This window comes from Lotus japonicus, chromosome 3 (assembly GCF_012489685.1).
Source record: "Lotus japonicus ecotype B-129 chromosome 3, LjGifu_v1.2".
NCBI lineage: Eukaryota > Viridiplantae > Streptophyta > Magnoliopsida > Fabales > Fabaceae > Lotus > Lotus japonicus.
Genome location: NC_080043.1, coordinates 68,858,948 through 69,003,126, shown reverse-complemented (window position 1 = coordinate 69,003,126; position 144,179 = coordinate 68,858,948). Strand labels below are relative to the sequence as shown.

Sequence of the window (144,179 nt, the reverse complement as noted above, 5' to 3'; positions counted from 1 at the left end):
GACCCAGGCAGACAACCCTGAAGCTATCAGGTGTTTCGTTGATGATCTGAGGAGTCAAGGCTTCGAGATTGATGTTGATGAATTCTACAGAATGTTGCCTCCTGCACCAGAGTTTGATCCTCCTGTCACAAAGAAGGTTCAGAGGAAGATGATCTTAGAAGAATCCTCTGAGGAATCAGATGTCCCTCTGAACAAAGGGAAGAAGGCTGGCAAATCCAAGAGAAAACATGATGAAACAAGCAAGCCTGCTGATGGTGACGATGGTGATAATAACGATGGTCCTCCTTCTCCCAAGAAGCAGAAGAAGAAGCAGTTCAGAATAGTGGTACAGCCTACTCGGGTGGAACCAGCTGCTGAAGTGATCAGACGGATTGAAACTCCTGCCAGAGTGACTCGATCATCAGCACAATCAAGTAAGTCTGCAGTTGCTTCTGATGATGATTTGAATTTATTTGATGCACTCCCCATCTCTGCCTTGCTCAAACAATCTTCAAATCCACTCACTCCCATTCCTGAATCCCAACCAGCTGCACAAACCACCTCTCCACCACATTCCCCAAGGTCTTCATTCTTTCAACCTTCTCCCAATGAAGCACCTCTCTGGAATATGCTTCAGAACCAACCCACCGGACCCTCTGATACAACCTCACCCATCACCATCCAGTATAACCCATTAACTTCTGAACCTATCATCCATGACCAACCAGAGCCCAACCAAACAGAACCTGGACCCAGAACCTCTGATCACTCTGTCCCAAGAGCATCAGAACGTCTGGCTCCCAAAACTACTGATACAGACTCTTCCACAGCCTATACACCTGTCTCCTTCCCAATCAATGTTGCTGACTCTTCTCCCTCCAATAACTCTGAATCCATTAGAAAATTCATGGAGGTCAGAAAAGAAAAGGTGTCTACCTTAGAAGATTACTATCTCACTTGTCCAAGCCCTAGGAGATATCCTGGCCCTAGACCTGAACGTCTAGTAGACCCAGATGAACCTATCTTGGCCAATCCTTTACATGAGGCAGACCCTTTGGCTCAACAAGTTCAACTTGCCCTTGACCAACAAGAGCCCGTTCAACCACAACCTGAACCAGAACAATCTGTGTCTAACCACTCCTCTGTTAGAACACCGAATCCTCTGGTTGCAACTTCTGAACCGCACCTTGGAGCCTCTGAACCTCATGTCCAAACCTATGACATTGGCTCTCCACAAGGTGCCTCTGAAGCTCATAGCAGCAATCATCCAGCCTCTCCTGAAAACAACCTCTCTATAATTCCCTACACTCACCTCCAACCCTCATCTCTCTCTAAGTGCATCAATATTTTCCATCATGAAGCTTCTTTGATGCTACGCAATGTGCAAAGTCAGACTGACCTAAGCGAGAATGCTGACTATGTGGCTGAAGAGTGGAACAGTCTGAGCACTTGGCTAGTGGCTCAAGTTCCAGTTATGATGCAGCTCCTGCATGCTGAGGGAAGTCAGAGGATTGAGGCTGCAAAGCAAAGGTTTGCTAGAAGAGTGGCTCTTCATGAACAAGAACAGAGACAGAAGCTTTTTCAAGCTGCTGAAGAAGCCAGAAGAAAGCAAGAGGAAGTTGAAGAAGCTGCACGACAAGCCGCAGCTCAAGCTGAACAAGCCAGATTAGAGGCATAGCGACTTGAAGCTGAAGCTGAAGCCCGTAGACTGGCACCAGTGATTTTTACTCCGGCTGCTTCTGCTTCCACTCCTGCTAATCAAGCTGCTCAGAATGTTCCTTCCAGTTCTACACAGTCCAGCTCATCCAGACTCGACACCGTGGAACAACGCCTTGATATTCATGAGTCTATGCTGAGAGAAATGAAGCAAATGATGATGGAACTTCTGCGTCGTTCTGATAAACCCTAGATTTAGGATTTCTTCGCTTTTACTTTTCTTTAACTTTGTTTTATTTCGTTAACCTCTGGTTCTTTCTTTTAATCTTTACTTTGCTCGTTTGTGACTATCTATGCATATATATATATATATATCTGACATTATGTTTGCAAAATTTTCTTTATTTATCATAAACTGCGTTTACATCATACATTCTTTTTCTTTTTCCTAAAACTCCTAGAATGGAGGATCCCTCCTCATTCTTCTACACTCACGGCGCTGCTCTGACCTCTCCTTCTCCAGACGATCCAGTGCATACTGGATGTTGTTAAGATTGACGTTCAGCTCATCCCTCTCCAGATTCTCTTCTGAAGTCTTGAGCTTCTTCTCTATACCTTCCTTCTCTTCCAGCAGCTTTAGTTCAAGCTGGCTGAGTTCTTGCACTTCCTCCACGAAGACAAGGAATTCCCTCAAGTCCTTCTTCAACTCTGGACGCAGGTCTTCCTCCAGCAGTGTCCGCGTTAGCTCTGAGATGGTTGTTGTACCCTCTGGATGCCTAATATTGAGGAACAAGTCCTCCTCAAAGGCTCTCCTTCTCAGCTCCTCTAATGCGATCATGTATGATGCCATTTTTTGTTATGGTATTCTTCGAGTTGTGAAGCTTACCCCATTCTCCATCGCTTTATATAGGCTTCACTTTCTCTCTGAAAGTTAATGCTCCTACAGTTTCTCGAGGTTAAGTTCTCGGTAACTGATCCTCTTCTTTACTCCCTTGGCCGGTGGTAAACGTTCTTCCCTTGCATTAACTCTTCTATTTATTTCGCCTAACTCTGATTCATGCATCGTTTTCATTTTATTCAAACTTAGACCTTCTCTAAGGGGGAGTACCTTGTACTTCAAGCTAAGTTTTTCACACCCCAAGCTTTTTGCTTATGACAAAAAGGGGGAGTACAACCCAGTTTTTGATGTGTAAGATGTTAGTGTGATTTATTTTTTTTGGAGAATTTAAGAGTTCCACCTTTATGACCATAGATGTGTCACTGGGCAAATACAAGGAATACATTTCACTTCTTCTGAAGTGATTTTAGTTTGACTCTGATACCCAAGACTCTGATACCTTGTCAGTTGACTCTGATTACTTATGCGCTCTGATTACTCTATTTCATCTATGTCATAAGTTTTTCACTCTGAACTCTTATATTATTTAGCTCAGAATCTAGACTTTTCTAACGTTTTCATCAAGTATTAGATTCAGGGGGAGCTAAGCTCAGAATCAAGCAGTGACTTGAATTCAGAATGAGCAAGATAAACTATTCACATCAGGATAAGTCTTATTCTATATCTCTAAACTCTGAGTGAATTCAGTTTAATGTTTAAGAATTGTTCATCAAAAATCTTAGTTTTGTCATCATCAAAAAGGGGGAGATTGTAAGATCAAGTTTTGATCTAGTAGTACAACTCTATGTTTTGATGATTACAAGTTAACCTTTTAATATGAACAATTATGGTACTCTAACGTGTTTTTCTGAGTGTGCTATTTACAGGCTCTGACCTCAATCCAATCTCACACAAATCAGAAGCACTGTGTATAAAGAGCGACCCAAGCAACGCTTTCGCATTGACCATTTTCAATATGAACAGTGGAAAAGCTTCAGAAGTTCTGAAGCTACACAAACTCTGATATGGACTCAGTCACTAGAAGCTCTGAAAGACCAGAAGTTCTGATAACCATGAAACACTGAAGGTTCAGATGTTCTGATGGTGTAGAAGACTCTGAAGATGCAGAAGCTGAATAGTGGAAACTCTGAAGTCCGGAAGCAAGAAACTCTGAAGGCCATGTACTTCCCTCTGAGTTCAGAATCAGAAGATACAATGGTCAGAGGATCTGTGCTTTCCCTCTGACTCTGATCAACCGGCTTCACAAGTTCCAACATGAAGCATTCCCCTGATCAGAAGTCTCCTAGGTTTAAAGGTCATGTCACTATCCAAGTACAAAAGCAACTGTACCATCCTGACGACCTACCTAACGTTCTCAGCCACAGCAGAAGCTGGAATTTCCAGAACTGCCCTCCAACGGTAGCATTTCCCATGCAACGTTCAACCCTAATCCTTGGAGTATAAATAGAGGCTGAAGATTGAAAGAAGCGGCTAGAAGCATTACATACGCGCAAGACATATTCAAATTATTCTAAGCTTTCTTTCATCTGAAATTCATTGTGTTTACTATCAGCTTTTTAGAAGCAAATCTCTTGTAAACATTTCTTTGATAAACAGTTTGTTTAGTTCCTTTAGGAGATCAAGTTTGATCGGATCCTAGAGAAGACTAAGAGAGTGAATCTTAGTGTGAGCTAAGTCAGTGTAATTGTTAGTCACTTGTAGGTTTCAAGTGCAGTTGTAACACTTTACCTGATTAGTGGATTGCCTTCATTCTAAGAAGGAAGAAATCACCTTAACGGGTGGACTGGAGTAGCTTGAGTGATTCATCAAGTGAACCAGGATAAAAATCCTTGTGTGCTTTTCTATCTCTATTCTTAGCACTTAAGTTCTCGAAAGATTTGTCAAAATCTTTAAGGTGGAAGTTTTATCTTGAAAACGTTATTCAAACCCCCCCTTTCTACCGTTTTTCATACCTTCACGCCTGAGCGCCAATTCTATTCTGAAATATGGCCTCTGGAAGGTAATTGGCGCCTAGGCGCCAATTAAGCATGCCTAGGCGCCAATTCCAGAACCCTGGAAAAAGCAATTGGCGCCTAGGCGCCAATGGAGCACGCCTAGGCGCTCTTAACTCGCTGGAAAGCCTTTTTATCTTCATTTTAACTCCTCTTTAGTCCTCTTTAAGCCTCCATTCAATTCTCCAAGCCTCTAGACCTTCCCTCTTCAGCTGATTCAACCTGAAACCTTGATGAACAAGCTTGGAAAATATCTTGAAAGTTAAAGGTCAGTTTTGCACAAAGGCTCCAAAACAAGTGGAAATTGCCTAAGACTCCTAAACTCTAATAAAATGCTACTGAAACTTTTATAAAACTACAAAATTACTAAACTAATGCAAATGCACAAATAAAAGTAAAAATGCATGAGAATGCATGAAACACTACATGAGACACAAGAAAAAGACTCAAAACCTACAAGGAAAAACCCTAAAAACATCATATAAACCCGGGTCATCAATGCATGTAGACAGTCTCATGAAGATCACCATGCAAAAAGGCATTCTGGACGTCGAGTTGGTGAATGGGCCAAGACTTGGAGAGAGCTATGGTGAGAACAGTGCGAATTGTAGCAGGCTTCACCACGGGACTAAAAGTCTCATCACAATCAACACCGGCAACCTGTGACCTGCCATCACCTACAAGACGAGCTTTGTAACGCTCAAAAGAGCCATCAGATTTTTTCTTATGCCAAAAAATCCACATACAACGAATAATATTAGCATCACAAGGTCGAGGGACTAAATCCCACGTCTTATTTCTAATAAGAGCATCAAATTCAGATTGCATTGCGGATTGCCAATTTGGGTCAGACAAAGCAAGTTTGGGGTTCTTTGGTAGTGGAGATATAGCAGGATCAGATATAAAGGCCGAGAGGGTGAATAGCTTTCGGGGTTTAGCAATACCTGTCATGCTACGAGTGGTGACGGTCCTAGCAGGGGGATTAGGTCGAGGCGGTGGTTGCGGTGGTGTCGGTGCTGAGGCCGGGGGCTGGGGCCTAGTTGGTATAGAAGCAATGGGTGGCTGTTGGCTGATGGAAGAGGTTGGTTGGTCGGCAACGTTGGTGGCCGAGGTGGCTGGCTCATCTGCAACATGCTGATGTAACTGATTCTTCCACTGATGAACTATATAAGGATGTAAGTCATCATTTAAAAAATCATAAGAATGAGGGGGAGGAGGGTGTAGTTTGGCAAAAGGAAATTGAGTCTCATCAAAGATAACATGCCGTGAAATTATTATTTTTCTGTTCGAAAAATCAAAACATTTGTAACCTCTATGATTGGACGGATAACCCAAAACGACACACGGAGTGGAGCGAGGTTGTAGCTTGTGTATAGTAGCAGAAGGAAACAAAGGATAACACAGACAACCAAATATCTGAAGGTGTGCATAGGAAGGAGTACGATGATATAACAATTGTGTGGGAGACTGATTCTTGAGTGTTTTATGAGGAAGTATGTTCAAAAGATAAGTCGCCATTTCAAGTGCATGAGGCCAAAAGGAGTTAGGAATAGAAGAATGAGCAAGGAGAGTGCGAATCATATTGTTAATGGTTCGTATTTTCCGCTCCGCTTTCCCATTTTGAGATGAGGTATGGGGGCAAGAGAAGCGAAAAACAAGGCCATGATCATTGCAGTAGTTGCGAAAAAGCTCATTATTATATTCACCGCCATTATCACATTGAAAACATTTGACAGGTTGCCTAAACTGGGTTTTAATAAGAGTAACAAGAGAAGTAAACATGTCAAACACTTGTGATTTGCGAGAAATGGGGAAAGTCCACAAGAAATCTGTGAAATCATCTAAAAAAAGAACATAATACTTATGACCAGTAGAACTCAAAACAAGAGATGTCCATAAATCACTGTGGACAATATCAAAAGGCATCAATGTAGTAGTTCTGGAATCAAAAAATGGCAACTTAACATGCTTGCCAAAAACACAAGAATCACAAATGACAGACGAATCAAAAGGTTCACTACAAATGAACTTATTTGTGCGAAGGGAATTCAAAACAGAGGCTCCAGGATGTCCAAGTCGACGATGCCAGAGACTGGAGGTGAGACCGACAAAATTGGTGGGAGCAGTGACTGGATAGAGATCGCCGAAACTATCACATCTAAGAAGAGGGATCCCCGTCTGAAAATCAGAGATAGAGAAACCAAACGGGTCAAATGAGACAGAGACATTATTGTCATTAGTGAGTTGTCATACAGAAATTAAATTTTTAATAATTTGCGGGGCATGCAAAACACGGTTTAGGTTAAGAGGTTGGTGAGAGGTGGGTATGGTTGTGGTGCCGGTACCGTGAATGGGAATCCCATGTCCACTGCCAACAATAACAGTCTGATTTGAATTACGCAAATTAGAGTAAGACGAGAGATTACCTTGCGACGCCGTGGTGTGAGATGTTACTCCAGTATCCATATACCACTGATTGTCCGGAGGGTGGAGAGACATGGTGTGCAAGGTAGCCTCTATGTCGGTAGGAGCTGGAGAGGATGTGGTAGCTGCATACGCCTGGGGGTGCTGACCGAGGATGCCTGGTTGCTTGAGACGCTGGCAATAGGTAGAGACATTGGGAAAGTTATCCATGCGAGTAGTAGAAAACTCTTGCTCAAGAGTGATATCACGAGCATTTTGATTGTCCTGGAAAATGTCTCTCAAATCATTCCAGGCTCCCATAGCAGTTGAACCGGGTACAAGGATGGTGTTCAAAAGGTCAAAGGAAATAGTGGAGTAAATCCATTGAAGAACCTTTTTGTCAAGAGTGTTCCATAATTCCTTCTCATCATCGGTGACCGGAGTCGGTGGTGGCTTCCCTGTGGGAGGTTCAATATGATGAAGAACCTTGTCGGAGTCTGCATGAATGCGGAACAATTCTGCCCAAGTACCATACTGATCTGTCTCCATCTCAAGAACGATAGGAATGTGATTCTTGATGTTGGATACAGTGAAGGCGAGGTGAAACGCTTGTTTGGCACCGGAGGCGGTTTTGGCCTTGGAGACGCTGTTGCCGGTATCGCTGTTCTCGGAGTCTGACATGGTTCCGAAGGAGAGTGGAACGACGGTGGAGAACGTGGGCTGAAGAAGCGACGGTGACCGGTGTGCGTAGATCAGAAGGCTACGTGACTGGAAGAGAGAAGGGCGCGCGGTGCAAGGCACGAGTCGCGCGGTCTAAGGAGCACGTCGGCGTTGCTGGAGGCGTGCGGGTCTGAGGAGCACGGCGGCGTTTGCACGAGGGAGAGAGACCTGGGCACGGGTCTGGGTCGCGGGTTTCTGGGTCGCGTGAGGCAGAGAGACCTGTGCGCGGGCTGGGTCGCGGGTCTGGGGCGCTTGACAGGGACGCACGGCGCGGCGCGACGTTTGGGCACGGCGAGGGGCTGGTGGCGCGGCGGAGCGGCGACGCAGGAAGAAGATGGGTCTGGCGGCTGGTCAAAACAGAGGGAGACCAGTCAAACCAGAGAAGAACAAGCGCAGGAGAGAGGAAAAAAAAAAGAAATTAGGGTAATTTTGGATCAAAATTGAACTGCTGATACCATGTGAGAAATTGATTGGGTGTCTTTCTCATTGATTTGTGAATAATATATATACATGAGTTATAACGTATGATCAACTAACTAACTATGACACAACGTAATTACAGGAGAATAATCAGAAATTATTACAACGAATATTCTATTCTATCAATAAAGTATTGTTTATCACATAAAATAATTAAAACCACAATCGCAAAATGTTAATAATTACTTGTGCTATTTATTTTAATATATATTATATTTAACAATAATTTAAAATAAGTTATTTGTGCACTTTTTACTATGATTAAAGTGTAGAACTTATGTTTTTCATGATATTTTTAACTTATGAGGTTGTCTAAATGACCCATGAGAAAGTTGGGTTAAATAACACATTATCCAATCACATTGAAGATAAGTGAGTTAAAAATAAATTAATAAATAAATTATAGGCTAAGTTGCTAGCGCTCTGTCGCGGGTTACAAGTCATGGTGTTTTCGGATTCTTCTCTTGCCATTAAGGCAGTGGAAGAAACCTTGTCCCATTTTCATATGTATGCTGCTCTCATTTCTTCCATTTGTGGCTTTCTCCGGAGGCAATGTCAGGTGGTGTTGCGACACACGTTGCGTGAGGGCAATGCGCCAACTAATTTTATGGCTAAGCTCGGGGTTAATCTTCAATCTCCTCAGGGTCTCCTGTACTCCACGCCTCCTCCTGGGATTGAGCAGTTGCTGTTGGCTGATAGCTTAAGAGTTCCTCATTTGATGACGTAATTTTTGTTTTCTTTGCGTTATCTATATAATATACTAAAGAAATATTTTTTTCTAGAAGGTTTTGCCACGTGTATCCCCCATATCATCCCAATAAAAAATATACAAATTTTGTTTTTCAATATTAAATATGCATGTTTTTCAATATTAAATCTACATTAAAAAAACAAATATTAAGGTTTTGCCACGTGTCACCCCATATCATCCAAATAAAAAAAATACAAATTTTGTTTTTCAATATCAAATATGCATGTTTTTCAATATTAAATCTGCATTAAAAAAAATATTTTTTCTTAACTTTGAATACATAACAAATATTAAATCTGAACATGATATTTGTACATATTAAAACAAATATTAAATTTGAACATATTTGTATCCATCCGTAAATATTTTCAAATTCAAAATAGGAAATATATACCCAAATAAAAAAAAGATAAATTATATATATATATATATATATTTATAAGAAAACTCTTTATGATAAAATTAGATATGGTTTCAAAATAAATGTATTCTCAAATATTATATTATTTTTTAAATCACATTCTATAAAATAGTACATATATGTTTTTAAGAGTTGCATAGGATTCCTGAGAGGCTTGGACCTATTCTCTTCTCATATTATGAAGAGAAAAAAGTTCTCTTCACCGTTCATCTTTGCCTCATCAACATCTAATGATCAAATGTTTGTTCTTTATATTCATCACAGCCGTGTACAGAGATTTTAGGGTATAAGGCGAAAATGTTAAAGTCATTTTATTTTGACAAGAATCTAAAAGAGACCTAACATATTATATAAATTATCAATTTTTTTATATTAATCTTCCCGTTTTAAGGTGCGAAATCATTTATCAAGACTTTTATAATGTAAAATAAAAAAAATATGAACAATAGAACATAAAACACAATGAATAAATTAATGAGAGATTTTGAAACACTTTAATGTCAAATATCTTCTTTGATAATTTACTTCAACGTACATAGAAAATGAAAAAAATTCTTTTTTTTCTAGAGAAGAAACAGAAAGTGAAGAGCAAACATATACAATACTATATATATATAAGTTATTAAAAACTATTATGAGTAACACAATTTAATTTTTTGAGTTTAGCAATTCTAAGTTCTTACATTGCATTGCTCATGTTGCAATTCATGTTATCTAATTTTTCATTATTTCATTACCATCTCAAGTGATCAGTAATATATCATGTCTACATACTAAATATATTTGGAGGCCTATATATTATTGGGGGCCTTAGGCAATTGCCTATTTTAACTAAGGCCTTACACGGCCTTGATATTCATACACCTTGACAATTGAGATTTTAATTTCTTCTTTTTTCATTGTAGTGTTCTTTATCTTATTTATTTCATCAATCTTCTTCAAAATTATATTTAGTTCAATGGTTTGTTACTTTTGATCTTATACCACATGCAATGGTACAATTAGGGTTATTTTGCTATATTCACTTTCATTTTTTTTATTATGCAATCATATAATAGGCCCGTTAAAAATTTGTATTGTATATCCAGATTCACTTTATCACTGTGTGGTTATTTTTTTCTACACGCAAACACAATTGATAACTCTCAACATTTACTGTAAGTATGTTATTTTGTTACGTTATTGTTTAATTTTATCTTTTTTTCTTGATTTTTTTTACAGGTTATTACCAGTTAAATTTTTTTTATTTAGTATCTTCATTTTCCCCATCTTTTCTTCTTTCACGGATATTAATCTACTATTCTATTTTGTTTTTGGTTTTTAATTCTTTTTGTTTATTGAAATTCTGAATTGAAAAAAAGAAGAACAACTTTGAATCGTGTCAGCCCTCCCAAAAAAAATTGAAATAATTAAATAACTACTAATAAAAAACGAAAAATAATTAAATAACTAATAATACTTGAGAAATTTATTAGACATTAGTCTGCAGTAAAAAAAATTAAATTTAAAAATATAGAACTAGAAAAGGAAGCTTTTTAAGTTAAAATATGAGAATTTTAAATTAGGGTTAAGCATCATATTAGTCCCTGTCTTTGTGTCGTCGTCTGAACTAGGTCCCTCGCCGGAAAAAATATTGAAATAGATCCTCCTCTTTGTAAAACGTATGGAGCAAGTTCTCGCCGGAGCTCCGAGCTCCGGCGAATGATGATTTGGCCTGCTGACTGTGTTAAATATGCTTATGTGGATTTAAAAATAAATAATAAATAAATAACACACATCAGAAATTTTAATTTTAAATAACAAAAATAAAAATAATTAACAAATCTTACCCTAATTTAATTAACAAAAACAAACTCCTCCAAATTGACCCCAATTCCCTCAAAATTAACCCAAATTCCCAATCAGAATTAGGGTTCTTCTTCTTCTCCCCTTCTCTTCTAGAGCTTCTTCTTCTCCTCTCATTCATTCATTCATTCACTCACTCACACTCCATTCGAATCCAACAACAACTATCACCGCCACCACCAGGCAAACGAAGTCGCACTCTGATCGTGAAAAATGTTGCAAATTAGGATTTAGGATTCACCCAGCAAAGAGCTTCTCATGTGGGCTCTGGTCAAAGTTGCTCAGTCTAGTGATGTTGTTGATGCTGTGCATGTTCTCAGGAACCATGGTAGTCGATGATTTTCTCCTTTTCAATTTGTTGTTTTCATAAAAAAAAATTATTTTTTTGCTTGAGCAAGTGTGAAGATTGATGGGTGAAATGGGTTTGCGTAGAAATTGTGAATGGAGATGGAAAAACATTGCTTTTTTTTGGTGAAACAGGTTCAATTTCTCATCATCTTCTTCTTCTTCTACCCATGTGGGGTTTTTCAATTTTCTATCGCTGAATTTCCAAATTAATTTGCTATCTTCAAACTTTAGCAAATGCAGGACATAAAAATTGGAAATTTGACTGCTCGAGAATCAGAGAGTCAGAGAAGAAATGTGATGGAGTGTGTGTTGTTGTTGATGGTGGTGCTGGGTTCAGTTGTTGGTGCACGAAGAACCCTAATTTGATTGGAAATTTGGGGAATTAAGGTTAATTTGGGTGAAAAAAAAATTTATTAATTAATTTAGGGTTAGTTTTGTTAATTAAATTAAAAACTTTGATGTGTGATTTATTTTTTATTTTTTATTTATTTTTAAAATTCACATAAGCATTTTTATCCTCGTCAGCGATCCAAATCATCACTCGCCGGAGCTCGGAACTCCGGCGAGGACCTGCTCCAAACGATTTACAAAGAAAAGGATCTTTTTCAATATTTTTTCCGGCGAGGGACCTAGGTCAGACGGTGACACAAAGACAGAGACTAATATGATGCTTAACCCTTTAAATTACTTAATTTTAGTCTTCATTCAAATTGCATTATTCCTTACATACCATCACGTTAAATCGGTTAATTTTCAATTATGGTGATAACCAAAATTCAAATCCTCTTTTGCCAAGTAATTGCTTAGTTGTTGCAATCTCTTTTGAATCAATGAATTATGCCTTTTTTTATAGTTTATTTTGTATCACACTATCTTGCAATTCCCATTCTAAGAAAAAGTAATTTACAGTTGTTGTTCCAACGTTTTGGGTCGTAGCGGTAGTGGAGGTAAAAAATTTGAATTGAGAAAGATACACTAACGATTGAGGTAGTTTTTTAAATGGTTTATTTGCATTCTCATGCTTTTCATGTGACCCTTTTTTCTTATTTCAATTTTTGCACTAATTTCAAAGATTATGGTATGTCTCCTTCCTCATCTCATCTTAATTCATCTTATCTTTAATTTATCATTCAACCAAATCTTCTCTCCAACCGTTCTTTCTCACATATTTACATTTTTCTGATGGTTTCAGGTTGGTCATGCCTTATTCCCCATAGGCGATATTATTTGTTGTAGTGCTGATCATAGTGAACCTATGCATGTTCTTCAATAATTTGGTCTATTTTTCTTCATTATAAATTTATATAGTCCATTAACCGGTTTTTATTTCTACTTGGTGTTTTATTTTAAATTTTGGATTTTGATCTTTAGATTTGTGAATGCATATAAGTGTATGAAAGTATAATTTAGTTGTATCCATTATTTTTATGTCTATGATCGTTTTCATATTACTATACTATGTTTTATCGTGTGAAATTATATTTCTTATTTTTAATCATCTTAATGCAAAACATAGCTCTTGCATAAGATTGGAAAGAAGTGAAAATTTTAGAAGGAAGTTTTGCTTTCAGATGGAAAATGGTGAAACAAAAACACAATAAAATTGCACAAAGTATATGAGTGAGAAAGATCAATCTAATGAACCCAAGTGGAATTACACTAAAGGTGTCAACATGACTCAAGCACCGTAATTTTGTCTACTACTATATAATATCATTTAACAAAATGAAACTAAATTTATTAGGAATGGAAGTAAAACTAAGACATATTTCAAAGAAGCAACAACAAGAAACCTCAGAAAGAATTACTCGAAAGCGATACAGAGAGATGTGGTAAGAGAAAAAGGGAGTACCTGCTACAGATCACGGAACTCAACCTCCAGGCCATTACAAATATTTTCAGAAAGGTTCAATTCACACTTCTTATCCATCTCCCATCTCAGAATTTTTTTTTTTATAATCTACAACAATATAGCTATACTGGCATTGAAACCTTCTTGGCATTGTTATGCTTCTGATTTAAACGAGCTCAGACACTTGAGGAGATGGGTTGAGCAACACACCTTTCTTCACATTCCTGAAACCAAGCAATGGTACAAAGCCACACACCAGCAAGCTCTGACCCCATTGAGTAAAATACAGTATCTGAAAGGTTACCTTCACTAAACTCACAGACTTATTCGAAGAAAACAATCCCAGATCACCATCGCTTCAACTTCTGGCTAAAAATGAAATATTTTAAAATAATCAAAATTGCAATTATCGGTGGTTTGGACATTAGATAAATCCAAATTTGTAATGTTTCGGGTATAAAAAGCCCACATCCTCTTGGACTCAAAGTAGCTAAATAAGCGAGCAATTAAGCAAAATTCAAGTTCGAGGAGGAGCGTTGCAAGAAGAGAGTTGAGGAATGGCTTCAGCATAAGCGGCGTTGTTTTTGTGCTTCTAAAAAAAACCAAAACCTGCAACCATTGCCGACAGCAACCCTGCTGCATAGGTTTTGGTTTAACCTCAACAACAACGAAAACAAGATGAAGAGATTGAAGGACAAGAGATTGGAAGATGAAAAGTAAAGCTTTTGGGGTTTCATTGTGAGAGAGCGTAAAAAAACATAAAAATTGAATGAAGGAGGTTGTAAAAAAGACAACTAAAACTATCACTTAAATGAAGGTGTTGCTTAAATAAAGGTGATTATGAAAAAAAAAAGGTTTTCTTCTATAAAATCTATGCAAACCCTCTTGTCAATTCATTTCCTTAAAAAGATAATATGTCATTTTTTTGCACATTACATCTATTTTCAATTTTTATTAGAGAAAAATGTTCTTAGAGAATGAGAGAGAAATGATTGAGTGTAAGAATAGAATGGAAGAAGGGTGTGTGATTTTTCGTGGAATGAGTGTGTGGTAGGAAAGAAGACTTGACGAGTCAATAAAATTATAATAAGATTTTGAGTTAAAATGTTGACTATAATAAATTTTAAAAATCTTAAATAATATCATAATGAAATAAGAAAAAAAAGTGACGGTAGATTAAAACACATTGTACTTCTAAAGAAAAAATACAATGATATATTTAAGGATAAAAAAAAATATTGTGTGACACAACATTTACATTTGCAATTTAATAATTTCACTAATACCCTAACAAGAGCACGTGATGCAAAATTAATTAATTTATGTTTAATTACAAATGAAAAATTATTTTTCACTGTAAAATAAATTGCAAAAATAATTGATTATTTCAAAAGCAATTAAAAACCGGAATATGACAAAAGTCACTCGTGTTGTTTGCGTTATTTACCAAAAAAAAAAAAAAAAAAGATTGATATGAAATGACGTATCCTCCCCTGTGACGTGATATGCACCTTAGTACTGTATTTATAAATATTTCGTTTGTATACTTGGGCCATGTATTATTTTTGTTTGTACACTATCTGCTTCTATTTTGGGCCTTGCCCACTTGATATTTAGGGTTAGGAGGAGATAACCAATTGCGCCTGAGAGTTGTATGTTGTTTCAGATTCGAAAAAAATGCTGAGAGCCGCTGCTTTCACTCTCCGTCATCTTCGGACGCCTAGGCTTACCGGCGTACGTCGTCTCTGTTCTAATTCCTATCCAGATTGCTATTTCTATTCTGAAACGGAAGCCAGAGAAATATTCGAAATGTGGTGCAAAAAATATGGCAAAACATACCCTTCGGAAGATGAGAAACTCCTCAGGTTCGGTCGCTTTAGGGGAACTCTTGAACGGTGCCACGGCGAAAACCAGAAGCGTGGTGAAGGCGCAGAACGTATCTTTGAACCTTACGAAACTGCGGATGAAACCTTGGGGGAATATGGGTCGCGCGCTGGTGGGATGTTGTTCCCTTTACCCAGAGGCCCAACATTATGAATCCGAGGAAGGGATTATTGAAGGCTTAACCTGTATAAGCTAAGATATTTTAATTTTCAATTTTACATGATGTATTGTGGTGTGGCTGATGCTGATGCTACTGCTTTATTTACCTTTTAGTTGTGTATGGAATTGATAATGAATAAGGCATTATGATGCTTTGTGGTAAAATATCAGCCTTTTAAGTATCCTTTTAAGTTTTAACAGATTTGTTAGGTGTTGAGAGAATTGCCCATACATATCCATGAGCTCTCATGACCAGCAGAAATACTTGCTTTTTGAAAACCAAAACATCCCTCAAAGATTTCTCTCTACTTTGCTAGGTTTTCAGTCCGGGGATCAAGTGAAAATGGAATTTATTAGCTGATAGGATAGACCTATCTCCTCTACTCACAGGAACCCAAATTTATATATTGTCTTTGTTCCAATTGAATCATGTCTGCCTCTGGTTCATCACCGTGTTAGTAATGATATCTATCTAATATTGGAGGACGAATAAGAAACAGAGAAAGAAAATGATGATGAGATTAGGTGTTGGAATAGAAAGTGTTGGACCACAAAGATTCCCTCATGTACACTTTATAAGAAATGATATGGATTCAAGTTTTAGTTTAGGGTTAAGCATCATATTAGTTTCTGTCTTTGTGTTGCCGTTTGATCTAAGTCCCTTGCCGGAAAATTATTTGGAGCGGATTCTCGCTGGAGTTCGGAGTGCTGAAATGACAAGTTGACTGCGATTAAAATGATGACATGGAAATAAAAAAATAAAAAAGAGAAATTTTAATTAAATTAATAAAAATTAAACTAATTAACAAATAAAACCCTAAATTAATTAACAAAATCAATCCCCACTCCCCCAAATTAACCCAAAATCATGTTCATCTTCACAAAATCATCTTCATCTCCAAAGGACTCATAAATTCATCTCATCATCTCGTAATCCTTCATCTTCTTCTTCATCCGGAAACAAAATTTTGCAAGTTCCCCTCTGCCCCCATCCATTCTATTCATTTGACTACTGAATTTCACTATGCACCCAACAAAACAACCATCAAATCTCAAGTTCCCCACAGCTACGGGCATGCCAAAATACACTGTTCTAGTGCCAAAATGCAGCAGAAACAACAACAGGGTGCAAAACTAGAGTTTCAGAAACAAATTAACACGGAAAATCAAGCCAAAATTAGACTTCAACAACTTCTGACTCACCACTCTCCCTCTCTCTTTCCTCTTCTTCACCCTCACGCTCTCCACCCACACCCTCCGCTACCAGATCTACCACCTCCAAGCTCTCGCACGTGCCGTCAACGACAAGCACATATGTTTCGTTCGCAGTTGCCGCTGTTAAAACCACCTGGAAGCGCCCTTCCGTAACCGCCATCTTTGCCTACACAATCCTCTTCGCGTTCTCCCCCGTGCCCTGCGTCCTCGCGTTCGTCTTCTCCGCGACGAGGATCCTCTCGCCGTTGGGTCCTCGCGTTCGTCCTCGCATTCGATTAGCGTTTGGATTCAATTAGTGGGTGAGGGTGACGTTTGGGGATTGGGGGCGCGGGTGAGGTTTGGGGTTGAGGGGGTGAGGGTGAGGGTGAGATTGCAGGTGGCTGGGTTTGAGAGGAAGAAGAAGCAATTGATTTTTAGGGTTTCTTTTTATTTGGGGGAAATTGATTTTTTAGTTAATTTTATTGAGGTTAGATTTGTTAAAAGATTTAATATTAGTTAATTTGATTAATAAATCTAACTTGTTATTAAATTTTAAATTTTTTTTAAATCCAAGTCAGCTCACTTGGTCCAGTCAGCGATCCAAATCAGCACTTGTCGGAGCTCCGGGCTCCGGCGAGGATCCGCTCCATATGATTTTCAAATATGAAGACCTTTTCCAATAAATTTTCCGGGGAGGGACCTAAGTCAGACGGCGGCGACACAAAGACATGGACTAATATGATGCTTAACCTTTTAGTTTTTGTGTGTAAAAAAGATTAACCGAACTTGGAGCGGTGAAGCTAAGAAAAAAAAAAAGAATATGAATAGCTTCCCATGTTAAACAACTCTCTTGAACTAACTACAGTTTTTTTTTGTCGATAAATTACAGTTTAGTGATATATATATATGAGGATGTATCTTATGAGAAAAGTAATCTTATGTGAGAAAATGAGAATAAATCACGACCGTTAGATCTAACAATCAACGGTTAAGATTAAAAGAATTTAATGGTCATGTGATTGTCACATGATCACTTAAAAAAGTCACATGACTTAATGTTTTAATCTTGACCGTTGATGGTTAGATCTAACGGTCGTGATTTATTCTCATTTTCTCACATAAGATTACTTTTCTCATAAGATACATCCTCTATATATATATATATTTGTTAGATTGGAAGTTTAGTGATATAGATTGGTAATAGGTTAACATTACAAATACCCATTCAAGGTGCTAAAACTATTTCTTTATATATTAGTTTATACATGTACATGCATATGGGGTAATATTTTATATAGTCTTATTCATAGATATATTAGAAAAAAAGTTCATATTTGAGGCAATTATTGATCATAAGTGAATTATGTCCATTAATAGGTTGTCACCTCTATTCTTACCACCATCCTATTCTCTATTAGTTTGGAGTTTATAAGCGCAGTGAGGTAAAATATCATTCAAATTTGAGGCCTCATTTGAATTTTGAATTGTGAAATATGAATTCCCTTAAACCCTAAAGACCAAGTGTGAATATGAATTAGGGCGGTGAATATGAACTCCCCATAAAAAAAAAGTATGAATATGAATTATGGCGGTGATAATGACCAACAATTAGAAGTCATCCTTTATGTAGAAATCAGCATAATCCTCCTCTTTTTAATGTCAACGTTAACGTTAATGATTTGTAGGGTTGAAAATCTTTTATAAACTAAATTAAAAAAAACTAACAATGAGCTAGTGGTAGAAATGTCAAATTTCTTCAAGAAAAATCACTTGGGAGGGAGGGGAGGGGAATTAACCTATTTTTTGTTTGGTTAGAAGGGGAGGGAGGGATTTTAAAACATATTTACCAATTTTGACAAGTCTATGCTTTCGGTGAGCCGAAATGTGCCCGATATTCGTTTCAATGAACTTAAGCAGCTATTGCAAGTAAAGGCGGTTGAAAGCTATGACAGATACTTGGGTTTACCGACTATCATTGGTAAGTCTAAAACTCAAGTTTTCAATTTTGTCAAAGATCGAGTCTGGAAAAAGCTTAAAGGGTGGAAAGAAAAATTCATGTTGAGGGCAGGCAGGGAGGTTCTTATTAAATCTGTGGTTCAGGCCATACCCTCCTATGTCATGTCTTGTTTTATTTTACCAGATGGTTTGTGTGCAGATATTGATCATATGATATCCAGATTTTACTGGGGAGGTGACCCAAATAAACGTGGTCTTCATTGGACAAAATGGGAGAATCTTTGTAGGAGGAAGGAAGATGGTGGCCTTGGTTTTCGTGACTTCAAGTCTTTCAATATGGCCCTAGTGGGAAAGAATTGGTGGCGCATTTTCACTCGTCCTGAGTGTTTGCTATCACGAGTTTTTAAAGCGGTATATTTTCACAATTGCACCATACGTGAGGCCAAGAAAGGGTATCGTCCAAGCTATGCATGGACTAGTATCCTGAAAACGAGTTAGATTTTTGAGAGAGGGGGCTCTTGGAGAATTGGTGATGGAACTCAGGTTGATATTTGTAGGGATAAATGGGTGCCGGGAAATGCGCCTCTCATTTACCGGCAAGATTTCGTGGAAGAATTTAATCTCACCAAGGTTGCAATGCTCATTGACCAGGACTTGCACTGTTGGAGGAGAGATTTGATTGAGCTGGTTTTTAGCCCAAGCACTGCGGCAAACATTCTTTCCATTCCTTTGGGAGTGCATGGGGGTTTTGACTTGTTTCATTGGCCAGGTACAAGTGATGGACAATATACATCAAAAGAGGGATATGACTTCATGCGGTTGTTGTTACACCATGATGTTGCGTCCTCTTCCTCTACGGCTAAGCTTGATCCAAGGAGCTGGAAGTTCTTTTGGGCATCTCGAGCTTTGCCTCGTTGCAAAGAAACCTATTGGAGGGCAATTTCTGGTTTGTTGCCGCTGAAGGAGAGCTTGTTCCGGCGCCACGTCGATGTCGATCCAGGTTGCGGTTTCTGTGCTTCAGAGAGGGAGAATGAAGACCATCTTTTCCTCCAGTGCCCAGCTGCCAAACACATCTGGTTTGCGTCTCAATTAGCCATCAGAGTGGATTATTTTACCTCGTTTCAGGCGTTCTGGACAGCGGTGATAGCGATGGATGATGATGAGGTCCTGGCTATGGCTCAGACGGTGGTATATGCGATTTGGGAGGCAAGGAACAAGGTCTGTTTTCAGCAGGGAGAGCTGGTGGTGGCTACGGTTCTCCGTCGTGTGGCTAGTATGTTGGAGGAAGCTCAGGTTCGTGATCTTGCTCGTGCACCCTCGGTTTCGTTACCAGCAAAATGGAGCAAGCCGGCGGTGGATATCATCAAATGCAACTTTGATGCTTCTCTTCGTGTTGATGGAACGGGTGGCATGGGGATGGTGGCTCGCGATTGCCAAGGTGAGGCCATGGCGGCAGCATGTTCTTTTCCTATCTTGTGTACTTCCCCACTTGTGGCGGAGGCCATGAGTATGAGATGGACACTACAGTTGGCTATTGATCTAGGATTTCGCCGGATATGCTTGGAAACGGATTGTCTCCAATTATTCAATAGTTGGAAATCAAAGGAAGCTGGGAGGTCTTATCTGAGTTCGATTCTGCAGGATTGTCGTGCTTTAATTAATTCTTTTGATTTTGTTTCGCTTTCTTTTGTTCGACGCACAGGTAATACTGTTGCGGATTTTTTGGCTAGAAACTCTGAGACCTATGCTAATTCAGTATGGGTGGAGGAGGTTCTGGTAGCCGTTTCCCATTTGGTTATTTCTGATGTAATGACTCAATTGCTGGTTGGCCCTTAATTTTTATCTAGTTTACCTTCAAAAAAAAAAGCATAATGGGAATGAGACGTTGTGCATGAATCTGAGAAGATGACGGGTTGCAATGGATATTTGTGGAAAATACTGCCCATTCATGTTGCTAAAATTGTCAATAAAGGTAGTGGAATTGTTACACAAACCTCCCCCTCCAATCTATTCATACTGATGATAACTCGTGAAACTCAAAAACACTCATGTTTGTGTTTCGCTCGCACTTCGAAACTGCGTGACTAACGCACTTTGAAACTATGTTTGTAACGCACTTTTAAGCTGCGTAACTAACGCACTTTCAAACAACCTCAATATCACACTTTGAAAGTGCGTTAGCCACGCAGTTTCAAAGTGTCAGCCATGCAAAGCAGACCAAAACTAGAAAACAGAAGCATTACAAAATGACAACCACACAACATATGATAGACAATCATAAAACATACTCCCTCTGTTCCTATTTAACTGTCCACTTTGAAGAATTTTTTCTGTTCCTATTAAACTGTCTACTTTGCATTTCAAGAGAGCATTAAATGATGTTTTTACAACAAATGGCATTGTCAGTACAATAAAAGAGGAGAGATAATACATACTTTAAATAGTAAAATAAAAAAATAATTCTCACTTTTTCTAAAAATCAACAAAATTAATCACACCATTAATATGTGTGCTTCCACTCAAAGTGGACAGTTAAATAGGAACGAAGGGAGTATGATAGAAATAGCTTAAAATCACATTCACATGATTACAATAATTTAGTATTACAAAGTTACATTACACTATTACAACATTAACATAAGCAATAAACTAGTTTTGTTGCATGAGAATTTAGACATGCGTTCAAGGTATGGTAGCTCACAACCAAGAGCATTATCAGCACAATGATGACGTCATTGCGGTTAGTAGTTGACATAGAAAATCCTCTTGCATGTGCACCTACAAGATGATGATTTATATTTTTGTTAAATACACTCGTATAATGGCTTGTAATATGTATTTAAAGTAAAAGTTAAGTTCCTGCACTTAGTGGTTGTTGTTGACATGTAGTATACAGAGAATTGTGTGGTCCGACTGATGTGGCAATGGACCGGTAAGAGGCAAGAAGGTAGAACACCCCTTAAGCGATAATGTCACCAACACAACCCGATACATTGTTGCAACAACATGGCCCATATCCAGAATGCTGACCCATTTTTCCTCTGTTGCAATCTCCTTTGGAGCAACATGCAGGGTTGTAGTACTTGTTGGTATAGTTTATTGGTACCATACAATTTATCTTGCTTTCCGCACATCCGACCACTTTTTTTCTCTCATACTCAACAAGGAAGCAACACTCCTAAATTCACAATTTCCATCATCATCATCAACATCGACTATGTTTAGTACATAATCATGGATGATTTTGGGCACTTCATGAATGTAGTTGGCTGAGAAAACTTTGGGTAACTGGGACGATTGTGGGAGCTGAGGTGGCCCGATGGCTGTACGATCAAGTTTTGATCGAGTAGTACAACTCTATGTTTTGATGATTACAAGTTAACATTTTAGTATGAACAATTATGGTACTCTAACGTGTTTTTCTGAGTGTGCTATTTACAGGCTCTGACCTCAATTTTATCTCACACAAATCAGAAGCACTATGCTTAAAGAGTGACCCAAGCAACGCTTTCGCAACATCTATGCTCATTCTGAACAGTAGAAAAGCTTTAGAAGATCTGAAGCCATACAAGCTCTGATATGGACTCAGTCACTTGAAGTTCTGAAGATCCAGACGTTCTGACAACCCAGACACTCTGAAGGTTCAGATGTTCTGATGGTGTAGAAGACTCTGAAGATCCAGAAGCTGAAAAGTGGAGACTCTGAATTCCAGAAGCAAGATGGCTCTGAAGACCAAGTACTTCCCTTTGAGTTCAGAATCAGAAGGTACAACTGTCAGAGGATCTCTGCTTCTCTCTGACTCTGATCAACTAGCTTCACAAGTTCCCACATGAAGCATTCCCCTGATCAGAAGTCTACTAGGTTAAAGGTCAAGTCACTTTCCAAAGTACAAAAGCAAATGTACTATCCTGACGGCCTTCCTAACATTCTCAGCCACAGCAGAAGCTGGAATTTCCAGAACTGCCCTCCAACGGTAGCATTTCCATGCAGCGTTCAAACCCTAATCCTTGGAGTATAAATAGAGGCTGAAGATTGAAAGATACGGTTGGAAGAATCTCACACACGCAAGCTATATTCAAACCTTCTAAGCATTCTTTCATCTGAATTCATTGTGTTTACCATTAGCTTTTCAGAAGCAAATTCTTTGTAAACATTCTTTCTTAAACAGTTGTTTAGTTACCTTTAGGAGATCAAGTTTGATCGGTTCCTAGAGAAGACTAAGAGAGTGAATCTTAGTGTGAGCTAAGTCAGTGTATTGTTAGTCACTTGTAGGTTTCAAGTGCAGTTGTAACATTTACCTGATTAGTGGATTGCCTTCATTCTAAGAAGGAAGAAATCACCTTAACGGGTGGACTGGATTAGCTTGAGTGATTCATCAAGTGAACCAGGATAAAATCCTTGTGTGCTTTTCTATCTCTTATCTTAAGCACTTTATTTGTTCTCGAAAGATTTGCAAAAATCTTTAAGGTGGAAGTTTTATTATGAAAACGTTATTCAAACCCCCCCCCCTTTCTACCGTTTTTCATACCTTCAATTGGTATCAGAGCGCAAGTTCTGATTACCACACCTAACAGTGTTTAGTGATCCGGGCCGGTGTGAAAAACAATGGCTACCACCAGTGAAACGCAAAAAGATGGTTACAATGCAAAGCCTCCCATGTTCGACGGTCAAAGGTTCGAATATTGGAAAGATAGAATTGAGAGTTTCTTTCTGGGCTTCGATGCAGATCTCTAGGATATTATTGTGGATGGCTATGAGCGTCCAGCTGATGAAGAAGGCAAGAAAATCTCCAGATCAGAGATGACTGCTGAACAAAAGAAGCTTTACTCACAACACCACAAAGCTAGAGTTATTCTTCTGAGTGCCATTTCCTATGAAGAGTACCAGAAGATTACAGATCGTGAGTTTGCCAAGGACATCTTTGAATCCCTGAAGATGTCTTATGAAGGAAACAAGAAAGTCAAAGAATCAAAGGCGTTGTCCTTGATCCAGAAGTATGTGTCTTTCATCATGGAGCCCAACGAGTCCATAGAGGACATGTTTTCCAGATTTCAGTTGCTGGTAGTTGGAATAAGACCTCTCAACAAAAGCTACACTACAAAAGATCATGTCATAAGGGTCATCAGAAGTCTTCTTGAAAGCTGGATGCCTTTAGTGACCTCAATAGAGCTTACAAGAGATGTCGAGCGTATGAGTTTAGAAGAACTCATCAGCATTCTGAAATGTCATGAGCTGAAGCGCTCAGAGATGCAAGATCTGAGGAAGAAATCTATAGCCTTGAAATCCAAATCTGAGAAGGCTAAATCTGGGAAGTCAAAAGCTCTCCAAGCTGAAGCAGAAGAATCTGAAGAAGCATCAGAAGATTCTGATGAAGATGAGTTGACTCTAATTTCAAAAAGGCTCAACCGTATCTGGAAGCACAGGCAGAGCAAGTACAAAGGCTCTAGAAAGGCCAAAGGAAAGTCTGAATCCTCAGGCCAGAAGAAGTCCTCGATTAAGGAAGTCACATGCTTTGAGTGCAAAGAATCAGAGCACTACAAGAGTGACTGCCCAAAACTGAAAAAGGACAAGAGGCCAAAGAAGCACTTCAAGACCAAGAAAAGTCTGATGGTGACTTTTGACGAATCAGAGTCAGAGGATGTTGACTCTGATGGTGAAGTTCAAGGACTCATGGCTATTGTCAAATACAAAGGAGCAGAGTCAAAGGATGATGTTGACTCTGACTAAGCATCAGAAGGAGATCCTAACTCAGACGATGAAAATGAGGTATTTGCTTCTTTCTCAACCTCTGAATTGAAACATGCTTTGTCTGATATCATGGATAAGTATAACTCTTTATTGTCTAAGCATAAAAAGTTGAAAAAGGACTTATCTGCTGCTTCTAAGACTCCTTCTGAACATGAGAAAATCATTTCTGATTTGAAAAATGATAACCATGCTTTAATGAATTCTAACTCTGTGCTTAAGAATCAAGTTGCTAAGTTAGAAGAAGTAATTGCCTGTGATGCCTCTGATAGTAAGCATGAATCTAAGTATGAAAAATCTTTTCAAAGATTCCTGGCTAAAAGCGTAAACAGAAGCTTAATGGCTTCAATGATTTATGGCGTAAGCAGAAATGGAATGCATGGCATTGGCTATTCTAAACCAATTAGAAATGAGCCTCATATGCCTAAAGCTAAATCTTTGTATGAATGTTTTGTTCCCTCTGGTACCATATTGCCTGATCCTTTACCTGCTGAAGTTGCTAAACCCCCTCTCAAAAAGGGATCTTTCTCCATGTCTAAATATCATGCAAAAATTCCTTTGCATTACCATGTTGAGAAACCCAAGGTGATCAGAACCTCTGGGGTAACTAACAAGAGAGGACCCAGAAAGTGGGTACCTAAGGATAAGATTATCTATGTTGCAGATATCCTTGATAGCTCCACTGAAACACCAATCATGGTATCTGGACAGTGGATGCTCGAGTCACATGACGGGAGAAAGGCGTATGTTCCAAGAGCTAAAACTTAAGCCTGGAGGCGAAGTTGGCTTTGGTGGCAACGAAAAGGGTAAAATTGTTGGTACTGGTACTATTTGTGTAGATAGTAGTCCATGCATTGACAATGTTTTATTGGTAGACGGCTTAACTCATAACTTATTGTCTATAAGTCAATTAGCTGACAAGGGTTATGATGTTATCTTCAATCAAAAGTCCTGTCGGGCTGTAAGTCAGATCGATGGCTCTGTTCTGTTTAACAGCAAGAGGAAGAACAACATTTATAAGATCAGATTATCTGAGTTGGAGGCTCAGAATGTGAAGTGTCTTCTGTCTGTTAATGAAGAGCAATGGGTATGGCATAGACGGTTAGGGCATGCTAGTATGAGAAATATTTCTCAGCTGAGCAAGCTAAACCTTGTCAGGGGCTTACCCGCTCTAAAGTTCTCTTCAGACGCTCTTTGTGAAGCATGTCAGAAAGGCAAATTCACAAAAGTCCATTTCAAGGCAAAGAATGTTGTCTCAACCTCAAGGCCGTTGGAACTTCTGCATATCGACCTGTTTGGACCAGTGAAAACTGAGTCTATAGGTGGCAAGAGATATGAGATGGTCATTGTTGATGACTATAGCCGCTGGACATGGGTAAAATTTCTAACCCGCAAGGATGAGTCTCATGCTGTGTTCTCTACCTTCATAGCCCAAGTGCAAAACGAGAAGGCTTGTAGGATTGTGCGTGTCAGAAGTGACCATGGTGGAGAGTTTGAGAATGACAAGTTTGAGAGTCTGTTTGATTCCTATGGAATTGCACATGATTTCTCTTGTCCCAGAACTCCTCAACAAAATGGTGTTGTTGAGAGGAAGAACATAACTCTTCAGGAGATGGCTAGAACCATGCTCCAAGAAACTGGCATGGCTAAGCACTTTTGGGCAGAGGCAGTAAACACAGCGTGTTACATTCAGAACAGAATCTCTGTGAGACCAATTCTGAATAAGACTCCTTTTGAATTGTGGAAGAATATAAAACCCAACATTTCTTACTTTCATCCTTTTGGTTGTGTTTGTTATGTTCTTAATACTAAGGATAGATTGCATAAGTTTGATGCTAAATAGTCTAAATGTCTATTACTTGGTTACTATGATAGATCTAAAGGTTTTAGATTTTATAATACTGATGCTAAAACAATTGAAGAATCTATACATGTTAGATTTGATGATAAGCTTGACTCTGATCAGTCAAAGCTAGTTGAGAAGTTTGCAGATTTAAGCATAAATGTTTCTGACAAAGGCAAAGCTCCAGAAGAAGCTGAGCCAGAGGAAGATGAACCAGAAGAAGCGGGTCCCTCTGATTCACAATCTTAGAAGAAGATCAGAATCATTGCGGCTCATCCTAAGGAATTGATTCTGGGCAACAAAGATGAACCAGTCAGAACCAGATCAGCCTTCAGACCCTCTGAAGAGACCTTGCTCAGTCTGAAAGGATTGGTGTCCTTAATTGAACCCAAGTCAATTGATGAAGCTCTTCAGAACAAAGATTGGATTCTGGCTATGGAAGAAGAACTGAATCAATTCTCCAAGAATGATGTTTGGAGCCTAGTGAAGAAACCTCGAAGTGTCCATGTAATTGGAACCAAATGGGTGTTCAGAAACAAGTTGAATGAGAAAGGTGATGTAGTTAGAAACAAGGCAAGGCTAGTTGCTCAAGGCTACAGTCAGCAAGAAGGAATAGACTACACTGAAACATTTGCTCCAGTAGCAAGACTAGAAGCAATCAGACTGCTGATCTCCTTCTCAGTGAATCACAACATAATTCTACATCAGATGAATGTTAAGAGTGTCTTCCTAAATGGATACATATCAGAGGAATTCTACGTTCATCAACCCCCAGGTTTTGAGGATGAGAAGAACTCAGACCATGTCTTCAAGCTGTAGAAATCTCTCTATGGTCTGAAGCAAGCTCCCAGAGCATGGTATGAGAAACTCAGCTCATTCCTTCTGGAGAATGAGTTTGTAAGGGGTAAAGTAGATACAACTCTCTTTTGCAAAACTTACAAAGATGATATCTTAATTGTGCAAATTTATGTTGATGATATTATATTTGGTTCTGCTAATCAATCTCTATGCAAAGAATTTTCTGAGATGATGAAGGCTGAATTTGAGATGAGTATGATGGGAGAACTCAAGTACTTTCTGGGAATACAAGTTGATCAAACACCAGAAGGAACATATATCCATCAGAGCAAATACACTAAAGAACTTCTGAAGAAGTTCAATATGCTGGAATCTACAATTGTCAAGACTCCAATGCATCCTACATGCATTCTGGAGAAAGAAGATGCAAGTGGTAAAGTTTGTCAGAAGCTCTATCGTGGTATGATAGGATCACTTCTATACTTAACTGCATCTAGGCCAGATATATTGTTTAGTGTTCACTTATGTGCTTGTTTCCAATCAGATCCAAGGGAAACTCACTTAACTGCTGTTAAGAGGATCCTAAGATATCAGAAAGGTACCACTAACCTTGGCTTGATGTATAAGAAAACATCAGAGTATAAGCTTTCAGGTTATTGTGATGCTGATTATGCTGGAGATAGAACAGAGAGAAAAAACACTTCTGGAAATTGTCAATTTCTGGGAAGCAACTTAGTCTCATGGGCAAGCAAGAGGCAATCAACCATTGCACTGTCTACTGCAGAGGCAGAATATATCTTAGCAGCAATATGCAGCACTCAGATGCTCTGGATGAAACATCAGCTGGAGGATTACCAAATCCTTGAGAGCAATATCTCAATCTATTGTGATAACACTGCTGTAATTTCATTGAGTAAGAATCCTATCTTACACTCAAGGGCAAAACACATTGAGGTAAAATATCATTTTATTCGAGATTATGTACAAAAGGGCGTACTTCTTCTGAAGTTTGTTGATACTGACCATCAATGAGCAGATATCTTTACAAAACCCTTAGCAGAGGATAGATTTAATTTCATTATGAAAAATCTAAATATGGCCTTTTGTCCAGCATGAAGATGGATCAGAACCTCTGACTATGATGCTTCTTTATCAGAAGATGTCTAGTTCAGAAGGTAACTCTATCAGAGTTTAAGTACCCATTGGTGCTGACTCTGAAGCTGAGACAGTAAACGTGTGTCAGTATCTCTGATACATAGTTCCTTGTGCCCGTGCTGACAGTCTGTCGTAATGAGTGTTGACGTGCTTCTCTCCTTCGTGTGATATGTGTATTAACTGTTACTATGATGTCTTTAATTTTTAACCGTTGATTTTACTTTGCTTTTTGATCAACAACGATTATTTTCAAAAACCCACTGTACACACACGTTCTCCTACACTTACGGTTTTACCTTCTCTCTCTTTAGTTTTTCAAATCCTTATCCCCACGATCTCTCTCTCTCTCTCTATTCATCCTTTTCCTTTCTACCCAAAACCTTCAACCGCCTTCAAGATGGTAAGACCCAACAAAAGTGAAACTGCAGATGCAACCAGATTTCCAGTTATGGTAGTAGGTCAAGCTACAGGTCAATCGGGTCCTGAAACTCAAGGTCAAGTTCAAGCTCAAGGGAAGATGATCCCTATTGCAGAACGGGGTTGTGCCGTTCATTGTGTCTTTGCTCCTGAAGAACTCCAGGTTCTTGCTGAATGGAGATTCGACCTGGACAATATAGCTGCTAATGGGTATGATCTTCGTCCTGAAGTTCGTGTTCAAGGCTGGGAAGAATACTTCAACAGGCTTCGAGGTCCAATTTATGTGAAATTGGTCAAGGAATTCTGGAAACACGCCGATTGTGATGACACTCAGGTGGTCTCTTACATTGCTGGCAGAAGGATCATCATCACAGAGAAGTCGATTGTTGATCTTCTGGGTGCACATACTGGAACAGGGTACAGATTCCAACTGACGGAATCAAAGTTGAAACCCAGAACAAAGGAAGAAACCAACAAGGTTCTCTACTCAACATATAAGCCTGGCAAGAGCGACTACAAGGTAGTGGATCTTCATCCCAAGCTGAGGATATGGCACAAGATTCTGCTTCACTGCATTAATCAGCGGCCTAAGGGAAGCTCACCAGACTACATCAACTTTTGTCAAAAAGTGATGTTGTTTTTCATTCAAGACCACAAGAAGATCTGTCTTCCCTTCTTCCTGTTCTCTTACCTCAAAGAGTGCATCAGGAAATCCAGAACCACTGCTTCTATCAAGTCTGCTATCAAGTACATTCCCTTTGGAAGACTGCTTTCAGATCTATTCATTGAGAGCAAATTTGTAGAAGATCTGATGACGGCAGGATGCACAGAGGATCTGTCGACCATTGCTAGTGATGTCTTCACCTCTACATCTTTGAAGAAGATGAGACTAATCAAGACAAAGGTTCCTCCTGTTCATGAAGACACTTCTGATGAAGTCAAAAGAAGAAGAATCCCTCTGGCGGATTTCCCTCTCTGGTCTCAAGCAGATGATCCAACTGCCATCTTGTGCTACATTGATGATTTGAAGAAACAAGGGTACGAGATAGATGTGGACGAGTTTTTCAGAAAACTGCCACCAGCACCAGATATGATTCTCCTCCCAAGAGGAAAACTCAGAGAAAGATCATCTTGGAGGAATCCTCTGAAGAGTCTGATCCCTCTGATGCTCCTCAGAAGAAGAAGAAGAAGGCTGACAAGCCTAAGAGGAAGCACGAGGAAACCACCAAGCCAGATGCTCCATCTGATGGTGATAATGATGATGCTCCTTCTCCTCCAAAGAAGAAAAAGAAGCAAGTGAAGATTGTGGAGAAGCCAACCCGTGTGGAACCTGCTGCTGCAGTTATCAGAATGGAGACTTCTGCCAGAGTTACTCGGTTTTCCGTGCGATCATCAAGTAAGTCCGCTGTTATTGAATCTGATGATGATTTAAATTCGCTTGATGCACTCCCCATCTCTTCACTCCTTAACCGCACTGCCACCTAACTCACTCCTATTCCAGAGTCTCAACCAGCTGACCAAACCACTTCTCCACCAAATTCACCTAGGTCTTCATTTTTCCAACCTTCCCAACAAGAAGCACCTCTTTGGAACATGCTTCAAACTCCACGACCCTCTGAACCAACCTCACCCATAACCATCCAATACAACCCACTAACCTCTGAACCCATTATTCTCGAACAATCTGGACCTGAACCCAGAACTTCTGATCACTCTGTCCCCAGAGCATCAGAACGTCATGTTCGCAGAACCACTGATACAGATTCCTCAACACCCTATACTTCTGTATCTTTTCCTACCAATGTTGCTGACTCCTCACCTTCAAACAACTCTGAATCTAATCCCAAATTTGTTGCAATTGCGAAAGAGAAAGAGTCTGCCATTCCTGAGTACTACCACACAGTACCCAGCCCAAGGAGATACCCTGGACCTAGACCAGACCGTCTAGTTGACCCAAATCATCCTATCCAGGCTGACCCTTTGCATGAAGCAGACCCTTTAGCTCAACCTGTTCAACCAGAACCAGAAAACTCGGTATCTAACCCTTCTTCAGTTAGATCACCAATCCCTCAGGTTGAAACCTCTGAACCAAACCTTGAGACCCACACCTCAAATGTCCAAACTTTAGATGTCGGTTCTCCTCAAGGTGCCTCTGAGGAAAATAGCAGCAACCACCCCACCTCTCCTGAAACCAATCTCTCCATTGTTCCCTATACCTACCTCAAGCCAAACTCTCTTCTTGAGTGCATCCGTGTCTTTAATCATGAAGCATCACTGATGATTCGCAATGTGCAAGGTCACACTGACCTTAGTGAGAACTCTGACTCTGTTGCTGAAGAATGGAATCGTCTGAGTAATTGGTTAGTTACTCAAGTTCCTGTTATGATGAGTCATCTCACTGCGGAAAGGGATCAGAGGATTGAGGCTTCTAGGCAGCGGTTTAACAGAAGAGTGGCTCTGCATGAACGATAGCAAAGAACTAAGTTACTTGAAGCTGTTGAGGAAGCAAGAAGAAAGAAAGAACAAGCAGAAGAAGTTGCACGTCAAGAGGCTGCACAAGTTGAAAATGCAAGGTTAGAAGCTGAAAGACTACAAGCTGAAGCTGAAGCTCTTGCACCAGTGCCTTTCACACATGCTGATTCTCATTCCACTCAAGCTCCTCACTCTGCTCAGGATGTTCCCTCTACCTCTACACAGCCAAGCTCTTCCAGACTTGACATCTTGGAACAACGTCTCAATTCTCATGAGACTCTGCTGCTGGAAATGAATCGAGCTATTCAAGAACTTCTGCGTCGCTCTGACAAGCCCTAGTTTTTAGGATTTCTTTCGTTTTTCTTTCTTACTTTATTTTACTTTTATTTAAGATATTTGCATTATTTGCTATATTTTGCTTACTCGTCGTTTCTCATTGCATATATATATAACATTGTGTTTGCAAAAAAAGTTTTATTCATATCAATCTTGTTTATTACATCATACAATTCTATCTAGAATGGAGGATCCTTCCTCATTCTTCTGCATTCTTGGCGCTGCTCCACTCTCTCCTTCTCCAGACGATCCAGTGAATACTCTATGTTGCCGAGTTTGATGCTCAACTCATCTCTCTCTAGACTATCTTCTGTCGTCTTGAGTCTCTTTTCCACAGTCTCCTTCTCTTCCAGCAGATTCAGCTCCAGCTGGCAAAGCTCCTGAATCTCCTCCACGAAGCAGAGGAACTCCTTCAGATCTTTCTCCATCTCTGGACCAAGATCTTCTTCCAGCAGTGTCTTCGTCAGCTCTTGTATGGTCTGTGTACCATCAGGATGCCTTATATTGAGGAACATATCTTCCTCAAAAGCCTTCCTTCTGAGCTCTTCTAATGCCATTCTGTATGATGCCATTTCTTTCTTAATTGGAATTGATCGAGTTGTGAAGCTTACCATCTCCTTAATCGCTTTATATAAGCTTCATTCTCTCTTTGGAAGTTATTGCTCCTACAGTTTCTCGAGGTTAAGTCCTTGGTAACTGAAGCTTCTCTTTACTCCCGTGGCCGGTGGTAAACGTTCTTCTTTCGCATTAACTCCCTTCTTTAATTCGTTTACTTCTCTTACATGCATCGTTTATTTCTCCATCATTTTGAAACTTAGACCTTCTCTAAGGGGGAGTACCTTGTACTTCAAGCTAAGTTTTTCACACCCCATGCTTTTTGCTTATGACAAAAAGGGGGAGTACACCCAGTTTTTGATGTGTAAGCTGTGTTAGTGTGATTTATTTTTCTTTTGGAGAATTTAAGAGTTCCACCTTTATGACCATAGATGTGTCACTGGGCAAATACAAGGAATACATTTCACTTCTTCTGAAGTGATTCTATTTGACTCTGATACCACTTATTGTTGACTCTGAATACTTATGCGCTCTGATTATTTCAATTCATCTATGTCATATTTTCTCACTCTGAACTCTTATATTATTTAGCTCAGAATCTAGACATTTCTAACGTTTTCATTAAGTCTTAGATTCAGGGGGAGCTATGCTCAGAATAAAGCTGTGACTTGGATTCAGAATGAGCAAAATAAACTATTCACATCAGGATAAGTCTAATTCTACTTCTCTAAACTCTGAGTGAATTCAGTTTATTGTTTAAGAATTGTTCATCAAAATACTTGGTTTTGTCATCATCAAAAAGGGGGAGATTGTAAGATCAAGTTTTGATCGAGTAGTACAACTCTATGTTTTGATGATTACAAGTTAACATTTTAGTATGAACAATTATGGTACTCTAACGTGTTTTTCTGAGTGTGCTATTTACAGGCTCTAACCTCAATTTTATCTCACACAAATCAGAAGCACTGTGCTTAAAGAGTGACCCAACCAACGCTTTCGCAACATCTATGTTCACTCTGAACAGTAGAAAAGCTTCAGAAGATCTGAAGCCATACAAGCTCTGATATGGACTCAGTCACTTGAAGTTCTGAAGATCCAGACGTTCTGACAACCCAGACACTCTGAAGGTTCAGATGTTCTGATGGTGTAGAAGACTCTGAAGATCCAGAAGCTGAAAAGTGGAGACTCTGAATTCCAGAAGCAAGATGGCTCTGAAGACCAAGTACTTCCCTCTGAGTTCAGAATCAGAAGGTACAACTGTCAGAGGATCTCTGCTTCTCTCTGACTCTGATCAACTAGCTTCACAAGTTCCAACATGAAGAATTCCCCTGATCAGAAGTCTACTAGGTTAAAGGTCAAGTCACTTTCCAAAGTACAAAAGCAAATGTACTATCCTGACGACCTACCTAACATTCTCAGCCACAGCAGAAGCTGGAATTTCCAGAACTGCCCTCCAACGGTAGCATTTCCATGCAGCGTTTAAACCCTAATTCTTGGAGTATAAATAGAGGCTGAAGATTGAAAGATGCGGTTGGAAGAATCTCACACGCGCAAGCTATATTCAAACCTTCTAAGCATTCTTTCATCTGAATTAATTGTGTTTACCATTAGCTTTTCAGAAGCAAATTCTTTGTAAACATTCTTTCTTAAACAGTTGTTTAGTTACCTTTAGGAGATCAAGTTTGATCGGATCCTAGAGAAGACTAAGAGAGTGAATCTTAGTGTGAGCTAAGTCAGTGTATTGTTAGTCACTTGTAAGTTTCAAGTGCAGTTGTAACATTTACCTGATTAGTGGATTGCCTTCATTCTAAGAAGGAAGAAATCACCTTAACGGGTGGACTGGATTAGCTTGAGTGATTCATCAAGTGAACCAGGACAAAATCCTTGTGTGCTTTTCTATCTCTTATCTTAAGCACTTTATTTGTTCTCGAAAGATTTGCAAAAATCTTTAAGGTGGAAGTTTTATTCTTAAAACGTTATTCAAACCCCCTCCCCTTCTACCGTTTTTCATACCTTCAATGGCCACCATCTTTTCTTTCTTCTTGGCTGCAGATTGTGTGGGGGTTAGTCTCTTCCGTTTTTTCGGACCTGCTTTAGAGCCCTTAGGCACACGAATAGATGGAAGGGTTGAGTTGCTAGCTTGTAGTGACTCAACTAGTGCATCAACATGCTCCCAACCTGAAGGATTGTGCCTGGTTGAACCCTTAGCTTCTTGGAACTGATCCTTTGTCTTCAGTTTGTCTGAAGGAGGACACATGGAAGTCTGATCTGGCTAGGCAGTCTCCCGAAGTTTCTCTTTGATAGCCTGCCTTCTTGGAACAGTACCTTCTTCGAACATCTTTGATATGACCTCCATTTCTGTCAGAATACTCAGTCCCACAACAAGTTCAGATTCATCAGATGCAGATGTTGTTGTAAGCCTCCTCCAATGTAGATCCACTACCAACAATGGAATAGAAGAGTGCATGGCAATATCACATGAACTAGGGAGGTCATGCGCCTTCCTGATAGTACATTTTCATTTATCAATCAGCACTTTCTCGTTTGTGATCAACAAAAGTGTGTGCCTTGAGACTAGATCTCGTAAGTCGTCGTATAACATCTCCTTGAATCTATGTTCCCTAATGAATATAGGGTTAATCGTCTACTTGGTCCCTGTCTTTGTTTGCCGTCTGAAATTAGTCCCTCCCCGGAAAATTTGCAAATATGGGTCCTCTCGTTTGCAATAAGTCTGGAGCAGGTCCTCGCCGGAGCTCGGAGCTTCGCCGAGTGATGAATTTGCATGATGACTGGGTTTACTTATCTGACGTGACAAGGAAAAAAAATATACTATTAATTATTAATTAAAAAATCTAAATAAACATTAGTTACAACCACTTAATCCTCAATTGAAAAAAAAAACTATCTCAAAACTCCAGAAACTCCACAAAACTCCAGAAAAACATATCATCTTCTTCCTCCAAGAAGGAAAAAATTCCAAAAATTCACAAGTGGAAGAACCATCTAAATACTACCCGCTGAATCCACATATGAAGCTTTTCGATCTAGAGAAACATTGTACCCGAATTCATCTTGGCGTGGGGAATCAGGGGAATGTCAACACCCATCATCTTCTTCCTCCAACCCAATTTCCATAACAAAACAAACTAGAACACTAGAACAAAACAACATCAACCCAAAACTCAAAACAATATCACCCAATTTCCAGAGTAAGAGAATCAGACATGTACCTTCGGTGGGTTGACTTCTGAGTTCTTGAAGTCCAAAACAACATCACGAAGTATTTTTCACTTCTGAGTTCTTCTTCTTTGCCCCTTCGTTCTTCCTTTCTTTCTAGACCGTGAGCTCTTCTTCCTTGCCCCTGCCTTCAACATTGCGGTGGTGGGGAGGAGAAGAAAGGTGAAGCCAGTCATCGCCGCTGCAAGGGTCAACCCGGTGCCCCATCACCATCGATTCTTTCCGCTCCCTGTCCCTCTGTCTCCGTTCTCCCCTCTCTCACCTGCAACCCACCCCTGAAACCCATCCCCACCTAGAACCCATCGCAACCCACTCCACCTCACTCGCAACCCACCCCCATGCTGCAACCTCTCCCTCAAATAAATAATTAGATGGAGGACGATTCGCAGATCTGGGCGGAGGAGGTGGACGGACATGCAGAAGATGAGAAGATGCTCAGAAGGTTATGGGTTTGAGAGGAAGAAGAAGCAATTGATTTAGGGTTTTTTTTTATTTTTATTTGGGGGGAAATTTATTTTTTAGTTAGATTATGTTAGATTTGTTAATAGATTTATTAGTTCATTTGATTAACTTTTTTTTAATTAATTTGATTAATAAATATGACTTGTTATTTATTTTTAATTTTTTTAAATCCACATCAGCCTCATTTATCCAGTCATCATGTCAATTCATAACTCGCCGGAGCTCCGGGCTCCGGCGAGGACCTGCTCCAGACTTATTGCAAACAAGAAGACCCACATTTGCAAATTTTTCGGGGAGGGACTAATTTCAGACGGCGAGACAAAGACAGGGACCAAGTAGATGATTAACCCATGAATATACTAGCATCAAAAGATGAATTAATCTTTGTATGTTAAAGGAGTATGCACTTATGTATGGCATTCAAGGCCGCAAACAAGTCACTTTTGCTGTCTTTGATGCACGTTTTGAGCTTTACGTGTGCACCTTCAACCCTGTGCAAATGACTAACATTAATAATAAGGAAAAAATTGTTTGAATCAATTCTGAAGGGATAAGAAAGTACCTGTTTGTTGTGTTGTTCCCCATATGCATATAATTGTCAATGACATACTTCACAAACTTGTTCTTATACGATAACTAAGAAGTGTTGATGTCCTGCATGAACTCAAATTGCTCCCCACAAAGTGAACGCAAGAAGTCCATATTAGCACTAAACTCAGCGGCGGATGCTGAATACATGACATTACTCCATGCATCCCCGACTTCATTCCACAACTCCTTGGGTTTGATAGTAAGCTTGCACTTTCCCTTCACATTCTTAGAAATATGGAATTGCCATAGCAAATGAGTAGATGTAGGGAATGTGGTTGCAACTATGTTTACCAAAGCATTATCCTTGTAAGTTACAATGACTTTTGGCATATCCTCTTCTCTAAGTATCAACCCTCTGAATTTTTCAAGCGCCCATGTAACTTCAAGTTCGCGCTCATTGTACATGTACCAAAAGCTACAGTGTATGTGAATCCAGTTGATGTCATATCAATCATCTTCAGCAAAGGTATCATATACTTGTTGGTTTTGTATGTGCTATCAATCAACACAATAGTAGAGAATTGGTTAAACAATTTGATAGAAACTGGATGTGCCCAGAATAGAGATCGAACCACAATGGAACCCTCTTCAGACATAGACCGGTGCTTGTACTTGTCTTCCTCCAACAACCTCATAAAGTGTTGAATTTATGTTAGAGCTCCTTTCTTGCACTTAATGTATGTCATCCGTTCATTGTACATTTGCGTGATGGTCATCAAATTTTGAGGATTGACATTCTTCAATGCTAGCAACATATTACCTGATTTTGAGAACTGACATTCTTCAATGCTAGTTGTCATCTGCGTTGAAGCGCGTGAATTAGGAGAGATAAGACCAACCATGACCAACATTATTTTACACACGCCAGGAGAGAGAAGACCGACCGTGGGAGAGGTAGTTGAACGTTGAAGCGCGTGAACTAGGAGAGAGAAGACCAACCATGACCAACATTATTTTACACACACCACGAGAGAGAAGACTAGCCATGGGAGGAGGTAATTGACCGTTGAAGCGGACATCAGAGATGACCTTGAAATTCTCTTTAGTGTGGCACACACAAACTCTCTTAAGGCTTTGCAGCTAAAGCATTTAGCCACAAGTCTCGGGGGCCTGTGGACTGTCATGGACTTTGGATTGGATGGTTAGGTCCCTGGTCATGGACTAGGTTGCACTCTTAGGGTTGGGTTGGATTGATGAAGTATGAGCATAGAGGCTAGAAGAATAAGGTAAAGGCCCACTTTGTTACGAAGACATCCGACCGTCAACGAGGAAGCAAGAAGATGGTCGATTGTGTGCCTGGTCAAGGGTCGAGACTTTCCTTGACCAACACCACCTATCACGGGGTTAGCTGATCGCGTAATGAAAACGCTCCATTGACGGGCGTGATTGGTACAAAGGTCAACCGACAATGTAATGAATGCGTCAACTAGGGTTTGGAGGTCGATCCGCTATAAAAGGGAGACTTTTGTCCTTTCATGTATCTCATATTCTACTGAGTGAAAGAACACTCATTGTTCTCTAAGACTTTTATGATTTCGAGATCCCTAAGGTTACATATCGGAACATGTTGCATGCTTTGGATTTCTTTAAAAATATCTAACCTTCACTCCTTCATTTCGTCCATCTCACTCTCACTTTGTACCAATTGAAGTACCCAACCAAATCGAATAAGAATCATAAAAGAAGAAAAAATGCTTAAACAAAGATTTTTTTTTTTTCATTTTTCTTCATCTGTAAAAGAAAAAAAAAAACATTTGCAACAAACACCAAAAAGATACTGCATGTCAAACCATACACTTTAAATATACTATGGATATTTGTAAAATAATCACTATAACATCTTTTAAAACCCCCCACATGCCCCAAGAAAATTTACTAATTAGTTAGCCTTAATATATGGTCACTATCAAAGAGTCTAACAGTAAGAAGATTGGTAGATTTTTTTTTTTAAAGTGAAGACTGGGAGATAATAAAACTGCAGCTTGTTTTTTGCTCAATTATTCCACATAGCTTAGACTAAGTCACATAATATATATATATATATATATATATATATATATATATATATATATATATATAGAACTGCAAACTCTGATGAATGATTGCTTCACGCCTTCACCATGCAAAACAACACTTAGATTTGAGGCCTTGAGGGTGAGGACATTTTGACGCCACAACAATGAAGATGCTAGCCTAAAAGATGTACCTTTCTTAATAAGAAAAAAAAAACTAACACTAAAACTTTCATCTTCTTTGTTATAATGTTACTAGTATTTTTTACCCGTGCGTTGCACGGGGGCATTCATTTTTATTTTGTATTGTATTTTCTTATGGTTTTTTTTATTATTTATTGGTATGAAAGGAGAAAAAATAATATTATTTGCGATAATTATGTTTTTTTTTTGTCGAAGTGTTAATTTATGTTTTTAATTGTGTTTTTTATGTCGTACGTTTTTTTATGAGTGTGTTTATTTTTTTTTTTTTTTGTCCTTACTTATCTAATTGATGCTTTAATTTGGATTATTCTTTTGATATAACAATTTTATTGTACGTTACAGATAGAAGTAGTATTTTTTTGTAAGATCTTATTTAATATTAAATAATAATAAACTCATTTAAAATAATTTTGAGATTAGCGGTAGAAAGCTAGTATATAGAATAACATTAATGAATGAAGTTTAAGGAGAGTTTTTTTTTTGCATCACATATTTTTATTTTTATTTTAGTATTTATTATGTATATCTTTTTTTAGTGATATCATATTTAATATTTTTTTTGGTACAATATCATATTTAATATTAAGTTTACCCCTATAACATTTTATAACTCATATGAATTAAATAATAATAAATTAATTTAAAATAATTTTGAGGTTAATAATAAAAAACTATAGACTAATTAATATTAATGGAGGAAGTTCAAAGGGAAATGGATAGTGGAAGTTTTTTTATTAAATGGTCTTTAACTTTTAAATTTTATTGTTATTATTAATTATTACTTGATAATGATTCAACAAATTTAAAGTAATAATGTGTGTTATGGAATTCTCTAAGTTTTAATGTAAATTTCTTCCTATGAAATTTTATAACTCATATGAATTCAATAACATATGTGCTTAAATACAAAATTTGTTCTTTGTTAATATTAGGTTTTGCTATTCGTTATGATATTAAGTATTGGTGAAAATTATAATTATATTAACGTTGACACATAAACTTGAAAGTAGTAAATATGTAAAAAGTAAATAATTCATAGTTTTTTATTTGGTTACAAATAACTCATAGTTTGTTCATACTAAACCTCATATAAAGTATGATGAAATTAAGTTAAACCCATCTAGATAAAATTTCCACAATCTAAGTAAATTTGGACCTTCTCACAAGAAAAAATAAGTTGTAAGCTACAAATACTTATTTGTGAACATGTATATCTGAAAGTTAGATCAGAAGAAAGCTTTGTATATATGCAATATGCATCTTGGAGAAATTGAGTATTAGTGGCTATTGAGGAGGACGATGCATGCAATGTAGAGTAAAGGAATGAAGAATGGAAAAAAAGTAAGAAAAAACATATAGTATTAGGGCCATTCATTTAAGGAAGCAATGTTAGAGGTTAAGCTCTTATGGATTATTGTTATTTAGAAGATGAAATTAGTTTTTATGTGGTATTATATGTCATTTATTTTATAAAATAAATTAGTACTATAAACTTTGATTTCTTCAGAGATGATCAATTAAATTGAAAATGATGTTAACTATATTAAATTATACAAAATCAAATTTTGTTGTAGGAGTAGTGTCACTTGTAGCCTCCTCAGTTTTTGAGATGCTCATTCAAGTAATCTTGTATTTATGCTTTGTGACTCTATATTTTCTAGCAGATGATTGAACCATAACATTTTGAATCGCATAACTTTGTTATGGTAACAATAAATAGTTTGAATTAGGTACCATGAAAGTGGGGAAAACAAAAAAGTAATTACATTTTCAACGATTAAGAGTAGTTCAATACTATTAACAATTTGAGGTTTATTGAAATCCCTTATTTTCCACACATGGAGCACACGAACTGTTTGAGTCATCCTACACAACAAGAAGTTAAGCAAATCAAAGAGAAATTAATTTTTTAGGTATTTCAATTTTACATGAAGAAATCAAGTTGAAGATCATCATGAAATAAAAAAGCATGTTAGAACACATGTAAACATTCTAGGTCAGTACATCAATAGCTAGCCGTTGGATATATGTACTTGGAAAACTGTCTTGAAGCTTGAGCCTTTGAAGAAATAAAAGTAAATACTTCAACAAAGCTTATGTCAAGTGCACATTTTGAATGAGTATTGACACATATTAATTTAAATAGTGGTAGAGAAAAGGGCTAGTGATAGTCTTTTTTTTCTTTTGCTAAGATCATATCTTATTTAATATTAAGCATACCTTTTTGAATTTCATAACTCATGCAATAAATTATAGTAAATTTATTGAAAGTAATTTTCGATTAATATATAGTAGAAGTGTAAGACCCAAGTTTTTAAGCTTAGAATAAGTGGAAGAGATTTCCATTTATGATTAGGCTTGATGTATCGTGAAGGAAAAACCTGAACAAAGAGTTTATCGAATGGAATAAATTTATGAAGGAGAAAGTTCAGGAAAAGTCTAAGGATTGTATCAAAATCGATAAAAGGTATAGCACGATCGTTATACGCTTAAACCTAGGGCAGAAAACCCTAGTAAATAGCTAGTTTACGCTTAAAGTCACGATGGAAATTAATTCCAAAAATCTTCAGAGAAATGTTAGAACTTCTCTTATTCCTTATACGACAATCGTTTCGAGGCGAAACCCTAGGATCTACGAACGTCCGATTCCAATCCTCGGAAGTTTGCCGAAACTAAAACCCTGATAGTTCAAAACCCTAAAATCAACCGACAATGAAGACTTTTTCTATTCGGAGCTTCAGATGAAGATTCCACACGTGTACACCCATTTCTCTTGATGATTTCAATCTTTCTTCAGAAGGAAGTTTTCTCTTCCGACATTCAATGCAAAAAGTAACTTATCGGGTAAAATAGTTTTACACCGACTTTGCATTAGCCACTTAAAATACAAGGAAACCTCTTTTGAGTTTTGGATTTATGTCGCCAAAACCTATCTTAGAATTCACGAAGAATGAAGCCGGAAAAATCGGAATCGCGAAACTTTCATTTTCCCGCGTTTTGCCAATCTCTATATATAGCAAGAAAAGGAGAAAAAATGGCAAAACTTCACCATTTTCTCTCCCAAGGCCGCGAGCTTCATTGAAGGAGGAGGAAGAAGAGATTTTCTTCATTTCTTGCTTGATCGTTGATTCAACAGTTGCTGCTTGAAGGTATCGAGGTATAGTCGCTAATCCTTACCTCTGATCGTCTTTTCCATAGCTTTTCTCTATGTCTTTCTGTGCTCATAGTTTTGAGGTTTTTGCAAAACTATCCTGATAACTTCATTTTTGATTCTAAACATCTTCCCTACGTGCCCAAGAGCATGTTTAGCTAATAATACTGCGCCGATTCTCGAAAAACTACCGTCGAGTTTCAATTCTGCTTAAAATACCCATTTTGGGGCAAAAATTCGTCCTTTGGGCTAAAAACTATCGCCTTAGCTTAGTGCTAGTAGGATTAGTTGTCATAAACGTCGTTGGTGACGTCCCCATCCAATTTGCTTTTCGAAATTTCAGTTTTGAATTTCTGAGCTAAAAATATTGACCAAAATACCCCTACGACAGTTTTTGATCCGATAATTTTTCCGAGTTTAGAATACCCTTAGTTACGACTAATAATAACCTAGGAACCAAGTTTGATCGAAGAAAAATCGACCCACCTAATTACCAATAGTGGCCGAGCACCCTGGGGGGAGGAGGAAAATTCCTTTTTCGAAAACTTGTCCTTTCGCGCTAGATTATCGTACCTCGGAGTATATACTACTTCGTGTAACCTTAGTGAGTATTGTTTACTGAGTTTCTGACTCATTGTGATTGATTTCTGTGGTTTTGCTCTAAAGGTGCTTTTGAGGAATTTCCTGAAGAGCAAGGCATTGATTGCGAAGGAACGCTAGACGAGAACCCTGGAGAATCTTCAGGTGAGGGCTACTCACTGAATCCTTAGTTAATTCTTAGGGTCGATGCTTTCGACATTGATTTACTGTTTATGCACTTGTTTGTGTTTGACTAGAAAAATGTTTTCTGAGGCTTCGGCTGACAATGTAGATGATTCATCTACTGACTGTTTTTGAGATTGAATTACATGGTACGTGCTAAATGGGTAATCTAGGATGTGTGATGCATGCTTTATATGCTAAGTGCTACGTGGTTATTTTAAAATGTGTTGTGCTGATTTAATTATGTCCTTGCACTGATATCTGTGATTCTGAGTAGTGAGGATAGCGGACAGGTCATGCCGATTTTATTTTGAGATTTTGGGGAAAGTTTGATAGGACGAATGAGATTCGGGCCTTGTTATGGTTGTATGGATCGAGACATTCTCGGGGAATTAATTGGGATATTTGGATGTTGAAAACTCATAAGATTTGCGATAAGACTAAAAGGATATTATTTTGTAAAGTAAACTCATAAGACATTAAACAACCTCTAAATCTTCAAATAATGATAACGAACTTGAAAGGAAGCTTAGGATTCAAATCTTAGTTTTGGAAAACGAGAAGTTTCGTCGGATCCAAGTGTTGAGGAGATTTGTAAGTTCTGAGTATGTTGATACTCCTTCGCTCTTTGAGCAGTTTGTTTAGCCATCCAAGGGATGAGCCGAGAAGCTTCACTAAGGCGTGAGACCTTGTGAATGCGTGATACTTCACTGAGGCGTGAGACCTCGTGAAAAGCATGGATCTTCACTGAGGCGTGAGACCTCGTGAACAGCATGGAACTTCACTGAGGCGTGAGACTTCGTGCAAGTGTGTAAATTCACTGAGGCGTGAGACCTCGTGATAGCATAAAACTTCACTGAAGCGTGAAACTTCGTGATTGTGTAAGACTCCACTGAAGCGTGAGACTTCATGAAAGCATTGATGACTCGAAGAGTTATCGTGAGTGTTTGCACTCATTTTATGATTATTGTATTTTGTCGCAGAATCGACTTTTACCTTAGGGTATTCTTTATAGAGACATTAAGTTAGCTAGAACACGTGGCGACATGTCGAGTGAGGTCGGAGACGTTGTTTGGCTAATTACATTGCATTCATGCACACATAGGAGGTTAATACACGGCGTGATACCGGACCTCGGTGGATTCCAAAATGGTCATAAGACCCGGATTTCCGCGTAAGAGCGCTATTAGGCGACTCTTAGTAGCAGACCGAAATGGCAGACCTTCGGGTTCACTGCTGATCTGGCTACCTTTGTGTGGTGTAAGAGGCACGCGGGCAGAAATGGTTGAAGGTATGAAAAACGGTAGAAAGGGGGGGGTTTGAATAACGTTTTCAGTACAAGACTTCCACCTTAAAGATTTTGGCAAATCTTTCGAGAACTTAAGTGCTAAAGATAAGAGATAGAAAAGCACACAAGGATTTTATCCTGGTTCACTTGATAAATCACTCAAGCTACTCCAGTCCACCCGTTAAGGTGATTTCTTCCTTCTTAGAATGAAGGCAATCCACTAATCAGGTAAGAGTTACAACTGCACTTGAAACCTACAAGTGACTAACAATTACACTGACTTAGCTTACACTAAGATTCACTCTCTTAGTCTTCTCTAGGATCCGATCAACCTTGATCTCCTAAAGGCAAACTATACAACTGTATATGAAGTTCTTGTTTACAAAGAAAGTGCTTCTAAAAAGCTTATAGTAAACACAATGAATTTCAAGATGAAAGAAAGCTTAGAATATTTTGAATATGTCTTGTGCGTGTGTATTGCTTCTACTTAGTTTCTTAGCCACTTCTTTCAATCTTCAGCCTTTATATATACTCCAAGGATTAGGGTTGAGCGTTGCATGGGAAATGCTACCGTTGGAGGGCAGTTCTGGAAAATCCAGCTTCTGCTGTGGCTGAGAACGTTAGGTAGGTCGTCAGGAAGGTACACTTGCTTTTGTACTTGGATAGCGACTTGACCTTTTAACCTAGGAGACTTCTGATCAGGGGAATACTTCATATTGGAACTTGTGAAGCCGGTTGATCAGAGTCAGAGGGAAAGCACAGATCCTCTGACCATTGTATCTTCTGATTCTGAACTCAGAGGGAAGAACATGGCCTTCAGAGTTTCTTGCTTCTGGACTTCAGAGTTTCCACTATTCAGCTTCTGGATCTTCAGAGTCTTCTACACCATCAGAACATCTGAACCTTCAGTGTTTCTTGGTTATCAGAACTTCTGGATCTTCAGAGCTTCTAGCGACTGAGTCCACATCAGAGTTTGTATAGCTTCAGAACTTCTGAAGCTTTTCCACTGTTCATACTGAACATGGTGAATGCGAAAGCGTTGCTTGGGTCACTCTTTATACACAGTGCTTCTGATTTGTGTGAGATTGAGTTGAGGTCAGAGCCTGTAAATAGCACACTCAGAAAAACACGTTAGAGTACCACAATTGTTCATATCAAAAGGTTAACTTGTAATCATCAAAACATAGAGTTGTACTACTAGATCAAAACTTGATCTTACAATCTCCCCCTTTTTGATGATGACAAAACTAAGATTTTTGATGAACAATTCTTAAACATTAAACTGAATTCACTCAGAGTTTAGAGATATAGAATAATACTTATCCTGATGTGAATAGTTTATCTTGCTCATTCTGAATTCAAGTCACTGCTTGATTCTGAGCTTAGCTCCCCCTGAATCTAATACTTGATGAAAACGTTAGTAAAGTCTAGATTCTGAGCTAAAAAATATAAGAGTTCAGAGTGAGAAGCTTATGACATAGATGAAAAACGAATAATCAGAGCGCATAAGTGATCAGAGTCATGGACAAGGTATCAGAGTCTTGGGTATCAGAGTCAACTTAGAATCACTTCAGAAGAAGTGAAATGTATTCCTTGTATTTGCCCAGTGACACATCTATGGTCATGAAGGTGGAACTCTTAAATTCTCCAAAAGAAAAATAAATCACTCTAACACATCTTACACATCAAAAACTGGGTTTACTCCCCCTTTTTGTCATAAGCAAAAAGCTTGGGGTGTGAAAAACTTAGCTTGAAGTACAAGGTACTCCCCCTTAGAGAAGGTCTAAGTTTAAAGAAAATGAAAACGATGTAAGAATCAGAGTTAGGCGAAAATAAATAGAAGAGTTAATGCAAGGGATGAACGTTTACCACCGGTCAAGTGAGTAAATAGAAGGGTCAGTTACCAAGAACTTAACCTCGAGAAACTGTAATAGCATTAACTTTCAGAGAGAAAGTGAAGCCTATAAAAAGCGTTGGAGAGAAAGGTAAGCTTCACACCTCGAATAATTTTCAGTAAAAAAAAATGGCATCATACAACGTAGCACTAGAAGAGCTGAGGAAGAAGGCCTTTGAAGAGGACTTGTTCCTGAACATCAGGCATCCAGAGGGTGCAACTACCATCGCGGAGCTGACACGGACACTGCTGGAAGAGGACCTGCGTCCAGAGTTGGAGAGAGACCTGAAGGAATTTCTTGCCTTCGTGGAGGAGGTGCAAGAACTCAGCCGGCTTGAACTCAAGCTGCTGGAAGAAAGAGAAATCTTGGAAAAGAAGCTCAGGACTTCAGAAGAGATTCTGGAGAAAGATGAGCTAAAGGTCAGACTCAACAACATCCAGCATGTACTGGAGCGTCTGGAGAAGGATAGGTCAGAGCAGCGCCAGGAGTGCAGAAGAATGAGGAGGGATCCTCCATTCTAGATTATATGATGTAAAGAAATATGATGTAAACATAGAACAATGAATAAAAAAGACTTTTGCAAACATATGTGACATAAGTATATAGATATATATGCATATATAATCACAAACGAACAAAAGAGAATAAATAAATAAAAAGAAACAGAGTTTAACAAAAGGAAAACAAAGTTAACGAAAAAGAAGAAAAAGAAGAGATCCTAAAAACTAAGGTTTGTCAGTGCGTCTCAGAAGTTCCATCATCATTTGCTTCATCTCAATCAGCATGGATTCATGAGTGTCAAGACGTTGTTCCATGATGTCGAGTCTGGATGAGCTTGTCTGAGTAGAGCTGGAAGGAACATTCTGAGCAGCTTGAGGTTCTGGAATGGAAGCAGAAGCAGCAGGAGTAAACACAACTGGTGCAAGTCGCTCTGCCTCAGCCTCAGCTTCAAGACGCTCTGCCTCAAGTCTGGCTTGTTCAGCCTGAGCTGCTGCTTCACGTGCAGCTTCGTCTGCTTGTTCTTTCTTTCTCTTGGCTTCTTCAATAGCTTCAAGAAGCTTATTTCTCTGTTCTAGTTCGTGAAGAGCCACCCTCCTAGCAAGCCTTTGCTTTGCAGCCTCAATGCTCTGACTGCCCTCTGCATGCAGGAGCTGCGTCATAATTGGAACTTGAGCCACTAGCCAAGTGCTCAGATTGTTCCACTCATCAGCCACATTTTCAGCATTCTCACTGAGATCAGTCTGACCGTGCACATTGCGGAGCCTCAAAGAGGCTTCATGATAGAAGATATTGATGCACTCAGAGAGAGATGTGGGTTGAAGGTGAGTATAGGGAATTATGGAGAGGTTGGGTTCAGGAGAGGCTGGGTGATTGCTGCTATGGGCTTCAGAGGCACCTTGTGGAGAACCAATGTTAATCATGGGAGCATTGGGTTCAGAGGTTCCAAGGTGAGGGTCTGAAGTTTCAACCAGAGGGTGAGGTGATCTAACCGAGGATTGGTTAGACACTGATTGTTCAGGTTCAAGGTCTGGTTGAATGGGCTCGTGTTGGTCAGGGACAGGGTGAGCTTGTTGAACTAAGGGGTCTGCCTCTTGGATAGGATTGGCCAAGATAGGTTCATCTGGGTCAACTAGACGTTCAGGTCTAGGGCCAGGATATCTCCTAGGGCTTGGACAGGTAAGGTAATACTCTTCCAAGGCAGATACCTTTTCTTTTCTAACCTCCATGAATTTTCTAATTGATTCAGAGGTATTGGAGGGAGGAGAGTCAATAACATTGGTTGGGAAGGATACAGGTGTGAAGGCTGTTGAAGAGTCTGTATCCGTGGTTCTGGCAGCAGGACGTGCTGATGCTCTGAGAGCAGAGTGATCAGACGTTCTGGGTTGTGGTTCTGTTTGGTTGGGCTCGGGTTGGTCTTGGACGATTGGTTCAGAAGATAATGGGTCGTACGGAATGGTAAGGAGAGATGTTGGTTCTTCTGACCTAGAGGTTGGGTTCTGAAGCAAATTCCAGAGAGGTGCTTCAGTAGGAGAAGGTTGAAAGAAGGAAGATCTTGGGGAATGTGGTGGAGAGGTGGTTTGTTCGGCTGGCTGGGATTCAGGAATAGGAGTGAGGGGATTTGAGGAGTGTTGAAGCAAGGCAGAAATAGGGAGTGCATCAAATAAATTCAAATCATCACCAGAAGCAAGTGCAGGCTTACTTGAATGTGCTGATGATCGAGTCACGCTGGCAGGAGGTTCAGTCCTTCTGACCACTGCAGCAGCTGGTTCCACCCGAGTAGGCTTCACCACGATTCGGACCTTCTTCTGCTTCTTCTTTGGAGGACCATCCTCACTATCATCATCATCACCATCATCAGGCTTTCTCTTCGTCTTCTTGACCAGAGGGACATCAGATTCCTCAGAAGATTCGTCCAGAACCATCTTCCTCTGAGCTTTCCTCTTGGGAGGAGAAGGAAGCTCTGGAGCTGGTGGTAGTCTGCTGACGAAATCATCAAGGTCAATTTCGAATCCTTGAGCCCTTAGATCTTCAACATAGCATCTGATGGCGTCAGGATTGTCCGCTTGAGTCCACAGAGGGTAGTCATTCAGAGGCATTCTTCTTCCTCTGATCTCAGAAGATGTGTCTTCATGAGCAGGAGCAATCTTCTTCTGGATTAAGCCCATCTTCTTCAAGGAGTTTGCAGTGAAGACATCACTGACAATTGTGCTCAAATCCTCTGTGCAACCAGCATCGATCAAATCTTGCACCAAGTGGCTTTCAATGAGAAAGTCTGAGAGCAGCCTCCCAAAAGTGATGTATTTGATTGCAGACTTGATGGAGGCGGTGGTACGAGACTTCCGGATGCATTCCTTTAAGTAGGAGAACAGGAAGTAGGGAAGGCAGATCTTCTCCTTGTCTTGAATGAAGAACAGCATCGCCTTCTGGTTGAAGTTGATGTAATCTGGGGAACTGCCCTTTGGTCTCTGATTGATGCAGTTGAGCAGGATCTTGTGCCAGATTCTGAGTTTGGGGTGAAGATCCATCACCTTGTAACTCGTCTTGCCCGGTTTGAAGGTGGTGTACAGGGCCTTGTTGACTTTGTCTTTGGTGATGGGTTTCAGCTTGGATTCCGTCAGTTGGAACCGATACCCATAAGCAGTTTCTGCTCCTAGCAGATTCACGAATGACTTCTCAGTGATAATGATCTTCCTGCCAAGAATGTGAGAGACCACCTGAGTGTCATCGCAGTCTGCGTGCTTCCAGAATTCCTTTACCAATTTCTCATACACCGGTCCTCGAAGTCGATTGAAATAGTTTCCCCAACCTTGAGCTTGGACTTCAGGACGAAGATCAAACCCATTTGCAGCCAGGTTGTCGAGGTTGAATCTCCATTCTGCCAGGACTTGGAGTTCCTCAGGAGCAAATACGCAGTGAACGGCACAGCCCCGTTCTGCAATAGGAACAATCTGCTCTTGAGCTTGAACTTGTTCTTGTGCCGGGTTCTCAGAGCCCCTTTGACCCGTTGCCAAACCAACTTCCATGTGAGGGAACTGAGGTGTATCTGCAGTAGATCTTCTGGTTTGTCTCACCATTTTGAAGAGGTTGAAGGTTTGAGGTAGAAGATGAAGTTTGAAGGATGAAGAGAGATCGAGAGAGAAATCAAGAAAGAGGCGGTTTTGAAAAGCAGAGAGTGCGAGAGTGAAAACCGGAAGTGAACGAGAACGTGTGTGTATAGTGGGTTTTATCAAATAACCGTTGTTGATTCAAAAAGCACTGTAAGATCAACGGTTGAAAATTAAAGATAGATAGTAACAGTAAAATACACAATCACACACATGAGATAAGCATATCTACACGCAATCATAACAGACTGTCACACGGGCACAAGGAATTATGCATCAGAAATTCTGACACACGTGTTGTTGTCTCAGCTTCAGAGTCAGTACCAGTGGGCACACACACTCTGATTGAGTTACCTTCTGGACTAGACATCTTCTGATCAAGAAGTATCATAGTCAGAGGTTCTGATCCATCTTCACTCTGGACAAAAGTCCATGTTTAGATTTTTCAGAATAAAATTAAATCTATCCTCTGCTAAGGGCTTTGTAAAGATATCTGCCCATTGATGGTCAGTATCAACAAACTTCAGAAGAAGTACGCCCTTCTGCACATAATCTCTAATGAAGTGATACTTTACCTCAATGTGCTTTGTCCTTGAATGCAAGATAGGATTCTTGCTCAACGAGATTGCAGCAGTGTTATCACAATAAATTGGGATATTGCTCTCAAGGATCTGATAATCCTCCAGCTGATGTTTCATCCAGAGCATCTGAGTGCTGCATATTGCTGCTGAGATATATTCTGCCTCTGCAGTTGATAGTGCAATGGTTGATTGCCTCTTGCTTGCCCATGAGACTAGATTGCTTCCCAGAAATTGACAATTTCCAGAAGTACTTTTTCTCTCTGTTCTATCTCCAGCATAATCAGCATCACAATAACCTGAAAGCTTATACTCTGATGTTTTCTTATACATCAAGCCAAGGTTAGTGGTGCCTTTCAGATACCTTAGGATCCTCTTAACAGCAGTTAAGTGGTTTCCCTTGGATCTGATTGGAAACGAGCACATAAGTGAACACTAAATAATATGTCTGGCCTAGATGCAGTTAAGTATAGAAGTGAACCTATCATTCCACGATAGAGCTTCTGACATACTTTACCACTTTTATCTTCTTTCTCCAAAATGCATGTAGGATGCATTGGAGTCTTGGCCACTGTAGATTCCAGCATATTGAACTTCTTCAGAAGTTCTTTAGTGTACTTGCTCTGATGGATATATGTTCCTTCTGGTGTTTGATCAACTTGTATTCCCAGAAAGTACTTTAATTCTCCCATCATACTCATCTCAAATTCAGCCTGCATCATCTCAGAAAATTCTTTGCATAGAGATTGATTAGCAGAACCAAATATAATATCATCAACATAAATTTGCACAATTAAGATATCATCTTTATAAGTCTTGCAAAAAAGAGTTGTATCTACTTTACCCCTTACAAACTCATTCTCCAGAAGGAATGAGCTAAGTCTCTCATACCATGCTCTGGGAGCTTGCTTCAGACCGTAGAGTGATTTCTTCAATTTGAACACATGGTCTGGTTTCTTTTCATCTTCAAAACCTGGGGGTTGATGAACATAGACTTCCTCTGAGATATAACCATTTAGGAAGGCACTCTTTACGTCCATCTGATGTAGAACTATGTTGTGATTTACTGAGAAGGAGATCAACAGTCTAATTGCCTCCAGTCTTGCTACCGGAGCAAATGTTTCAGTGTAGTCTATTCCTTCCTGCTGGCTGTAGCCTTGAGCAACTAGCCTTGCCTTGTTTCTGACTACTTCTCCTTTCTCATTTAGCTTGTTTCTGAATACCCATTTCGTTCCAATAACATGGACACTCTCAGGCTTCTTCACTAAGCTCCAAACATCGTTCTTGGAGAATTGATTCAGTTCTTCTTCCATGGCCAGAATCCAATCCTTGTCCTGAAGAGCTTCATCTATGGACTTGGGTTCAATTAAGGACATCAATCCTTTCAGACTCAGCAAGGTCTCTTCAGAGGGTCTGAAGGCAGATCTGGTTCTGACTGGTTCATCTTTGTTGCCCAGAATCAATTCCTTAGGGTGAGCTGCAGTGATTCTGCTCTTCTTCAGAGTTTGTGAGTTAGAGGGACCAGCTTCTTCCTCTGGTTCATCTTCCTCTGGCTCAACTTCCTCTGGAGCTTTGCCTTTGTCAGAAACATTAATGCTTAAATCTGCAAACTTTTCAACTAGCTTTGACTGGTCAGAGTCAAGCTTATCATCAAATCTAACATGAATAGATTCTTCAATAGTCTTAGCATCAGTATTATAAAATCTAAAACCTTTAGATCTATCAGAATAACCAAGTAATAGACACTTAGAAGACTTAGCATCAAATTTATGCAATCTATCCTTAGTATTGAGAACATAACAAACACAGCCAAAAGGATGAAAATAAGAAATGTTGGGTTTTATGTTCTTCCACAATTCATAAGGAGTCTTATTCAGAATTGGTCTCACAGAGATTCTGTTCTGAATGTAACATGCTGTATTTACTGCCTCTGCCCAAAAGTGCTTAGCCATGCCAGTTTCTTGGAGCATGGTTCTAGCCATCTCCTGAAGAGTTCTGTTCTTCCTCTCAACAACACCATTTTGTTGAGGAGTTCTGGGACAAGAGAAATCATGTGCAATTCCATAGGAATCAAACAGACTCTCAAACTTGTCATTCTCAAACTCTCCACCATGGTCACTTCTGACACGCACAATCCTACAAGCCTTCTCGTTTTGCACTTGAGCAATGAAGGTAGAGAACACAGCATGAGACTCATCCTTGCGGGTTAGAAACTTTACCCATGTCCAGCGGCTATAGTCATCAACGATAACCATCCCATATCTCTTGCCACCTATAGACTCAGTTTTCACTGGTCCAAAAAGGTCGATATGCAGAAGTTCCAACGGCCTTGAGGTTGAGACAACATTCTTTGCCTTGAAAGGGACTTTTGTGAATTTGCCTTTCTGACATGCTTCACAAAGAGCGTCTGAAGCGAACTTCAGATTGGGTAAGCCCCTGACAAGGTTTAGCTTGCTCAGCTGAGAAATCTTTCTCATACTGGCATGCCCTAACCGTCTATGCCATACCCACTGCTCTTCATTAACAGACAGAAGGCACTTCACATTCTGAGCCTCCAACTCAGATAATCTGATCTTATAAATGTTGTTCTTCCTCTTGCTGTTAAAAAGAACAGAGCCATCGATCTGACTTACAGCCCGGCAGGACTTTTGATTGAATATAACATCATAACCCTTGTCAGCTAATTGACTTATAGACAATAAGTTATGTGTTAAGTCGTCTACCAATAAAACATTATCAATGCATGGACTACTATCTACACAAATAGTACCAGTACCAACAATTCTACCCTTTTCATTTCCTCCGAAGCCAACTTCGCCTCCAGGCTTAAGTTTCAGCTCTCGGAACATACGCTTTTCTCCCGTCATGTGACGCGAGCATCCACTGTCCAGATACCATGATTGGTGTTTCAGTGGAGCTATCAAGGATATCTGCAACATAGATGATCTTGTCCTTAGGTACCCACTTTCTGGGTCCTCTTTTGTTAGTTACCCCAGAGGTTCTGATCACCTTGGGTGTCTCAACATAATATTTTAAAGGAATATTTGCATGATATTTAGTCATAGAGAAAGATCCCTTTTTAAGAGGATGTTTAGCAACTTTAGCAGGTACAGGATCAGGCAATATGGTACCAGAGGGAACAAAGCATTCATACAAGGATTTAGCTTTAGACACAGGAGGCTCATTTCTAATTGGTTTAGAATAGCCAATGCCATGCATTCCATTTCTGCTTACGCCATAGATCATTGAAGCCATTAAGCTTCTATCCACGCTTTTAGCTAGGAATCTTTGAAAAGACTTTTCATACTTAGATTCATTTCTACAATCAGAGGCATCACAGGCAACAATTTCTTCTAACTTAGCAATCTGGTTCTTAAGCACAGAGTTAGAATTTACCAAAGCATGATTTTCATTTTTCAAATCAGAAATAATTTTCTCATGTTCAGAAGGAGTCTTAGAGACAGCAGATAAGTTCTTTTTCAACTTTTTATGCTTAGACAATAAAGAGTTATACTTATCCATGATATCAGACAAAGCATGTTTCAGTTCAGAGGTAGAGAAGGAAGCGAATACCTCATTTTCATCGTCTGAGTTAGGATCTCCTTCTGATTCTGAGTCAGAGTCAACAGCTTCCTTTGACTCTGCTCCTTTGTCTTTGACAATGGCCATGAGTCCTTGGACTTCACCATCAGAGTCAACATCCTCTGACTCTGATTCATCGAATGTCACCATCAGACTCTTCTTGGTCTTGAAGTGCTTCTTTGGCTTCTTGTCTTTCTTCAACTTTGGACAATCACTTTTGTAGTGCCCAGATTCTTTGCACTCAAAACATGTGACTTCCTTGATTGAAGACTTCTTCTGGCCTGAGGACTCATACTTGCCTTTTGCCTTTCCAGAGCCTTTGAACTTGCTCTGCCTGTGCTTCCAGATGCGGTTGAGTCTCTTGGAGATCAGAGTCAGCTCATCTTCATCAGAATTTTCTGATGCTTCTTCAGATTCTTCTTCTTCAGCTTGAAGAGCCTTTGACTTCTCAACCTTAGCCTTTTCAGATTTGGATTTCAAGGCTATGGACTTTTTCCTCAGATCTTGCATCTCTGAGCGTTTCAGCTCATGGCATTTCAAAATGCTGATGAGTTCTTCTAAACTCATATTCTCAACGTCTCTCGTGAGCTCTATTGAAGTCACCAAAGGCATCCAACTTTCAGGAAGACACCTGATGACCCTTATGACATGATCTTTTGTTGTGTAGCTCTTGTTGAGAGGTCGTATGCCAGCTACAAGCAATTGAAATCTGGAGAACATTTCTTCAATGGACTCATTTGGCTCCATGATGAAGGATTCATACTTTTGGATCAAAGACAATGCCTTTGATTCTTTGACTTTCTTGTTTCCTTCATGAGACATCTTCAGAGAATCAAAAATGCCTTTAGCAAACTCACGATCGGTAATCTTCTGGTACTCCTCATAGGAAATAGCACTTAGAAGAATTGCTCTTGCTTTGTGATGTTGTGAGTACAGCTTCTTTTGTTCTGCAGTCATCTCTGACCTTGGGATCTTCTTGCCATCTGCATCAACTGGACGCTCATAGCCATCCACAATAATATCCCAGAGATCTGCATCGAAACCCAGAAAGAAACTTTCCAGTCTATCTTTCCAATATTCGAACCTTTGACCATCGAACATAGGAGGCTTTGCGTTGTAACCATCTCTTTGAGTTTCACTGGTGGTGGCAGCCATTGTTTTTCACACCGGCCCGGATCACTGAACACTGTTAGGTGTGGTAATCAGAACTTGCGCTCTGATACCAATTGAAGGTATGAAAAACGGTAGAAAGGGGGGGTTTGAATAACGTTTTCAGTACAAGACTTCCACCTTAAAGATTTTGGCAAATCTTTCGAGAACTTAAGTGCTAAAGATAAGAGATAGAAAAGCACACAAGGATTTTATCCTGGTTCACTTGATAAATCACTCAAGCTACTCCAGTCCACCCGTTAAGGTGATTTCTTCCTTCTTAGAATGAAGGCAATCCACTAATCAGGTAAGAGTTACAACTGCACTTGAAACCTACAAGTGACTAACAATTACACTGACTTAGCTTACACTAAGATTCACTCTCTTAGTCTTCTCTAGGATCCGATCAACCTTGATCTCCTAAAGGAAAACTATACAACTGTATATGAAGTTCTTGTTTACAAAGAAAGTGCTTCTAAAAAGCTTATAGTAAACACAATGAATTTCAAGATGAAAGAAAGCTTAGAATATTTTGAATATGTCTTGTGCGTGTGTATTGCTTCTACTTAGTTTCTTAGCCGCTTCTTTCAATCTTCAGCCTTTATATATACTCCAAGGATTAGGGTTGAGCGTTGCATGGGAAATGCTACCGTTGGAGGGCAGTTCTGGAAAATCCAGCTTCTGCTGTGGCTGAGAACGTTAGGTAGGTCGTCAGGAAGGTACACTTGCTTTTGTACTTGGATAGCGACTTGACCTTTTAACCTAGGAGACTTCTGATCAGGGGAATACTTCATATTGGAACTTGTGAAGCCGGTTGATCAGAGTCAGAGGGAAAGCACAGATCCTCTGACCATTGTATCTTCTGATTCTGAACTCAGAGGGAAGAACATGGCCTTCAGAGTTTCTTGCTTCTGGACTTCAGAGTTTCCACTATTCAGCTTCTGGATCTTCAGAGTCTTCTACACCATCAGAACATCTGAACCTTCAGTGTTTCTTGGTTATCAGAACTTCTGGATCTTCAGAGCTTCTAGCGACTGAGTCCACATCAGAGTTTGTATAGCTTCAGAACTTCTGAAGCTTTTCCACTGTTCATACTGAACATGGTGAATGCGAAAGCGTTGCTTGGGTCACTCTTTATACACAGTGCTTCTGATTTGTGTGAGATTGAGTTGAGGTCAGAGCCTGTAAATAGCACACTCAGAAAAACACGTTAGAGTACCACAATTTTTCATATCAAAAGGTTAACTTGTAATCATCAAAACATAGAGTTGTACTACTAGATCAAAACTTGATCTTACAATGGTCCCACCGTTGCTGGTGCTAGGATTGATCCGTTGATGTCCATCCGTTTCCGGAATGCATTTGGTTAACTGGGTTAACCGCCATCTGCATTTCATGCAACATGCATACTGACTTAGTTGCTGAGTGTGATTGATAATTGTTAATCCTATTTGATGCATGCTATTTGTTATTACTGTCGTTACATTCATTATGGAATATACAACTCTAGGATGCTATCCATAGCTATAAGCCTAAGTGGCTATTCTCTTATCTGTATCTATTGGTGATATTATTTACATAATTCTTTGGAGTTGACCCTCGCGTCTTCTGTGTGTGCTTTGGCGGACTACGCCCTTTGTCAGATGTCCATGGCGGACTAGTTCATGATGGTTCACCCTTCGGGGGGAACTAGGTTTGTGATGCTGGAACAGGAGCGCATCGGGGTAGCGAGAGGAGGACGGATGGTGTACATAGACTTGGTCGTTCTGAATTCAGATTCAGACGACGATCATGCTAGTATGTAGGTTTTAGTGCTGGCGTGAGCTCCTCGAGATGGGATTAGTGTAGGAGTAGAGTCTTAGCTCTGACCGTCATTGTTTTCTTTGGGGACAGGGTAGTTTCCCACCTATAGCTTTTTGTGTGGTTTCTTTACGGGAATCACAGAGAGTTGGTTGGACTTAGGAGATCTTGTTTTAGGCCATCTGGGCTAACTCGTTCTCATTTTTGAGGGGTTTGTGTTGCGGACACTTAACCTTTCCTTTTGGATTGTACTTATTGCCTACGGGCGTTACTCTCTTTTACTTTCCGTCACTGGAGGTTACTCGTGACGAGGTTGGGTACTTACGGCGGGGGCTGTAATTATTATTGTATATTGGTTCTATTATCGACGAAAAAAAAATATTTTCACGTTTTTCCGCTTTAAGTTTCTTTTTGGTTACTAAAGTGACGCCACCGAATTCGGGGTGTTACAAGAAGTCAATTAATATCAAGCATACCTTTTTTTTATTGAGTGACCTTTAACTTTTAAGGTTTATTATTAATATTAACTATTAGTTCATTAATACTTCAACTAGCCTAAACTAATAATATGTGTCTTATGGAATTCATAACCATATCACATTTAATATTTAATTATGACCTATAATAAATTTATTTAAAATAAATTTGAGTTTAATAGTAGAAACTTATATAATAACATTGATGAAGGAAGTTCAAGGGGAATATCGAACGACTAAGATTAAAAGTTTGTTGACTATCGAACGGTTCTGAAAAATCACATATGTATAATTACTTAAAAGCTCATAGGTAAAAATAAATATATGAAACATTTTTTATTGATAGACTATTTTACCCTCAAGGTTGCTAAACTTCTCCTTAATATTATATATAAATAAATAAATATAAATACCTTTTTGAATTTCATAACTTATAAGAAATAACAAATAATAAATTTATTTAAAACAATTTTAAATTAATAGTAGAAGTCTATAAAATGACATTGATGAAGGAAGTTCAAGAGGAAGGATAGAGGAGTTTTTTTTATTAAATGACCTTTAACTTTTAAGGTTTATTATTAATATTAAGTATTAGTTGATTAATACGTCAACAAACCTAAACTAATATTATGTGTCTTATGGAATTCATAACTAATATCATATTTAATAGTATAAATTTTGACCTAAGACTCCATAACTCAAATAAATTAAATAATAATAAATTTATTTAAAATAATTTTGAGCTTAATAGTTGAAAGTTATATACTAACATTAATAAATTTATTTAAAATAATTTTGAGCTTAATAGTTGAAAGTTATATACTAACATTGATGTAGGAAGTTCAAGGGGAATATCGAACAGCTGAGATTAAAAGTTTGTTGAATATCGAACCAGGTTCTGAAAATTCACATATGAAATAATATGTATAATTACTTAAAATCTCATAGGTAAAAAAATATGAAACATTGTTTAATCAATGAATTGTAAAAAGAGAAAAAAAGGCTTCATTGTACCAGATTAAAAGAAAAGATTATCATTTGGCTAACTTACATTGGTTGAAGATTAAACTGTCAAAGGAATAGAAGCAAACATCATACAATTGTGCAAAAAAGATAATGAAACACAATTAGAGAAATAATCAAGAGGAAATGACTTTAACAGTTTATGAAGAAAAAGTATTTTTGAAACGAAATAGAAGTTACAAACAAATCATAATAATATTGATAATCAATAGCGAAGAACGAAACATGCATAAATTACAAAAGTAAAATAAAAATATGTAACTTTCATCTATTGAATAAGCAATAACAACATGCATATTGCGAATATAGACTGAATCGTACAAGAGTGAGAGATGACGAATGAGAAAAATAAGACCGTTTGGGAAGAACGTAGCATGAGAACAAAATCTGAAGAAGAAATGATGACGAAATCATACCAGATAAATCAAAAGGGATAAATAAGACGAAAAGAAGAAGGGCTCTTACCGGATGAAAGATGATGATGAAGAAAAACATCAATGCCTGAAATGAAAAGTGATGAAGAAGAAGTGACCGATGGAGAAGAAAATACGCAAAAGAAAATTTTCTAACCTGATGGAAGATCTTCTTGTGTTGGAATGATGTTGTTGGAGAATCCAAATCGGAGTGATTCCCTGCACATGAATGGAGATGTTGAAGATCAAAATGAGAGAGATGAAAACAAATTTAAAGGGGAACGGAAAGATGTTTTATATATGAAAGAAGAAGGAAGAGACTCTTGGTGATTTTGTAATCATAATCCATAATCAGGAGTTACAAAAGTAACAAATAAAACGGTCAAGAATATGAAAAGGTTGTATACAAAGGGTTTCATAAGAAAAAAGATCAACGGTTAGGATTAGAAGCAATGAATGGCCAAGATTAATTTCATATTGAATTACTCACAAATTTACGTATATGATCATGGTAAAATATTCATTCATGAGTCATAGTCTATTGTATGACTATTTTACCCTCCTTGTTGCCAAACTGATTTTGTAATCATAATCCATAATCAGGAGTTACAAAAGTAACAAATAAAATGGTCAAGAATATGAAAAGGTTGTATACAAAGGGTTTCATAAGAAAAAAGATCAACGGTTATAATTAGAAGCAATGAATGACCAAGATTAATTTCATATTGAATTACTCACAAATTTACGTATATGACCATGGTAAAATATTCATTCATGAGTCATAGTCTATTGCATGACTATTTTACCCTCCTTGTTGCCAAACTTTACTTTTATATAATATATAGATATAGATATAGATAGATAGATAGATAGATAGATAGATAGATAGATAGATAGATAGATAGATAGATAGATAGATAGATATAAATAGATAGATAGATAGATATAGATATAGATAGATAGATATAGATATAGATATAGATAGATATAGATAGATATAGATATAGATATAGATAAGTTGTTTTCCTTCCTTATCCTACATAATTAAACCAAACCACCATCAGAGAAATTCACAGTGTCACCTTATTAGTCCCCTTAAAGATTTTTCAATCACATTTATTTCCGAGGACTATTCTTCATCTTCTCAGTCCATGACAGTGTCGTTGCAACATCGACATCTCTTTGTCACAAACAAACAACTCTAAAATTAAATTTTAATTGCTTTTCAAACTTGCAAACTTTAAGCTTAAACCAAGGTCTTTCACTCATAGTTCCTGTAGATTCGATATTTAAAACCGGGCGGATTATGTACACTTGCGGATTGTCCATCACCCTGGATTCTTGTTTGAACCACACTCCTAAACAACTTCTTTAACTTCCTCCCAATCCACCGGCGCACACCACCAAATTATCCTCAACTGACAAAGTTATGAACTCCACGGCATCCAACCGAGGCCTTGGAATCTCTTGATTACTGAACTTTGCTTCAAAAAAAGACTTTACCTCACCCTTGATTTTAGATGGATCCTCCACCCAACTACCATCCAACACCAATATAGGAAAGAGTTAGACTTTCTTCTCCATTTGTTAATTGAGTGAAAATACTTAGAATTCATGTCTCATTCTTTGAATTACCTAGATCTCGCTTTTTGCTGCAACAAAGACTCAATTTTCCCTGCCACTCTCCAAAACTGGTGGTGTCAATTGTCTCTCCTTGGCCTCCTCCGCATCCAAACGTCTAGATTCTGCAATTTGATCCAATTCATTAATTATAAGAACCAAATCCTTCTTCCTTCCATTAACATTCCCAAATACCTCCTTGTTCCACTTCTTGAGATCCACCTTAAGTAATTTCTACTTCTCCTTTACTACATAAGCCCCCCACCTGACACATGTAAATCTGCCCACTTGTCCTCTACAAATTTTCTGAATCTCGAATCCTGGAACCAACAGTTCAGTACCCGAAACGGCTTAGGCTCTCAATCCTGGACCACATGTCTTAGAAGAACAGGACAATGGTCTGACACTAGGATTATACCCGTGCGATGCACGGGCTCTAATTTTTTTTGAATAACTTTATGTGAAGGATGCACATTATATAATAAACATAATTAATGTGGTTGAAATTATTTATTTGGTACATCGGAAACATAAACCGCACCCTCCAGGGATTGATCCATGGATCTCCCCACCGAACCCACATGTCCTTTAACTTTTACCACTTGAGTTATCAATCGGTTGAAATTGATAATTGAGAAACTTAACCATATTAAATATTTCTATATTTCTATTCTAATATATGTTAAAAGTAATTTTTTAGATTATTAATTTTTATATACAAATTTGGAAATATAGTAATATTTAAAGTATATACAAACTCTATAATTTGTTGATTTCAATGAGTTTTTCTAATAATTATCATTACTTTTATATTATCACAAAATTACTTTTATCATAAGATACAACACAATTTCTGAAATTTTACAAGTTTTATAAGTATCCAAATCAAACATTATTATGAATTATTTTAAAATAATAAAATCTCATTTACATTTAAAAATAGTTCATTTTCCTCCTGTAACAAAAAAAAAATAGTTCCATTGATATTGACAATGAGACTTCAAATGAGCTTGCACATATGCAAAGCAAATATTTGTAAGGCATATATTAGGAAAAGCTTCTAAAACACATGTGCAGCTGCTACTAATTCTTATCTAAAGCAATGTATATGAGCAGTAACTCAAAAACTTGTAATTATAGGGTTGGAGATGTCAAATCTTATTGTACTTTTTTCTTCTTACACTTTGTGAATATTAACTTTCTCTACAATCTGTGTTGTGATATTTTTGGTTGAATATGTAATCCTTTTTCCTATACTTCCTTTCAATTTCTGGTGTTCTAAAATGCTTTTCAAAGAAACATCAATTTCCGTCAATAATTAATGGGATTCACTGCACATATGGAGAGACAGAAGAAAGGTGTGTATCAAATGAAAGTTGCTGGAAATTGAAAAATGGTAATACAACACTCAATTATATATTAGTTTCTCAATTAAAACAATGAAAAAAAGAGACCTACACATATGTCTGGTTCACAGTTTTGCGAGCTTTGATGAGACCAGCTTTGTTTTGGTAACCCAAGGAAGAACACCAGCATTGAGTATAAATATATAGCCAGTTATGTGAACCATTTTGCTACATTGAGTATAAATATATAGCCAGCTATGTGAACCATTTTGCTTTAAAGTATGGAAGGATTTAAAGAAAGGAAATTGTTGAGGATTAATATACAATCACTACTGATAAAATTCATCCAAACAGGTATTCTTTTAGCAGAAGGGAACACTAAGTAAACACAAAATAAAATATCTGTGTAAATAATTTGTATATATGCATTGTAAATTTGACTTCCTTCAATAGGGTTAACTTGGGCAGCTTCTCACAAGCTTAGTTTAAGGAAAGTAAAAAAAAAAAGAACCAGCATGAGGACTGTGCCTCAGTCAATTGTGCAGCCAAACACTCTTCAAACCTTCGCCACAGCCACTGAAGTTTCAATCTCTGGATTCGGTAGAAGACGCAAGGTTAGCAGCTCAAATGGCCACCACTTAAGGCTGCAATGCTTAAATAAGTAAGAGTCAAATCATGGTTAAAAATTAATGATGAACACATAATATCAGATTCAGATTTAAAAGGGCCAGGAACGAACTCAATGAAAAAATTGCATAGCCAGAGAATTCTCCGAGCCCATGGAGAGAACGAAAAAAATTGTAACCCAAATCTTTTTACATTCAGAAAAATAAAGTGCCAATGAATAAAGAATGTTGCTCCTAAGTGACCGAATTCAAACAAAAAAACTAATAGGCTATAGAAAGCTATGTGGAAGACAAAAGTAACAGGGGATCTTATGACAAGATGACAGATTAAACTTGCATAAAAAAGTAACAAACCAGGGCATGAAGTGTTCCTTCTCTGCTTGATCCATCAAGTTCCAAGAAGATTTATAGATCAAAACTAAACAGTAGCAAATTGTCACACACTTGAACTCAGCACTAATATCAAGTCAGTGAGCCTTACAACAGAAAGAGTATTAAATCTTTCTCAGAAGCAAACCGCTAAAATCATTCACTTGGCGTAAGTTAATTTTCAGCAGATAGAACTCCAAGGCTGCTAAAAAAGACAATGAGCTGCAGTAAGAGTGAAACCATCATCGATGTTGGTTATAGAAATTACATAAGGAAGAAAATATGCTGATCATAAAAGTATGCTGCATAGATGAAAAAATTATAGTGATGTGAATTTGTGAGCCAGACTTTCTATATTGCTACGCTCCACAAACTTGGTCACATACCATACTAATTTTAATTGTTATCTCCAAGTGGGATTCTATGATTATAAGGTCCAATCACACAAGTATTGAACTCTATCCGAACCACAAAACTTCACAACGTAGACCTCTCATGTGGTGTTAAGCACAATAAAATTCCCAGTACATAGAAAGAAAAATCAGAGTATGATACCTCTACTAAATTTGAAATACAAAAAATTTATAATACAAACCAATAGGAGATAAATTAACGTGAGACGATAGGCTACTTCAATACCTTATTACCATCTTCAATGTGAGAAAACCCACTTGGAGACAAAGTACATTTAGTGTTCAAATAATTGTTCCCTCAAAACCTATGCAAATTTTTTAATATAAAGAATTAACTAAAAGATAAATAACATGATACACACAAAAGCAGGCAGTAAGGTGGCCAAAAAGAAATTCTTACTTATCATCAGTCAACTCCATCTCAATCATCCTAGTAACACCACAACCCTTACTGTACTATTTTTCCTTTGAAACGTTAGTAACCAAGCCAATCATGTCTGCCAACTGATGGAATGAGTAAAATGGGTTAATAAGTTAAATAAGTTAAAGAATAAGAATAAGAATATTTCATAAGTTCATAAAAACATTATGTGAGAAAGAAATAAAGGTTGAATTGAGAATTGAGAAATTGAGAAAGTTAGTAAAAATCAAGGACATTAACCTACTTAACCTAAATTAAACTACAATCAACCTAAAATCCTAAAGAATAAGCAAGAACTTGGCCAGAAAAAATAAAAGTACCAATCAAGTAGTTATAATCACCACCAGTAGCTATGATTTCTTCTGAATCCCTAAAGGTAAACATGTTCAATGGAATCATGGGAGTCATGGGAGCTTCTTCAAGAACGACCTTGGTTTTATCCACAAAATTGATCTTGAACTCGTTGTGGGAAGCCATGAAAAAGCCACTGTTGGTTGAAACCATAAAAGTCGATATCCGATATACCTTCCCTTCAAGTAGATCATTCTTAAATTTAGTGATTAGATTGTTTCTAGCAATGGCCTCAATCCTAACCCCCTAGCAAAAAGAGAGAAAAAAAGGATTAGATATTAGCTAAGACTGTATATACAGCTGGGAAAAATATATATTATATATTATCATACACCAAATTGGGAGAATAAGCATAAACATAACCAGTATACACAGAAACACAAGGTAATCTACACATCTATGTAATGAAGATTGGGCTGAATAACAAACATATAATATCTAATATCTAATGTATAGAATACACAATACAGAATGTAAAGAATATATAAACAATAATTCCATATACATAAAGGAACCAAATAAGTAAGCAAATATAGACATCGACATAGACATCGACATAGACATAAGGAAAATTATGAAAAACTAATCTAAGTTGGGGCAAAACCTCAGAATCAATCAGAACAATGTGAAGTGAATATGGCTTCATTGGTAGATTCACTGGGCAACTTTCCCACATATGAATGATCCTAACCCTAATACTTCCATTACTTTTACCCGAACGTAAGCTACTTAGTTGATTCAAACACCCAGCCATCTCTATCTCTTCTCTAACTCTATCTCTATCTCTAATTCAGTTCAAAGCACAGAATGAAGCACAAGAATATACACTTGGTGGATGGTGAATTTATAGGGGAAGATTATTGCTTACAGGATAGTGAGAGCCTCCATCTGTAATCCATCTGTAAAGCAAACCAAACAGCTGTTAATGGTAGCATGAGGGAAGATGACGAAGAGCCTTGGGGAGTCTCAACCCACGCAATTGCTGATTGTGGCTGATTGCATACACAGACAAATAACCTTTCTTCACGAATCCTTGGGCATCTGCTGAGAAAAACGTTAGCGAAATACGTGATGACGAACCATCTGGCCGACGTCAAACGATGCAGAAATGATGCTAGTGTGAAACAAAATGGGCCATGACGAAAGCCCAACGTAAGAAAAAGAAAGCATAGTTGTCCCCAAAAAAAAAAGGCCCCGTAGAAATCAAATTAGAAGATACTAAAGGAGAAAAAATGACAGTTTTTTTTTTGGGCAAATAGATACTGGTTTCATTGAAAAAGTGCAGCATAAAACGGGCAAGTGGCCCAACCCAGTACACAAACAAAGTATTTTGTTTTTGAAATGGACACAAACAGTAAGAATGGTGAAATGACCTAGTTAAATTAGAAGCTAGAAAGTTGTTCATTGCATCCTTGTTGCCGATCTTCCCACACAATGAAGCTCCTCCGTGCTTCATTCACCGCCGCCCTCAAAATGGCACTGAACGTTAACATTTACAACGGGATGATCCGCGGCTTCGCCACCGCCGCTGGGAAATCAGATTCAGAATCGAAGAAGGTGGGGGAAGCGTTTCAGTCGTTGAAGCGGTTGTGCCGGGAAGGGAGGATACCAGAGGCTGAGCAGATGCTTGAGGTGATGAAATGCAAGGGTTTGTTCCTTGATGAGAGGACTTACTCGTCTGTCATTGGTTGGTTCTGCAACCTGAATAAGATTGATTCGGCTCATACCCTTTTGAGTGAAATGATTGCTAAGGGTTTTTCACCCTCGGTTGTTACATACAACTCACTTGTTTTTGCATATTGCCGTCGGGATAGTGTTGATAAGGCTGTGGGAATTCTGAGGGCCATGGCTGAGAGAGGTTTGTCTCCTGATGTTGATAGTTATAACCGTGTTATTTCTAAGTTTTGCAAAATGGAGGAGCTGGAGGAGGCTCTTGAAATGAAGGAGGAGATGGTTGATAAGGGCATCTTTCCTGATGCTGCGACGTATTCGTCGCTTATGGAGGCCTTGTGCGTAGAGCAAAGACTGTCGGAAGCTTTTGATCTCTTCCGAGAGATGCTGCGCGGGGGTGTGTCGCCAGATGAGCTTACTTATACTAGATTGCTGAATGCTTGTTGTCTTGTAGGTGAATTCACTAAGGCTTTTCATTTGCATGATGAAATGATACACAAGGGGTTTTTGCCTGATTTTGTTACTGGGTTTTCGCCGGCTATTGTTACATACAATGCGCTTATTCATGGGCTTTGCTTTTTGGATAGGGTTGAGGAGGCTCTGGAGATTTTGAGGGGCATGCCTGAGATGGGGTTGTCCCCTAATGCTGTTAGTTATAGCACTGTTATATCCGGGTTTTGCCAAATCGGGGAGCTGGGGAAGGCGTATGAATTGAAGATTGAGACGGAGGACAAGGCCATCTGGTGGCTCGATGAAGACACGTATGATTCACTTATGGACAGCCTGTCGTATGAGGATACTTATTCTAGTGTGATGAATGACTACTTAGCTGAAGGTAACATGCAAAGGGCTTTGCAATTGGATCATGATATGTCACGTGATGGTTATTTGTCAAGTTATGTTGCCTATAGTGTGCTTATTAATGGACTTCATAAGAAAGCTAGGACAAGAGAAGCTAAGAGGGATCTTTTATATATAGCTTCTGATGGCTTTTTGTCTATGCCATCTTACACAGTATATGATATTCTTTTAGAGAACTGCAGTAATAGTGAATTTAAGAGTCTGGTAGAGCTTGTTAAAGATTATAGTATGAGGGATTTATCGGACGACGCAGCCACAGCTCATACCACAATGCTTCACCTGAAAAATAAGACAGATGGAGAAAATAAGACAGATGGAGGAATGTATAACCTGTTAATATTTGAACATTGTAGATCCCATAATGTTCATAAGGCGTATAATATGTACATGGAGATGGTGCATTATGGTCATGCTCCGCACATGTTTTCTGTACTTGCTCTTATTAGTGCTCTAGATGATGATAGAATGTACAATGAGATGTCTTGGGTAATTAATAACACATTGAGGAGCTGTAATCTCAGTGATTCTGAGCAGCTTAAAGTGCTTAGTGAAATTAATGTCACGAAATCTGAAATTTATGCTCTTTTGGATGTGTTAGCTGAAATGGCCATGGATAGCCTGTTACTTGATGGTGGAAAGTGTTCATATGCTCCAGCATCCCGCCATGTCCACTTCTCTGCTGCCACCATTATTGTCTTCCTGATTTTAATCCTAAGAGGTACTTCTTTTTTCATCCTTATGCTTGCTTCTGATGGGATTTGGGGTTCAGGGTAGGTGTGGCAAAATGAGCTTGGCCCACCAATCCAACCTCAAAAATATTAGGCAGGCTGGGCTGGGGATAGGGAGAGCCCACCAGCCTGCATAACCTGCCCCATTTTAGCCCGCAAGTTGACAGGTTGAGGGGGCTAGCCCGTGAGCTGTTTGTCTTTTTGTTAAAAAATATATAGGCTGGGTTGGGCAAGTTTGTGTTACTGCTGGGCTGGGATTTTTTTCTTTTTTGTTTAGTTGTTTTTGTTGCTATGCATTTGTTGAATTGGATGTGATTAATGTGATTGTTTTACTTAGTTGGCAGCATTTTGTTGGCACAATGCTCCATGTTTTGTAATTTCTGCATCTCTATAATGGTATGGATATGGTTTATTAGTACTGAGATTTTGTTCTTTAAACTGCAGTTTATTCGTCCCCTAGCTATTTTTAACCCCTTTTTGTGTGGATATACAAACTTTAGATGCTGAGCTTGCAACTGTGTTTTATAAAATTATAAAACGGAGCCTTTTCCTGTTTTCTTTCATTACAATATATGGATCATTTAAATCACATGTGCGTCTTGACTTTGCTTGTTATCTTCACCAAGTTTAATTTGTTGTTCATATGTAGATGTAGACTTCTTTACAGGATTTGGCGAATGGTGCAGATACAAGTTCAATAATCTTTTAATTCATTTTTTAACCAATTTTTTTATTTTTATTTTATAATTGGCTGGCCTGCCATCCCGCCCCTTGGTGGGGCAGGCCACATTTTCTAGCCCACTCTTAAATGGTGGGCCAGCCCATCCAGCCCTGTTTTTGGCGGGCTATAGGTGGGGGGACGGGATAGGCGCATTGCCACCCTTAGTTCAGGTTTCTGTTAATTTTGCTGTCTTTTTAACTTTGTTTCTCTATCCTTTAACTTTGTTATAATGCTTATCAAATTGTTTCATTTTCAGGTCTTCAAGATTTCTTCACATGAGGTTACTGAGCATATACTACTGTTTGGGTGTTTTTTATTTTGGGTTAAAAACTATAACCGTCCCTGAACTTTGAGCGAGATTTGAAAACCGTCCCTCGCCGGAAAATTATCTGAAAACCATCCTCAGACTTTCAAAAACAAATTGGACCCGTCCCTCCGACCACCATAGCTCCGGCGAGCTGCTTATGTGGCCTTCCACGTCAGTTAATGAGCCTATGTGTAATTTTTTTATTATTTAAAATTAAAAAAAATCATAATTATTTTATTTAACCCAATTATCCTAAATTAACCATAAATCCCCAAATTAACCCTAAACCCCCTTTGAACCCAGAAATCTTGCAAGGTTCCATCTTTGAACATTCTACATTGAACATTGCTCTTGAAACAGAGTAAAACAGAGAAGGAAAACACTGCATCAGATTCTGGGGTGGGGTTGGAGAGGGAAGAGAACAAGAAACCACCGCCACCACCCCCAACCTCACGCACCACCACGCCCACCCACCACCACGGCACAAACCCATCACCCCCAACCTCACCAACCCAGAAACCCACCCACCACCAGAGCAAAAATCGACCACCCTCACTCCCAGCACCCTCAACCTCACCACGGCACAAACCCACCACCCCCAACCTCACCTACCCAGAAACCCATACCCACCGCACCCACCCACCACCCCCAACCTCACCAATCCAGAAACCCATACCCACCACCAGAGCATAAACCGACCACCCTTACTCCCACCACCCTCACCCCCATCGAACAACCCCCACCACCAGGAAACTCAAACCCAACCCCACAGATCTATCAAGCAAACCAGAAAAAAAAAAGAGAAGAAGAAGAAACTAACACAGCAACAACAACATGCAAATGGAAAATTAAAGTTTAATCATTTAGATCTGGCCGTTTGGGAAAGGATTTAGGGTTCGATTTGTTTGGGAAGGAATTCAAGGTTTGATTTAGAAGATGAAATGGGATTTAGGGTTTTTTTTCTGGAAGGGAATGAAAAGGGGGTGAGGAGAGCAAGAAGAAGAAGAAGAAGAAGAAGAGTTTGTATCCTGTTGGGCCTGACCCAACCCCTTTTCTTGAATCTATGAACCGTTGACAAAAAAAACTATAAATAATGAGGTAGTAATTTATATTGACCAAACTAAGAAAGAAAAGAAAAGTAATTTATGCCTCAAGAATGGTATATGCTACCAAAAATAAATAGATATGAATTGTCAAAATAGCAAGACACTCTTTCTATACATGTTCTATCCATCCATAAGAGGTATCAAATTGTAGATAGAAAGGGGCCAAAATATCACTACAAATCAAATAACTCATACACCCATAGGCACAATGTCAAACTAATGCATGATTAGAAGACTAACAAATACATATCTCAAGCTTAAACATGTTATTTTTTAACAAATTTATCTTTAACTCTTTATGAAGATTTAGCTTGATCTTCTGAGCGGAATCTTGAAAGGAAGATGAATCATCTGCAGCAACGTCACACCAACAATATAATTTTTTTTTCTTTCTTCAAACACTCCAATTGTGGGGAGTCTCTGAGGCCGGTCATTAAACTCTTGCTTACAAGGTCTAGAAAAATATAAATGTTGGAATAGAAAATAATTCACCGTCCTCGAATAATAGCTTAAGTGATAAGAGCTAGATGACATATGAGTTGAGTGAGAGAGATCTAGCGGTCAATTCCTAAATGGTAAAATTTATCTTTTTGATGTACCAAAAAATAAAATTCATCACACTCACTTGGCTCCAAGAATTTTACCATAATATAATCACATTTCTTTGCAAACTTGAAGGTCAAATAAATAAATAAATATCAGCAATGCATTAGTATAAAAAGTACACTGTAATATGATTTCCTCACCTACATCCAACACAAACTTCCTAGCATCAAGAAACCTAAAGGTATTATCAAACAAACAAATGTGAGTATGTGACTAGGGGTGGAAATAGGCCAGACGGCTCGTCAGGGGCCTATGGCTTGGCTCGTTAGAGGCTCGGCTCGACTCGGCTCGTTTATTAACAAGGTCAGGCTTAGGCTTTTTTAAAAGCTTGATTAATTAAAAAGGCCAGGCTCAAACTATTAAAAAAGCCTATTTGGCCTAACAGGCCGGCCTATTTATATATTATTTTTATTAATAATATAAATAAATATATTATTTATTTTTTTTAAACTTATGCATACTTTAGGATAAAAGAAAACCTTAAGTTCCTACCCTAACCTAGATTAGAAAGGTTCAAGACATATTCAGCATAGCACATCATCAGCCGCACAGGACGCAGGCTGCAGCCAGCCACCACTGCCAGTCTGCCGCTGCCAAGTCCACCTCTCCTCCAAACCGCAAGTCACCACTCACCACCACCATTTTACAAGAATTGCAGGTGTCTATTTTTATTTAAAAAGAAAGTGCAATGATATATAAAAGGCTTATTAGCCCGCCAGCCTAATGACATTCTTTTGATATAATTGTCTGTTAAATAGGCTTTTAAGCAGGCTTGTAGGCCAGGCCAGGCCTTAGAAAAGGCCAGTCAAGCCGTAAAATTTGGCCTATTGATAGGCCACAAGCCAGGCTTGGGCCACGAAAAGAGAATGCATGTCAGGCCTAGGCCACGCAAAGCTCGGCTCGGCCCGGCCTATTTCCACCCCTATATGTGACACACTAATTTAAAGTGGCGTATATCCTACAAGTACCATATGGGTCTTGTAGGCATGTAGCCTACCGGTACGGTAACAACACATTTTATGGGTTTGGTAGCATACAATATCAGTTTTGTCTACAGTAAGAAAACGTGTGCATATTACTAAATGACCCCTTTTATATTTTAAGTTTTAGATCCTAAACAATAATTAACAACCTAAGTAATCTAACTAAAATTGGATTAGTGTTCATCTCATCCCCAAAGTCTTGATTCTTCCCCATCCTCTGCACCATCACCGATCTGCTCATCCTCTCTCGTACATGCTGCTTCTCTTCATCGCCGATACAAATAAGAACCCGACGGTGTCCTCGCTTCTCCTCTCCTCTGTTTGTCTCCGCAAAACCCTTTTCCCCAAATCACTCTCTTTGATTTCGCACCTCGGTCGTCGTGTTCCCCAAATCATCGATTAAATTTTTTATTTTTTAATTTTTGTTTTTCATTCGTGTGATTCTGCAGGTAACATTTCAATTCGTCTAAATTGCTGTTTTTCGGTGTGGTCTATGTTTGTGTTTCGTGTGTTTTTCTTTTCTGTGGGGATAATTGAACCTGTTGCTGAAGCGGAAGTTGAATTTAGTTGTTGTTCGGTAGTGGGGTTTTCAATTTTCATTGGGAAATTCTGGGAAAAGCAAGAATTTTTATTTCTTCATGTTTTGTTTTTCTAGTTGCTTTCGTGGGAAGTACTGTTTTTTTAAATAATGGCTAAAGCTTTTAGCTTTTCTTATCAGACAAAGGAAGCTATGTTTTATTTTCAACATACCATTCCTGGGCTTTTGTTTTTGTTTCTTTTTTAGTTTTGTTCAGCTCCAATGTAGTGTGTATAGCAATGTGTCATACCATATATGTGAAGCATCTTAGTTTGCAAAGCTTTTTTCATCTTCAATGTTCTCTTATGTGAGCTTTTTGGTTTTGTTATTTGGCTGGCTTTGAGTACTAATTTGTGCATTTATTTGAGTCTCTCTTGTACCCTTATTTGCCCATAGTGGAGTTGTGTCTTTGGTCTGGACTCAGCAGTGGTTTAAAATTTCCAGTGGAATTATTGGGGTTTGTGGTGATGATCACCATTTTGTTGATAACATGTCCTCAAATGCTGCTGACACACTGCACAGGTTCTGCATAATTGCTTATCATTGTAACAAAAAGAACTTGTACATAGTGTGAATGGTTCTTAATAAAGCATCTATGCTGGAAAATTTGAGATTGCAGTTAGACATATAGTTATAATCTTTTTCGATTTGATTTGCTTTACACTCTCATTAGCGTAAGCTTTTTTTTTTATCTTTTTTGCATGACTCTGATTTGCTATAGTGTTTCTTCTCTATGTTGGTTTTACAACAAAGGTTAATGTTAATGTTATTTGGACGCACAATCTAGGCACGCCCTTAATAAATTAATTAAATTATAATACCTTTTGAATTGCAGAGAAGATTTGCAGCAATTTATGTATTTGTTTCATTCTGCTCCCCTATAAGCATTGCTATGGTGTCTGCACATGTTAAAGAAATCAAGGTTTACATTCTGAGGCCTCTCCTGAGGGTAGCGAGTGAGTAAGTTGTCCTTGCTTCTCTTGAAACATTCCTGGGCTCCCCAGCAAGTCCCTAAAATATTCCCATTTCAAACAAGAGAGTGAAGCAAACAAGTTTTGATACTATTTGAATGTCACTGTAAACAAGTTGCATGGCCTCAACCTTTTGAAGCTTTCACCTGGGCCACCTTGAAGGAACTAGCAAACCCAGACACACACTCTCTTCTTCCAATTCTGGTAATTCCCTTTACTTTTATTTTGGGATTTCATTTGTTTTTAATGTATAATTTAATTTCTTTCATTCTTTCTCTTACAGGTTCCACTGTTGTTTAGATTTCTATTTTTATTTTTTATCATGCTTTACTAGAGGCTCTGAAGCAATATAAATTAGTAGTAAGTTTTGAAAATATAGTCTTGACGAACCTGAGGCACTTTTGGACAAGTAAGTTCAAGAGCACACTAAATCAGATGAAGCATCTTAAGGATGTAAAAGATGTCGAGGCTGGACTCTTGCAGTCAGAATTGGAAGCCCTTAGAGCTCAATATAGTGATTTTAAACACTCTTTTTGAGGATGAGGCTGAGAAAGAAAAACTAAGAAAGCAAGTTTTCCAGCTAAAGGGTGAACTAAAGAAGAAGGACGATGCATTAACCAGTTTCGAGAAAAGGTTCAGGGATAGTAATGGACGCATACAAGTTACTGATGGAGCTAAAACCATTCTAAAGAATAAAAAGACTGCTTTAAGTCCTCAGCATTCAAGAGAAATGGAAAGACTGAGGGAGAAAATAAAAACGCTTGAGGTAACGTTTCCAATACCAATAGTCTGAACACAGGCTGTTTGAGAAAAATGCTTGCTAGTTGATACCCAAATGCTATTTTCTCCATCACTGTTTCATGTAATTTCATTTTCTATCCATGATTTTCCACTCTTCTGTATTTTCTTAGGATAAAACCAAGTTACTCGTAGCTCTGGCAATTGAGGTGGATTTGTTAATGAAAAGGATTGTTTATGGCAGGGTAAGATACAGTCAAAGGACAATGCCCTGGAAACTTCCACAACTTCATTTCTGGAAAAGGAAAATGAACCCCAGACCTAAATTGCGGAGCTAGAGCGCAAAGTAAAGGAATTTATCAGAGTATTGCTTCACATTAGGTACACTATAATGAGTTCTATAAACTAAGCCTATTATTGTGGTTGGGCACCTCTATCAAAGTGTATCGGTGCGCAATTACAAGATAAAAGTTTTTTAGTTGATTTATTTTGTGAAGTTTAATTAACTTATGACATAGCATTGCCATACTTGCATGGAAATGACATATTGATTGAACTTTCATTCATGAATTGTTGATTTATGAAGCTATTGAATTACATATCGGCAATAAATATGTACCTTGGCTTACTCTTCAAACAGGTTGCTCAGGATAGAAGTAATACTATCACAAATGAGATATCTGGAGAAATTAGTGCAGGGGAGCATCTGAATGATGCTGCATATGGTTTTGTAGAAATTGGGGCTGCGTTGTTACTCAAGAGGTTTGTCTATTTTCCTTCTATCTATATTTCTCTCCCCATGACATTAAGAAGACATTGTTTACTAATTAGAGTTTAGTTCCAGTCTGGTGATGATGACTCTTCATTTTGTCTATGTTAATCTTGTAATTTTATGAATTCAAGCCATTGAATTGTTTAGGCATAATTGTTTTTTTGGCCATGGCAGTAATGTGAACCTGCAAGAGAAAGAAGCAGGAACCTCTTTAATGGATACTGCAGACAGCAATCTTAATGCACATTAACCGACTTGTCATCACTGAAAGAAAGAAACAAATCAATGGAAAGCGAACTTAAAGAAGAACAGTCAACAGTCAATTGTTTGCAAGACAAGAAGAAAATGCACTTGATTTAGAACACAAAGCTTTAGCTTCAAATGTTAGATCATTTTAATGGTACTAATAATGTTTGGTGGTTTTAGCTAATAAGTTCTTTGTGAATCTTATGGATAGTGCTACTAATACTTATTTTCAAGCGGTTGTAGATGTTTTTTTTTTTTTGGTTACAGTGGTTGTAGATGTTGATTATGATTATTGTTGGATTGATTTGTGATTCTCGTGCATGCTTCTTTGGTCCAAGTCCAACACATGTTGCAAACTGCTATTTGACTTTTTTGTGCTTTCATGGAACTTTTTAGTTGTTAATGTTGCTCTCCAATTGGATAATAAAGGATATTACTAGTTGTTAATTGTTCTGGGAGATCAATGAATGATGTGCAACTTACATGATGCTAGTTGACTTATGATCTCCCCTCATTGTTTTGTAAAAACATTAAAAAAAAAAAATGTCAATTTGATAGTTGATAGTAAGTGGTAAATGGAGTTTATTAAGTGGTAAATTTTTAGTAAGCTTGACTAACTAATACTGCAGGAAAATTATACTTAGTCATTTAAGGTATGCATCGTCATTTTAACAATCAATTTTTCTCCTTATAGAATCAATTTGCCCATAATGAAAATCACTAGTTAATGTTGAGAATTGTTTTATAAACTTTAAGAATCACTTTATTTTCGAGAGTCACTTAGTCATTTAAATATCAATTATTCACTTTAAGAATAACTTTATTCACTTATTTACTAATTTTACGCTCCACTCATTGTTTTATAGGGACATAATAATTATATGTCAATCTGATAGTAGGTGGTAAATGAAGTTAATTAAACAGTAAATTATTTGTAAAGTGTGGCTAATACTGTAGGAATGCTCCATTTAATCATTTAACACATGCTTAGTCCCTTTAACTATGTTGACCAAAAATATCACTTAGGAGTCTCAAGTATTGACAAAAAAAGTTCATTATGTGACCATGCATGTGCTTAATGACGTTCATTTAGTCGTAAATTCTTGCTGAAGTCAGGCTAATAATGCAAGCTTATAAAAAACAACGGCTAATAACTCAGGAAAATTTTACTTATTCACTTAAGTTATGTTTAGTCACTTTAACAATCAATTTTCCCTCTTATTCAATCATATTTCTCATATTAAGAATCACTAGTTAATGTTGAGAAGTAGTTTATTCACTTTAAGAATCACTTTAATTTTCTTCAAGAATCACTCACTTACTTTAAGAATCAATGAGTTATTTATGAATCAATCACTCACTTTAAGAATAACTTTACTCAGTTTATATTCACTTATTCACAAATTTTACATCTACTCAATTTTGTAGAGACACAACAATTATAAGTCAACTTAATAATAGTAAGTGGTAAATGACGTTCAATTAGTAGTAACTTCTTTGTAAAGTTAGGCTAAATTTTCCTTAATCATTTAAGATATGTTTAGTCATTTCACAATCAATTTACCCTCTTATTGAATCATATCATCCATATTATGAATCACTAGTTAATGTTGAGAAGTGTTTTACTCACATTAAGAATCACTTTATTTTTCTTCAAGCATCACTTACTTTAAGAATCAATGAGTTATTTAGGAGTCAATCACTCACTTTAAGAATAACTTTACTCAGTTTATATTCAGTTATTCATACATATACTAATTATTTTCTAGAGGCACAATAATTAAAAATCAACTTAATAGTAGGTGGTAAATGACATTCATTTAGTAGTAATTTTTTGTAAAGTCAGGCTAATACCGCGAGAAAATTTTACTTAAACATTTAAGATATGTTTAGTCATTTAACAAACAATTTTCCCCCTTATTGAATCATGTTGTTCTTATTAAGAATCACTAGTTAATGTTGAGAAGTGTTTTACTCACTTTACGAATCTCTATATTTTTCTTCAAAAATCACTTACTTACTTTAAGAATCAATGGGTTATTTAGGAATCAATCACTCAATTTAAGAATAACTTTACTCAGTTTATATTCAGTTATTCACTAATTTTACATCTACCCATTATTTTGTAGAGGCACAATAATTATAAGTCAACTTAATAGTAGGTGGTAAATGACGTTCATTCAGTAGTAATTTCTTGTAAAGTCCGGCTAATACCGCAGGAAAATTTTACTTAATCATGTAAGATATGTTTAGTCATTTAACAAACAATTTTCCCTCTTAGTGAATCATATTGTCCATATTAAGAATCAGTAGTTAAAGTTGAGATGTGTTTTACTCACTTTAAGAATCATTTTACTCACTTTAACAATCACTTTATTTAGTCTAACAATTACTTACTAACTTTAAGAATCACTTTATGAACTTCAAGAGTCACTTTACCTTAGTTATATTCACTTATTAACTCATTATACACTTCACTCATTTTTTGTAGCAGTATAAAATTATATGTCAACCTAATAGAAGGTGGTAAATGAATTTCGTTAAGTAGTAAATTCTTTGTAAAGTATGACTAATGCCGCAGGAAAATTCTACTAAGTCATTTAACAATCAATTTTCACTCTTCTTGAATCATATTGCCCATATTAAGAATCATTAGTTAAATTTTTTTTTTTGGTTACAAGGAGGGGAGAATCATTAGTTAATGTTGAGAAGTGTTTTACTATTTTAAGATTCACTTTGTCATTTAGGAATCAATTACTCATTTTAAGAATAAACTTACCTAGTTCATATTCACTTATTCACTAATTTTACACTATTCTAATTGTTTTTAGAGGCATATTAATTATAAGCCAGCTTGATAGCAGGTGGTAAATGAAGTTCATTTTGTAGTAAATTCTTCGAAAAGTATAGCTAATACTGTGGAAATTTTTTACTTAGTCAATTGAAATATGCTTAGACCTCTTCCACGATCGCGCCACATGGCAGGAGATAAAAGTGCAGCCGTCGGATCTCTGCGTGTGTATGATAGCAGCGTGATACTCATTGCAGGATCAGCTCCTTTTCATGATTCTCTCTTTTCTTTTTATTCCGAAAAATCCTAAATAAAATAAAATAAAAATAACAAACTAAATCAAAATAAAATACTAGAAAGATAAAAATCCAAAAATAAACAACCTAAATCCTAATCAAATCTAAAATTAAAAAATGTAAAAATTAAAGATAGATAACCTCTTATGGACTAAACAACCACCATCCATCAACAGATGAAGTTGATAAGTCATGCTTCATGGACTAACCTCTTATGTTTGTCTGCAATTGGATTTCACTTTCGAGCTGAAATTTTGTCTTTTCCCTCACCTTCGTTGCTTACAATGGCTGGTTTCTCATCTTCTGTGAGCTGTGAAGTGCCAATTTAGTTGGAAAAGGCTCTTTAAATTTCTTCTTTGGTTTTGGTTTTGAATGCTTTCTGATCACTCTTGTTGGTTGAAGTTACTAATCACTGTTTCTTTCGTGATTCATTGAATTTAATCTTGATTTGCTGCCCTATGTACAGGTTTGGGTTGGAACTTGCGGTTTCATCTCCTCTATAAGCCTCGACATCTCAGGATAGAGGGAGTAATATGCTTTGTGTTTCCCTTCTGTGGACGTGAAGCTGCTTGAATCAAGAGGTATATCCCTATCTGTCTAAGTTTGAATGGATCTTGATTCCATTTCATTTTTATTTTGGGATTTCATTTGTTTTTAATGTATAATTTAATTTCTGTGATTCTTTCTCTTATAGGTTCCACTGTTGTTTAAATAATTTAATTTTTTTATCATGCTTTACTAGAGGCTATGGAGCAATAGAAATTAGTAGTAGGTTTTGAAAATACAGTCTTAACGAACTTGAAGCACTTTTGGACAAGCAAGTTCAAGAGAACTTTAAGTTAATTCATGTCCTGTTTTGTTTTAGTGCTTGCTATTACATATGATGCTCATATTTGATTCTTGGTCAAGGGATTGTGAATGCTTTAAAACAAGCTTGACTTTGTTCACCATTAAATGGATAAAATGCATCTTTCTATGAATATATCTTAGTCCATGAGGAGATCTTCAAATGCAAAGATACTTAATAGTTCAAGTCTCTTGGACAGCAATTGATAAATTTTGATTCTCTATTTTGGTTATGATTTAATCAATTCATTTGGATTATGCTTACTTAGTGTTTATTTCATTTTGCTTTCATCTCTTAATGTTATTGACCTCTACAATAAAGACTAAATCTACAAGAATTGAGCGTACAAACGTCGACAAAAATAGAGTCGGGTTGTCTTTTGCACATTGGCGATACATCAGGGGCAACAAATGCATTTAAGCCTTTTAAATTTAATAATGTTTAAAATAAGATATATAAGGTTGTGATTGAATAATTGTGTAAAACGTTTTAAACTGTCAGTGTATAAAAAATAATACCAATGAAATAACTTGATTTTAATTTTAGGCGCTCAAATTTTCAATTTCCCCGCTCATTTTTTATTTATTTAAATTGAGGCACTGATTTTACTTGTCAGCTCCTCCTTTTCTTTTGGACTTATTTTAAGCTTTCTCCTCCTTTTAGAGTTCCCTCTTTATTTTGTTGACTTATTCATTTGAGAAGTATTGAGGACTCAATTGGAGAGAGAAAATGATAGAAATCTTATCTCTATTGTACTTGAGATTTCATGTCTCACTAATCCGTCCTCTTCTTCATCTTACTCTCTCACATTTTCACTACCTCTTCTGCATCTCTTCATCTACTCCTTTCAACTTGTTCCAACCACACTTGAATTCACTACAAAAGCGCTGTCAGAGGCATACCAATTAGAAGCCCTAGTTCTCACCTTTCCCTCCTCCATTCCAATGGCCGCCGCAGCTGCTCGCCCCCTTGTCAGTTGTCACCGTGCAGGCCTTCGAGGGCTACCACCACCTTCCCATCCCTGATGTCATGACAGCTTCAATCCGTCCTGACATCGTCAATTTCGTCAATTCCAACACCTCCAAAACTGGTCGTATTGGGAGTATGGTTTGATGTGTTCTTTCTTGACTCCCATGATTTGGTATGTTGAAAATGGTTAATATCTTGGCTATTCTTGCTTAATTTTTTTTACTTAAAACCTTCAATGGTTGCTTGATATGTTGGCTACTCTCTTTTTTAATCACCTTATTTAGTTGAAGATTGATTATTGAGCTAGCCGGCTAAGTGCTTAGAGAAAGGCTTCAATCAATATGTCGTGGCAGCTTTGTGATTTACAAGATTTTGGCATTGTAAAAAATGACCAGATGTTGGATATCTTTTTGTTGTTTGTTTATTTGAGTTAATATTTAATGTAGCTTCTTCAGTATGTTATTTTTAAAAGCTTGCACTCAAAATCTGAATTTGCATTGCTAACTTATTTCTGTTTTTTAGTTCTTGCAATTTATCTTATGTAATCCTTTTTTTTTGTGATAATTCACTTATAACTGCAAAATTTACTTCATTACCACCTTTTAAGAAAATAATGGCTTTGAAATGTTGTGTATCTTTTGAATGAACTAGAGGATTTATCTTATGCTCTCTGTCTTCAACTAAGTTATGGACATCATTGTCATAAAACTTTCATCTTAAAAAGGAGTTGGTTCCATGCTACAATTGCTTAGCAATTTTTGTCCACTATACAGCTTTCATCCTATTATTTGCTCTCCATGACTATTACAAATTACTATTTTGATTTGAACTATGTATCTGAATTGTATTTGCCTTTTTGTATCTTACATTTCTTGAAAGGGTCTGATATGCAGATTGACATGGACACTATAGAAGTCAGTAACCTGAACAGACAATTTTTATTTCAACAATCCCATGTTGGGCAGTCCAAGGCTAAAGTAAGTTACTCTGTCATGCATGGTCATTATTGTCATGGTGTAGATTTTTGGTTGTATATCCATCTGATGAGGTCTTCAACCAGGTTGCTAGGGATGCTATGTTAAAATTTAGGCCCCACATTGGTCAGGTAATTTAATTGTAATTAATGGTTTCTGGATTAGTCTGATTCATTTTCAAATTTCAACATACGGTTATGTTTTAGCAGCTTTTGATGAACAATCCTTCTCTTCAATCTGATTCTCTGCTTTCTTCCGTGTCATTTCGGTCTAATGTTTTTTTGCCAATTTTGGGGTGGTTTGATACCTTTCACTGTCTAAAAATTGTTAACTCCGCATTTAACATGATGATAATGTAGGTCATCATTAGTTATATATCTTAGAGAATGGATAAGATTTTGACACTGAAATAAATGGAGAAAAGAAGGGTACAATTAGTTGAGGTTGCTGACGCAGTGGTTTCATGTCTATTAGGAGTGTTACTGGGTACTAACATGAACATAGTCATATATAGTAAGAGAAAGAAAAAACCTAGAGTACTGCTACTGTTTTTTTGTGTGTCTCTTGTAGTATGGAAACTGTAAGTAATGTAAAAGAATCCAACATCTCATTTCTTTTCATTGCCCAGTGGACTAAAATCAATTCTAGAAGTTGTGGAAAACCTAAGATGAAGGTGGACTTGGTAAACCGATAATCGTGTATAACATGCTTTTTCTTTTCCAAATTTTGGACTTTCAGACACTCTCATTGGTTGATCTCCACAATCCTGAAATCTGCTATGATAGGATCGAAGATGAAGGAATTTCACAATCTTCATATGCCTGGTTAAAAGAAGTCTCAGATTTGGCAGAGAATGAGGTAATAGTAATAGATTAGGCCAATCTTGAACAACTTTTTTTCACTTCAGTATAGAATTATTTATATATGTTCTTCATATTCGACCAGGAAGGGGCTTAATCATGTCAAAAACTTGTGTGTTTTGATATATGTATTAAACAGAGGGAGTTTGCATGAAGATGAGGAGTTTGATCAGCATTAAAGGAAACTTGCTGCAATTCTCTTATCAAAGGTATTTTAGTTCTTCTAAGTATTTGAACTAGCATCTTTTAATCAAGATTAGATGATTCCATTCTTGCTTATAAAGTCTTTTTCTTTGAGTTTCTCAGTTTAATGGTTCAGTTTTCAAAATATTCTTGCTTATACCCATCACAAATACTTTTGATTTTACTCACATTCTAAAGCAATCATCACCAGAGGAGAAATGTTTTCTCACTTCTATTAATTTTAAATCTTAGGTACAAGGTCTTTTGCTGACTTACATAAAAGTCTTCAGGTCTTTTGGGTGAACTCAATGATTCATTATCTTATGTTGGTGGAGTTGGTCCTCTATTTTATGTTTCTGAGGATTCTCACTATGTGCAGTTTTCTTGATGAGAATTTTTACTATCTCATTATGAGTTTTGATATAGCTTTGGTAATATTTGTTCAGTTAATAAGGTTAACGATTGGTCATAAATTAAGATTGGCGCTGGTTTAGTGGTAATAAAGGACGTGCCTCCAAGGACATTTTTTTTACTTGTTACTCGTTGCTTTAGAGTTTAGACAATCCTATGGATATGCTTTACTTTTCAGTGTTACTATTTGCTTTCAGCCTTAATTTATGCTTCCTCATAGTTTAAAAGTATAACCATAGTTGCACATTAATATAGAAGTACCTTGTTCACTGCTTGCAGAAGTTGCCTTCAAATTGTAGCAAATACACTTCTTCCTCATGTGATGGTCACACGTTTAACTTCCTCTTGGATAATGGAATTGATATTGGTTCTTCTTGGTTGTTTTTGTGTTACCATATCTGCTGCTTTGGTTGTTATATACTGATGTGTGGAAGTTTTCCTTCAAATTGCAGCAAATAAACTGATGGGTATGCCATCAGAATTGGATTTATGGGTTGATTCATTTGAAAAGAAGATATTCATTCCATTTTGAAGGCAATTTTCTACTAAATCAAAAGGAGGATTTAAGAGTCAGATTCATGTAGACATTTAATATGATGTACCCCATTTTGCTTTGCTTTTAATCTTAAATACCCTATATCTCAACACTTATTCGTTTTTGTTTCAATTTAAAAAATTATCTATTTAATAGATTTATTTGTATTTAAAAAGTTGTCTGTATTAGTTCTTTATGAGTTCATGTATTTATAGAATATAATTTCTAAAGATGTCAACTTAACTCAAAATCCGCAAAAGGAAAAAAAAATGAACTTATTAAATTTCCTGCGAATTTACCTGTAAGATTTGCTGCGAAAATATGTGTGATTGTTTGCTGCAAGTTACTTAATTGCTTCAACAATCACATTCGTCACTTCAAGAATCACTTTATTCTTTTGTCCCTCATTAATAAATCACTTTACTGAGTTAATTTCACCTCACTCGTTTTTTAAAGAAATAAAAATATTGTCAACTTGATCGTAAGTGGTAAATGAAGCTCATTCATCGGTAATTTTTTTGTAAAGTCTGGCTAATAACACATAAAAATTATACTGGTAATCTTTGGAACTTATCAATTGCAAAATCTTAATTATGATGTTTTGACATGTCTATCCTGCCTGAACTAGGTTGTCTTATGTACTTGTCGACATTGGAAGTTACATAATGATATTTTGACATGTCGACCTTTGCCGAACAAGATATCTTAGGAAATTATCAACATGAACAATGATTTTTTGAAGTGTCAAAAACGATCCTTAAAGTGATAAATGTGATTCTTAAATTGAGTAAATTGATTATTGAAGTGGAAAAAGTGATTCTTAAAGTGACTAAGTGATTCTTAAATGACTATGTAGACTTTTCCTGAAGTATTAGACATACATTACATGGAATTAACCACAAATATGAACTTCATTAACCATATAGTATCAGGTTGACATTTCATTTATTTCCTCTACAAAACGATGAGTGAAGGGTAAAATTAGTGAATAAGTGAATCTTTAGTGAGAAAAGTGATTATGAAAATTACTGAGTGATTCTTGAATGACTAGGAGACTTTTCCTACGTCATTAGCCATACATTATACTGATTTGACCACTAATATGAACTTCCTTAACCAAATGTGTGATTGGTATTTAATTATTTAATTCCTATGCCCCTAAAAAACAATGAAGGGGAGTGTAAAATTAATGAAGGAGTGATCACTTTAGGAATTACTTTTTCTTACATCAATAGTCACCTCCAGAATCACTTTTTCAACTTCAAGAATCAGTAAGTAATGATGCTTTAATGAACAAAATAACATTACAATTTTTCCACCATAACCAAGAGCTACACTTAACTAATCTTACCCTTGTTATCAAAATTACTAAGTTATCCTACCCTTAATTCATATATAGGTTACGGTTTAAAGTTAGAGTTTTCGTAGTTTGAGAGAAATCGACGTGTCAAAACATCCTAATAAGACTTATAAGGTTGATAAGTTACTAAGATTATAGAAGTCCAAGTAGTGACCACATGACCAAAAATTAGCCACTAACTGCACTAGATCAACCATATTTTAATGCAGTATTAACCAGAAACGTTACTTAAAAGTTTAAGTAGTGACCAAAGAAGAGTCAAGTGACCATACATGTTCACAATATGAGCATAAAAATAAAATATGAACCTCATTAAGTTGTGGTTAATAACGTCAATATTACTGGTTAATTCAGCATAAAATGTGGCTAATATCGCAGTTCAATCAACTCAGTCATTTAAGAATCACTTAATCACTTTAAGAATCACATTTTGCTACTTCAAGTATCAATTTACCCACATAAAGAATCACATTTTCACCTTAAAATTATTATACTTATTAAGCAGTATTAAAAGTTTAAAAGCTGATTAAAGTGACTATAATGATTCTTAAATTGAGTAAAGTAATTATTGAAGTGGAAAAAATGATTCTTAAAGTGGCTAAGTGATTCTTAAATGACCAGGTAGACTTTTCCTGCAGTATTAGCCATACATTACACATAACTAACCATGAATTTGAACTTCATTAACATCTAGTATCAGGTTGATATTTCATTTTTATGCCTCGACAAAACGATGAGTGAAATGTAAAATTAGTTAATAAAAGTTCACTTTAATGAGCAAAGTGATTCAGAAAGTAGCTAAGTGATTCCTAAATGACTAGGAGACTTTTCCTACATTATTGGCCATACATTGCACTGAACTTACCAATAATATGAGCTACATTAACCAGTTTGTATCAAGTTGATATTTAATTTTTATTCCCCAGAAAACAATGAGGGGAGTGTAAAATTAGTGAATGAGTGATCACTTTAAGAATAAATTTTTCCTACATCAATAACCACTTCAAGAAACTTTTTCAACTTCAAGAATCCCTAATTTTTTTTTGATAGGCAAAAAGAATATATAGAAATGAAGTACAACCAATACAAAGAGAAGAGAGTATAGAAGAAAAAGCTTAAGAGCAAAAACAACACGTACAATAGACAAAGAATCCGTCTATTACTAAGCTAAACCCACCATCCCTTGAAGAAAGATCTTAGAAAACAAGCCTCATTAAAACATTGCTAGAAAAAACCCTCTTGGAAAATCTAGACTAGGAAAAAGAGTACAAGTTGGCTAAAATCAGGATGAAATCTTCAAGGGGAACCCAGTACAAAGCATACCCAAAACCCATTGAACTCTCCCCAGTCAAGGAAGCTGCCAGTAAAAATCCAAAATAACAGTGGCTCCCTTCAAAATTAATATCATTCGCCTCCACTCCAAAGGCACTCCCAACTGCAATCCACCTACTGATCATTATATAAGCACTCATCTAGCAAACAACCCTTTTGAAAATATCCATCCATATAGCTGTAGCTTAGCCTCCAAGCATCTCCAAGAATGAATAAAACCGCACCTCCAAAAGCCACCTAACAAAAAGCAAAATAATATACAGCATGTGTAGCCCACCCGAATAAGTGAGACACAGTTTCTTCCCCAACTGACACAGACCACAATTACTGAATTATATTTTCAAACAGTTATTGATCAAGCACTTACTTCATTACAACCAAGAGTGACATGCTCCCCTCCAAAAATTCCAGATCCTGAGAAATCCATAGTAAAAACTGTAATATTTGAAGGAAGTAAAACTAAGAAATTAAAGAACCTAAACTAAGAGAACAGTGTCAGTACTCAGTAGTTGCTGCCAATGCATGAAGATGAACCGGAAGAACCTGATGAAGCGGCAGAGAAATCAACGTGGTTCTTGGCGGTGCCATTAGGGTTCAGAATCGCGACTCGTTGTTGTTCCATCCCTGTCAAAAAGCTCGTACAAATAAACCTGTCAAACCCCATCTTTCAGTGGACAGACATGTCGAGAAGCGCATCCAAATGGACACCCTTGAAATACGATGTCCATGGGGGAGGCGACGAGTGACGTCGTCGTAGGTGTAAGCGAAGGCCTGGTTGAAGAGCTTCTCCGCCATGAAAGCGTCTTCGATCGGCGGCGGAGTGAGGTTGGGTTGGAGGAGATGAACAAGATGTGAAGAAGATGAAGAACAAGAAACTTGGGCCTTGTATGGTGCAGGAGCTCTTGTAAATTACATGACCCAACGCTAATGTACTGCCATTATGGGTATGGTAAAACAACATTTGTACTATACATGACCCATGAGGTCCAGTATAAAATACGAAACTAAATGATGTTTTCACCAAGGAAACTGATGGATGAATATTTTTACTTTTACATCTAATTGATTGCCAATGTTATATCTACTAAAGTTTAGGATAAGTGAAAAAAGACAATAATAACTAACTTGAGAGGTGAGAAGATTCAAAAAGATTAAAATAAAGTACCTAAATTACTTGTTACAAAAGACTATATAATTTTGTTGGAAAATTTACTTGTTGATTAGTAAACATGCTGAAAAATTGTAGCTATATGGATTTGAAGCAGGCCAATCTGATGGTCAGTAGAGCCTGTTTGTTACAAATTTTACAAACATCGTCTCACTAATCCTAATCCTACTTGGGCCAATCTAATGGTTAGAGTAGGATTAGGATTAAGAGTACATGTTTAGCAGGTCAATCCTCAGCATATACAAAACAGTACCTAAATCATCTTAAAACAGAATATGATCTCATGATGCAAGAATTAGACTCATGAAACAGATCTCAGTTAAGGTTTAGTCGTTTCTTCATATGGAGTGTTTTGTCAAATTTCTACAAGCACAAAAGTAGATTGAAATAAGGTTTGATATTCAAACACAGCAACCACCTTATGTGCAGAAGCTATATCATGTTCAAGAAAGTCATAAAATGACTCATTCTCAGTGAATTCCTTACTCCTTAGCAGTGGCGGATTCACCGCCTGGCTAGCACGGGCCTTTGCCCGAGCTCTAGGAAAAAAAAAAACTTTTTTTCTTTTAGAACTGGTAAGCTTTTAGGGAAGAAAGAAGAAGAGAGAAAGGGCAAAACTTTTGAACAGAGACAAGTAAGTGAGAGCTTCAAGCCATGCTTTCTTCATCCTGATTCTGGAGTTTGCTTCCGTCTCCTTCTCCCTCCCAGACTCATTTCCTTCCCACCGCTACTCACCGTCCTCCACCGCACCCTCCCTAGCTCTGGTAGTTCTGAATGATGGTTCTTTCTCTCTACCTTTCTTGGTTGAGAATTAGATTTCCCACCCCGTCCATTAGAATTGTCACCCCACTAAAATACTCCGGAATATTAAGTTCTCGAATGCTCCGGAAGATAAACTTCCGAAGTCTTTTAAAAATGAGGGTGTCAAATTTAAGTGTGTAGTAAATAAACCAACTGATACGATCCGAAAGTTTAACTTCTGGAGCACTCAAGAACTTAATCTTCCGAGTATTTTAGTGGGGTGACAATTCTAATGGATGAGATGGGAAATCTAATTCCCGGTTGCATCAAAACGTGTTCTGCTCAAAAGCTTATACTTGCCTTTATTGAAAGTGGGTAGTTTTTTACTTTAGTGGGTGTTTGTGTCAGAAGAATTGAAAGCTAAGCTAGCCACGTGATTGTATGTTTTTTTCCTTGGCTATGCGTGTTATAGCTTCTTCAGGTCTTTTTTTTTTTGTCAATAATCAATTTCATTGATTTAAACGGGCCAAGGCCCAAGCAAATACAACAAAGAAACTTAACCATACAAGGCCATAAAGATAAACTAAACAAATCAAGGCCAGTTCAGCAATTGGAAACTTGGAAGCCAACAAACAATAGACAAAAAACACGTGAAGCTTCTTCAGGTCTAAGTCCCTTTGTTTTGTTCTGGGTTTGGCAACGTCTTGAATGAAACTTTAATCATTGACAAAAGAAGTTTTTCACCTTGTTAGATTCAAAAAAACAAAAATACTATGTGTCTTGTTGGCAGGCCTTTTGTTTATTCTATTCCTTTTTTCTTGTTGTTTGTATGTCTTGAGCTATGCCCAGTTACAAAAATATATAAATGAAAATCATATGTACTCAGGTGGGCAATAATTAATGAAAATCATTTTCAATGCTTTGGATATGTAAAACAACAATGATTTTGGAACAAAACAAAAAAGCTAAAACTACAATAGTTTTGGAACAGAGGGAGTAACTTTTAATGGGAATGAAATTATTTATGACAAATAAATAATAAAATAAATATTCCAAGTATTTTAGTATATCTAATGAAATAATTTGCCATGCTAACATGTTATTCAAGTCGCAATACGGCAATGTCCGCAACCGCAGCACCTGCAATCGTAATTTAAAATTTTGGATCAGAAGTCAGGTGCGAACAGTTAGACTTAGTATTAATTTTGCCCAGGCTTCATAAAAATCCTGGCTCCGCCACTGCTCCTCAGAGTATTTCATTTGCTAAACCCAAAGTTGGTCACAACTGATACTAGCATGATCATTTTCCTAACTCCGGTCTAAACTAAATAGACACCATCTCCATTAATTTCATATAAAAAAGAAACAAAAACTGGACATCATATTTAAAACAAGGGTCATGACAATTTTCTTGAGTATCCACAATCACAGTTCTGACAGTGCACAAGAAAGTCCCAATTTGGTGCCATAGCCAATAATTTAAACAAAAAGGTATCTTAATTTCTAAATAGATAACAAATTTGATCTGTATTGGGAGTCACAAAAATTAAGAATCCATTGTGAAATAAACAGTTTTGTTTAATCCAACGGTTAAAGAAACGGTTTAGACAGGCCAGGTATGTTGTTTTGGACATAAAAATTGAAGATGCCTAAAAGAGTAATGTAATATTTGCAATGCAAAGTTCAATAACATGTGTCTTTGAGAAAAAAGGAATTTAGTTAAAGGAAGAATGAGAAAAAGTAACATGTGCCCTGTGCAATTTAATGTGATATGCTGTAACACAAAAGACTAAGCAATAAGCTCTAAGCACTAAGCATCAAGTCAACAATGGAAAGTAGACTAAAATAAAACCCCCATATCCTTGATGATTCATTGGCATGAACCATAACTATTTTACCATGCTGGTTACAGTAAAATACAAAATACTAATAAAAGTGATAACATCATCCTTGAGGTGTACAAACATAAAGCATTGCTTTTCAGAGAACATACTTGAAGTTTCAACTACTTGCCACCAAGATATGCTTTTTAAGAAGAAATTAGCTCCAAACATGTCACCTTCAATATCAAGTTAGATTATTTATGCAAAAGGCAGCATCTTGATGAGGCAAGAAAATTATTTGATTGGAAAATTATTTGATTGCACCTAATGTTTGGAGCCATAACATTCAGATTGAAGGCTACTGCAAGATTAAAAGAGTTGATGAAGCTAAGAGTCTTTACAATGATGTGTTTCAAGAAAATAGTTCCAAATAGTAAAAACCTACAAGCATTTGATAAATGCTTTCTGCAGTCTGAACCAACTTGGCAAGGCATTTGCATTATATTGACCAAAATCCTGAGTGCTGAAGGCTGAATGGTTGATCAATAATGATTTTGGATCAGCTTGTCAATGTTTTCACCAGACCAGGGAAACCGAAGGAGATGGGTGAATATTGTTACTTATGCATCTAATAACATTATACTCTGACAAAATTACATAACATGGATTGTCAATGTTATGTCTACTAAAATTTAGGATCAGTTTCAAAAGACAATATTAGCATGTAACCTAAGATGTCAGAAGCTTCAAAAGATTAAAAATGAGGTACCTAGTTAGTTGGTGATTGACCTTAATTTGTTATTATCCAAAGTGATGCACTCATGTCTAAGATTACATGGTCCAAAGAAAATCAGATCAAACTATGAGCTCTATCATAGTTTCAAAGAAAGATAGTCTGCTCCCTCTTTTTCTGGATTTGTTTTTTATGAGGGTAATGAGACTTTGAAAGGTGTTGGGAATGAGTGGACAAATTGCTAGGTGGATGAATTTCTGAATTGAGTTTATGGAGTTGTAAACTAAGCATCAAGTCAATGATGGAAAGTAAACCCGAAATAAAACATACATCCTTAAATATTCATTAACATTAACCATAATAATTTTGCCATTTCCTGGCTGGTTAGTGGTTACACTAAAATAAAATACTAATGAAAGGGACAACACATCCTTGCAGGTTTACAAAGTGTCAACGTGGCCATGAAATCTACAGCTCAAACAAAAAGCATTGCCATTCAGAGAACACACTTGAAGTTTCAACTAATTGCCACCAAAACTTAACAACATGGAATAAATTCAGTGAAGGATTCAATGCCCAAAATGGTATTAATCAAGATCGAACTCCCTAACCAAAAAATAGTTTCAGATAACCATATCATGCCTTCACTAAACTACTGGATTCTTTCTTACCATTTTGACAAGTGCTAATATGACCATTAAATACTATAACATTGTTGAAGAAACCATAGATCTCTGACAGATGCTGATGGTAACTGGAAACCGGCATCCTAAATCACCATTCGTTATCCATGAGCACGCCTTTTATAAGGTGGACCATCATTCACATCAGATTCATCCTGCACATTCAAATTAAAAATCACCTTGATAGCCTCAATTATTTTTCCCAGTCATAGATAACATTATAATGACCAAAGAATGTGTTGACAATTCATTAACACCACTCACAGAGTCAGAGATCACTAAAATCCTCCGCCTAAAGTTGCTGAAATTGACCTCATTGTCATCTTCCAATGAAGGTCCAATGTCATCCTGCACAATGTAAAATTAATTATCACCTTGATAGCCTCAATTTTTTTTTCATAGAGTCAGATCAATCTAATGTTCCAGTCACAGTTGTTGAAACTAACCTCATCATCATCTTCCAATGAAATACAGGTTCCATCACCTTCTTCAAAGGTGCCTTCGACAATTTCCTTGGCAGACTTGGTCCATCTCTTTCGCACCAAAGAAATTGGCATCTCAACCATGTCTAGAAAAATCATCAATTTAACTATGTGAGCACATGGAATTCCAACAGTTTCCATCCCAAAACAAGAACATCTAAATTGGAGGGTTGGCTGGGAAAATGACACACGCCACTCGCTTCTTGGTTGACCATATTCACGCACTTTGTAAATGGATTGTGTTGATAACTGTTTACAATCAAAATCAACTATTATTGTGTATGCCCTTTCAAGCACAGTGCGAAATAGCCTGAAGGCCTCCCTTGTGAACACCCTAGAAGCAGACCTCTCCAATGGTTTGAACAATGTTAGCAAAACCTCTTCACCATGCCCCGATTGGAAGTCGGCTTCTAGTTCCTTGAATCGAAACTCATCAAAGCAATGATGAAAGTGTTGCAAAAAATCAACCAAATTATGACAAGAACGTGCCAACGTCCCAAATTTATTATAAAACCCCTCACATCGAGAACTAGCCTTATAACCAACAAAACATCTACCGCGAATACACGCAGTGGCCCACATCTTCCTTTCCTTATACATGTCTCTAACCCAACTATGGTCTTCAAGGCCAAATTGAGCAACCATTTCATCCCACTTACTATTGAATTCGCTCACCTCATAATCAGACAACATAAGGTCTTTCAACTGTGCAGTCATCTTTGGGTTTCTAACTTTGCTACTTGCATTGCGTAGTATGACTTGAGAACATAATCTGTGGCGAGCATTTGGAAATACTCTACTAATAGCATTCTCCAATGCTGCATCACCACTGGTAATGACTAACCCCGGTGATTTAGCTTCCATTGCTACCTTGAACTGTTCGAACAACCAAACAAATGTTTCTTCAGTCTCATCAGCAATAATCGCGCTTGCAAATACGGTTGTGTGGATGTGGTGGTTAACCCCTGAGAAAACCACTACAGGATACAAGTACTTATCACTCTTGCCGTAAGTAGTGTCAAGAGCCAGCACATCACCAAATTGTTTGTAATCAAAGCGGCTCTCACCGTCGCACCAGAACAAATGCTGGAGTTTCCCTTCCCCATCAACTTTGTGCCTCCAAAACATTTGTGCACCATTTGATTCCAACCCACGAAGGTACTTTAATGCAGCTCTAACTTCAGAACCGTGCATCCACCTCTGTCTGCTATTAGACACGTATGGTATGGCAAATTCAGGCTTTCGAAACACATGTGATGGGCTTGGGAAGAACCCATAACTAAAACTACAGGGATTGCTACGACCAACTTTCCGCTTGAAACTCATTATCAAAATGTCTGCATCAGCCATTGTACATCATCACCAACAAATTTGTAATAAAGTTTGGAACATAAGATACAATAAAGCATGACATTATTTGCAATGTAAGAAGTTATAACAGTACATCAAACTTATACACCTTGAATAGTTTAAACTTTTTTGTTCTCTGACTAACCAAAAGTAAGAAGTTATATTTGATGAAGAGATGGTGCTGTGTTTCTTTAGAAATGCTTTATGAAGTGTTTAGAGTTTCAGACGGATATGTAAGATTCAACATTCCTTCAAGAAAACAACATTGGAGGTACATTGTTTGTCAGGGGTTTTGAGTAGAGCAACAAAATAAAATAAAAAAAACTTACGCGGATCAACGTATGGAACAAGCTGTTGGAGCCTTCACCTTCTTTCCTTCCTACCCTTTCTTGATGAACTCTCAAAAAACCACTCTCTCTTCAGAGAAGAAGTACAGAGCTCTTCTATATTGAAAAGAAAAGGGTCGTATGTCTGGTTCTGTTTGACAAGCACGAGACTTGAGGAGTTGACAAGATAGAGCAAGCGGTCAGGTCATAGCGGAAGAGGGTACGCCGTGTGTCTAGTCACTCTCTTTCATTCGTTTTCCCAACCTTTTTCTGTCATGCTTTTTCCCCTGCGCTCTCTGGCAGTTACCATTTTGTTGAAACTGCACTCTTTTCTTTTCTTTGGTGTCACACCATACTTTCTAGTTTCTAGGCCTGAACTAATTTTGGCTAGATAACTGCTATAGGCTGATAGGGAGTTTATATTCTCACCATGTACACACGGTTTGGTTTGGACCAGTTCCTTGACCAAGATATAATTGTTCTAGTTGGATTGGTTTTTATTTTTAGTGAATATTTTGGTACTTATAAATTATTTCGAGTATGATAATCACATTAAGTGATTTAGTAGATTATTATTATGTGTGATAGAGTTTTGACTATCGAGACTTATTATGATTTTTTTAATAGACAAATGTTAGTGGTAAGTTGTTAGTAATTACAAATGCTCATCCTTAGGGTCCGAACCCTGGACCTCTATCTCCAACACATATTTCTACCCTTAACTCAACCAAGTGAGCTACCCCTGTAGATGATAATATTAATACAAATATATGAATACTGACTCAATCAGGGCATTTATATTGATTGGTACACGTCATTTAGGTACCACACATTGATCTGATTTAAGGTACCACATGAAGCACCTTTGTTTTTTTTATGTCTTTTTCTCTCCAACATTCGACTTTTTTTATGTCTTTTAGATGTTATTTACAGATTTGGATAGTTTTTTTATTTACACCCTTGGGGTAAATCGCTATTATGATTGTGGATTTCAATTTTTTTTTAAATTGTCCCTTCCAATAATGATAACGCTTAATAACTTTTTTATTTTTCTCGTCTCTTTTAGCGACTAAAAAGATATCAGTCATAAAATCCTAGTGAAGAAAAAGAAAAAATACTATTGTCAAAACGCAGAAAAATAACTCTTCTATCATTAAGTACTTAGCAATGTAATATTATTTAATATTATTTGTGACAAAAGTTTAATCTGTCACAAGGGTTCTAGGGAATAATTAAAAATGAGTTGAGAGGATTTGCTTAGCGACGTCACAAAGTTCGGGTGAATAATTAAAAATGAGTTGAGAGGATTTGCTTAGCGGCATTGCTATTTTTTTTATTCACTAGAATTTTGTGACAAATTTAATTTTCATCGCTTAGAGACATACAAAAAAATTATTAAGTGTTGTTGCCACCAAAACGGGATATTTTGAAAAAAGAAGAAGTTAAATCGCGAATCATAGTGGCGATTTACCATAAAACTGTGAATAAAAAAGGTTACCTGAAATTATAAGTAACATCTAAAAGTATTTTATCTATGTAAAATAGTCTCAACATTCTCATCCCATCAACTCTCTACCCCCTTTAGTTTTTGGGGGTTTTTTTTTTCGAAAGCAAAAATTAGATTGATATAAGATAGAGGAAATAGTTAGGACATACACCCTCCTCAAAAGGGGAACAAAAAACAGCATCAGATAGTAACCTCAACCATGAAAAGAACCATCCAAGAAAAACAACTTGAACCAAGGACCGAAATGCCTAAGCAAGACCGGCGCTTAGAGAACATCCAAAAGTCCCACAAAGATCTCCAGAAGCCGACAAAGACCCAACACCAAGACGCCCTAAGTCACAGCTAAGATGTCAAGCGCGCAGTGATTTGAGCTGCAATCTCAGACTCTGCGTAATTGTCTGAGCAATCATAATGCATGCCTAGGTGTTTCCCCATCAAGATAGCACTCCACGCCCGAGTCAAGATGCCAAAGGACTGAGAGAGCCCATTTGGCAACACCATCAGCTCTTTCTCTGTCACCTTTGAAACGCTGACGTCCATTGTCTCAGAACAGCTAACAAGGTGGCTCTGCTTCGTACTTCCAGCTACCACAACCTTCTTTGGCCTACCCCTAGGCTTAGGGATTTTCACAACATCCTGTTGTACAGGTGACTTAATTGGAACATCAAGCACCTCCACAAACTCAAGATCCAGAACAACCCCCAAAGAGGGAGAGGCAGCAGATGGCTCAAAACAAGCAGGAGAAGCAGACAGATGACAACCAAAAATTTCAGGAAATAGAAACAAAGGGAAATCCCAAGAACTGGCGAACAACTTCTATCAAGAGAAAAGAGCATCAAGTCTTCAGCTTCGGAGAAAACTAGCGTTGACTGATCTTCATCTGCTCTAGTAGTAGCAACAACACCCTCTACAGGTCTCTGGTCTCCATGCTGAACCAAATCAGATCGTGGAAACCTCGCCAGAGCCACAGAAAGGGACGCATCACCTAGGCGAAACCCGTTGAGAAGCTTGATTGCCTGAGATCCACCTTAGAGAAGAAAACCTAACAAACCCGACCTGTACATCCTTCCAATCTTCCTCTATTGGGTTTTAAATATTCATCTCTTTGAATACATACTATATGGAGTTTTTCAAAATATGGTAGATGAGCTACTAAATCTTAAATTTTGATATGTTAAAAATACATTGTCAGATTTTCGGAAACCTAATATTATTCTAACTAAGTTCCTGAAACTCGATTATATGGAGGGTAGATCACCAAAAGTTGTACCGAAAATAAGAATTTGAAAGTAGCTTTGATTTTTAATGTACTAAGTGTAAATTATTGGACGTTAATAACGAAAAGGTATATCAAGTTATAGAATTTGATAAATAATGAAACATAATACATTTTAGAAAATTACTACTTTAAAGGGAAGGGTGAAAATAGGGTGAATGGGGTGGTGATAGATATCAACTCCCGGCTGAGTGGAAGGTGGCTTGTAGATAGTGGAAAATGGCTTTGACTTTATGTTATAATAGTGGAAATAACTAATATTCGATAAATTGAATAAAGTGAGTAGTTTTCCATTGTAACAAAAAATAAGATTGAATAAAGTGAGTGTTTTGCTCTCTTGTAAAAGTCATTTATGCTCTGTTTGGATGCAGAGCTAAAAAATGAATGGAAGAAATATAAGAAGAAGAGATATAACAGAAGAATATAAAAGAAAAATGAGGTGATTTTAGTTTGGATTGATGAATAAAGAAGAGAAAATAAAAGGAAAAAGTGAGAGTAATATTTATATAATTACATTTTTTTCACGTTAGAAAGATAAATTGCATCCTGCAAGATTTGAACCCTGGATCTCTTCATTCAACACATATGTACCATAACTCTTACCAATATTTATATAATTACTATTTTAACTCAGTTATATAAATATTTTAAAGGGTTAAAAACTATAACCGTCCCTGAACTTTGAGCGAGTTTTGAAAACCGTCCCTCGCCGGAAAATTATCTGAAAACCGTCCTCGGACTTTTAAAAACAAATTTGGCCCGTCCCTCCGGCCACCATAAGTCCGGCCACTGTGCTTATTTGTCATTAACGATCCTATGTGACACTGCCACATCAATTAATGAATCTAGTTGGATTTTTTTTTTCTTTTCCAATTAAATTTAATCATTTCCAAATCCTAATTAACTAATTAAATTTCATTAATTCTAATTAAACTTTCATCTTCATCAAATTTCCAGGACATTTCTTACTGAAGCAGAAAAAAGAAAATTCCAGAAACACCTTCAGCATCCATTTCTATTTCATCTTCATCTTCATCTTCATCGATTCTTTCTAAAACATCTTCAGTTCTATTTCTTCTGTGTATGAAAGCAGGTTACAGGTATAATTTGAATCAAAGCCCATAATCAATTATTTCCAGAATCAAGCAAAAAGCTAACTTCACAGGAAGAGAAAAAAAAACTAAGAACAAACCCAGAAGAAAAGGAAAGTTCACAGCTTTGGTTTGAATCGAAAAAGCCAAAATATACTCCTCTGGAAACCCATTTCTGCAACCCAATTCGAATCAGGGTTCTCTAACTCTGCAATTCCACATGCCCAATCGAATCCTCTACAATTCCCAATCTCGAAACCCTAACTCTAATTCCTCCTGAAATGGGATTGATCTGGGTACTCCTTGTGCGCCGATTGCAGCCACCACACTGCCTCCATCCGCGCCGCCGTGTGCCACGCGAGAGCCGGTGCGGACGCGGAGCTGATCGAGGCTCTGTCGGAGGGGTGGTGGAGGTCGTGGTTTTGGAAGAGGAAAGAAGAGAACTGTCTCTTGATCTGCCCAGTTCCCCTTCTGCCATAGGAAGAATACGAGGTTGCAGAAGATGGGAGAAGAAGAACCAATGGAACCCTAAATCATCAGAAATTGGGGAAAAAGACTTAGATTGGGTGTTTTGATTTTGTGTTGATTTAGGGATTTAGGGTTAGATAATTTGGGAATTTTTTATTTTAAATTAAAAAAATTACACGTAGGATTCATTAATTGAGGTGGACTGACACGTAGGAGCTCAGCCCACACATAAGCACGGTGGCCGGACCTATGGTGGCCGGAGGGACGGGTCAAATTTGTTTTTAAAAGTCCGAGGACGGTTTTCAGATAATTTTCCGGCGAGGGACGGTTTTCAAAACTCGCTCAAAGTTCAGGGACGGTTATAGTTTTTAACCCTATTTTAAACTTGAAAGTATGCACTATATCTACTTTCACGCACATCAAGGAAAATTCACGACATTTGCCATTTTTCTGGCCGTCCTTAGGCGGAATACTTTTGGGCACTATTTATTGTATGTTTTTTCACGATGTAACATCTCGACTTGACGACTGACCTCACGATAACGACACGAGTCTTTTCAGTGTATTTTGTCCCCACTCACACAATTCTGGCAAAAACTTTCCAAAAGCTCACCCATCCCAATATTACTCCAAGGAAAACACAATTAACATTGAAGTTTTCATGAGTTGGCCTCCCGAAAAGAAATGCATCTTGTTGTCATGAGTAGTACCCATCAAAACTTTTATGTCCTCCTCAACTGTATGATCTCATACCTATATATTTTCACAATACCTCTTGTTCACGTGCGAGATCAGCTCATTCATGTGTCCCTCCGCCTAGAAGCTCGCTAGGAGCCGCTCCTTGTTTGTGTCTCACTGCCCCAACGATCACTCCCCGCCCTCGTTGGCCCCGGGTGCCACAGGCCCACCAGTTTCTGCTTGGTTCGTCCCCGAACCACACCGTGTACCAGGAGAGGTCGGCTTTGATACCATAATGTAGCACCCCTACTTTCATGGGTCACAAATAGTAACCTGCTTCATGAAAATCATTTCATTTTCTTTAGCAGATTACAATTTATGACCCCTGAAAGTCGGGTGTTACACATGACTTTCCTTTCTCCGATTTTTCAAACGCATAAGGATCCTAATTTCCATTCATTATCCACTCTAACAATTTCCATCTCTACAACTTACACTCAAACATATTGGAACATGGTGGAAGACATATTGTTTGGGTGGATTTAGGAGTTTTAAATGTTAGTGTTCAGTTAGTTTTTTTTTATAATGTTTTTGGACTTTTTTAAAAAATTTAATTAATTTTTTTTATTTACTTATTTGACATTCAAGTGAACAACCTGGTAAAGCCACATCAATTAATGAGGCCACGTCGGCGACGTCTGCCTGAAATCGGATGACAACTTAACGGTTAGATCCAATTTTCACAATTTGGAACATGAGATTAAATTTTCTCATTTTAATCATAAGAAAGAAAAATTACACATTTATGATAGATTAGGGACTAGAAGTACAATCTATCAAACAATCTCCAACTCAAAATAACAACACCTTTAAAGTAGGATTGAGAAAAGTTTAGAGTTTAAAATTTGAGTATTTTCAAGCAGTGTTCTGAAAGCCGGACTGGACTGACCGAGAACCGTGTTGTTGGCTGGTTCGGTTGACACATGTAAACGGATGTTAATTGAACCGGTAGTTGGACCGGTAAACCGGATAAGAATCGAGAAAATCGGTCAAATCCGGCCAGTCAACGGTTTAATTAATTTAGAGAAAAAATCAATTAAAAATGTGCTAGTAATGAATTGAACCCATGACCTTGGAGAATTTAACCGCACCCATTGCCACTACACCAATTGAATGCTTGAAATAAAAGTTTCATCCTATTAAATTATTATATACAATTAATTAGCAATCACCTTTTGATTTGTCACATATGAAAATGTAAGTACCATTTATTTATACGTTAAAAAATATAATTTATTCATGATTTTAATTATAATGCAATGACAGTGTAATATTTTTATACCATTGTCTAATCACATCTCTTTTTTTTCTTTTTGAAATTTAAATTTAATTATTACATGATAAATGATTAATTTTGATTGGATAATTGTGTAAAACTTTGTTACATTTTCAGTGTACAGTAACTAAACTAAACTCTTTGTTTATAAAAATATCTATTATTTTTCGTATATCAGCTTAGATTTACTTAAATACAATGGTCAATTAATTTTTTTTACATTAGAAATGTTAATATAAATCTTTATTTATCATAATGATAATGCATGAGATTAATGTTTTTTAAGAAGTAAATATATTTAAGTAATTTAAAAGTCTATTTAAGCACAAACGGTTCAACCCCGGTTAACCAGTGCCTTGATCGGTTCAGTGATCGGTCCGGTTTTCAGGACATTATTTTCAAGTAATTTTTAATTTACAATTTTACATTTAATATATTTTTTAAACAAACATTTAGTATTTTTTTCTACTTCGGAAAACTAACATTTAGTTAGGGGTGCACATGGGTCGGGTCAACCCAATGAAATCATCTAACTCCACCCGATCCAATGTAAAAATACGGGTTAGATTGGGCAAACAGGTTCGTCAGATGGATTTTACTACGATCCAATCATATTTTGATCGGATATCGTATTCCATAATAATCCATTCAACCCAACCCGAAATCCAATCATATAATAATAATATATTATTTAATATATATTTGTAATTGTTTTAATTTTAACTAACCTACTAGTAGGGTATGTGATTTATGGAGACTTGGAGTTTTACTACTAGAGTGATTTTTAGGAGACTTGAGACTTATTTGCTTGTAATTACTTGTCACTTTTAAAGACTTGGAGTACTTGTTTACTTATGTGTTGTTGTATAGATGTGTGTAGACGGTAGTTATGCACTTATGATGTAATTGCATGTTGGAGACTTGGAGTACTTGTTTTTTTAATATTTTTAAATATTACAGATTTATTTTTATTTTAATATAGTGATCCAATTAGTCCATCAAAACCAACCCAAAAATTGTCGGATTGGGTTGGTTCGGGTTTGTAGGTGAAAATTCACGCAAATTTATTTTTATTTTAATATAGTGATCCAATTAGTCCATCCAAACCAACCCAAAGATTGTCGGATTGAGTTGGTTCGGGTTTATAGGTGAAAATTCACGAAATCCAACCCAAATAATTTTTATCGGTTCGGATACTGATTAGTCTGACCCCATGTGCCGCCCTACATTTAGTATTTATTAACCGGGAATTTTTTTAAAAAAAGTATTAAAAATTTACTATTATATAATAGGTATGAGGTCATCATCATATTTAGAAAGGATGCATGTTTAGTTTCAATTTCTTCTTTATTATAGTTAAGCTCTATATTTGTATGTTTTTATTTGATTGGTGGGGTGTTAATCAGTATAGTAAGTGAATAATTATGAACTGGACGCCGGCGCGATGGCAGCGGCCGGTGAGACAAGCGGGGAATAATTATGAACTGGGTCAAGGTTGGCGGCAGCCTTATTATTCATGGGGAACCAACAGTGACCGATGGCATAACAATCAAACAGATAAGGGAGGATTTCGAGCAAGACAGTGGCAACATGAAGGTGGCAGATCAGAGAGGTACAAGTCGAAATGGAAACAGACATTGTATGAGAACAAGGGTGATCCAAGGACCACACATCCAGGGCACGAATCTGAGCAACAAAACAGCGAACCCGTAAACAATGCATCACAACGATTCAAGCCACAACATATATCCTTTTCAGTTTTTGTGGATGGCCTGGGAGACAGGATGACGTATCAGAAATTGCAGACCACTTTTGCGAAGGCTGGGAAACTCCATTCTGTATTCATTCAGCAGAAGAAGAAATATCATCGACGCTTTCGTTTTGGCTTCTTGCGATTCAACAGCGACGATGAGGCATGGAAGGCGATTCGGATGTTCCGTGGTCAGAGATTAGATGGAAATTACCTTGTGGTCCAGAAAGCAAATATACAACGCCCGCCACGATCGCCTGGGGTGCCTTCATCAGGAAATAATAAGGTTGAAACCAAAAGGAAAATTTGGAGACCGAAAGCAAAGCAACATGAGACAGTTCAAGAGCCTCTCCAAATAAATAAGGATGTTTCTGGGCAGATGCAAGGTGCTGTTAAGCAACCTACTGAATGTCAGCTGCGTCTTGTTGGCGCTGATTTAGATGTAGAATGGGTCAATAGGTGTGCAAAGGCACGCACTCTGCTGTCTATGCCTGTGGAAATTTTACAGGAGCAATTCAGGCAAATTGGTTTGTTTAATTTTCGACTGATTCCATTGGGTGCAGATGCAGTTATTCTGGAATTTGAAACTAAGGAAGACATGGAGGAGACAATTGCAGAGTGCAGTTTCTTTTTAGAGCAGAAGTTATACGATGTACAGCCTTGTACTGTGCTTTCATTTGGCGTGGCTCAGCTTGTATGGATTCGTATGTGGCAGGTTCCGTTGGGATTATGGACTGAATCCTTTTTCACCTCTGTTGGGAACAGGCTAGGGACATATGTAATGTCTGATACTGCCACTTTGTTACACCACAGAGCTGACTTTGCACGAATTTTGGTTCGGATGCATCATCCAATTTTGCACAGTTTTACCATGGCGGTTGATGTTAATGGTACAACCTGTATTGTTTTGGTTGAGAAGGACCCGACAGTATATGATTATGGGGTTGTAGAAGCTATGCCATCGACACCGGTCAAAATCTACAACTCAGAGGATGAAGAATGCAATGATGAAAGCAGCATGGATGAGAAGGAACGGGAAGCAGATATGGTTTTCACTGGTGCATCAAAACCTGATGCAAATGACTATGAATCGGTGGTTGATGTAGGGACCGATGAAGAGGATGAAGCATTCAGGGATGGTGCTGCAGAGGGTTTGCAGGTTTGGGTGGAGGAGCATGTCCAAGCGCAGCCAATTGTTTGTGTGGAGGAGCGCAATTCCTTGACGGCGGAGGGAGAGGTGCCGGCGACGGAAGGGATACCGCAGATTCAAGGATTTTCAAATTCAAACAGCAAGGCAAAAATTCAAACGGAGACAGCTATTATTTCACGTGAGAAGCGTGAGGAACAGTTACAGGTGCTGGTTGAATCAAGATACACGTTACAGGAGATTAATATGTGGAGAAATAATTTAAAAACAGAAGATATCTGTTTAAATGCTAGCCAAATCTTAGCTAATTCGGTTCAAAATAAGGAGAAGGGATTTTCAGTTACAGGATATTCCTTTGATACTCAAGATTTGAACCAGAAATTAGTTTTTGATTGTTCTCTTAATTCTTTAAAGCGGGACCCGTGTGTGTTTACTCAAATTAAAAGGGTTGAGCCATGTTTGCCTTTCATGACAACTAAAGAAAACGGGTTTTATGGCCTAGCAGCAACTTCTGCAAATTCTCCAGCTTCTGAGGCACGTGGAATAACTGATATCTTTGTACGTAAAACACCTCATCAGATAATCAGGCAGCGAGCAAATCCTCAAGCAACAGCACGCCTTGCTTCTTCTCCTCAAACGCACTCTCCACCGTGCTTCCCCATCACGCATCAGGTTGGTCCATTTGCTGTTAACGCCTCTGTGACTCCGATACAGGCAGAAAAACCAACAACAAATTCCTCCAAAAAGAGTTCTCAGCGGGGACGTCCAAAGGGGAGTAAAAATAAACCGATAGCTCTCCCAGTTGATTTCTTAGAGCCAGTGCAGGGTGAAGACGGGGTGACAACTCGAGCTCAGAGAACCTGGTTACTTGGTAAACAATTGGGGCTGAAACCGCGAGGATCAGAAGCTTTGATGCTTCGTGGTTTAGAGGCTCAGATTCGTCAAAATCATCCCCATCTCATTTAATATGTCACGACTTGGAACGTTCGTGGGCTTGGAGATAGAACAAAAAGAGAGGCAGTCAAAAAGGCAGTGATGCAATTGAAACCAGAACTTGTGTTGTTACAGGAGACTAAATTAAATGAACAAAGGCAGCGTACATTAGCTTCTTGGTCTCAAAGCTTGAATATGCAGCATGCTGAATCTTCCTCTGTTGGCTCAACGGGGGGACTGATGTGTTTGTGGCGGGAGAGTTATCTGCAGGTCTTGTCAGTGGCAGTTGAAACATGGTTTATTCTTATGACTGTGAAACTTCCTAATCTTGATAATACAGTATTGGTAGAAAATGTCTATGGCCCTCATTCCGAGGCGGAACGCAGATAATGTTTTGAGGCTCTTATGCAACGTGTTATGCGCCATGGTGGTTTGGTGTGTCTTGGAGGTGATTTTAATGTAGTTCTGCTTGGATCTGAACGGTCTTCAAGAGGTGTTTTAGATGCGGGAGATTTATCCTTCCAACAGTTTGTGCAGGATAGTAACTTACTGGATTTGCCTCTGACCAATGGAGAGTATACTTGGTTCTCAAGCCGCAATGAGGGGCTGTGTCTCGCCTGGATCGTTGGCTGTTGTCTGAAGAGGTTATGAGAAACGTTTTGGGGCTGCTGCATATTTTTCCAGCTGCTGTTTTGCTGAGATATCGAAATTTGCTAATTGCTGTTAGGAGCTTGCTGTTTTTATTGTTGATGTATGCTGGTGCTGATGTTAATTTTGTCGTTGATGTTGCTGCTGTTGCTGATATCGCTGTTGTTGTCGTTGCTGTTTGCTGCTGATGTTATTGCTGTCTTAGTTGCTGTTGCTGATTTCTGTTTTGCTGCTGCTGTTACTGGTATTTCTGTTGCTGTCGTTGCTATGCTGTTGCTGCTGTTGCTGTCATGTTTTCTCTGCTGTCGTAGATATCTATTCTGCTGCTGTTGTTGCTGATATTGCTGTTGCTGTCGTTGCTATGTTGTTGTTGACGGTGCTATCCTATCATTGATGTTTTTCCTTGCTGTCTTGCTGATGCAAACCGCTCATGTTTGGTTTATGTGATTTTGCTGTTTGGTTTTGGAGTTTGTTTTATTGATGACTATTTCAAGTCTGCTACTCTGCAAAGGAATATCTACAGCGTCAGCATTAAATTCGAGCTTGTTAATTAGTTTTGGTTTAGTTGCAGTTTGGTTTTCCCATGTTGGTGGTACTCTTTTTCCTTGTTAGGTTTTTATCCCATTGGGTTTTTCCTAGCAAGGTTTTAATGAGGCTCCTTCTTGGGATTCTGTTATATGCCATTCTGTGGGTTGGTGGTGGGTTTGTGCACTTTCAATTTGCACCTTTGCTATTGTAATGATCTTTCTTGGACATCTTGTACTTCCTTCAATCTTGGGTCATATTTTAGGCTCAGGCTTTATTATTAATAATATACATTTCGCTTTCAAAAAAAAAAAATATAATAGGTATGAGGTTAGTTTGAATGAAGTTATTCTTAAATTCAATATCTAACCGAATATAATTAGATTTAAGAAATTCATTTAGACCCGTTTACTCAATTCAATTCATACTTTTGTTATTAGAACAGTCTGGGTAGGAAGAGTTTGTAGGATGTTATTGACCATGTGCACCCTATATTTTTGTATAGAACCGTGACATTCATGGAAAGAGACAAAGTTAGTTTTCATTTAAAATGAGTTTGCTGGGAGCAGAACAAAGTTTTGACAACATGCCACAAGCCAAAGATTGCATAGACTAGGGCATGTGAACAAGGCCGTGTCCCGGCTAGGAAAAGTAGGCAACTGCCTAAGGCCCCCTAAAATATATAAGGCCTCAAAAATATTTTGTATGTATATACTATATAAGATATATTATTATTAGTAGTATTATTTTTTTTTGAAAATGAAAGTAATATTATTAATAAAAATGGCTCAAGTATGAGCAAGAAGTTTTCATGACAAAATTAGTAGTATTATTTTGTATTGGCAAATTCACATTTTTCCGAAAATTTAATAAATAAAATAGATGTTGTTTATACATTTCAAAAACTAAAAATATTAAATTGTGTCACTCATAACATTTAGATTTTTAATCACTTATATATATAATATAGTATTATATAAGTTTGTTCTTCACTCATTGTTTCTTCTCTAAAAAAGAATTTCTTTTCATCACTTCAACATTTTTGCCTTAGGCCCCAAAACCTCTATACATACACACTGTAACAACGGGGAGAGGTCCAATGAAAAGGACCATTCATACTCACTAGTAGCAGGAGTAGCATCTTCGGATTACATTTTAAACATAACCAACAAAACCTCAATTTTTCCTAAGCCATAAACATAACAGAGAAAGAGGAAGATGAAGATGAAGGAGGGACCAAAATCAAACCGGTAGCCATCTCAGCCACCGCCACCCAGCTGAACTCTGATTAGGGGTGGAAATAGGCCGAGCCGAGCCAAGCTTTGCGTGGCCTAGGCCTGGCCTGCATTATCTTTCCAAGGCCCAAGCCTGGCCTGTGGCCTATCAATAGGCCAAATTTTGTGGCTTGGCCTGACCTTTTCTAAAGTCTGGCCTGGCCTACAAGCCTGCTTAAAAGCCTATTTAACAGACAATTTTATCAAAAGAATAGGCTGGCGGGCTAATAAGCCTTTTATATATCATTGCACTTTCTTTTCAAATAAAAAAACCTGTATCATTGCATTTCAAAAACTAAATCTGTATCATTGAATATGTCTGGAACGTTTCTAATCTAGGTTAGGGTAGGGACTTGGGGTTTTCTTTTATACTAAACTATACATCAGTTTTAAAAAATCAAATAATATATTATTATATTATATTATATTTATATTATTAATAAAAATAATATATAAATAGGCCGGCCTGTTAGGCCAAATAGGCTTTTTTAATAGTTTGGGCCTGCCCTTTTTAGTTAAACAAGCTTTAAAAAAAGCCTAAGCTTGACCTTTTTAATAAACGAGCCGAGCTGAGCCGAGCCTCTAACGAGCCAAGCCATAGGCCCCTGACGAGCCGCCTGGCCTATTTCCACCCCTAACTCTGATCCAGTCACCAGCTACGGCTTCTTGGAGCCTCAACCCTCCATCTCTCTGCTTCACTTTCCTGATTCAGCTTTCTTTCTCCCTCTGTTTCTGTTTCTATGCGTTTTGTGTATGCTGTCTTGGGGTGAAATTGTGAGTGTTGATCATGATGGGCCGAAAAGCCCAATATGTTTACTTTTTTTTTATGATCCCAATATGTTTACTGAATTTCTTTGTGTGTTTGTTTTGCGGGAACTAAATTTCCCACCCTCTCCTCGTTCAATTTTCCACTCCACTTTATAGGGGGGATTGTCCACAATGTCCTCGGTTCCGCGTTTTATAATCTCGGAGACTAGGTTGCGGGATATTATTTCTTGAAACCAAGATGGTATCTTTGGATTTTTGATCCCGAATTCTTATGGGAATTATCTACTCGGAAGAGATAATAATAGTGTATTCTGGGAAATAAAAGCTGGAAACAAATAGTTTTTCTGGTTTAACACTTGGAAACAAGAATCTAACTATTGAAATAATAATGGAATACTTGAAATAATCTAATTATGTCATATAATGATATAAATTCAAAATAAGCAATTATTATTAAAAATTATCTAAGTGAGAAGTATTTCAAAATTTCAACATTACGTAACTCCGGGTTATTATTCCCGGAACCTATATTAGGCATTCCGGGTTATAGAACCCGGAAACATCAAATATTTAACATTACAACTTTCCGAGATCTATATCACGAAACCTATTTGTTCCCTTCCGGATTCTAAAACCCGAGAATATTTTAAATTACGTCATAAAACAATTCGGGATCTAATTCCCGGAAGTTATGTAAATGTCTTCCGGGTTATAAAACCCGAAATATTTAAAATCACAACATTGAACAATCCGAGATCTTATTCCCGTAAACTATTTACTGCCATCCGGCTTCTAAAACCCGGAAATAAGCTAAATTTCAGCGTTAAATCTTCCGGGATCTACTTTTCGGAACATTTTTTGAACTGTCGAGACATAAAAACCCGGAAAGAAGCAAAATTCGATGGTAATTCCGGGATCTAGATCCCGGAACGTATGTTTGTACGTCAGGGTTCTAAAACTCGAAAAACACAAACTTACAACCTAAAATATTTGGGGTCTAAATTCTAGAAACTAAATAAAGCATTCCGGGATTTAGAACCCGGAGAAACTTAAATCTCGGGAAAAAAACATGGCAGAACGAAAATGGAGGAGAAGATGGGGGAATGGCATACCTATGCAATGGGAGGTTGAAGGGAGCGAGAGGAAGAGAGGGAGTGAAGAAGAAGGTGGAGTGGTGGGAAGTTAGAAGAAAAAGTTGATTGAAGAAGATGAAGAGTGGGATGAGAAATTAGAAGTGAAAAGGGTATTATGGGATTTTAGAAATTTAGTTGGGGTGGGAAATTGAGTGAGTGGGGTGGGAAATTGAATTCGTTGTTATGCATTTAATGTGTATATTTGGGTTTAGTTTTTTTTTTTTGCTAATGTGTTTTTTTAATGTGTATATTTGGGTTTTTTTTGTTGATTTTGTGTGTGTGTATATTCTGTATGTGTCAATGTGTTTAATCTTAATCACAAAAATTAAAAAATATGCTTTTATGCATTACAAAAATATAAAATTCGAAAACATTCAAAATATCTTATAGAAATAATGTTTTTACAAATATCATTATTAAAATAAATTCTATTTTTTAAAAAATTAAATTCTTTTTCAAAATTTCTCTTTTAATTTTTTAAATACATTCGTCTTGAACCCTTCAATAGAGATACCTAAGAGTAAGACACCCCCGCCAACCAAAACCTCTTTTTTAATCTTTAGAACTACGATGTCCCTTCGTAAGGAACATGTACGTTGGGTTTAATCCCGTCATACACCCTAAAATAAAAAAACATTTAAGGTTCCATGTAAATAATTTTTTTCTTTCATTTGTGAGTATTAAATTATAAAAACATGAAAAACAAAATCTTCTCTACGATACAAATAATATTTTAAGTTAATGGACTTTACTCAATTAAATCTTCTCCACACGTAAATGACTTTCAGATTTAGAACTCTAGTTGCAAACAAATTTTCTAATTATGTTGAGGGTTTCAATAAATGGGTGGGGACTCCATACTATTCCTATATCATATATCAATTCTTTTACCATACATATTCTATTTATTTATTATTTTTTACGTTGTCTGTCGCGACTTTGGTTGCGCATTTATAATCAAAATCACTTTCCTCTCGCAGCAAAACAAATGTAGGAGTATGAGTTATATATATTGTTCTATAAGTTCTTTATTTGGATTATGATTCTTGAACTTGTCACCGGATAATTTGTGTTTTTTAATTTTATTATCAGTGCTCACTAGAGCATTGATCTTCCAAGTTATCACCTGATAACTTTGGGTTATTCGTCTCACATTATTCCAGCTCAACTTGAACACCAAAAGACAAAGCACATTTTAGCGTCAATTTAATCTAATTTGAACACTAACGAAATAGAGTGTTTGAAGGTATTAAGAACACATAAGCAAATCACTAAGTTTAACTAGGCCAAGAGAACCTTATCTTAGTCCCTAGATTGATCCTTTAAATATATTTATATTTATATATTTTATACGTAAACACAAGGAATCTCTGCCAGTTTCTTCGAACTCGATGAAGATGAAGTTTTGTATCATATTTTTATACATCCCTTCTTGAAACGCCATGTCCGATAGTTATGCCTAATTAACATGTTATATGTAACTTTTGACATGCGTTACGTTGTCTCAAATGTGTCTCATAATAGACCCCTAATTGTTAAAGTTAAAAATAGATATACTTGCACGTCCTTCTAATCTTACCCACCTACCTATGTTCATATTTCCAACTAAAAGGCATTGCTTCTAACAACTCCATTAACCTGGGACCACCCCATGGTCATTTTCCTCTACAAGCAAATTATCTTAGATGTGAACTTTTATTGATTTCCATACATATGTGCTGTAATTTAATTGGAATAAAATCTTACTGCTAACAGAGCTTGCTTGCTTGCTGTGTTGTCAACCTTAATTTTCTATCTATCAGCAAGTGGGGATTAATTGTAAGTACCTAAATGGTATTAGGATTTGAAATACTGGGTTCGGCCACGGTAGGAACCATGGTTTTGTAATCTTTTCATCAGAAGATCTTGATATACTTTTTACAACCAAGATGCTAGCTAGATTGTTGACTAAAAAAATGCAGTAGTGTCCTTTTATTAAAGTCTGAATTTGAGTAAGCTTATCCATCATCTGAATAAAATTTTAAAAGATGAGATCATTTCCTACTACCCCAACATGTTAATCGTTGTGTACAAGTAATATATTCCAGTAGGGAATCTCTCATAATTCAGGCTTTGCCAAAAAATAGCTCAAGGGCTGCGGAGGATCAGACATTCACGCGTGACGCATATATGAGAGCGCTCAACAAATTAATCTAAGATAAACACTGAGAATATTTTAAAGATAGGCGAGACTTAGTTGCTATACACTAAAAGTTAGCTTAAATGTGAGGATTATTCTACCAATTATATGGACCTAATTGGCAAGAAACATGAGAATTGAGATGTTAACCGAACCTATCAGGTAGCCGCCAATATTAGTGGTTTTGCAAAAATTAAGGTTGACAATTGAAGGTTTTGGTACCTCTTGAGCCACTTGTTCAATTCCAGAGTAAAATAATTGTGTGGTTTTAAGGTTGTTTTCATTAGTGGAATTAAAGTATTCATAATTTGGATCACAAGGAGTCACTTAATAAGTTTTTTTTCAGGCTCCTTTGTCAAAGTCCTTAAAAAATTACCTCAAAACTTTGAATCCTTGGTCTTGTAACCTATAAAAGCTGAGCTTTCTAAACTGATTCTTCAGATACTGATAAAGCTTTCGAAACTACTCATATCAGAAAAATGCCCTCAATGAAACTTCAATGGAGATCCTTGGTACCTGGCTGTTTTATGGACAAGCACTCATCCTTGGAAACCCCAAACATAGTTTCCAAAAAGACATCTTCTAGGAGAGTCTCCCTCTCTGATGTGAGTGATTTATCAGATTATTCATTACTCTCCATCATGAGTGATTTATCCAACTCTCTAGTGGGATCAAATCTTCATATTTTCACTTACCAGGAGCTCACAGAGATTACACACAACTTCAGCAAATCCAACTTTCTTGGGGAAGGTGGGTTTGGGAAGGTATATAAAGGGTTTATTGATGACAAGCTTAAGCCTACACTTGTTGCTCAGACAGTAGCAGTTAAGGCCTTAAACCTGGATGGAAATCAAGGCCACAGGGAGTGGTTGGTGAGCATTACTACTACCCATATTGTTCTGTATTTTTCCAGTGATGACATTGTCTAATGTTTTTTACACTGCACAGGCTGAAGTCATCTTTCTGGGGCAGTTGAAGCATTGTCATCTGGTCAATTTAATTGGCTACTGCTGTGAAGATGAGCACTGGCTTCTTGTGTATGAATACATGGAGCGAGGCAATCTAGAGGAAAAGCTTTTCAAAGGTGCATGCATGTTTTTCTCCAAATTGTCTCTCATTATGAAAGAAAAACGAAACAAAAGCCAAACTTTCTTACAAAAGACTGTTATCATTCCAAAATGCAGGTTATTTAGCAACCTTGCCTTGGCTAACAAGAATCAAAATAGCAATTGGGGCTGCAAAAGGACTTGCTTTCCTTCATGAAGAAGAGAAGCCAGTCATATACAGAGATGTTAAAGCCTCAAACATTCTTTTGGATGTTGTAAGTCCTCAGTCATTAACTACCCTTTGTTTCCTCAATCTAAACAATGAGCATTATCTGCAAATTAATTAAAAACAACACAAACTAACATGTTTATACTCTTTGTGTTTCTTTCAGGATCACAATGCCAAGCTCTCAGATTTTGGTTTAGCAATAGATGGACCAGATAAAGATCATTCATACATTACAACTAGTGTGATGGGTACCCATGGTTATGCTGCTCCTGAGTATATCATGACTGGTATTCATTCTTCTCAAAATTAACCAAATTCAAAACAACCCCTTTAGCGCAAAAAAATTATTCTAGAAAACAAGTTCTTCAATTAACTCAATATACCTTGTCTTTCCTCCTTAATTAGGCCGTTTGACAACCATGAGCGATGTGTATAGCTTTGGAGTTGTTCTTTTGGAGCTTCTCACAGGAAGAAGATCTGTGGACATGAAACGAGCCACCAGAGAAAAAGATTTGGTGGAATGGGCTAGGCCTCTATTGAAAGATTACCATAAACTTGAAAGAATAATGGATCCAAGGCTTGAGGATCAGTACTCAACTGAAGGGGCTAGAAAGGTAGCAGCTCTGGCTTATCAATGTCTAAGCCATCATGACAAGAGCAGGCCCACCATGCGAACCGTGGTTAAGAGCTTAGACCCTCTGATGAAACTGAATGATATCCCAGTTGGCCATTTTGTTTATGTGGTTCCGAGTGAAGAATATTCACTCAAACTAGCAGAAAATGACTGTGATGAAATCAAAGCTAAAGAAGAAGAGAAAAAGGAGAAAGGTCACAACAACCGGCACCGAAACAGCCGGGGTAATAGACGCCGGGTAAATAGCATCATTGAGGAATGAAATTCTCGGTGATGCACTACATGTAGAATTTTTTGTAACATTACTCAAAGCTTGTCAATATTTTCACCAGGGAAAACTGATGGCTGTATTTTTATAAGCTAAGCTCAAATAAACTCTTCCAAATGTGTTCTTGGTTACCTTGTCATAAAACAGTAGTGTCATGTCATGATATGCCTAGGAAAACCTCACCTCAGAATTATGCCTGTACTATGTGGAGCAAAGCAAGGAACAAGCAAGCTAAAATTCCAATGGAAAACAGCCCTATGATATGCCTATCATGGTCATTTTCAAAACTCTGGTCTAAACTAAATAGACACCATCTCCATTTACTTCATATGAGAAAAGAAACAAACAGAAATAGAAACTGGACATGTCATAATTAAAATAACGGTATGGCCATTTGCCTGAGTATCCACAATTACACATTTCAAACAATGCATAGAGAATTCCAATTTGGTGACACAAAGTAAACAAAAGGGTATCTGAATTTTTAGATAGATAACAATTAAAAAGAATGGAAGTCTCAAAAAGTATCAACTGTGAAAGGAACAGTTTTGTTTAAGAAACACTTGAGATGTGTCAAGTATGTTGGTTAGGTCATACAAATGGAAAGGGTGCCTAAAAGAGTAATATAATCTTGCACAGTTCAGTAACGTGTCTTGAAACTACAGGAATTTAGCAAAAGGAAGAATGAGGAAAAGTGATACAGAACTTTCAGTGCAATTTAATGGGAAATGTGGTGACCAGACTAAGCAATAAGCTCTAAAAACTAGGCATCACACATACATCGTCAAACATTCATTGTCATTAACAAAAACAATTTGGCCAGTCCTGGCTGGTTAGATGTTACAGTAGAAATAAAAGGGACAACACATCCTTGCAGGTGTACAAAGTGTCAACATGGCCATAAAGTCCACAGCTCAAACAAAAAACATTGCCATTCACAGAACAGACTGAGTTTTAACTAATTGCCACCAAAACTAAACACCATGAGATAAATTCACTGAAGGATTCAATGCCCAAAATGGTATACATCAAGATCAACCTCCCTAACAAACAAAAAGAGTTTCAGATAACCATAGCATAACTTCACCATTTGCCATCCACATTATTTTGAGCTCGCCTCTTAAAAGATGGACCATCATTCACTTCAGACTCATCCTGCACAATAAAATTAAGCATCACTTTGATAGCCTCAAATACAATTTTTTCCAGTCATAATTAACATTATAAGGACAAAAGAATGTGTTGGCATTAACACTATTTGCAGAGCTAACGTCCAAGATAATGTTCCAGTCACGGTTGCTGAAACTAACCTCATCATTATCTTCTGAGGAAAAAGATGGACCATCATTCACATCTGACTCATCCTGCATAATAAAATTAAACATCACTTTGATAGCCTCAAATACTATTTTTTTTCCAGTCATAGATAACATTATAAGGACAATAGAATGTGTTGGCATTAACACTACTTGCAGAGCTAACGTCCAAGATGATGTCCCAGTCACAATTGCTGAAACTAACCTCATCATCATCTTCCGATGAAAAAGATGAACCATCATTCACATCAGACAAATCCTGCACAATAAAATTAAACATCACTTCAGTAGAATGATAGCCTCAAATACTATATTTTTTTTCCAGTCATAGATAACATTATAAAGACAATAGAATGTGTTGGCATTAATACTACTTGCAGAGCTAACGTCCAAGATAATGTTCTAGTCACGGTTGCTGAAACTAACCTCATCATCATCTTCCGATAAAAAAGAGGCCCCACATTCATCCTGCACAATGTAAAATTAATTATAACCTTGATAGCCTCAAATTTTTTTTCAGCCATAGATAACATTATAATGACAATTAGTTGAGTTGGCATTAACACCACTTACAGAGCTATCGTTCAACTTAATGTTCAAGTTATTGTTGCTGTAATTAACAGCATCGTCATCTTCCAATATATCAATTTGATCCCTAACTATCTCTACTGTATCATTAAAATCATCATTTGAGCGACAAATCAAACCACCTTCATCACAGGTCCCTTTGCCAATTTTCTTTGCAAGCTTGGACCATCTCTTTAGCACTAAAGATGTTGGCATCTCAGCTATGTCTAGATAAACCATCACGTGAACTATGTGATCACATGGAATTCCATAATTTTCCATCCTCTGACAAGTACATGTCAACTGGGAGGTTGGCGGATCATAATGCACATGCCACTCCCTACCTGGTTGGTCATATTTAGACACTTTGTAAATCAATGCTGATGAGGGTACATCATTGCAGTAATAAATAACTTTCATTGTGCCTACACTTTCAAGCATGGGACGAAATAACATGAAGACCTCCCTACTGAACACCCTAGATGCAGACCTCTCCAATGATAACCTTGTTTGCAGAACCGGTTTGCCAAACACTGATTTATACTCTATATCTATTTCCTTGTATCGATACTCATCAAGGCAATGATGATGATATTGTTGCAAAAAGCCTACCATATTAAGACAGCAAAAAGGTGTCAACCTCCCAAATTTTACATACAGCCCCACACATCGAGAAGTAGCCTTAAAACCAACAAAACATCTACCTCGAATAAATGCAGTTGCCCACATCTTCCTTCTCTCGTACATGTCTCTAACCCAACTATGGTCTTCAAGGCCAAATCGGGTAACCATTTGATGCCATTCACGATCGAATTCACTAACCATGCAATCAGACAACATAAGTTTTTTGAACTGTGCAGTCATCATTGGGTTTCTAATTTTGCTACTTGCATTATGTAAGAGGTGTTGAGCACATAATCTGTGGTAAGCATTTGGAAATACTCTACCAATAGCATTATTCAAAGCTATGTCATCATTTGCAATAACTAGCTCAGGTGATTTAACTCCCATGGCTTCCTTGAACTGTTCAAACAACCACACATATGTTTCTTCAGTCTCATCAGCTATAATTGCACTAGCAAATATTGTTGTGCGGATGTGGTGGTTAACCCCAGAAAACACCACTAGCGGATACTTGTACTTACTCTTCACATAAGTAGTGTCAAGAGCCACCACATCACCAAAAAGTTTATAATCAAAACGACCATCACCATCGCACCAGAACAAATGTTGAAGTCTACCTTCCCCATCAACTTTGTGCCTCGAAAACATATTTGGACCGGTTGAGTCTGATTCCAAACTTCGGAGGTACTGTAATGCAGCTCTAACTTCAGAACTTTGCATCCCCCATTGTCTGCTTACGTTATCAGACATGAGTGTTTTGCCAAATCCACCAATTTTCCGCTTCTTACTCATTAGCAAAATGCCTGCATCAGTCATTGTGCATCATCACCAACAAATTTGTAATAAAAATCATAACATAAGATTTGGGGTGCGTAGGAAGTAATAGAAACAAAAAAACAATAAAGCATGGCATCTTTTGCAATGTTATAACAGCACATCAAAATGATACAACTTAGAATAGTTCTTACTTTTTTGTTCTCTGACTTATCAAAAGTAAAAAGTTCTACTTGATGAAGAGATTGGACTGTGTTTCTTACAGAAATGCTTTATGAAGGAGTTGGCAGAAACAACTCAAAGATATACTAACAGACGATATAAAGAAAATGTTTTGTGGGTTTGAGAAGATGTTGATAATGGCAATAATATTTCCTCTCCGTTGACATTCCTTTTCTCATTTATATTGTATTCATGTTGCCTTTCTCTATATTAAGAAATCTACCACATATTTGGCCTTCGATCTTGCAATTGGCTGCATTAATGGAATTAAAGCTCATAATATTTTGCCTTTACTGCCATTTATGGTGTAATATTCTAGAACGAATATAGAAAATTGCTTTTTCTAGATGAAGGGGGCATCCAAACCTCATACTGGCGGCAAGAAAATTACCTTCCTCTTTTCTTGGCTATACTATTAGTCCACTACTCTTCTACTCCAATTCTTTCTGGGTAATTGTTTTGTAAGGCTCCAAGGCGTTCTACCTCAAGTCCACGAGTTAGACCGCTGGCTGTGTTAACCTTGGAAGCAAAACTATTAGGATAATTCACAATTGCATATTAGGATAATTCACAATTGCATCTTTTGTAATTAGGAATAACATATTTCTCTCCTATGAATATGGGATTCTGTATAGTATATATCTCAGCTCTATCTTCTAATTAGGGACAATATATTATGTACATGATTAGCTCCTAATTTTAGGCAGTTGATTAGTGGAGTAAGTTGTATATAATCCCCTGAATATCATTGTGAATAACAAGTCATATTTCCATACTCTTTCTTTAAAAAATGACAGTTAGGATTTGCACCGGAGCCTACGGAAATTTTTACTTCAGGACAGTGGCTTGTCAGACACAACAATTCCTCTCTCACTTTCCAACAGAAAATGTGTAGCAACTAGCATAAACCATGCCATCATTGTTTGTTAGGGTTTAGTTTTGAGCATTTTGTGTAACAAATTGAATAGGATTGAATGAGCAACAAAATAAAACAAACTTACGCAGATCTGTAACGTATGGAACAAGTTATATGGCCACCTTCCCGAATATCGTGTGTTTCATTCCTTCCCTTTCTTGATGAAGTCTCGGCACCGAATAGAAACAGAACAACACTCTGTAGAATTTAAGCAAGTGCAAGAACCTGTCTTGGGGAGATGCAAAGAGAGAGCAATGTGCTCATAGTTTGCTAGGAGTATGTGTTTACTTGAGTAATGTGCTCAACCCCTCATAGTTACTGCCTTAGTCGAGAGTAATTCTCATTAGTGGGGAGTAATTTTTTTTAAAGAAAAATGTGGGGAGTAATTGTTGTCAGCAATGTTAATGGAGATGATTAGTGTTTAGTTGAGTGAATAGTTGTGATTAAAATTGAGTAGTTGTTCCTGAGTCGGTCTTCTATGGGATGATGAATTAGTTTCACCACTACGAGTTTTGGGATACCTTAATTAAGAAAAAAAATGATTAGTTGTTAGTTATTATTCTTTTAAAATTGTAAGAATCACTTGTCAAAATATAAACAATGTTATGTTCATACCTCAATTTTTAATATACTTCATTTTCACTCATTTTTATTTCTATCTCTTTCATTATCACATGTCATACTTTCTCTCTTAGGTCTTGCTTGGTAGGAGAGAGTTAGGGAAGAGAGAAGTAGGGGAGAGAGAGATATAGAGAAGAGATTAGAAAACCACCCTTGTTTGGTGGAAGGGAAGAGGGAGATAAGGGAGTTGCAGAGATGGGCCCCACACTTTTTTTCAATCTCCCCAAATTGAGAAGAGATGGGGAGCTAACGTGCTTTTATTTTATTTTTTTGCCAGCTTTTGCACTTTACTGGCGGTTTTAAGGTGCCATAAAAGTATCTTGAACGGCCAGAAAACATTTAATGTTGAATAAAATCATTTTTTAATATAAAAAGTAATTTTTTCTCTTCTCAATCCCCCTTCTATCTCTATCATACCAAACAACTTATAAATCTACTCTATTTGTCACCTATTTCTTTCTACTTAACTTCTCTCTTCTCTATTCTCTCTTCCCTATCTCCCTCTTCTCTACCAAACAAAGCCTTACTTTTTCTTTTCTTCCTATCTCTCTCATCCTCCCACCTCTTTCCACCCTAAAGAGGGGTGTGAAAGCAACATTATTTGCCAAAATATTAGGACTCATTCTTAGCTTAAGAACCCAAAATAAAAACTCTCACTCAAGAATCTCTTAGTTCTTAAGAATACTTAAAATAAAAACTCTCATTCGAGATGTTCTTAGTTCATAAAAATAACTTTAATTTGCTTCTACAAGTAACTTTATTTTTTGAGTTTAGATTAAAAACTTATGTTTTATTTCTCATTCATCAACTAAAATCAGTTAAAAGAATAGGGAAAGGAAGTGATAAAAGTAAAATAGTATAAATACATGAGGTATTATAGGACTCAAATAAAAGTAAAATAAGAACTCGTGGTTGGATCCAAATTTACATCAATTACTTATTAGTTGCTTATATTATATATATGTGACTGTTTTGAGCCATAGGAATAGTGCAAAGAACAAAAAATAATAATATTTCATGGATGGAGCTCTTAGATGGCTAATATGGCTTCAGATTCATCGCTGCAACAGGTTTGGTTACTGCTGAAGGGTATGATTCAAATCAACGTGGATGATAGCAAGAGATTATTATGGTTGTTGGCACAACTCTCTTGGAACAAGCTTTTTACCCGGAAGTAGCTGAAGATCTTGCATTACGTTGGGCGCTTACTCATGCTCGAGACTAGTGTTTCCATGAGGTTCAATTTGAGACTAGTTGTTACTTATTGATCCCTCTGTTCCTATATATATGTCACTATTTTAATCATTTTCTTGTTTCGATTTACTTTTCATTTTTACAATTTCAATGAAGTACTAATCACATTTTACCAATTCTACCATTTACTTAATGGTGATTGTAACGCCCTAATTTTCTCGAGTGTCACACAGTAACCAAAACGTCTCAATTTTCGTAAAGAATTTTTGTCGTTCAATTAATTAATCCTTAATTAGTGATAAAGATTTAATTTTACGAATTTCTTGAAACTTGACCATTTAAAACTCGTGGAATTAATAATCAACGCCATACTTCGAAATTTAATACTCATAAGAAAAGGTATGGAATATGTGTCTGAACAAAACCTCAAAGTAAATTACATCAATTTAGATATCCAACTAAAAGCAAAAGAAATAGTTCAATGCCATTCGGACTCTCAACCCAAAAGAAAAGTGGAAGTCACTAAACCCATGACCCTACTCCTCTGGCTCGTCGTCTTTGTCATCTTCGTCTTCTTCTTCGACCTCTTCTTCATCTGCAATGGCGGGTTCATCATCAGGTATTGGCTCATTGGTGAACTCTCTAAGCATGTGATTCCTCAAACCACAGTATATGTCACCCTCTTTCTCATCGTAAGACTCGACTAGCAGACGAAAGAAGCTCTGAACCTTCCGCTCACTCTTGCTACGGTTCTCTCTAACCATTCCTCGCATTGCGGCTCCGGAAGCTCCTATTCTTGCCCTTCAGGTTGTGGTGACTACTCATGCTCCAATGATGGCTTCTTCTGCTCAACCTCCATGTCTTCGGAAGGATCCAGCTCCGACACGCTCTCTCGAACAGAAGATATCTCTGACTCCAAGTCCATAGGGGTTTGGAAACGAGGGGGTGCAAATGGCAGCTTCACCCTCCCCTTATGTTGTTGAACTTCCACGCACTCTCCTTTCTCGTTGATTCCCGAAAGTGTGGCATCGCCGACGTAAATGCGACGGACCTGGTGTGCGTCGGCCACCCACACCTCGCCCTTCTCCTCATCACAGAGAGTTAGCTTCCAGGAACGGACCGTATTCGTGGCCACAACCATCTGCCCCCCCCCCCCAGAACATACAGTAGACACATGAAGAAGGTCAGTTCTCATGCAAGACGCACAAATAATCACAAATCAAATATAAGCAATACGATTAACAAGAGTATCATCATCCCATAGTTCTAGTTAGCAAACCTAAGGTTCAGTTAGACTAACGTCCTCATCATTCACACAACCACCTCAACACCTTGGCCCATCTCGATCATCCGCAGATGAACACACAAGGGGACCACACAGTCAACCCAAGTCACGTGGAGACCACACAGTCAATCCACAAATTCTCATAGAGACCACACAGTCAATCCTTATCCCATGACTAAATCATGGTTATCACGTTGAGACCACATAGTCAATCCACAAATTCACCCTCGCGTGCGAGTCACTGTTTGTCTTTAACGACACCATCGTTCTCATGGTCCATAGCCTATGACTAGACCTATAACGACAATCACTACTTGCAAGCGAATTCACATCCCAAGGTTCAATACTTAATATCATAATTTAGGGTACAATATTCAGTCTTCATGCATAGTATAGTTCTCAAGAGGTTTAGGGTTTTGCCTCGTTCCCCACAAAGATAGTAATTATCCAAACAACTCTCACATGTAGCCAAATCAATGCCCAAACCCTAGAGAGTAATAGTGTTTCGTCCAACCTTCATAGCACATCAAATAATCATGCTTTTCATGTACCAAGTAGCAAAATATCAGCAACATACATCAACTCAGTAAGTAGTCAAAAGAAAACAAGAAAAATCGTCGAAACCCCCAAAACTAGGGTTCGACCGTGGCTCATTTATGGCCTAGGGTTTTCAAATTTTTTGATCATGCTTGATCAAGTCTCCTAGGTCAAATTCTAGCAAGGTTTCCAATATTAAACATCAACAAATAATCAGATCTAGCACATGTTAATAACCACAATTCAGATCTAAGCAAATATGGTGAAAATAGCAAGGTTTTGACATAAACTCATCATGGATCAAGGCATCATGTGACAAGGCATGGTAAAAACCATGGTTCTGAAAACCGGACCGGACCGGTCGGTTCAACCGATTGAATCGGGAACCGTACAAGTGGCCGGTCCAATATGCTCATAAAACCGTATGGAAAAAGAACCGGTCAAAGACCGCAAAAATCGGTCAAAAACCGGGAAAACCGGCGGTTCTCCGGTTAAAGCCGGTTGAACAAAAACGTGAATATGGAGCCAATGGAAACTCGAAGAGATGAAGTGAAAAATTCAGAAATAGAGTGAGAGAAGACAGAGGCATCCTTCAATGAAGGTTAGAGGAGATCAGAGATGAGCTGCAGTTGTTGGAAGAATTGTGATTGGGTCAGTTCATCACTTCATCATATTATTGAATTGTTGGGGTGTGCTTCTCTCCATCTAAAAACAAAAACAGTTGTGCGGCTACTGGTAGAAGAAAAAGTTTAGCCAAAATGTTTTGATATATGGTGAGGTGGAACCCTAAAATCAGATTTGGGCCTTCAAGCCCAAGCTTTACATGGTCATGGCCCTTTTTCATTTTACTTTATTCATGCTAAAAACAATGCCCCTAGCCTTCCGATGAGAAAAAAAAATTGCCCAAAAGACAAATTGTCTTTTTTTTTTTGAAATTTACAAATTGTCACTTACGTAAGTTTTATTTTTGGAACATACTTACTTAAGAAAATTTCTCAAATTATATATATATATATATATATATATATATATATATATACTTTTAAAAGGAATTTCTCAAATTATATTAGAACATTTAAAATATCACTTACGTATTAGGCTAAAATAGTGATGGATTTGATTTTCTTTTATACATTTACCTTCTATATCATATATATATTTTAAAATAATCCTATTTAAATTATAGCGGTAAAACCGGTTGGACCACGGTTCAACTACGGTTAAACCAGTGAACCTTGAACCATTACTTTCACCGGGATGTCAAGAGATTTCCTGGTTAGGGGTTTAAGACCAACTTGAACACTACCTATATGAAGATAGTTGAAGTTCTTGCTGATATGTTCTTTGATGCTTTTCTCGGAAAGCAGATGGATTTCTTCATCATCAGATCTGAGCTTGTAGGTTTGCTCAACGGTTTTGATAATGAAATCTGATCGTTTGAAAAAGGATCCGTTTGGTTTGTATATATATATATATATATCTATATATATATATATATATATATATATATATATAAACAATCCTAGCATGTTATGGCTCTAACATTGCTTCAATAACCAAACAGCACACAGTTCAAGTCAGAATGAATGTATGCGTGACATGCAATCATGAATCCGGATTTGTGACGCGTTCCCGTTCGCCACAAGTGAAGCATTCCCGTTCTTCACTATGGATGGACCATTCCCGTTATCCATCCTGGATGAACCATTCCCGTTATTCATCCTTGGTGAACCATTCCCGTTATTCACCATATGATGAACCATTCCCGTTATTCGTCATTTATGCAAGGTGAACCATTCCCGTTATTCACCATGATATGCACAGGTGAACCATTCCCGTTATTCACCCGATTGATGCAATATGGTTAGCCAAACAACGAATCGCCCTTACCACGAAAGTGTTTATCTCACAACCCAATCTCAACAAACCCATGAGTTAGTGTCGGTCAATACAACACAACTCGGAGTAAGTGTCGGTCAATACAACACAACTCCATCAACAAGAATACACAAGGGTCTAGTGTCGGTCAATACAACACAGCCCAAACAACAAGAGCACTAAGTGTCGGTCAATACAACACGGCTCCAACAACAAGATAACCCAAGGGATTAGTGTCGGTCAATACAACACAACCCCAACAACAAAACCCAAAATCAAAGCCAGAGTCAGTGTCGGTCAATACAACACGACTCGGAGTTAGTGTCGGTCAATACAACACAACTCCCACCACAAAACCCACAAACAAAGCCCAGAGTCTGTGCCGGTCAATACAGCACGACTCGAACAACACTCCCAAGAGTACTAGAGTACTCGGTGACTTTCAATCATCACCATAGCTCACCTTAGTGGCTTTCCCCAATTCCAAAACTCTCCAAACCCACAACAAAAGCCGACTTTTCCCCGTCTTTCGTAAATATTTTCCCCTTTAGTTCTCCTATGATTATTCGTTTAGTAAAAACGTTTCGAATTGAATTAGTCAAGTTATGAGTTTATTTCTCAAAGTCTAAGTCTCCCAAAGTCTCTAGTTTTCGAAATTCTAATCTTTCTAAGTTTCCAAAAACCCTCCAAAAGAAGTTTCCCGGGGAAAGTCTAAGTATTCACACGAATCCCAACAAATGGCTAAGTCTCAAACCCCACATTTGAACTTGCCTGGGGTTGTTCATCCAACCCAAAATGTCAAAGATCAACAGATCAATGAATCTCCACTCCGAAGTTGCGTCAAAACGCTCAATTCAACACATCATCAATATCATAAGTTATGAAAACAATCATAATAAATAAATCATCACCATAAACAACATCAGATAAAGCATAAGTCGAATTTATCGACGCCTATCATGCAATCATAGCTAATATATGTAAGTTGCCCTAACCTCGAGCTGATCCAGCTTCGCAAATCAAATCTCCTTCACAGGAATGCCTTGAAACTTCCAAAGTTCCTTCAACTGAACCTCGGAGGAAAAACAAAGCAGAATCCACACAAAATCGATTAGTTCGATCGCAATACAATACATAAACGATAGACAAAGCATTAAAGCTTCAGAATACGACATCCGGGTACGAAAAGACAAGTTTTCGAAAACGAAAACTCCCTCCCCAACACTACAAGGTCACAACCACAAAGGAAAAAGGGCTTCGGCTCTTTTTCTTCGACCAAATCAATTCACAAGGTAGTTTTAGGGTAAAACTAAGGCAAAGAAACTGTCGGAACAATTTTCGGACAATCGGGTCGAAATACGACTATCCAAGGGCATTTTGGTCCAAAATAAAGGCTCAAAACTTCAAAGTTATCAGTTCTGAAAACAAATTTGACAGCAATGATCCTAACGACATCCGTGACAACAAATCCTAAAGGCACGAAGTCAGATTATGACTTTTCGACAATAAAGTTTCGAAATGTGAGACAAAAAGGTTTTGAAACAGTTTTTCAGATCCTGGACAACTGAATCGCAATCGGCGATTACTGACAGAGGTTTTAGGCTCATGGGAACGTAAGGAACATAACCCAACCAAGAAATCGAAGAAATCGGACCATTTTAGAAAAAGCTCAAAACTGTGAGCACAGAAACGACTTCAGAAACGCAACAGAAACAGTAATCAGAGGTAGGATTCATGCTAGTTACCTCGATACCTAGAAGTAGGGACGAACTGCGCGAAGATCGGTCGAGTTTTCGCGAAAATCTCCTCTCCCTCTCTCTCCACAAACCGCGGCCCCAAATGGAAGAAAATGAAGATATTTTTGCTTTTTCGACTATTTATAGGCAGGTGAAATCGCGGGAAAATGAAAATTTCGCGATTCCGATTTTTGCAGCACGTTCACCGAGGAATTCTAAGAGAGATTCTGGCGTCAGAATTCCAGAACTCAAAACAAGTATCTATGATTTGGGAAAAATGATATATAAAATCCCAAAAGCGGTGTAAGTTAATCTGTCCCGAAAAACTACTTTTTGCTGTGATGCTCAGACGACAAAACTTTGTACTGGAAAAAGATTGGAAATGTCGAAACAAATCTGGCATCACGGACGGAAACTTCGTTAGAAGTCCCGAATAGAAAAAGTCTTCATCCATTGCTCGAAAATAGGGTTTCGAAGCAAAGAAATTAGCGTCGGCGAACTTCCGAAAAGTAAATACTATCGTGCGTACAGTCCAGAGTTCCGAAATGAAACGCTGGTCGAAGGAAAAATAAAGAGAATCTTTAAATTTTCCAAGAATTCGAAATATCGCCTAAACATTGCTTTAAAAGCGAAATTAGCCTATTCTGGACACGCTCGCCATAAGGCAGGTGTGCAGACGACTCGCACTAGCTCCGAAAGCAACAACGCAACATTCCTCGAGCAATTCCTGAACTTTCTTCTTCATTAATCTTTCTCAAATATCAAACTCCTGTCACGCTTACACTGATTTCACGCGTGAGTCGGAAATTAACTTGTTCTGAAAATCCGGGTCTTACAATACTCCCCTCCAAAAAGAAAGTTTCGTCCTCGAAACTCAGAGTTCTGAGAAAGTCCAGAATACAGTTCCTCGATCTTATCTTCCAATTCTCATGTAGTATTGCCTGTGTCATTGTTCCTCATAACCTTTACTTAAGCAATCTGTTCTCCCCTTAATTGTTTCACTCTTCTATCCCCACTGCTAACTGTCGGCGTCTCAAAAGACAAAACATCATTCAACCTCATGTCGTCTGACTCGATTACTTGCGTCGGACCTCTGCTTGAAATGATACCGGTTGGCACTCCGTGCAGTCGCACAACCTTAGCCACTTACTTCTTTACTTTCGGTCGTCCGAAATTCTTCTTAAACTCGGTGCCTCTCTGTCATTTCAAAGTAATTACTCAACTTGTCCTCGTTATCTTCATCCACAGTCCAAAACTCCATTTGTCCGTTCGATAACTCCTAGACGAAATATTGCGTTGGAATCTAATAGTCCATTAACGTCACACCCAACTCCGTAACTATCATCACTCGCACCATGAAATCAAACTTCTACTTAGTCACCATTCGAATTAAACCTCGACTTATGTCCTTATTTCTTGTCCTTCACTAATCTTATCCCCTTCAACATCAATTTATCAACAACTTATAAGATAATCCTCTTCTTAATATCTAACAATCCATTATTATCGTCTTCTTCCTCAAAACTTCCCTCATTCAAACCTATTTACACTTACTGAAATCCCTAACACTTCGCACAAATTGAAACTTATCCTCTAGAAGATCAAATCATAACTATACTTCAAGGGACTTAACTAGTTACTTTATCATCCAATCCTTCAACATTCTGAGATTTAACTCTTATCGTAACCGCTAACACCACCAAATCTCTTATGTGTACAGGAATCTCAGCTCACTAGGTCAACCTTAGCCCTAGGATTCTCATTCAACTTTAGTAAAATTCACTTGTTACCCGTAATATGCACCATCAAAATCCATAACAAAGTTTCATTCACTCTTAGGCTCTAAGAAACTTGTCAAATATAACAACCTCAGGTATTCATCTTAATACTAACACCTTCCTTTTTCTGACTCAATCACCATCTCATCAATCAACTTCTTAATCTCTCAATCAAATTCTGACAAACTTTGAGTCTTACACACCTTAGACAGACATTCATAGATTTAAAACCTAAACCTTCACCAAGTTTGGTCCTCTAATGACCTTTAATCCTTCAATACTTCTTAAATGAATATCCGTTTCTTAAAACTATAACTCCTTCACTTACCCAAACGACCTGATAAGTGTCGTCATGCTTCCACACTCACCACTTGATCCTGATATCCATAATCATAACTTATTATGCTAACATCATTCAAATCTTATCACATGTCATTATGTCCGCAACCTCATAATCAACATCAATCGATCACCGACCTTAACACTCCACACAACCCAGAATTCCTTTACTTCAAGATCTCTCTTATACTACACCTCAATGGTCTTAACCCGAAACTCACCTTCAGGTCTTCAATCTTCTAAGATTCAACTCCTATTGTCACACCTACAACCATAAGATCTCCTACTCGTACGCGATTCTCGACTCTCAAGATCAATCTTAACCCTAAGATTTCAATCCAACTTAGTAAATCTCACTTAGTAATCTTAGCATATTTCTTTGGAATCCATATCAACAACCTCAAGTATTCAACTTATGCTAAAACTTTCTTTCTCCAACTTAATCATTAATTCAACACTTTTCAAGTGACAATTCATCTCTTAAGACTGTAATGTCTCCACATATTAATCAAACGCTTAGCAAAACTTATTCCTCGAACTCGACTATAACAAGCTAGTTCAGAGTTAATTCTTCTCACTCTTGCTACCATCAAGCTATCATCTAAAACCTGATTAAATCCAACTTATTTAGTCTCTAACAATTCCACTCAGTAATCACATAACCTATGACTTCATAACTTCCGAGAAACTACTTAATACTTTTCCAGCACTAAATCTCTTGACTTAGTATACCTCTACTCGGAATAATCACACGAACTAACCAATCAATGTCTATACGACACTCATCGACTTCCACAGATTTAAATCCTAATCTTTTACAATCAGATGCTTAACACGAACTTTCCTCCCAAATCCGACTAATCCTCAATCAATTCAAATTCATCCTACACATCCATCTATCAAGGTCCATTACCAGCTGTGATTCCGAATATCACCCCCTCAATATTAGGTTGATCAGGCCTAATACATCGAAGGTGGAAATTTAGAAAAATCCACTGGAACAATCAATGAGTTCCTATCCTCCAGTAGTCACAAATATCCTGATACTAAATCCTTTAGTGATCCCGCTACGGAACTACACACCCTCAACATGACACGTATACTACCCATACGGAATCTCCCTAAGATTCGTTCTTCAGCTGCTAGCTTCCTCATAATCGCGTCGGTGGAAGACTACTTTCTAGACTTAGTGTGTTATTCTAAACCTCGTGTAACTTCTATAGTTAAAACACGAGCAACTTCGAATAAGGTCCTACCAGGGATAATAATCATAAGATCATAGTCTAAGTAGTAAATACAAGTTAGGCGCGTCACACTCGCTTTGAAGATAAAAGAGTAAGTTATTCTAGAATAAGAGAACAGTCAAAATATTACCATCGTTCCCACGTTCTTCCTCGTTCAACTCCTCAGCTCTTGCCCCCTCCTTGGTATGAATCCTTTCCTCTGTAGCAAGTTGTTTTCCTTTCCCAACATTCCCTGATGATTCGCCCTTGAGTGCCTTACAATCTCTGGAGAAATGTCACGGTTGGTTGCAATTGAAGCATAGACTTTCCTTGATCTTGCACCTACTGGCATAGTGCCCGCTTTCCCCACAGTTGAAGCATAGAGATCCTCCGTCTGGACACTTGATACTGTAGTACCCCACTTTCCTGCACCTGTAACACGTCACTGTTTTTCCCGAAGTCTTATTTCCTGTCCCTCTGGTAGCATCATTCCCTTTCATCTTACTGTCAGACGTTCCCTCCTGGAGTGTCTTGCAGTTCACAGCTAGATGCCCCTCTCGGTTACACTTGAAACATCTCCGTCCAATCACTGAGCACTTGTTAGCAAAATGCCCAAACTTTCCGCAACGAAAACATGTCACACTTTTATCACCAACTGGCTTCCCTCCAGTATCAGCAATCGTTGGTTTGTACGCTCTTGAGATAAGATTTCTTCCCTCGGAACGCTGATATGGTCCCCACTGATGATAGCTCTCTCTTCCGTTGTAGCCTTGGGATCCTGACCTCATTGGTCCCCCAGCTCCTGTTCGGTTCATTCCTCTTTGTTGATACATCGCCGTCGCCATCAGTCGTTGGTGATGCTCACGTGCAGCCTCTTCAGCGCGCATATAAGCGTCTTCCGCAGCCTGGTTCATCATTGCCTCGATCAGTGTAGCTATTGCCTCCGCCATCCGGTTAAGGTCCACCATCCTATATCTCATCAAACGTCCGATTAGTACTAACCATACGGTAGCACTAGACAAACCACTCAATCCGATTAAGTAGTAATGCAAGCAATTAGAGCGAAAATCGCTCTGCAGACAATCAATTTTCACTCCTTGCCTCACACAACCTAGCACAGAAGACCTATTCCCCAAAGACTCCCAAAAGACTCGACTAAGCTCTGATACCACAATGTAACACCCCGATTTCCAGGTGTCACTTTAGTAACCAAAAATAAACTTTACGCGGAAAACAGGTAATTTTTTTCGTTTGATTCCTTTTAAATAAAGCGATAGAAAGTAAAGACATAACCCGACCACTAAACTAACCAATATACATCAAATATAAACATGTACAGCCTCAGCTGCACTTCCACGTCACGCGCACTCGCAGTGACTCCAAAGTAATGTGCCCGTAGGCAAATATATACAACCCAGAAGTGTGAGTAAGAAAGTTTATAATTACAACCCACTAGGAGAAATTAGGCCTCAAAAATGGCCTGAGCAAAGACCCCTATGGTCCAACTGACTCACTGTGATCCCTCAGTAAGAGAACCACACAAAAAGTCATGCGTCAGGAACCTACCCTGTCCCAAAAGCAAAACGAATCAGAGCTCTACACAAAATATGACGCCTGCCTAAACCTACCCTTCCAGTACCGCTCAAGCTCCTCCTCCTCATCCTCGTCGCTCGGCGAGTAACTGTCAACTTCGGTGTCGGAGTCAGAGTCCAAGTCCACAGCGATCTGAAGTCGGCAAGTTGAAGCTCAGCTCCATGCGTCATAGAACTCCTTTCGTCAGACGTCCACACTCGTCAGTCCGGTCCTCCATGACCCTTCCCCGGTACGTCACCCGATGACCCACAAGATAGATCACCCAAGCGGTGGGGCATGACGGTCCACCAACTCATACCTGATCCCCCCGAGGGAAAGACCATCGAAACCCAATCCACCGTCGACATCTGGCAGCAGGTCGACCGCCCAAACACAAACATACAACCAAAGCCAAGGCGCTAGGGTCAACTCACAGAAATAAGTAGATATACACTCAACATGTGATATGAGGTATAAATATAAAAACAGGAATTAAAACAGGAGGCTCAGCCTTCCATAAACAGGAAAATAAAACTTGAACAAGATATATATTACATAAACATAGATTACAAAACTGAAACTTAAAAACTGAAAAACTTAAACTTAAAAACAGAAAAGATTGAAAGAAAGGAAAACTGAAGGAGAACTTACAGAAGGAATTCTCTCAGTGTTTCTCTCTCTAAACTCTCTATCTAAGCTCTTACCAAACTCTCCTTAACAAGGTTCAGAATGAGCCTATTTAAAGAAAAGATTGGGCACTGTTTGAATAGTTCCGGTTGAATAGTTCCGGTAGACGGTACTATTTGACTGGCACTATTTGCTACAGTAAAAAGTCAATTTTACTATTTGCTACAATACAAAATTGAATTATTACAGAATAAAAATGATTACAAGACGACAAACTTAGCAGAAGTCATCATCATCTGATTCTGTGGTTTGGACAAAATCTGACGACCCAAGAGAGGATGGCTCGGAGACTTTGTGTTGAGGGGCCTTTGAAGATGAGGCTTGCTTAATTGGTTCTTTCAATAATTGAAGAGCAGATTGAAGATTTCTTAGCAAGTCTTCTTCTGTTGAAGCTCCTGCAAGGGCCGCTGTGATGTGGGCCTTTTGATTTAGCAAGAGGCTGGTTTGCGGACTTGCATGCTTGAGATATTTCTGGTTGTTTTTGAACCATTGAATTACTTTATCCTTGTGAGCTTTGGAAGCATCAAAAGCCTTCCACCACTTGATAAGGGCATGTTTGTTGAGAATTGGTTGGGGTTTGGCTTTAAGACCGTACCTCCAAGAGAATACCCAAGAAAGGGAAAAGATTGTATAAAAGTTTAAACAATCAGGATAATTGTTAAACTCTTTGTCCCAATGTTTCAGGAAAAGATTGTATCCCTCCAGAACTTCAGGGGAAAGATTTCAGTAGTTGGACCAAAGAAGCTCCACCAAGAATGGAACCAAATTGGAAAGGAATATTTGTTGGTCCATTTGAAGTAAATGAGCCAAGAATGCTTGAAATTTTGGTTTTGCAGGCCAAGGATTGTAAATTCCCAAGCTTTGATGTAATCCCAATAATTAAAACCTATAGGGTCAAAATTCTGGGAAAATTTTCTGTAGGTGTTTGGATTGGGTCCAAAGTCAGTGGGACGAAGGACACGGAGAATTTGGAGTGTGGAGTGGGTAATTAGGGAGTTGTCATTTTTATCCCTAAAGTGCTTAATATCCACACTGTTTGTATCAACCAAGATAAACTCATAGAATCTCTGGGTTTTGTTTGGGTGGATTGGATCAAGATAACCAGGGAAAAGTTTAGTACCAATTTTATTGGCGAGGTTCCCTCCTGAATGGTCCCACCATTCTGGTTCAATCAAGGTTTGGAATTTGGAGATAGTTTTGGTCAAATATTCCGATTTTGGGTTAGATTGGGTAACTGGGCTAGATTGGGCAACAACAACTGGTTTCTTTCCATCATGAGTTGCTAAGCTTTTTGTTCTTTCAATAAAAGATTGGAGGGATTGGAGATCTAGGTCATCATCTTTATCAGCGATGCTGGCCCAAGATTTATTTGGTAAATTGATGAGTCCCTGAGGAACATTATCCAGGCCTGCTTGTTTGAAGGCAAGGAGAGTTGGAATTGATAAAGCATAATCAGCTTTGGTTTGTTTTGGTTGTGAAGATTGGTTTTGAGCAGTGGGCTCAGATTTTTGGACAGTGGGTCCAGATTGATGGGCAGTGGGCCCAGATAAGATTAAAGAGTCAGAGATTATAATACCTTTGCTCTTTTCTTTGTTTCTTCCTCTTCCTCGGGAGGAGGAGGATCCTCCTCTGGAGGACATCTTATGATCTTCCCTGCAAATATTCACGAGTGAGGAAATCAGGGAGAGAATTGTTAGATCCTTTTATATATTCAATATCGAAGTCAAAAACGCTTAAAATAGCTTGCCATCTGGCAAAGATATGTTTTGAAGCTAAGTTTTTGACATCTTTTTGTAAGATTTCTTTCGCAGATTTGCAGTCTACACGGACTAAGAATTTTTGATTAATCAAATCAGATTGAAATTTTGAAATAGATAAAATGATTGCTAAAACTTCTTTTTTGACAGTAGAATAATTCTGTTGAGCAGGATTCCAATGTTTTGAAGTAAAAGCAATAATTTGTTCCTTGTCAAAAACCTTTTGTTTCAAAATACCACCAAAGCCAATATCAGAGGCATCAGTTTCAATAATTTTGAAAGCTTGAGGATTAGGGAGATAAAGACAAGGGAGATTCTTGACACGAAGTTTGATTTGTTTGACCACATTGGTATGAATATCGGACCAAGGTGGAGGATCCTTCTTGAGTCTATCATGAAGGGGTTTGATTATGGTACTGAGTTGAGGACAGAAGTCCGCAACATAATTGAGACAACCCAGGAATCTTTGTAGTTGGGTTTTGTCAATGATTTGATCAGGGAATTTATCCGTGAACTCGATGGCTCTATTGATAGGAATGATGGTTCCTTGGTGGATGTTGTGACCAAGAAATCTGATTTTGGTTTGGAACAAACTGACCTTTGTCTTGGATACAGCCAAGCCATTCCTTTTGATTACAGAGATGAACGTATTGAGATGTTTGAAGTGTTGATCTAAAGTTTGGGAAAAGATTAGAACATCGTCAATGTAGACAATAGTGAATTTGGAATAAGGATTGAAGATTTCGTTCATAATCCTTTGGAATTCAGATGGGGCGTTCTTTAGCCCAAAAGGCATAACGTTCCACTCATACTGCCCAAAAGGAACAGTAAAAGCAGTTTTATACCTATCCTTCTCTTGCAATTGGATTTGCCAGAATCCAGATTTCATGTCGAATTTTGAAAAGACCTTAGCATCATGCAGTCTGGCTAAGAGATCTTTCTTGTTGGGGATAGGATATCTAATCCAACAAAGGGCTTGATTGAGAGGTTTGTAGTTAATAACCAGCCTAGGGGTTCCCCGTTCTATCTCAGCTTGTTTGTTGACATAGAAGGCTGCACAGGACCAAGGGCTCTTACTCCTGCGAATAAGTTTCTTTTCAAGGAGATCATTGATTTCCTTTTGGCAGAAATGAAGAAGTTCTTCATTCATTTGAATAGGCCTAGCCTTGGTTGGAATCTGTTTGTCTGAAAAATCTTTTTCATAAGGAAGTTCCACCATATGGCTCCTTCTTTCCCAAAAAGCGTTGGGTAGATCAGAACAGATGCTGGATTGAATATTTTCCAAAATATTCTCAATCCTTGATTTAACAGAAGGTTGTTGCAATTGATCCTCAATGGTTCTGTAAGAGATTTCTTCCCTGAGGAAGTTGATCTGCTTCTCCTTGTAGGATATGACGTTCAAAGTCTTATCTATGGGAGGTTCAGAGAATTTGAACAAGATAGGCTGTCCAAGATGCTGAACAGTGATGCCGTTTTCGTCAGTATTATAGGGGAAGAGCTTCTTAATGAAAGGGGTCCCTATAATGATTTTTTGACTCAAATTTCTGACTAACAGAAATGGAGTTTCGATTTCAAGACTACCATTTTTGATGATAGCTGAGGGGATTTTATACTTGATCTTTAGTCTAGATCCTTCAGCAGCGCTGAGCTTCTCAGTAGTTTTCTCAAAATATCTGGTGGGAATGAGTCCCTCCGAGATACAACTGGAATCTGCCCCTGTGTCAAAGAGGGCAGGGATTTCGAGAATAAAATCTCCTATGAGGATTTTGACATGGATGAAGAATTTCTGAATGGTGACCTGGTTAATATTCTCCAGAAAGTCTTCGCAATTGTTGTTAGGAGCAGGATTGGAATCAGGTACAGAAGAATCATCTTCCTCATAATTTCTAGTCAGTTTTTCTAAGATAAGCTGCTGACTATTTTGGATTTGTTTGAGACTTTTAACCTCAGTCTTGAGGGAATTGACTTCAGATTGAAGGTCTTGAATAGTGACGGGTTTGACCGTAGATTTCTCAAGACGCTTGAAAGTATCTCTAAGATTGAATTTATTGGTGGTTATAGGACTTTTGGGAGGCCTATCTTCAAGAGTAGACCTGAGGCGTTCCAAATAGATTTTCTTTTCCTCAGGATCAGGGATAGAATTAATGGCCCTGAAGAGAAGATCTTTTTCATTGGTCAAAGTGTTGATGGACAAGGTATTGACGGAAGATGATGATTGAGAATCATCATTCTGAATTTGATTTAGGTCTTCAGAGACCTCAGAATCCGAAGGATTAGATTCTTCTTCATCAGAAGTTTGAATGAGGAGATTGTTGATCTTGTCCTCGATCTCAGGTTCAAGATGAAGCTCAGAGATTCTCCTTTTGAGTCTGCAATACCTGCTAATATGGCCCGGCTTGCCGCAGTTGTAGCAGGTAACATCTTTTCCTTGAGAGGGTCTAGTCTCAGGAGGGTTCTTTGGAATTTGCGAAGATTGGGGTTTTGATCTAGGCTTGGGTTTCCTATGATCATTCCTGCTAGATCTCTTTCTCCATTGTTGTTTGGGAGGAGGATCTTGCTTTCTGGGTTTAGGTTTCTTGGGACAACCTTGAATTCCGAATTGTTCGCAGAAAGTACCCAAATCCCTGCGATTCTGAGACTTCTCCTTAGTGAGTTGCTGTTGGATTTTGTCATCCTGACAGATTTTGAGAGCAACTCTTTGAATGGTAGCTATGAGCTGTCCATAACTAAGGGTGTGATATGGGATTTCTCCCCCCGGATTTTGGCTTCTAAGTTTCTCACGAACTTTGTCGCCAAAAGATTTAGGAAGACCGGCCAGGAATTTCTCTTTCCAGAAGGCTTGTTGGCTGTCTTCACGGGTGTAAACCCTGGTCAGGAAGGTATCCTTATACCATCTGAAATCACCCAAAGATTTGCACTTCAGATTGGACAAAAGATCACCAGATCTGTCCTTGATGAGGGAAGGATCTCCAACAAAATGTTGGGCTATGGTAAAGATTAAGGAGTTGACAGCATCAGAGATGAATTTGTCATCTTCCATGATAGGATTACCTTCTTCATCAGTCTTGACAGCGGTCAAGATCTGATCCTTCTCGTCTTGAGTGAGATAATTATCCCACCAACCTTTGAGCTGGCCACAGAAACCAGCAACCAAGACTTCAACGATAAGAGATTCAGGACAATTGTTGGCGGTAACATAGGCAGTGGCTACCATAGTCATATTTTGGAGGATTTTGGTGATGCCATACTCGTTTTCACCATCAATATTCCATTCATAGACATTGTTGGCACTGAAGCTTTTGAAGTTTGAAGATTCTTCTAAAAGAAGATCAGGAGCAGTAGCTCTAGGATAGTAGAGCTTGGTTTCTTTTCTCCACTGATTCTTAGAATTGTGAATGACAGTATTGACCGGAATACTCTTGATAGATTGAACGTCAGACTTCATAGATTGAATATCAGAATCAGACTCAACCTTACCATCTTCAATATTATTTAAAGAAGTAGAGGTATTACGAGTAGAAGTACGAGTTTTTGGAGGAGGAGGAGCAGTAATAGTGGGATTAGAAACTGCTTCCGGAGTAGGTTCCGGAGTCTCAGGAGGTTCCGGAGTCTCAGGAATAACTTGTTTGAGAAGCTGAAGTTGTTCTACCACCTTTTGGAGGAGCTCATTGTCAGATTCCTTTTTTGCTCGAAGAGTTTGAGCCGAGTGTCTGGAACGGCTACTGATTTGAAAAGGTTTGAAAAGAGGTTTTTCAAGTTGACATCCTTTAGGGATATCAAGATTAGAAGAGGAAGGTTCAATCTTGACCTTTTCTTTTCCTTTCCTGGAAGAGGAATCCTGCACTTGGGATTCTCCAAGAATTTGAAGATACTTATTGGTATAATTGGATTGTTCCATGAGGTCTTTGATGTCTTTACCAGTGACATCACCTTCTTCTTTCCTAGTCTTGAAGGGAGAAGCTAGGACAGGTGTAGATTGAGCTCCTTTAAGAAGGAAAGGAGTTTTAGGTGGCAGGTTAGAAAGGGTTTCTTTTCCATCCTTATGCTGCCATTTAACCATGTCAATTTGGAAGGGGTAAGATTTCCAATTCTTGTTGGCATAATCTTGAAACCATTCAAAAAAGAAGATGTTTTGCTGGGTTTTCTCAAGGAACCCATAGAATTTTTCTTGGATCTTCTTTCTCTTTTCACCCTGATACTTTGTAAAGAACCATTTTCTTTGCTGAGTCCATCGGTCAGAGTAGAAATCTGCCTTGATACTTCCTTTGTCGATGACGAATTCAGTAGTGATTGCTCCAATGAAATCAGAAGTTTCTCCAGGGGTTTCTAGAGAAGAATACGTTGGAGATAAGGTGGATTGATGATCTTCATCACCCTTGTCATAGGTAGTCTTGACAGGAGTGGTATTGACATATCCAGTTAAATGGATAGTAGATCCGTCATGAGAGAGGGAAGGTCGAGCACTAGACTCAGGCTAGTTCCTTCTAGTCATAGAAAAAGATCTTCTAGACATGGCGGATTGGAAATCATTTGAGGACGTCCTAATAGATCTAGGGATAGAGAAGGAATTTCTCCTATCAAAGATGAGATCTACTTGGCCAGATTGGTGTTGGATGATTTCACGAAACTCAGGAGTTTCAGCAGGTTGGGCTGGAGTAGCCTTTTCCAAAGACCATTTTTCTGGAAGGGTGATATCACTCCATTGGATGGTTTTGGGCACAATAACATTGGCCTTATCATAATCTGTGAGGAAGAGGGTAGTTTCTCCAGATTTCTCACAATTGGTTCGCAAGAAATAAGATTTGATAGAGTTCATTACCTTGTATTGAACCCTGTAGATCAAAGAGATTGGAATGGAATCTTCTTTCATATCAAGGCCGTGAAGCTTGATATTTAGGAAGAGGACATCAAGGATGTTTTTATCTTCCAGACTAACAGTTAGATCTGGGAAGCAATTGAAAAAGATTGGTCCATTACTCAGGCTGGTTTCAACCGTTCCTAAGAGGGAGTCATGGAATTGATTATGTCTAACATCCCTAAGACAAAGGAGTACAGCGATGTCAAGAGATTTCCTGGTTAGGGGTTTAAGACCAACTTGAACACTACCTATATGAAGATAGTTGAAGTTCTTGCTGATATGTTCTTTGATGCTTTTCTCGGAAAGCAGATGGATTTCTTCATCATCAGATCTGAGCTTGTAGGTTTGCTCAACGGTTTTGATAATGAAATCTGATCGTTTGAAAAAGGATCCGTTTGGTTTGTATATATATATATATATATCTATATATATATATATATATATATATATATATAAACAATCCTAGCATGTTATGGCTCTAACATTGCTTCAATAACCAAACAGCACACAGTTCAAGTCAGAATGAATGTATGCGTGACATGCAATCATGAATCCGGATTTGTGACGCGTTCCCGTTCGCCACAAGTGAAGCATTCCCGTTCTTCACTATGGATGGACCATTCCCGTTATCCATCCTGGATGAACCATTCCCGTTATTCATCCTTGGTGAACCATTCCCGTTATTCACCATATGATGAACCATTCCCGTTATTCGTCATTTATGCAAGGTGAACCATTCCCGTTATTCACCATGATATGCACAGGTGAACCATTCCCGTTATTCACCCGATTGATGCAATATGGTTAGCCAAACAACGAATCGCCCTTACCACGAAAGTGTTTATCTCACAACCCAATCTCAACAAACCCATGAGTTAGTGTCGGTCAATACAACACAACTCGGAGTAAGTGTCGGTCAATACAACACAACTCCATCAACAAGAATACACAAGGGTCTAGTGTCGGTCAATACAACACAGCCCAAACAACAAGAGCACTAAGTGTCGGTCAATACAACACGGCTCCAACAACAAGATAACCCAAGGGATTAGTGTCGGTCAATACAACACAACCCCAACAACAAAACCCAAAATCAAAGCCAGAGTCAGTGTCGGTCAATACAACACGACTCGGAGTTAGTGTCGGTCAATACAACACAACTCCCACCACAAAACCCACAAACAAAGCCCAGAGTCTGTGCCGGTCAATACAGCACGACTCGAACAACACTCCCAAGAGTACTAGAGTACTCGGTGACTTTCAATCATCACCATAGCTCACCTTAGTGGCTTTCCCCAATTCCAAAACTCTCCAAACCCACAACAAAAGCCGACTTTTCCCCGTCTTTCGTAAATATTTTCCCCTTTAGTTCTCCAATGATTATTCGTTTAGTAAAAACGTTTCGAATTGAATTAGTCAAGTTATGAGTTTATTTCTCAAAGTCTAAGTCTCCCAAAGTCTCTAGTTTTCGAAATTCTAATCTTTCTAAGTTTCCAAAAACCCTCCAAAAGAAGTTTCCCGGGGAAAGTCTAAGTATTCACACGAATCCCAACAAATGGCTAAGTCTCAAACCCCACATTTGAACTTGCCTGGGGTTGTTCATCCAACCCAAAATGTCAAAGATCAACAGATCAATGAATCTCCACTCCGAAGTTGCGTCAAAACGCTCAATTCAACACATCATCAATATCATAAGTTATGAAAACAATCATAATAAATAAATCATCACCATAAACAACATCAGATAAAGCATAAGTCGAATTTATCGACGCCTATCATGCAATCATAGCTAATATATGTAAGTTGCCCTAACCTCGAGCTGATCCAGCTTCGCAAATCAAATCTCCTTCACAGGAATGCCTTGAAACTTCCAAAGTTCCTTCAACTGAACCTCGGAGGAAAAACAAAGCAGAATCCACACAAAATCGATTAGTTCGATCGCAATACAATACATAAACGATAGACAAAGCATTAAAGCTTCAGAATACGACATCCGGGTACGAAAAGACAAGTTTTCGAAAACGAAAACTCCCTCCCCAACACTACAAGGTCACAACCACAAAGGAAAAAGGGCTTCGGCTCTTTTTCTTCGACCAAATCAATTCACAAGGTAGTTTTAGGGTAAAACTAAGGCAAAGAAACTGTCGGAACAATTTTCGGACAATCGGGTCGAAATACGACTATCCAAGGGCATTTTGGTCCAAAATAAAGGCTCAAAACTTCAAAGTTATCAGTTCTGAAAACAAATTTGACAGCAATGATCCTAACGACATCCGTGACAACAAATCCTAAAGGCACGAAGTCAGATTATGACTTTTCGACAATAAAGTTTCGAAATGTGAGACAAAAAGGTTTTGAAACAGTTTTTAAGATCCTGGACAACTGAATCGCAATCGGCGATTACTGACAGAGGTTTTAGGCTCATGGGAACGTAAGGAACATAACCCAACCAAGAAATCGAAGAAATCGGACCATTTTAGAAAAAGCTCAAAACTGTGAGCACAGAAACGACTTCAGAAACGCAACAGAAACAGTAATCAGAGGTAGGATTCATGCTAGTTACCTCGATACCTAGAAGTAGGGACGAACTGCGCGAAGATCGGTCGAGTTTTCGCGAAAATCTCCTCTCCCTCTCTCTCCACAAACCGCGGCCCCAAATGGAAGAAAATGAAGATATTTTTGCTTTTTCGACTATTTATAGGCAGGTGAAATCGCGGGAAAATGAAAATTTCGCGATTCCGATTTTTGCAGCACGTTCACCGAGGAATTCTAAGAGAGATTCTGGCGTCAAAATTCCAGAACTCAAAACAAGTATCTATGATTTGGGAAAAATGATATATAAAATCCCAAAAGCGGTGTAAGTTAATCTGTCCCGAAAAACTACTTTTTGCTGTGATGCTCAGACGACAAAACTTTGTACTGGAAAAAGATTGGAAATGTCGAAACAAATCTGGCATCACGGACGGAAACTTCGTTAGAAGCCCCGAATAGAAAAAGTCTTCATCCATTGCTCGAAAATAGGGTTTCGAAGCAAAGAAATTAGCGTCGGCGAACTTCCGAAAAGTAAATACTATCGTGCGTACAGTCCAGAGTTCCGAAATGAAACGCTGGTCGAAGGAAAAATAAAGAGAATCTTTAAATTTTCCAAGAATTCGAAATATCGCCTAAACATTGCTTTAAAAGCAAAATTAGCCTATTCTGGACACGCTCGCCATAAGGCAGGTGTGCAGACGACTCGCACTAGCTCCGAAAGCAAAAACGCAACATTCCTCGAGCAATTCCTGAACTTTCTTCTTCATTAATCTTTCTCAAATATCAAACACCTGTCACGCTTACACTGATTCCACGCGTGAGTCGGAAATTAACTTGTTCTGAAAATCCGGGTCTTACACCACCCATACTAGATCAGCCCTCACCTTAGCCTTAGGATTGTGAAAAGAAAATGAAGGATGAAGAGATTGGTCCTAGCTTCCTTCTCCTTGCTCGAGTCCCTCCTTCCCTCTTGATCTCCTTCACAAGCTTCCTCTTCTTCCCCTTGCTCTCTCTCTCTCTCTCTCTCTCTCTCTCTCTCTCTCTCTCTCTCTCTCTCTCTCTTTTTCACGATCTCTCTCCCTCTCTCTTTTCTCTCAAAAGCCCTCTCTTCTCTTGCTGTAATCTCACGTGAAACACAAGAGTGTGTTTGCCCTCTGATTCAGTTTTGTTACAAAGGAAAAAGAAAAGAAAATCCTCCCTCTCTCCCTTACAAAACTGACGGCTATACTATGGGTTAGGGTTTTTACCAATTTTCTACCCAAGCCCAACTCAATTCAATTTTTCCTTTTTTTCTCCTATTTATTTAAAAACATAAATAACATTCAGCCTTTTTCCTAAAAAAACTTAATATAAATATCAAAATGTAACTCCCTTTTAAAACCATGCTTTAATCCTCCATTCATTGATTTTCTCATTCTCCATAAACAACATAAATCACCTTAAAACATGGAAAAAAAACCTCACCTTTCTTCCCCACACCTCTTGGTCGCCCATTCCCTACTTCTCTTCATATTTTTCACTGAAAAACTCATGTAACACAAAACCAAGTCAAAGACATGTGATTAAGTGCATTAACCACCATGTTTTCCCTCTTAATGCACCATAAAACCTCAAATTTGAATTTCAAAACCTCTTCATCTTTTTCATCTTAAAAAATTTGACCAAGCCTTCATTAAGGCTCCAAAAATATTTACAAAAATATTTATTTAATAAATCATAGGTTTAAAAATAATTAAATACATTTTATCTAAATAAAAACCCATTTTATTTAAATAATACCTCCAAAAATAAAACAAAGCAATATCCCCCCATGGAATATTCTTAGAACCATGCCCAGCACCTCCCCATAAGGTGTGGCCCACGAAACTTTCCTCGCCGACTCGATTCACCAACTCATCGTCGTTGTCGGGCCGATTTTAACCTAAAAGTCGTCGGAAAATAACCCTAGTGATACTACAGTCAAAACGATCGTAATGATGAGTACATCGTCATCTAGATATTATTAAGGTCTAATAATGTCCCTAATAAAATAATTTCCCTTTCTAAGGGCATCATATCACATATAACAAAAGCAATTTCCAGAATATTATTTAATATTATTATTAATATAATATGCCTTAAAACGGGGTCTTACAATATCACCCTCCTTAAAATAGATTCGTCCTCGAAACTACTATAGAAAGAAACAAAACGCCTCCACTGCGCACTCTGATACTTTCCACGAATTTTCAGTCGTCTCGACGCATAGGTTATCGTCCTTCGTCTCATCTTTCTGGTCTTCACGTGACATCTCTAGTGGTCTGGTTCCACATCATTTCCACAAACATAATCCGTCTTTCCTTAACGTTCCTTTCAAAGTCCAACACCAACTTAGATTCCTATCACCATTTTCCAATATTAAGTTGATCAGGCTTAATATCTAAAAGATGGCAACTAGAAAAATAACTGGTAAGGATGTTCGAGTTACTCTCATCACACTGTCTATAACCTAGGCACTCGTCGTATAACCTTACAGAACCCTCCCGTAAGAACACGACCCAAACTGCCTCATTGCCGTCACACGAAAACAACAAAGTTAAAGTCAAATAGGTGTTATGCTCATGCCGGTACACGCTGGTCGGCGTCCCGTCCAGGTGATCCAGATGCAACATCAACAGCTCAGACACGAGAAAACAAACTTTCTGGACACCGAGCTCAAAGGTTCCATCCACCAATTCGCTCGTTCGGTGGTTCCATCCACCACCTAGTCCATCCGACGGTTCCATCCACCATCTGGTTTGTCCGATCTATGGTTCCATCGACCATATATAATCGTTGGTTCCATCCACCAATCCCGTCTTTCCTGATGGTTCCATCCACCATCTCGGTCTGACCAATGGTTCCATCCACCAGTCCTACTTTACCGATGGTTCCATCCACCATCTCGATCGACGCACTCCGATCATTAGCTCCATCTGTCATCCTTCCTTAGCCGATGGTTCCATCCACCACCTTCGCTAAGTGAGGATAATCGAGAGTGTAACAAAATCACATAAAACACCACAAAAACGTAGGGAAGACATTGACTCGGTCAGTGTTCTCCCCCACCTCTTGACTCAATAATGAGTCTTCAGCACCCCAAATCACATCACACACATAAATCACAAACCATTCACAAAAAAAATAACACTAAATATTATTTATTTACAAAGTCTGACACAGTACCACCCTCCTTAAAATAGTTTCCTCCTTGAAACTACCACGAAAAGGCACACCATGCTTCCGTTGCGTACTCTGATACTTCTCGCAATCCGACATGCTATTCTTGTGTTGACTCCTCAATTGTCTCAACGCATAGGAGACTGCCTTCTTTTGTTGCATCATCACACAACCAAGTCCATGGTGAGAAGCATCACAGTAAATTTCATAAGGTTCATCTACCCTTGGCAACGCTAACACTGGCGCGGTCGTCAAGCAATTCTTCGACTCTTGGATACTAGCCTCATATTTCTCTGTCCAAGCGAATAGTTGGTTCTTTCGGGTCAGTCGTGTCAAAGGTCACGTCAACCTTGTTTAACTGGAGGTAGTGGACACGAAGTCTCTATGTGGTCAGACGTATCCCACTTGGAGCGTTCATCACAACCTCGATCTTTGGTAAGCGACAACCCTTAGTTAAAGCATACTTTTGCATCTTCCTTGCAGATGTCGGCACAACGATCCAATCTTCCGCACTTAAAGCAAGTTACATTCTTCCATCGACCTTGGTTCCCTTGGCCACAATGAGATTCATCATTCTAGGTTGCTTCTTCCTTTAGTGCCTTGCAATCCCTCGCCAGGCTTCCTGGCTTGTTGTAGTTTCAATAATTGGCCCATAGTGAACTTCGTAAGGGTCGCTTGCCAATGGCCTAAGCCAACTGTGTGTTAGATGGATCATGTCGTGGAGGTATCTTTCAACCTTCACGAGTTCCTCATCTAAGTTTACAGTCCACAAAACATCAAATAAGGCTTCAGAGTCTAAGGACTCCAAGGGTTGAGCATCATGGCAATGATGCTCCAGACAATCCCACAAGTCAAGCAAACATCTTAGCAGACAAGTTCTACCCAAATCTCAATGCGGAAACCTAGAAATCACTTCTACCCAAAACAAAACACAAACGAGTTCAAAAACTCGTGTGCCCAAAACCCTAGTGCTCTGGTTTCTCAACCGGAGCTCTGATACCACAATGTAACGCCTCGATTTTCTCGAGTGTCACACAGTAACCAAAACGTCTCAATTTTCGTAAAGAATTTTCGTCGTTCAATTAATTAATCCTCAATTAGTGATAAAGATTCAATTTTACGAATTTCTTGAAAATTAACCATTTAAAACTCGCGGAATTAATAATCAACGCCATACTTCGAAATTTAATAGTCATAAGAAAAGGTATGGAATATGTGTCTGAATAAAACCTCAAAGTAAATTACATAAATTTAGATATCAAACTAAAAGCAAAAGAAATAGTTCAATGCCACTCGGACTCTCAACCCAAAAGAAAAGTGGAAGTCACTCAACCCATGACCCTACTCCTCTGGCTCGTTGTCTTCGTCTTCTTCTTCGACCTCTTCTTCATCTGCAATGGCAGGTTCATCATCAGGTATTGGCTCATTGGTGAACTCTCTAAGCATGTGATTCCTCAAACCACGATATATGTCACCCTCTTTCTCGTCGTAAGACTCGGCTAGCAGACGGAAGAAGCTCTGAACCTTCCGCTCACTCTTGCTACGGTTCTCTCTAACCATTCCTCGCCTTGCGACTCTGGAAGTTCCTCTTCTTGCACTTCAGGTTGTGGTGACTCCTCATGCTCCAATGATGGCTTCTTATGCTCAACCTGCATGTCTTCGGAAGGATCCAGCTCCGACACGGTCTCTCGAACAGAAGATATCTCTGACTCCAAGTCCATAGGGGTTTGGAAACGAGGGGGTGCAAATGGCATCTTTACCCTTCCCTTATGCTGTTGAACTTCCACGCACTGTCCTTTCTCGTTGATTCCCGAAAGTGTGGCATCGCCGACGTAAATGCGACGGACCTGGTGTGCGTCGGCCACCCACACCTCGTCCTTCTCCTCATCACAGAGAGTTAGCTTCCAGGAACGGACCGTATTCGTGGCCACAACCATCTGCCCCCCCCCCAGAACATACAATAGACACATAAAGAAGGTCGGTTCTCATGCAAGACGCACAAATAATCACAAATCAAATATAAGCAATATGATTAACAAGAGTATCATCATCCCATAGTTCTAGTTAGCAAACCTAAGGTTCAGTTAGACTAACGTCCTCATCATTCACACAACCACCTCAACACCTTGGCCAATCTCGATCATCCGCAGATGAACACACAAGGGGACCACACAGTCAACCCAAGTCACGTGGAGACCACACAGTCAATCCACAAATTCTCATAGAGACCACACAGTCAATCCTTATCCCATGACTAAATCATGGTTATCACGTTGAGACCACATAGTCAATCCACAAATTCACCCTCGCGTGCAAGTCACTGTTTGTCTTTAACGGCACCATCGTTCGCATGGTCCATAGCCTATGACTAGACCTATAACCACATAATCACTACTTGCAAGCGAATTCACATCCCAAGGTTCGATACTTAATATCATAATTTAGGGTACAATATTCAGTCTTCATGCATAGTATAGTTCTCAAGAGGTTTAGGGTTTTGCCTCGTTCCCCACAAAGATAGTAATTATCCAAACAACTCTCACATGTAGCCAAATCAATGCCCAAACCCTAGAGAGTAATAGTGTTTCGTCCAACCTTCATAGCACATCAAATAATCATGCTTTTCATGTACCAAGTAGCAAAATATCAGCAACATACATCAACTCAGTAAGTAGTCAAAAGAAAACAAGAAAAATCGTCGAAACCCCCAAAACTAGGGTTCGGCCGTGGCTCATTTATGGCCTAGGGTTTTCAAAAAATTTGATCATGCTTGATCAAGTCTCCTAGGTCAAATTCTAGCAAGGTTTCCAATATTAAACATCAACAAATAATCAGATCTATCACATGTTAATAACCACAATTCAGATCTAAGCAAATATGGTGAAAATAGCAAGGTTTTGACATAAACTCATCATGAATCAAGTGACAAGGCATGGTAAAAACAGAACCTTTACATACTAAACATGCATGAAAAGAGTTCCCAATCATACATACAAACCCCTCATGTTAAAGATCACCCAAATTCACCATCTTTCACATAAAATCATGAAATTTCAAGCATGCATTCTCCTAGACTCTACCCATACTAGATCAGCCCTCACCTTAGCCTTAGGATTGTGAAAAGAAAATGAAGGATGAAGAGATTGGTCCTAGTTTCCTTCTCCTTGCTCGAGTCCCTCCTTTCCTCTTTCTCTTTTTCACAAGCTTCCTCTTCTTCCCCTTGCTCTCTCTCTCTCTCACGATCTCTCTCCCTCTCTCTTTTCTCTCAAAAGCTCTCTCTTCTCTTGCTGGAATCTCACGTGAAACACAAGAGTGTGTTTGCCCTCTGATTCAGTTTTGTGACAAAGGAAAAAGAAAAGAAAATCCTCCATCTCTCCATTACAAAACCGGCGGTTATACTATGGGTTAGGGTTTTTTCCAATTTTCTTCCCAAGCCCAACTCAATTCAATTTTTTCCTTCTTTTCTCCTATTTATTTAAAAACATAAATAACATTCAGCCTTTTTTCCTAGAAGAACTGAATATAAATAACATAAATATCAAAATTTAACTCCCTTTTAAAACCATGCTTTAATCCTCCATTCCTTGATTTTCTCCTTCTCCATAAACACCATAAATCACCTTAAAACATGAGAAAAAAACCTCACCTTTCTTCCCCACACCTCTTGGCCGCCCATTCCCTACTTTTCTTCAGATTTTTCACTCAAAAACTCATGTAACACAAAACCAAGTCAAAGACATGTGATTAAGTGCATTAACCACCATGTTTTCCCTCTTAATGAACCATAAAACCTCAAATTTGAATTTCAAAACCTCTTCATCTTTTTCATCTTCAAAAATTAGACCATGCCTTCATTAAGGCTCCAAAAATATTTACAAAATTATTTATTTAATAAACCATAGGTTTAAAAATAATTAAATACATTTTATTTAAATAAAACCTCGAAAAATAAAACAATGCAATATTCCCTTATGGAATATTCTTAGAACCATGCCCAACACCTCCCCATAAGGTGTGACCCATGAAACTGTCCTCGCCGACTCGATTCGCCAACTCATCGCCATTGTCGGGCCGATTTTAACCTAAAAGTCGTCGGAAAATAACCCTAGCGATATTACAGTCAAAACGATCGTAATGATGAGTACATCGTCATCTAGATATTGTTAAGGTCTAATAATGTCCCTAATAAAATAATTTCCCTTATTAAGGGCATCATATCACATATAACACAAACAATTTCCAAAATATTATTTAATATTATTATTAATATAATATGCCTTAAAACGGGGTCT

The 144,179-nt window shown here is 37.9% G+C and overlaps 6 protein-coding genes and 2 long non-coding RNA genes across 21 annotated transcripts; 4 read left to right on the top strand and 4 right to left on the bottom strand.

Annotated features, from left to right (window-relative positions):
* Positions 1-61,451: 61,451 nt before the first annotated feature.
* On the bottom strand, positions 61,452-64,327 carry LOC130745485 (uncharacterized). Of its 9 annotated transcripts, none has more exons than XR_009021784.1 (4): positions 63,837-64,056; positions 63,202-63,478; positions 62,861-62,964; positions 61,452-62,765 (listed from the first exon to the last, which is right to left on the bottom strand). XR_009021784.1 is itself a non-coding variant. In XM_057597778.1 (3 exons), the coding sequence occupies exons 1-3, from the start codon at positions 63,984-63,986 to the stop codon at positions 62,936-62,938; spliced, it is 456 nt and encodes a 151-aa protein (XP_057453761.1). In that variant the 5' UTR covers positions 63,987-64,055; the 3' UTR covers positions 61,452-62,935. The 9 variants fall into 9 exon arrangements, 2 of the variants coding, with proteins under 2 accessions (XP_057453761.1, XP_057453760.1); XR_009021787.1 differs by having other exon boundaries at positions 61,452-62,252; XR_009021786.1 differs by having other exon boundaries at positions 61,452-62,249.
* A 277-nt stretch (positions 64,328-64,604) lies between these two features.
* Positions 64,605-68,092, top strand: LOC130745484 (pentatricopeptide repeat-containing protein At5g39710-like). The gene is made up of 2 exons (XM_057597776.1): positions 64,605-66,482; positions 67,470-68,092. Exons 1-2 carry the CDS (start codon positions 64,667-64,669, stop codon positions 67,490-67,492), a joined length of 1,839 nt encoding a protein of 612 aa, XP_057453759.1. The 5' UTR covers positions 64,605-64,666; the 3' UTR covers positions 67,493-68,092.
* Positions 68,093-70,355: 2,263 nt separating this feature from the next.
* Positions 70,356-73,966, top strand: LOC130745483 (uncharacterized). 2 transcript variants are annotated; one of them, XR_009021781.1, is made up of 6 exons: positions 70,356-70,664; positions 71,628-71,967; positions 72,047-72,529; positions 72,746-72,882; positions 73,142-73,263; positions 73,448-73,966. It is a non-coding gene; the product is annotated as an uncharacterized LOC130745483 (long non-coding RNA). The 2 variants fall into 2 exon arrangements; XR_009021780.1 differs by having other exon boundaries at positions 70,357-71,967.
* Positions 73,967-78,113: 4,147 nt separating this feature from the next.
* On the top strand, positions 78,114-81,540 carry LOC130745482 (SUMO-activating enzyme subunit 2-like). Of its 4 annotated transcripts, XM_057597775.1 has the most exons (6): positions 78,123-78,594; positions 79,316-79,399; positions 79,483-79,527; positions 80,135-80,254; positions 80,396-80,465; positions 81,303-81,540. In XM_057597775.1, the coding sequence occupies exons 2-5, from the start codon at positions 79,322-79,324 to the stop codon at positions 80,408-80,410; spliced, it is 258 nt and encodes an 85-aa protein (XP_057453758.1). In that variant the 5' UTR covers positions 78,123-78,594; positions 79,316-79,321; the 3' UTR covers positions 80,411-80,465; positions 81,303-81,540. The 4 variants fall into 4 exon arrangements, with proteins under 4 accessions (XP_057453757.1, XP_057453756.1, XP_057453755.1 ...); XM_057597774.1 differs by having other exon boundaries at positions 78,114-79,399; positions 80,342-80,465; XM_057597773.1 differs by having other exon boundaries at positions 78,118-79,399; positions 81,130-81,540.
* Positions 81,541-83,757: 2,217 nt separating this feature from the next.
* On the bottom strand, positions 83,758-86,053 carry LOC130742371 (uncharacterized). The gene is made up of 3 exons (XR_009021133.1): positions 84,580-86,053; positions 84,445-84,491; positions 83,758-84,314 (listed from the first exon to the last, which is right to left on the bottom strand). It is a non-coding gene; the product is annotated as an uncharacterized LOC130742371 (long non-coding RNA).
* Positions 86,054-89,326: 3,273 nt separating this feature from the next.
* Positions 89,327-91,057, bottom strand: LOC130744590 (protein FAR1-RELATED SEQUENCE 5-like). The gene is made up of 3 exons (XM_057596761.1): positions 89,672-91,057; positions 89,490-89,573; positions 89,327-89,380 (listed from the first exon to the last, which is right to left on the bottom strand). Exons 1-3 carry the CDS (start codon positions 91,055-91,057, stop codon positions 89,327-89,329), a joined length of 1,524 nt encoding a protein of 507 aa, XP_057452744.1.
* Positions 91,058-108,535: 17,478 nt separating this feature from the next.
* LOC130742369 (serine/threonine-protein kinase RIPK-like) lies at positions 108,536-110,480 on the top strand. Of its 2 annotated transcripts, XM_057594471.1 has the most exons (6): positions 108,536-108,701; positions 108,795-108,968; positions 109,045-109,180; positions 109,281-109,417; positions 109,535-109,658; positions 109,777-110,480. In XM_057594471.1, exons 1-6 carry the CDS (start codon positions 108,576-108,578, stop codon positions 110,265-110,267), a joined length of 1,188 nt encoding a protein of 395 aa, XP_057450454.1. In that variant the 5' UTR covers positions 108,536-108,575; the 3' UTR covers positions 110,268-110,480. The 2 variants fall into 2 exon arrangements, with proteins under 2 accessions (XP_057450454.1, XP_057450453.1); XM_057594470.1 differs by having other exon boundaries at positions 108,536-108,968.
* A 1,191-nt stretch (positions 110,481-111,671) lies between these two features.
* Positions 111,672-113,596, bottom strand: LOC130744589 (protein FAR1-RELATED SEQUENCE 5-like). Its single transcript, XM_057596760.1, has 3 exons — positions 112,163-113,596; positions 112,016-112,057; positions 111,672-111,848 (listed from the first exon to the last, which is right to left on the bottom strand). The coding sequence occupies exons 1-3, from the start codon at positions 113,594-113,596 to the stop codon at positions 111,672-111,674; spliced, it is 1,653 nt and encodes a 550-aa protein (XP_057452743.1).
* Between the last annotated feature and the right edge of the window lie 30,583 nt (positions 113,597-144,179).

Bases quoted from the DNA above. Each gene is read 5' to 3' on its own strand.
- LOC130744590 (XM_057596761.1), bottom strand. From the start codon at position 91,057: ATGGCTGATGCAGACATTTTGATAATGAGTTTCAAGCGGAAAGTTGGT. The intron at 89,574-89,671 runs GTTAGTTTCAAC...TACATTGTGCAG, and splicing joins CATTGGAAGATGATGATGAG to GATGACATTGGACCTTCATT. The intron at 89,381-89,489 runs GTGAGTGGTGTT...TTGAATGTGCAG, and splicing joins TTTTAGTGATCTCTGACTCT to GATGAATCTGATGTGAATGA.
- LOC130744589 (XM_057596760.1), bottom strand. From the start codon at position 113,596: ATGACTGATGCAGGCATTTTGCTAATGAGTAAGAAGCGGAAAATTGGT. The intron at 112,058-112,162 runs GTAAGTGGTGTT...TACATTGTGCAG, and splicing joins TTAAGTTGAACGATAGCTCT to GATGAATGTGGGGCCTCTTT. The intron at 111,849-112,015 runs GTTAGTTTCAGC...TTTATTGTGCAG, and splicing joins TATCGGAAGATGATGATGAG to GATTTGTCTGATGTGAATGA.
- LOC130745484 (XM_057597776.1), top strand. From the start codon at position 64,667: ATGAAGCTCCTCCGTGCTTCATTCACCGCCGCCCTCAAAATGGCACTG. The intron at 66,483-67,469 runs GTACTTCTTTTT...TTTCATTTTCAG, and splicing joins CCTGATTTTAATCCTAAGAG to GTCTTCAAGATTTCTTCACA.
- LOC130745482 (XM_057597773.1), top strand. From the start codon at position 79,220: ATGACTATTACAAATTACTATTTTGATTTGAACTATGTATCTGAATTG. The intron at 79,400-79,482 runs GTAAGTTACTCT...GTCTTCAACCAG, and splicing joins TTGGGCAGTCCAAGGCTAAA to GTTGCTAGGGATGCTATGTT. The intron at 79,528-80,134 runs GTAATTTAATTG...TTGGACTTTCAG, and splicing joins TTAGGCCCCACATTGGTCAG to ACACTCTCATTGGTTGATCT.
- LOC130745485 (XM_057597777.1), bottom strand. From the start codon at position 63,986: ATGGCTGGGTGTTTGAATCAACTAAGTAGCTTACGTTCGGGTAAAAGT. The intron at 63,479-63,836 runs GTTTTGCCCCAA...TCTTTTTGCTAG, and splicing joins TTGTTCTGATTGATTCTGAG to GGGGTTAGGATTGAGGCCAT.
- LOC130742369 (XM_057594470.1), top strand. From the start codon at position 108,576: ATGCCCTCAATGAAACTTCAATGGAGATCCTTGGTACCTGGCTGTTTT. The intron at 108,969-109,044 runs GTGAGCATTACT...TACACTGCACAG, and splicing joins AAGGCCACAGGGAGTGGTTG to GCTGAAGTCATCTTTCTGGG. The intron at 109,418-109,534 runs GTAAGTCCTCAG...TGTTTCTTTCAG, and splicing joins CAAACATTCTTTTGGATGTT to GATCACAATGCCAAGCTCTC.